Source organism: Canis lupus, chromosome 33 (assembly GCF_011100685.1).
Source record: "Canis lupus familiaris isolate Mischka breed German Shepherd chromosome 33, alternate assembly UU_Cfam_GSD_1.0, whole genome shotgun sequence".
NCBI lineage: Eukaryota > Metazoa > Chordata > Mammalia > Carnivora > Canidae > Canis > Canis lupus.
Genome location: NC_049254.1, coordinates 8,981,224 through 9,125,402, shown reverse-complemented (window position 1 = coordinate 9,125,402; position 144,179 = coordinate 8,981,224). Strand labels below are relative to the sequence as shown.

The window sequence follows — 144,179 nt, the reverse complement described above, 5'->3', positions numbered from 1 at the left end:
AGCCCAGCCACATTAAGCGTAAATTGACTAAACACTTCAATTAAGACAGAGAGGTGTCAGTCTGGATACAGAACAAGACCCAACTGAACAGTGACTCCAAATGATGCACTTTATATAAAAAGACACATAGACTGAAAGTTAAAGGTTGAAAACACTAAAGAAAGCTGGAATGGCCATATTAATAATAGTCAAAGAGTATTGCAAGAGATAAGGAGGGATATTTGATAATATTAAGAGATAAATTATAAGGAAGACAGAAGTCCTAAATATATATTGATCTAGCAAAAGAATTTCAAAAACAATGGCAAACTAAAGGGAAAAGTAAACAAACTCTACAACACAATTGGAAATTTTCATATATCTTCTCAGTAATGGATAGAAAAAAATAAAAAACAAAATTAAATAAGTAAATATTTAGACAGTCTGAACAAGGCTCTCAACTGTCCTAATTGACATTTATAGAATACTACACCCAAAATCTCCGGAATACATAGAGCTCCTGGAACATCCCCCAAAATGGTCTATATGCTGTACAATAACATTAGTCTCAATAGATTTCAAAATATATAACTTGTAGAATATTTTCTCTGAGACCATTACAATCAAAACAATGAAATACATAGAAAGCCACCCCCAATTTATTTGGAACTTAATTACGATGCTTCTGAATAACATTTAAATCAAAGCAGAAATCACAAGGGAAATTAAAGAAAATTTCAAAATGAAGGAAAATGAAAACATTACATGTCAACTGAAAAAGCATCTAGAAGGAAATTCAGTTTTAAATGCTTCTATTAGAAAAGGAACATGTAAAATAATCTAATAGTTCATATTAAAAAGCTAGAAAAACAAGCAAAGTGAAATCAATTAAATGAGATGAAAGAGGTAAAGGTAACAACAGAACTCAAATAAGTAGAAAACAAAAAAGAAAAGGTGATAAATAAAAGGTTGGCTTTTACAAATAGTAATAAAATTGATAAACTTTTTACAACATTAATTAGGAAAAAAGAAGCAAAAAGTATCAATATCAAGAATAAAAACAAGGATATCATTTTAGGTATTATAGGCATGAAACATCTAACTGAATATTATGAAGAATTTATGACAATAAATTTGATAGATTGAATAGAAAATTTCTTGAAAAACACAATTTACCAATTTCAAAACAAGAAAAAAATAGTAAATCTGAATAACCGTATATTTTTAAAATTATTTTACAAATGAAATTTCTAATAAAATAAATCTTTCCCCAAATAAAACATCAGACCAAGTTGCTTTCACTCATAAATATAATCAAACATTGAAGGAAAAAGAAATAATACCAACTAATCCAAATTTTTGTTTAAAAAGAGAGGCAGAGTTTAAAAAAAAAGAAAAAAGAGAGGCAGAGGAAAAAAAAAAATTCTAACCCATTCCATGAAGCCAGCATAATCTTGATACCAAAGCCAGAGAGATACTACACAAAAGGAAAACTTCTCCCACTATCCTTCATGACCTAGACAGAAAAATCTTCAAAAATATTAGAAAATCAAATTCAGCGATATATGTGAAGGATAATACAAAGATAAAGCAAAATGACAGAGAATGCAAGGTTAGTTTCACATTTTAAAAAATCAGTTAATGTAAATAGCCACACTTACAGAATAAAGAACATATATCACATGATTGTTCCAACAGTTAAAATCCAAAACCCACTGCTAATAAGCCTCAAAACCTAAAAATAGGAACAAATTTTCTCACCCAATAAAGAGCATCTTCCAAGAAACCATCAACGAACATAACAACAGTGGAAGACTGAATGTTTTTTTTCTTTAGATTAGGAACAGAAGGTAACAGCACCACTTTTACAGTATTGAAGGTCCTAGCTGGGTGATAAGACGAGCTGCATACTGAAAACCAAGAGGTAAAAAAGAGTTCTATTTGTAGACAACGTATTTATCCACATGGAAAATTATTTTTAAAATATTTTTTAAAATCCTGCATTAACACAATTTTAGAACACTTGCAGTATGAAAAGCCAATATGAAAGACCAATGGCATTCTGTAGGTCAGCAATAAACCTCTGGAACTTAGACTTTAAAACACAAAGTCATCAAAAATGTGAGATATTTGGGATCCATTTAATGAAAGACATTTAAAACCCCTACATTGAAAACTTCCAAACATTGCTGAGAGAAGGCACAGAAGCTGTGAACAAGGGAAACACGTTCGTGAATTAGTCAAGTCAATAGTTAGAATGTCCTTTCTCTCTCATTGATCGGGAGATTCAGCACAATCTCTAAACAACCCAACCTCTTCTTTTCAGACACTGACAAGTTGATTCTAAAATTTATATAGAAGTGCAAGGACCCAGAATAGGCAAGACGCTTCTGGAAAAGAATAGTGAGATGAGTTATTAAATTTACTTTTAAAACTACAGAAATTCAAAAAAAATTAAAAAAAATAAAACTACAGAAATTCAAGACTATGGTAGTATTAGCATAAAGGTAAGCATGTAGATGGATAGGCAGGGGTACAGGGTCTCAAAATAGACCTATACGTATAAATCAATTGATTTGGGAGCACCTGGGTGGTTCAGTGGTTGAGCGTCCGCCTTCAGCTCCGGTTGTGGCCTGAGGGTCCCGGGGTCGAGTCCAGCATCAGGCTCCCCGCGGGCCACCTGTGTCTCTGTGTCTCTCACGAATAAATAAAGCAAATCTTTAAAAAAAACAAAAAACAAACAAACAAAAAAAGCAATCAATTGATTTCAACAAAGGTGCCAGCATAATCTAATAAAATTATGATATTCTTTTTGGGAAAACATAGTCATCGTTTTCCAACAGCGGCACCTGGAGATGGACGGTGGAGGAATCCTGCTCGCGGACCCGCTGATTGGGCCTTAAGAACCAACGTGACCGCCCACAGGTCACAGGTAATTGGGCAAAGCTGAGCTTCATTCTGCACTTGCCCAGCTTTCTGTACTTGATTTAATGCACTGAGTCACTTTATCCCTACATTTGATTTAAAGTAGCATATTAAGTTTTTTCTAACTGACATGTACACAATTGGCAGCTAAGCTGCAGCTGTATTTTTTCCTTTTTAAAAAAAATTATTTATTATTTAAGAGGGAGAGAGAAAGAGAGCAAGAGCAAGGGGAGGGGGAAGCTGGCTCCCTGTTGGGCAGTGAGCCTGATGGGTGGGGGGCTGGGCGTCTGGCTCCATCCCAGGACTCTGGGATCATGACCCCAGCAGAAGGCTGAGCTCAACGGACTGAGCCACCCAGGTGCCCCCTGTGTTATATTTTGTAAAAAAAAAAAAAAAAAAAAAAAAAATACATGGAATGAGCATCATAAAAAGAGGGGTCATTTTGAAAAATCCCATGGACTTAGGTTACACTAGTCTACTTCCTTGTTTGATGATAGAACTTCTTGGTGGAAAAAAAAATAATGTTTCCATTAATTAGATCTAACCTGCTTCAATTATGAATGAAGGACCCTTAACAGAAAATTGATTTTTGTTTTATAGGATAGCTAAGTGCAAATAGAACATATTCTTTTGTAAAATAGGTTGTCTCTTATCTAAGTTATTTTTAATTGCAAAAGCCCTTTTTGGTGGATTCATTTCTTAATGAGATTTAGCTTGATTTGAGTAAGAAAAAAAAAACTGTATAAATGCCTCATTTGTTCCTGCTCATTTGAGTAACGGCCAAAGTAATATTGTCTCAAAGAGACTTTTTTTTCAAATGTGGTTTATGCAGTAATAAGTTATTGATGTCGACGCTCACATTTCTAGTCATCATTACTACAAATCCATTCATTCCCAGTTGACACACAGGATGTGCTCAAGGTTTAGAGGCCCTACATGGAACAAATTACATATTCCCTTTATTTCCTGACAAAGTCCATGCAATTTAATTTTCACTGAATCCTTTTTTGACAGTCTGTCAATTTTTCAAAATGCCCTTCTTCCCAAAGAACTGAAATACAAAAATAGGACAGAGAAGGAAAAGTCATGTTATCACCAACTGCCTTTTAAATACAAAAGCTATTATTGGTGGCAGATGGATTTTTGTCCTGAAGAGCTTCATCTTCCTCTTCTTTCTCCCGCCAGCACAAAATTAAGCTTTGGTAATTAAATATCTCAGTGAATTTGGATTGTGAAAAAAGACCAATTTGTACTTTGGACCATTTAGCATTTATTGTCCATGAGAGATAAAGGTGGATGCTTTAGTCTGAACTATGTTAACTGTCTACAAAGCAATTTCAGGAGATGATTGTAAATCCTCCGATATAACTCATACCCTTTCAATCAGGCAGGAATTCCCTTTCTATTTGCACAATTTCACCAAGTATGTAGGAAAAAGCCTTGAATATTTTCATCTTTATTCTCTACTTTGAGCGATTTAATTTCATAATGGTCAAATTTGATTCAGTATTCACGGTTCCCATTATTTTACTTACTTGTCCTTTATAAACAGAAAAGCATGGAGTAGCAAGAAAAAAGTACCATAGAGAGAGAATCCGTTGTATATAAAATTATTCGCATTCTGTGGAAATCGACACATCTTCAAGTTGTGTCTCCTGGCTTGCTCCAACTTTACGACCATCACATAAAGGAGATGAGTCGTCATTAATGTAATTATTCAAGCAGTAAGAGTGGCAGTAATGACCTTCAGAGAAAAGGACTCAACTCTTGGGGTCCCTGAATTCTAAGTTTCAGATATAACAAACATGCATTGGCATATTAATGGGTGCATCATACAATAGTTTTTACTTCTCTATAACTGGATTATACTAGCCATTGCTTCAGAAGAATTTCCTAACTGGAGGGAACATATTGCAAGAGAATGTCGGTGGGAATCATGCATGTATTTCAGAAGAAAATTCTGCCCCAGAGCATGCTTTTTAAAATGACAAACTACCAGAATCTGAAATCTGTCCTTTGCCATGATGATAAAAAGCACCACACTGAGTGCTGAGGGGTTCTTGTGCACTATTGAACCAGTCTTTTCAGTTGCCAATCTTTATAAATGTCTTCTTATCCCCTTTAATCTGCCCCTGGTTCTGCTGTCTAGTACAACTGGAATCATATATGGTTTGTGACTACAGGGAGCTTGCTGGGCATATGAGAAAGCCCTCTCCACCCCTAGTCGTCTTCTCCATTTGAGAGTTCCTTCCTATTAGCCTGAATAGAAGGTTACCTGATTGTATGTTGCTATAGTAAAGTGTGTTTTCTCCCCCAGTATTCAATTACTGAAGTTGCTTAATCAGCAACCGCTATAATATGATGGTTGTTGTATCGTTTCATGCACAATTGAATGTTCTGGGAATCTGTGGATCCTTATCCAAGCGCTTTGTAAATAGCACCACCTAGGGACCTACCCAAATGCATCCCGGCATTTCAGTCGAATTCCTTCCTGGCTGCTAATTGTTGCGCCCAGTATTAGGGCATATTCTTTATTCAAACCTGCGTTACAATGTGGAATTGCTCTCCTGGAGAGGCATCTCCCTGCTTGTAGGTAAGAATGAGAAAGTAGCCTTGTCAGAGCAGGAATATACAATGGCTTGGTTCCAGGAGTTAGGATCTGTATGTCAGCTGTTTACAGAAGCTGTCTGAGAAAGCCGGCTGTCCAACACCTGGAAACCTCATGGCCCATAGAATGCTGGCAGAGTAAAGAAGCCACTCATCCCAAGGGATGCAGCCCCTCCCACCAGAAGAAGGGAAAGAAGCTCCCTGGTGTCCCTGCTGCCCACATTGTCCACATAACCCACACCCAAACCATTGGAGATTCTTTTCTGTTCACTGTACCACACACCTGTTCGGAAGAACAGTCCTTAATAAAGCATTGTATCATGTGGTTTTGAACTAAATCAGCAAAGCTTAAGTTAATTTCAAGACTTTGCTCCAAGAGTTACTCATAACCAAACCTTCAATGATAAAAGTTACACTCTAAGTTATCTCAAAAGCCGGGAGAAAAATCCTGAACTACCAATGTTTTACCATCAAAGTAAGACTGACTGCCTACTATCAGCCAACAGTCCTAAAACACAAAAGAAAAATCCCTTAAGATAACTTTGTCTCTGACATACATTTAGTGGACTCTATCCCATTAGACTCTTTAAGAAGGTTGACTAGAGGAACATGTGCTCAGTTGGTTTTTATTTGGTTGCCCTTTTGATCCAAGGGCCAGAATACTCTTAGCAAATCTTCGCCAGCACCATAGTTGTGACTTAGTCATCTTCTGTGCTATTACAATCATCGATTTCTATACTAGTATATGTGTGTCTTTTTAACCAGTGGCAGCTTGAGCAAAACAAGAAAGATGAATTGTTCACAAAAAAAAAAAAGAAAGATAAATTGTTTTAGATATGAAGGAATTCTAGGTGGGTACACTCCATGCCATTAACTGACACCACACTGGTTGGAAGGCTGCTGCTGTTTTTATGTTTCTGAACACACATGCATCCATCTTACTTCATATGTGTCTCCAAAGGAAACTTGAGTCCTATAGGTATCTCCTTCTGCATGAAAGTAGTCATTCTAGAAAGGCAATAATTACCACCTAGTTCATTTGTTTTACAGATTGGAAATCGGACTGATAATATTTCCTAAAATAAGCACATCGTGTCATAAAGAAGATAAATCACCACCTTCAAAATGGACATATCTGATTTCGAAATAGCACTTACAAGGTCTCTGGGATAGGGTAAGACCAAAAAAGTGCCATTCTAGTAGCAGAGCTTGTGACTGATAGCCACATCACAAGTTGAAAATACATTACAAATACATTCTATGCATTTATGCTTGAGCTGCTCTGCTCCTAAACCAGAGTGTTTCTGTGTCAATATACTGCAGCATGAGTCAGTGCTAAGTTGATGCGACTGTATGTTAATGTTCACAGATTTACTGAGGCATCATATTAGGAGAGTGATTAGGTTTGGTATACATAACACCATGGTGTCAGCAATGTTGATGTTGGCTCAGAAGCCATTCAAATTAGCATTGCTCATGGCATTTTTTATATACTAAGATGTTGCTCATAATGGCAATATTGAAGAAAATACTTCTTCTCTAGGTGTCACACGACACCCCCAACTGTCAGAGAAACAGATTAAGCAGTTTAAAGGCAGGGTTTGGAAAACAAAGGGACAGAGCATTAGGAATTATGCAATCATTTATAAGTGACTGCTCCAAAATTCTTGTGTTTATATTTTTATTGCAATTTTAGGCTGTGTTTACATTATGAAGACATAACTCTCGTGTATGCTGTTGGGTTTTAGAGAGGTTTCTTTCAGACATTTACATTAGGAATTCAGTTTTGAAATAAAAGTCATTCCCACATTAGGCTGATGCTGTTTATTAAAATGAAATTAATGCCCAAGCCCCCAAATTACTCTGGTGGTAATTAGCCAAAATCAAGTACTAGAATTTGTAATTTAAAAAAACCGAGCTGACAAATAATCTTTAAAAGGAGACAGTCACGTAATATAGATCAAATTTTAATAAATTTACTTAGTCTTCTGCCATATCAAGAGCTGTGTGAGACATTTCATATTTTCCCAATAATAGCAGAACAATAGCACATTAAAGAATCTCTCTTTAGAATGAGATTTCTCTGCCGAAACAGGTATTCAGTTGAAATTATTTACATAAACTCTTCATTTCCAAATGCTCCTTGCATTTTATAATATACTCTAATTTTAGTCATCACAGTGGAAAATAGCATTCCCGTTTTTCAGCTGAGTAATTGAAAAAACAAAAGGATAAGTCACTCATCTAAGGTCACTCAAATGAGAAAGGGCATACATATCTAAACAAAATTTGCGGCCAAGGGCAGCCCCTTTGGTTCAGCGGCTTAGTGCCACCTTCAGTCCAGGGCGTGATCCTGGAGTCCCGGGATCGAGTCCCACCTCAGGCTCCCTGCATGGAGCCTGCTTCTCCTCTGCTCTGTTTCTCTCTCTCTCTGTCTCTCATGAATAAATAAAATCTTTAAAAAAAAATTCATGGCCAAAACACCTACAATTTTTCAAACTCACCGTATGACTCCTCTGAGTTTTCCTTTTGTTAGCTATGTGTGAACAAAATCTCATTACAAAACACTTAAGAGTTTACAAGAAACCTTAACATACTATTACATATAATCCCCACAACCCTGAGAAGGTGGGTATTTTTAATCCTATTTTGCATATTAGGAAAATGGAAGCTTAAAAAAGATAAATTGACTTCTCCAAGGTCACATGTATAATAATTGGGATAGAAAGGCATTCAGATTTCAAAAACAGCATTCTTTCTTCTTCACCCTAATTCCTGTTGACTTTTCCTGAGTCCTTGCAGTCTCTGCCAGGAAAAGCTTACTCTGTCCTTCAAGATCTGTCTCAATACCACCTGCTCCGCCAAGTTCCTAATGCCCCAATGTTCCCATAAGGAATGTGCAAATATGTTGCATATTATTTATAATATGTGGCTTATTTATTTCTCTAGAACAAAGTAGTAAAGGGAAATGCCTGCATATAACACTTGTTCAATGTTCAATGAACTTTGACTGAACAAATGGGTGAATTAATGAATGGAAACATTAACTAAGGGAAATAATTATTTTTTTTTTCACATAATGCCTGTGTGGCTCAGTCAGTTGACCGTTCCTCTTGATTTCAGATTATTTCATGACCTTGTTGTGGGATGGAACCCATTCTCAGTGGGGAGTTTGCCTCTCTCTCTCTCTCTCTCTCTCTCTCTCCCTCTCCTTCTGCCCCTCCCCACCCTGCCCATGCTCTTTCTAAAATGAATAAATAAGTCTTAAAGAATTTTTTTTCACATAACAACAGTCATGGGACTGTTGACAGGATGCTGAAAATATTATCTGGCCTCCCCTCCTGGAAAAGGAGTATCTGTGGATCTACTCCAGCTTGCGTATGGGAGGGCTAATGTTCAGCTGTGGCAAAAAGCAAAGTGGGAACTAAGTCCCACCTCCAGGTAAGGGTTGTCTAGGAAGCAAGTTCTGAAAATTCAAGTCTATGGGAGCAGTCAGGGGTGAATACTGGATCTACAAAACTGTATATACTGTAGTTTTAACAGAAATTTCTCAATGAAGCTTTTTTTTTTATTGACTCAAAAGATGTTCCTCCTGTTTTAACTTATCCACACAGGGTCCCAGAGCATCTAATACATCTAAATTACCCTCAGCATTTGCAAACCCGGGAAGAAGTACAGAAAAGGCATTATTTGCTTGTGGCCTTACAAGACTCTAGATCTTTGAGAGCCAGGCCTGTGTCTTGATCATCATTACTTTCCCGGTACAAAACAAAGTGCCTGACATTTGAGAAATAATTAAGGACTTTTAAATAAAGAAACAACCAAAATCCCAGATTACTATAGAGGAGAAGGGGTCCTCTATGATGAGTCAGCTTGTTCTCCTCCCAAAATGCTTTGCAGGATGAGATCAACTTAATAACTTTCCATGGTACAGCACCTGGTCCTTAATCTTGAAGACGGTGGGGTCTTACTTTGTCATCACCCATAGGATGATCTGTCTCTCAGATGCAGACTCACATTAACTTCACAAAACTGATAAATAAAACTAGAATGACCACAGATTTATCTTGGTATAAAATCTACTTGATTCTGTTTCTCAATTCTGGCTGACACATTATCTCCCTAAAGACAAAATATATGAAAAGCCCAATCATAATCCAGTTTCCTAAATGAGAATACAATTGAAAACTTGGAAAATCCTATAAAGTTACCACCTTGACAAAAGGGCAGGGAGAATTTAATTCATTGGCTACAGGTCTTTGCCCACTCACCAGACTATGCCCGCATTTACCCATTTCCCTCCCTAACTCTCTGTTTTCTTTGTCTTGGAAGAGGCTGTTAGCGCTCTCTTTGATAAAGTCACTCTTAAAAAAAAATATATATATATACACACACACACATATATGACGTTAACGTATATATGTTAATATATCTGTGATAATATTTTCACTGGGTTACTGTCAAGTCAAGTAGGCATGGGAGCTACTCTGGCAGTTCTGTGCATTTCTCAGTTCTGCTGACATTAAAATTTTACTCTTAGAGCAAGGAAGCCTATCGGATTTTTCTCATTTTAAAATGAGAAGCCCCACTGTATCATGAAGTCCTAACAGCAATGGGATAAAAGAACAATTAACAGAAAAAAAAAATGTTTCCCAGTAGAATTTACTGAGGAGAGAGGCTCTTACAATGTCAAGAGAATTGTCGTTGAGCCTTGCTGGAGTCCTTGGTACTCTCCAGACCCCACAGATGAAGCCAGTTGACTTCACCTGCAGTGTAGATCTGCAGGTCTGTGATTGTAGGCAAAGGAGATTTAAGTTCTTGTCCTGCATCGCTTGGTGTTCAGCTCTCTCTGAACTCCTACTAGAGTATGACAACTGAGCATCTCAGGTTGCCTAAGAGACCATGTTCCATCATGTGCCCTAGTATTAGATACTCTGTGAGACAAGGGGCACAGACAGCCTGACATGACCCTATGGGTTGGGACCTGGCAAAAAAAAAAAAAAATACTTTGACTTAAATTTCCTCCCTTCTTCTCTTTAATCTCCCTTTCATCTCCTCCTGTCAGCCTCTTAAAGAGCAACGTGGAGAAGAATCCAAGGGAATAAGGGGTATCTGAAACAATGCATTTTACAAGGTAAAAATGCAAACAAGCAGTGGGACTTTGGTCAAGTTCCTTTTCTAGACTCAGTTTCCTATATTTAGAATGGGAATAATATTAGCTACAGAATTACAATAATAATTAAAGGAGCTAGTTCATGGAAGAGTGCGTAGGAAAGCACCTGGTATGTAGTAAGAGCTTTAAATATACCATCTGTCACTGTTGCAGGTGTTGTTTTATATTAGCCACCACCCTAATCCTCCTTCAGCCCCAAACCACTTTGAACAGTCCTGCCTGCTAAGCTCCACCTTCCTGAGGTTGGATTCCTATTCATGAATCCTGGCTTATTAGGCAATCCCTTCTTATCCAAGATCCAAGTGTCCATTGGTGAATCACTGCCTTCCTGCCTTCCAGATTCCCCATAATTAGGGTCCACCTGACCATTATCAACATCTTCAGCTTTTCTGCTAAGAACTGCTTTACTAAACTACTCACTGATGAACCCTGCTGAATATTAGTCTTCTTACCATAGGTTAAGAATAGGAGTAGTCCCTAGGTTTGGGACTTTCTAACTCCATGTCTTTGTTTTCAACTGGCTTACAATTGGTATAATCATGTTCCAAGATATGACAAGGACAAGAGTTTTATTTTTAAAGGCTTGGTGTTATTTAGAACCATATGCATTTCTGTAGCATTTAAGAGTGACATTTAGAGAATGAAAGGATGCACCATTAGGAATTATGGGTCTATATACAAATGAATACAAATGCAAACACAAAATGCCTTGGTCATTCCCTGTTTCCTTCCTGAGTCTATGGTTTATGGGTGAAGGCTTCATTGGTCACAGAAACCATTTTGGAAGGATCATTACCAATTGCATAAAAGTTTGACAGTCAAAACATATTAGGTGATTGTTGGCCATAACTTACTGAAAATATGAGCATAAGTGGAGCAAAGCTGAGACTGGGGGATTGTTCTGAGACTCTGAATACCAACAATATATTTGAATCCAGTAATTTACTATTGCCAACTTAGTATGGCTCTATGAAGCACTTTATTGCTGGCTAGAGTGATCATTTGATGGGTGAGAGGTTTTCGTTTTATTTTACAACAGGTTTATATGTTTTTCTTTTCTTGGCGACAAGATTCTACTATTGCTTTTCTACTCTCAAAGCCCTACTCTCCTCTGCCCAGCTTGGGGCATTAGGAATTGATATGGAAAATGATTTTATCTTCACTCTAGGAACGTGCCACAGAAATGAAGCAGAAAGACTGGCTTTGTTTTCTCAAGGACCAAGAATCTAATAAAAAGGTGAGCAGCCAGAGGGATGAGAAAGGATGAACCTGAGGGAGTAAGACATCTATCACTTATGCTGGGCACTGGAAAGTGCCTAAATGAACATAATTTATACCCCAGGATTTCTCAGTTTGATTTAATTTCTTTGTGCTCTAAATGGCTTAGTGTGACATTTTCCCTATGGAAGGTAAAAGTACAAGATTGTAATTGGGAGTACATAAATAACGATGTCCGTAATAAAGGATAATCAGAAGATGCGAAATCCTTACCCAGTGCTGCTGATTCCTGGCCTTGAGGCCTTGCACATATATTTGCCAAGCTTCAAATATGGCTTGTGATATAAACCAGAAACAAAGAATGATCATGAAGTGTATTGATGCTATCCATGATTAATAGTAGATCACACCTTTGAAAAATGAGAAATGGCATTATAATTTAAAGTTTCTTTAGTGTTATATAAACAACATGGGGAATTAAATGAATTTGAATATTTAAATCTGGAGGAAAATAGTTATTTCAGCCATTTGTCAGTAACTCAAATGAATTCTGTGGTCTTTCTTTGGTCTGTTGATTGAGAATTTTAAGTGATGGAGTAATCACTTGAAACTGGTAGGATTCCCTTAGATGCATGTAGAAGGGCTGCTCACAGTGGTCTAGATGAAACACAGAATCTAGGGAAATGATGTTTTCCTAGACCACTGGACTTGTCCCTTATAATGTAGTGTAGCACCTAGACAATAATTAGCCGTGAGATTTTAGACTATTCATTTAGACTTAAACTCCAACTGTAAAATAAGAAGTTTGGTTAAGATGATATTTTATTTCCTATTAACAATTATTAAATTAGGGGATTCTGAGGTCAGATAGCTAACATCCTCTGGAGTGGCAGGACCACCAAAGGAGCTGAAGTTTATTCTCAATCTCATGCAAACAAAGCTCTAATTTTGATAACTACATGATGTATGTTTGGTGGACAATTTGGTGGACAATTTCCTTAATATCTAAGTTCCTTGAAGAACTAAAAAAGAGCTCTTCTTAGAAAGTTATATTTATTATTATCAGTTTCAAATAGAACATAGTGTCAAGTATTCATTTTATGTACTTTTCTCAAGCCATTTGCTCCTCCTTCTCCTCTTAGACATTATATTTCTTTCATGTCACTCTTCATCAATTTCCTTGCAATTGTCTGCTCACAATTCAGTGCTCACAAATGAAATGAGTGTCTTCTCTACAATCAAAGATACTTAATTCCAATGCATATGTCATCATGCTTTGGGTCATTTTACTCTAACACCTTTGTTAAAATCGAAGAACCCCTAAGCAAAGGCACTCAACCCTACAGTGACTTATACAATCTCTGATGTATGTCCTAGGGTTAAATATCTATTCATTGTAGGTGCCCTGCACAGAACCATGATCATCTGTCTAGGTGAGATCATTTTCCTGAGAAACTGGAATACAAATATAGAGATACAGTAGCACAGGAGAAGACACATAGAGAATTCGCAATAAACAGGATCCATGAGACAGGAGTAACCATGAGTAAAGCCTGAGGTAAGCCTGACCTCAGTCAAAAGCAGATACAGAAGTAGAGAAAGAATTGGAGAAAGAAATTGAATTGAAGATTAAATCATTACTAGAATTGTTTTGGACCACTAGGGCAGCTTGAGTTTTTCCTGAGTTCTAGTTTTCCGGGAGGCCTGATTATGTAGCTGCTGACAAGACTTTGTTCCTGACTTCTCTGTGTGAATTCTGACCAAAAGGTGCATACTTTTTGTTTTTTTTTTTTTTTAAACCTGCAAACTTTCTCTATGTAACCTGAGTCTAACATAGGTAAGCTTGTTGTATCTGGTCCAAAATGGGCTTGTTCCTAAATATGCAAGATCCTAGCGTATCTCAGCAAGGGTACACAGAAGGGAATGACAGTCAGCATTGGTCTGTATTTACATCTTCAGTAAAGAATTTTAATAAGAGAATAAGAGGTAAAGGAATCTAAAAGTAAAAGCTAAAAGTTTTTATGATGTAAGTATTTCATAAGTTGCATTTATCCCTGCTAATCCCATTCATCATTAGCAGAGATATCCAAGATTGAGGTGTAATGAAATTATTTTGTAAATAGAGTTGGGTTAATGTTATTATTGCTTTCATGAATCCCTGGTATCAGCGGTATGGCTTATCATTCTTTACCAGAGAATGTCAAAAGAATTGTATAAATTAGACCACAGAATGCTTACTCTGTCTGCTAGTTGCTGAAGTATTTATCAGCGTGCTAATTAGAGTCCTGTTTATGAGGCTGAAAATGCTCAGGGCCAATTTCTCACGTAGCTCCTGTTGGTGGGCATGGTTTCCAGAAAAGCATGGTTACATCTGGTGTGTACCTTGTAGCTCGGCATTGATATTTTATTCATTTTATAGCTAGCAGCAGTTTAGAGGGAAATATCTTTCTGAAACAGTGGATTCAGTACAAATAGCAATGTAGCTATGATATGGTTGCTCTGTTCTATGAAGTGGAAAACTTTAAAAGGAAAACCTGTGTGATTTGAATATCCTTGTAAACCATGTTTAATGCACCTTTAAATGAAAGGAGAGGGGTTGATCACAGAAACAAAAGCACTCAATACAGCCTTCACCCTGATCTGACTCAAAGTAAAACTCATGGGACGCCATGAGAATTAAACCATTATTGTAGGGCCATTTCAGGAACCAAGGAGCCCAGAACAACATTTTGACATATGGGGAAAAAGAGGCAATGCTGTCTCCACTCTGATTTAGTTTGTTAGTCATGCAATGAGTCAACAACGAACTTGTTTTGCCCAACATAATTGTCAATTTGAGGATGAGTATATTTTCTTTTTCCTTTAGTCTCTCTATTATTTTTCTTAAGATTTTATTTGTTATTCATGGAAGACACAGAGAGAGAGAGGCAGAGACACAAGCAGAGGGAGAACAGGCTCCCCACAGGGAGCCCCATGTGGTGCTGGATACCAGGACTTTGGGATCACGCACTGAGCCCAAGGAAGCCACTCAACCAACTGAGCCACCCAGGAGTCCTAGTCTCTCTATTCTTATGCTTTAATTGGTATTCACAACAGTTGGGATTAAGATCATGCATTCCTCACAGTAGAAGATGACTAGTTTTTATTGACCATAGGGCTGGGTAAGATGCAACTGTAGCTGCTGACCAATTTCACTCATTTATTTAGAAAGATGGATGGCTCTGGCTGGATTTGAAAATCCGTAAAGGGGCAATGCTATTTATCTAGTTAATTACCCCATCCAAGGTACGGCAAAATCTTATAACAGTATCTTGCCCACAGCCATCAATACTGTGGTCCCCAAATAACCCATCCCATTACATTTTACACACAGTTCACAGTAGTGTCCTGTGATTTGCATGAAGAATGAAAGAAGATTGGAGAAGCCTGAAGGGATCCTCACAATGTTACCTGATTAATAGATGTGGTAAACACTGATAATCCTGAACCTTGGTGGTGATGAAGGCCGAGAAAGTATTTTCTAACTTGGCCTTTCAATCTTAAACATCTCACCCAGAAAAGCAATTTAGGGCTAAAGAGAACCATAAAACACTGGGGTAGAGGTGGAATGCAGAAAATGAAGAGAATGGCCATTGATAAAATGCCTTTTTTTTTTTTTTTTTCTGTGATGAATTTTCACCTTACTCTGAATACCAAGCGGACCAGGTCAGGCTAATACAAGTTGTCATCAAATGGCAAACAAGATTCAAGGAGTTATGGATGTGCCTTTTTGTTGTTGCTGTATGACAGGGGGTATTTTTCATAGGTCTTAGTAAAACACTTCAGAACAAAGACTAGAGTCCACAGTGACACTTTTGGTAGTTTCTCCCTCTGACTTTTATCTATGACCTTCACCTAACATTTTTATCCTCGTGAATTCTGGTTAAAATAAATATCAGAAGAAGGTACAGCCTAAGAGTAGTACATTAAAAAAGAAGAAGAAGAAGAAGAAGAAGGAGAAGGAGAAGGAAGAAGGAAGAAGGAAGAAGGAAGAAGGAAGAAGGAAGAAGGAAGAAGGAAGAAGGAAGAAGGAAGAAAGAAGAAAGAAGAAAGAAGAAAGAAGAGAAAAGCAAAGTCAACCTCTCTCCTCTCTGAGTTTGGGGACTTTTTTTAAATCCAGCCACTGCTCTATCTTTAGTTTTATTTTCTTCTTTTAACTATAGCTCAGTACTAACAAAGACACCTGTAAATAAAAATATTTACTGTCTCTTTTTCTGATTTAGGACCTTCCTTGTGAAAGATGTTGCACTGGGCACTATAGAATCAGAGGGAAAATGGTGATCTAGTCCTTATCTCCCAGACTGAGCCTATGTTGTAAATGACAAACTAAGAAAAGAAGAGTGAATATGGATATAGTCTAGAAAATGGAGAAGAGGTAAGAAGAAATTGATTTTTTACCAGGGGGATCCAAAAAGGTTAAACAGATAAAATAAAATTTTAAGTAGGGAATTGAAGAAGAAATTTGAACAGTGGAAAGAGAAATAGGCAATTTGGTACAAAGAGAAAACATATGAAAAAATTTGCGAACATATTTATTCCAATTAAAGAATTGCTACCTAAATGAGGCAAAGTTAGAACAAATTTAGAGGAGAGCATCTTTTCCTGAAGTGCTGGAGAGCAGGGTATTGGTGGGATGTGAAAGGAAATATTAATTAATAAATGTGTAAAGAGAGACAATGACCCACTTTGATGGAGTGTGGGTCCATGGAAAGAGAGGGACCATGGAAAGAGAATAATCTAAAAAGATATGCTTTAAAAGGTATCTCTGTTAAGAACGGATTGGAAGGCCGAGTGGCAAAGATACCATTTAATTAATGACTAGCGTGTTGGCAAATTTCAATAAAATGTTTAGAGTAACTAATAATTCTTTTGTGTGTTAAAATTTACAAAGTTCTCTCACAGACATTTTCTCATTTGAATACAGCCTGATATAAGGTAAAAGGACAAGACTGTATCTAAAGCACGGATGTGAGATATTGTGGAGGCTTAATTGAAGACTCTGACCACTGATTGAATGGACAGTGAGAAAACTGGCCAAGAACCTGAGTCTAAGGCGAGACATCCACATCAGCAGCAGCAGCAATAACATGTGGAGGACAAACTAGGTATTAGGCCCTGTGCTAAGACTTCATATTAGATGATCTCATTTAATCTTCACAATAAGTCTATGTGCTCACCCTTTGTCACAGATGAGAAGACCAAGGCCTAAGGGATATTAAAAAAATTTGTCCAAGATCAAGTAGCTAGCAAGTGGCAAAGCCAAGACTTGCCTGAATCTGAAGAGGTCGTAATACCGGTCAGTGACAAGCCTAAAAGCAAACTCTGTTTATTACCAGCATGTTTTATGTAGGACATGCAGATCTTATAAAAAGTTTAATTTCACTTTTTTTTTTCCCCAGGTTATTCATTATTTGATTCAAGGATAAACAGTACTTTCTTTTCAAGTAGGAGCCAGGAGCCTGTCAGATTTTTATTACAATGGCAACAGATCCCATTTAAAGAAACTTGGCAATCTTTCGCCACACTAGATTTTGATTCAAATGGTGTGCCAATAATGGGAAGCTTTTTCTGCCAAGATGCTGTAGCATCATGATAGAGTCACCTTTACTCTCAACCACCGGTTAGATCAAAAATCCTCAAGCCCTGAGTGAAGAAAATAATTTTCCTTTCACCACCTCATCACATATGACAATATTTGCATTCCCAACATCACCATGTGCAGTCACAAAGTCATTTCCAACATGCCTGACTTTGAGCACTCTTGTATGAACTATCCTGGGTTTCTTCTGGAGCCTAACTTAAATCTTCGCGGCCAGTGGGACCACTTAGAAGTTACTGCTTCAGTGCACTAAGTGGGCCCTTGGCGGCATGAAACAATTAATGGCTTGTCCAGAAATGCTTGGTTATAGCTTAAATCAAGAATAAGAATGAGGCTTTGTCTTGCTGCATCTTCTACAATGTATTTTTATAAGAGTGTAAACGTGTACACGTCAGATGGATTCCTATGATGTCTATCAGTGCTCTGCTTAAAATCTCAGGCTGCCTAGTGAGTGTTTCTCTTTCTCTATATATTTAATTAGCCAATTATGTTCTCTAGAGAGAGGTCGCATTTGAAAAGACCTATGCAAAGAAAGGCTAAAGGTGCAAAGTCATACTATGATGAGAATTTAGTGGCTCTGGTTAAAAAGATAAAGCCGCCCGGTCACAAAATATTAAAGAAATGATGAGCATCTGCTTCCATAAAGTAAATAACGTTTCTCATCTTGTCTTTCCCTTGTATAGGTGTGTCACTTATTTTATTCATAAATTTTTCCTGTAGTAAGAGAGGAAATAAACAACGGTCTGCGTGAAAACTCTTTCCAGAGAAAGCAGTGGCAGGGGGAGATAGTCTATTTAAAGAGTATTGTGTCTTTGGTTAAGCAGGAAATGAATTTGCTACAAAAGGTTGGAACCCGCTCTGATAGAATTGGAGGTAATTAAAATCTAATGGTAGAACTAACCATTTAAATTGCAATTTAAATTGGTCAAATAGGATTGAAATCAGAATACTTGACAAGCTTAAAATGAAACTATAAGAGATTCACTGTGTGCATGCGAAATATTTGCTTACTCTGGATTGAAATGCACATTGCATGGATGAAATGAAATACTTTCTAAATTTATATGACTTTTCATTAGTATAAAAAGATGGTTGTGAGGATTTGCATCTTACAACATATAATGACAAAGAACAACTGGCATAAAATTAAAGGCTTTCAATAACAAACAAAAGATGATTAGGTATTTGCTGCTTATGAGATCTTATTATTTTAGTATGTATACTTTATCATATAAAGTCTGAAGATGGGAATTGCAAATTATCAAATTACATTTATGGCTGATTTAACCTAAGGCCACATGGTTAGGCTTAACAGATATTCTCACTCCAAGTGTGGAGAACTTACACTTACAATGCATATGTTTCCACATGTAATTATACTACTTTTTGTTAATTTGTTAATATACTGAAGTAGTTTGACATATGAAGTAGAAGAAATGTAGCTTTGCATTTCTTACAGGAAATTAATAAAGCATAATAATAAGGAATCTAATGGAAATTTAGAGAGATTCTGATATGCCAAAGTAAATGTAGGCATCCTAACTTTTTACTCAGCATTCTTTCTTTCCGACATATCACTAATTCCTCCCACTTTGCATACTACCTCAAACCCTGGGTACAAGTTACTTTTATTACTGACCACCACAAATTACTTGTAATACCACCACATTACATCCATCAGACTTCTTCTTGTTCCAAATAGCCAGGGAAAGGGTTTTTCAGGCCTCATTGGCCAATAAAATCTAGACCTCTAAATAAGGCTATGAAGTGAAATACGCTGATAGAAGAATAGTGAGAGCACTAACAGCAAAAACACTTAATTGGAATGGTTTTCAAACTAAGGCTATTGTTGTTTGTCATACACTTATGCATACCTCCCCATGTAGATACACACACGTGTGCACTTTTAAAAAACATTAGATTCCTGAGAATGTTGTATCTCAAGGCAATGAGTGCTTCATTCATAGTAAGAGACTTGACCACCATATAACATAACTGCATAACCTCAAGGGAGATCATTAGCCCAAGAGGGAAAGGGAAAAACAGGGAGGAAAAATGTTTCAATCGAAATAAGAAAACCTGAGTCTCGCTCCATTAGCTTTATTAAAATTATAGACAAGCAGATGTTCATGAAAGGCAATGTATTTATGTATTTTCCCATAGAAACAATGTTGAAATTGAGAGCTGTGTTCTTGACAAGAGACTTGGCATAAAAGTAAGCCTAGCTCAGGCCAATGATGTCATAAAAACAAGCATAAAATTCTTCCATATATTTAATAGTAAAATTATGCTCAGAGTCCAATAAAATGAGCATAAATATCCTATACACATTGATTATACAAGAGGGCACTCTGTGCTATAAAGTATACATGCTGCCCATAAATAAAATTGTGCTATACTATAAATTAAAGCTACTTAAAATTAATATGCTAGCTATAATAAAAATTAAACATTTAATTAACAATATTTTTGCTTGCCTTCTTAGAAATGCTATGATTTGAATGGCTTGGGTCTCTGAAATTGCTGCCTAGGGAAGTTTGAAATGACTTTTTCCTCTTCGAAAGATTCTCTTTCTTGACCCACATGATCCAGGCTGTAAGAGATTCTGAGACTGCTCAGCAGACTACAGCATAAGAGAAGTAAGCTGAGAATAAGCATAAATAAGAGTCCACATGAGCAGGGTCCCCTGGGGTTAGCCAACCATCTAAAATTCAAAATCAAACCTAAAGAGACTTAGACATCATTTCAGCTGGTGTAAAATTCCAAGGCGGAGAAGTGATAGAGGAGAAGAAGCTTCCAATACTGGGGCTTTGGTTAAAGAGCTCTGTAGCTCATGATTCCAGGAGGATAGGACCCAGGGAGCAGCTGATAGGAATAGAGGCAGAGGAAAGTGCTGTGCAGGTTTTCAGAAAAGTAGAGAACTTTTGGGGGATCACAGTCGGGGATTAGAACTGACATCCAGTCACAAGAGGTGACAAATATCAGGAAAGAGATCTTCCTGTTGGACAGATGACCAGAGAATTCCAAGAGATCCAGTGGCAATGGGTCTGAGAAGAAGCAAGACAAACTCGTGACCCTATCACCACCCATGGTGGTGAAAAGGCCCCTAATACTGCCATGTTTGTCCTCCTTGGCTCTCATCTGGGTCTACAGTAACCTGCATTTCTTGCCCCAACCTGGAGCAAGCAGGGACCTGCACTTCACCCAACGCATGGGCACTCAACTGTCATTCGATGCCCCTGACCTGATGCTCATAAATGGAGTTCTTGTTTCCACAGTCTCAGTGGTAGATAAACATTCTAACAAATTACCTTTGTATTATACAGCATATTTAAAGTAATATCTATAGCTTTAGTCTAAGTTTTTGAAGAAGAGCCAAAACCTTGCGAATTTGGTCCTTTTGTTCATTTGTTTCTTACTAGTTAAGTAATTTGCTCTTCTCTCCCGTCTCATTCTAACAAGAGCACTAAGGCTGCCAAAGAAAATACAAATAGGAAGCTGGGGGATATGTTTGGAAAGGAGGAACAATATCTGTACTCCTCTGCCCTGATGCTATGCCATCTAGGGAGGTGTTTATGGTTTGATAATATGCATATGGGTTTGAAGCTTTTCATTTCAGTTTTTAGAATCGCATTCATTACCTCACTTCATTTGCAAGATCTCAACACAGACACAGGGGGGATTTTTATTATCCCCACTTTACAGATGAGAAAACTAACTTGGAGAAGCAGTAAGTGGTAAATGCAAATCCATGTTTTAAAAATTGAGGCAGGGATCTTATATGGCTTCTTTGCTCAAGTCCTTTCACATGGTAGATCCTTAGAAATATTTGCTGATGAATTAACTGACAGCTGATTTTTCCACCAAAGTACTGTGTTTTAGGGTACAAGCAGGATAAAGAAGAAAAGTGAAGGCACAACAGGGCTGAGGAGCGAGGATAATGGTAGCAGCTAACATGGATTGCACGCCTGCTATGTGTCAGTCACTGAGTAAGGGACTTATACTCATTTATTCTTTAGAACCGCTTGTGAGGGGCACCTGGGTGGCTCAGGAGGTTAAGCATTTGCCTTCAGCTCAGGTCATGATCTCAGGGTCCTGGGGTCAAATCCCGTGTCATCAGGCTCCCTGCTCAGCAAGGAGCCTGGTTCTCCCTCTGCCCTCCTCCCCACTCATGCTCTCTTTCTCTATCAAATAAATAAATAAAATCTTTAAAAATATATCCTTTAGAACTGCTCGTGAAGGTAAGTAGCATTTTCTTCCACATTGTACACGTGAGGAAACTATAGGATACGTTTCAGGAAAGACATCCGAACCCAGGTAGGCTGACTCACAGCCCATGCTCTTCACCTCTCACCGCTGTACAGGAACAAATGAAGAAGTCAGAAGTCACAATAACAGCAAAGATCAAGTGCAACAGTAGGGAGAAACCAGGCAAAGTGGACCATCTAGTATCTTCCAAGTGCTAGACCTTTATACAGATTGTCCTCGGCCCTCAAATTAACCCCATTAAATTAATTAAAGAATGAAGTCATTTGACTGAGGTGGCCAATGTGAGCAAACCCAAATCCAAGCCTCTGAACGCTTCAAGATAATGAAATAAAAAAAATAAAAAAAAAAAAGATAATGAAATCAAAATGCTGAGGACAACCAATCATGAACAGCCAGCTTTCAGCTGAGGTTTTCAGCCACAATCAATGGATATTTTCTTTTCTTTGCTTCTGCTTTTTTTTTTTTTTTTTTTCATAAGTCTCTTCCACTGGTTCCTTTCAGTGAACTGTTCCAAACACTTCTAGTCTGGCACTGCCCAGTTCAAATGATTCATGAAAATAAACTCTTAAAGTTTTTTTATACGCCTCCCTTTGTTATTTAACAGCCCAAAGGTTGGTGTGAGAGTCTTCTCTTCGTGGATAAGGAAACTGAGGTTCAAAGAAGTCAAATACCTTCCCCAAGTTCACGCAGCTAACAAATGACAGAGCTATGATTCAAATCAGGTCTGATTCCAAAGCCCATATTTTTTTTCTATTATATAAGATTTCCAGAGACCGAACGCATACAGTCTAGACGATAGAATTGTTCCACGTGCAGGAGCAATCTGTCTCTAAGGAACGTGGTACAGACAGCGAAGGAATTCCATATGTGCATGTCTTTGATCAAAGAACAGTCTTTCTCTAACTGGAGAGTTCATCCCCTTTATCTAAGCACACAAATTACTGGCACCAGAGACTAAACAAGGAGGCATGAGGGAGAAAGCACACACCTGCCCTGTGAGGTCAGCCGAATCAGCCCTGGTGATCAGTAAGTGGAAAGTCTTATCAATCACATTTCCAGTTGTAGACACTACGTAGTGTGACTCCTTCTTCCTATTAGGGAATATGCAGATGGTGCCATATATCTCTGGTGTTCTCCTTTCAACTTTCTGGAATTGCCTTCGATCTTATTCTAGAAACATGGTTCTCACACTTTAGCATGCAGCAGGATCAACCGAAGAGCTTGCTAAATAGAAAATGTGGGGCTCCATCCCCAGAGTTTCTAACTGAGTAGGTCTGCCTTGGGTCCTGAGAAGCTGTGATAAGGCTGACAGTGCTAGTTGGGGACCATATGTTAAGGACGATTAGTTTCCAATTTATTTCTTTTTAATACAGACCAATGTTGGCCATAATGTGATATCAGATATCAGGAAGGAGCAATCTATTCTAAAAATAAAGTGTTCAATTCCTTGACTCTAAGACCCTCCCAGAAGCTCCAAGTACTGATTTACGGAGCTTATGCATTTCATAGTAAGTTCTACATTTTCCTGAGCACAGAAAGCACATATAGAGATGACAACTAAGATAAAAGTTAAAACCAATTAGTGCTTATTATACCTTTACAATTTATGCAAAAGTCCTCAAAACTCAATTTTTGTCCTACATGGTTTAGATTCCTTGGGTTAGCCCTGGTAATCAATATAATCTGGAAAGTTTCACCTTATCAATATTTTTGAACTTATTTTTTCTGCCAATATTCAGTCTGAAATAAGGTTTTGCTCATGTTTTGCAGATGATTTTCAAAAAATAATTTTCATAGCTTCACTGTGAGCATTAGACTTTTATAGTTGTCAGGGCTCAGCTAGGGAAAGCTATGACTGTTTCATTTTGACAGTTCCTTTGGAACAATTATTTAATGTGAGCATTATTTAAATGTGAGAGTGGAATGAATATATCTTGGTGTGGTTTTTAAAATTTAGTCTCAACATCTTATCTTCCATCTACATTTAAGACAGCACATTATTCTTTACTTCTTGCCTTCCATTTAGAGTTAGCACAGAGTTTAGATACTGGGGGAAGTAATTTAGACTGAAGAGCAAAAGATATACACATTCATGTGCTATCCTCGGCTCTGTTATTCCCTTAATCCCATCTGAAGAGAGAAAAATGTTGATTTTTAAGCTGAAGCAAAACGTGATATCTTTTGAACGGTACAGGTGACAATTTAGGAAAAAACCACACAGTCTTTAAGGCATTATTTCAAACCTGCTGGGTATGTGTAAAGTTACTCTTGCTGGCTGCCATTTGAGGCAATATCCACTGCTGAGAAAAAAAATTTAACCCAAAGAGTTAATAAATTAGTGGAGGAAAGCTGCCCCAGTCTTTTCCCTCAGACCTGAAGGAGTAGGGCCTTATATTTATAATGAATTTCCGTCCACCCATTCCCAGGAATACTTAGCAGGTAATGGAAGAAATGTGAAGTGTCAGCAAAGTAATTAACAGTGTTCTGAAGGGGAGATGGGGTGAGGCAAAGATGCAGAGAAAATAGTTATTTGTTCACTTCAAAATCCGGGTAGTGTTCAACTGAAGGGGGTAATCTGGAGAATTTCTGTATCTTTTTCATAGGCCATCTCTCTCAAGATTCGGCAGGCAGTGGCATTATACTCATTCTGGAAATTGCCTCTATGTTCAAATAGCATTCATTACAGGCAGCTTTTCTCAGATCTAAAGGGCAGGGGGAAACAGATTATTTGTAAAATAAAAACATAATGCTGGCATGGATGTCTTTCCCTCCCGCCCCCCTCAGGGTGAGAGGGAAAATGCCTGGATGTTGTTTTCAAACATTCCAGCCATCAACTCCAGTGAGCGTAGACAAACATAATTTTCATTGTTGACATAATGAAGATGATGATGCTTTTCAACCATTTCCCAGAGCATAAACCCTTCTTCAGTGCGAGCCCGGCTAACCATAACGAATGCTGGTGATGTGGGAAAAACAAATGCACAAATGAAAAACAATGAGTCGGATAGCTCATTCATTGCTGTCAATAGAAGCCAGAGTCCCCCCAAATCCGCTTAGTATCTGCCATTGTATAATCTGAAGTGCAGTGTAGATCATTTGCATATTGAGTAAAATGTTAAAATTAACAATTGAATAAAATGTTAGGCATAAGCAAAGCATTTAAATTCTCACTGTCTCTCAGAAAGTTTTGGGCTTGCTCCCTTCATGTGTATGTTTATTAAAATAGGTACAAATATTTTTCTCGGTAGCTGAAATAAAACACAGTTTTTTAAATTGATGCGATTATCTCAGGAATATATACAAAACATTTTTTTCAACTTCTAAATCATTAGAAAACGAAAAAAAAAAATGCCAGAGAGTCATATGAGATTAAAATTAAGACCAATAATTTTTCCTTACTGACCATAGTTGACATTCCTGCCAATTTCCTTCTTTTTTTTTTCTGTGTGAGCTTATATTATAGATACGGTCCAGTATTCCTTTTCCTTTTCATATTCCAGCATATTCTTATTTGGTAAAGGGTATTTTAATAACCGATTTTCAGTGTCTACATATTCTTATATCACAGAACAGTCATGCAGTACATCTAAGAATTCTGTATTTGAAAACATCTAGGTGGCATCTAATGCTTTTTTGTTCAAAATAATAGTGATAAACATCTTGTACATAAATCAACGTATCTAACATTCTAAGGTTGTGAGTAAATGAGGACATTATTTGAGTGGCACAGGCTTAAGTCAGACCTCCTGATAATTCTGGGCACGTGGACTCCCACAGTACATTTCCCAGACACCCTTGCTGGTAGTATGACCATGTGACCATGTTCTGGCCACTAGAATATGAAAGTGTCCTGTGGCAGCTCCCAGGAAACTTCCTTACACGACTGATGGTATAGCCCTTTGCCTCTACTTTTGGACCTTTCTCTCTTTGGGATCATGGTATAAGGACCGCAGATCAAGGATGGTGATGTGTAAGAGAAATTCTCATTACATATCCTTTGACAAATTGGAAAAAAAGCATTAAGGTTTTGATAAATCTTTTGATGAGAGCTAGTGAATCACCTTTGTTCCCTGTTGTAGTTCAAGAGTGAGGGTGATGCCCACCCCCCCCCAAAAAAAAAATCGTGATTTATCTCTGTAGGATTGAAGGGAGATTCGAGTCCAGTGCGCATGGTGCATTATTCTCTGTCACCTCATTTTAGCAGCAGCAAAATATGTGTTAGCAAAACGATATCTTTTAAAAAGCAAATAATTTCCAATCCCAGGTGGTAAATAATTCCTAAAATGTACTATATTTCCTCTCTAGTAATTTTTCATTTTAGTCAATTGTTCACTACTGGGGAAAAAAAAAAAGGTGACAAACTACATACAAGAGGAGAAATAGCTTAAGGGCCTTTAGAACTGAGGCAAAATTGTGTGAACTTGTCAAACTACAACTCTCCCAGGATCTTCCAGTGTTCGTTGATTAGCCAAACCAGCAGGGCTATTCAGTACCGGATTCCATCTTGGGCAATGCTAATGGAGCTCTACTCTTGATGAAAACTAACCTCAAAATTTGGGCTACATTGGGCCATTAAACCTCTATATAATGACGGCACTTCACTTTTCAACATAGAAAATGAAAGAGAAAATTGAGGTAATTATGTTGGCAATTTAAGTAAAACAGAAAATATCCAGATACTTGAGGCAAAGAGAACTGGAGACCTGCACTATGTAGATAACAATCTGAGCTCTTGATTTCACTTTTTGAAGAATAGAAAGCATTTTGCAAATGAAGTTTACTGAGCAGAGATTTCCAAATCTTATGTCAAGGACCTGGAGTAGAAGGCCCCAAACCGGTTCTCTCTCTGCTCTCTCAGCAGAAAAGTGACCTTAACCACGTCTGTTTTTCATTTCTCCTGTGTCACTCACATTTGCAGAAACTGATGCTGTGTACCAACAAGCAATCAGACAAGGTATTCTCACAAACATGGAAAGGTGACATCAGGGAAATACAAATCAAAACCACCATAAGATCCCACCTCACACCAATGAGAATGGGGAAAATTAGCAAGACGAAAAACAACAAATGTTGGAGAGGATGTGGAGAAAGAGGAACCCTCTTGCACTGTTGGTGGGAATGGGAACTGGTGCCGCCACTCTGGAAAACTGTGGAGGTTCCTCAAAGAGTTAAAAATAGACCTGCCCTACGACCCAGCAATTGCACTGCTGGGGATTTACCCCAAAGTTACAGATGCAGTGAAAAGTCGGGACACCTGCACCCGATGTTTATAGCAGCAATGGCCACGATAGCCAAACAGTGGAAGGAGCCTCGGTGTCCATCGACAGATGAGTGGATAAAGAAGCTGTGGTCTATGTATACAATGGAATATTCCTCAGCCATTAGAAAGGACGAATGCCCATCATTTGCTTCGACGTGGATGGATCTGGAGGGTACTAGGCTGAGTGAAGTAAGTCAATCGGAGAAGGACAAGCATCATATGGTCTCATTGATTTGGAGAATATAAACATTAGTGAAAGGGAATAAAGGGGAAAGGAGAGAAAATGAGTGGGAAATATCAGTGAGGGAGACAGACCATGAGAGACACCTAACTCTGGGAAACAAACAAGGGGTAGTGGAAGGGGAGGTGGGCGGGGGTGGGGGTGACTGGGTGACGGGCACTGAAGGGGGCACCTGATGGAATGAGCACTGGGTGTTATGCTATATGTTGGCAAACTGAACTCCAATAAAAAATATACAAAAAGAATAAATTAAAAAAAAGAGAGAGGTGACACTTTTATCCAGTTTCTACTTCCTTGGAGCCTCTGGAGCAGATGGGCCACCATCAGGAGAAATATGGGTAACAGCTACCAGAGATTCTCCTTTTGTCTCCCATTAATGAACTCATTCCCATTAAGAAGGTGTCTCTCCTTCCAGCATCTGGCACTCCCCCTGCTGCATTTGCCCCCAATATCTCTGCTTTGCTGTGTTATGTTCTCTACTGCTTCTGGCCGGTTGTCATGGCTGATGTCATCCCTCACTCTGCTCCAGGGCCAGCCCTGCGGGATGTGGGTGCATCAGTACTTTGATGCCAAGCTTTCCTCTGCCCTCTTTCTCCTGATGCTCAAAAGGATAATTTGGCACAGCTTTGGAGCTCATCACTGCCCATCTACTCAAGGCCCTATCCTTTCTCTATGTGACCCATATTGCTAGCTAACATAAAAGAGAACCCTCTGCTCCTAATTCCCTACCTTTGGACATTGTTTCAAAATCATTGCAATCATAGACTGCCAAATTGTGTGACATTTTTCTTTTTCCATTCCCTTACCATTATTGGATTGATTAGGACTTTTGGTTTTCAGAAGTGTGATATATTAATGGTGTGTTTGCAAGTTTACCATCTGTGATGTTCATTTTGTATCAACTTGACTAGGTCACAGGTCATTAGACATTTGGTCAAATATTACTCTGGGCGTGTCTGTGAGGTGTTTCTGGATGACAATAACATTTGAGTAAATGAGTCAACAGATTTGCCCTCCCTCGTGTGGGTGGACTCCATTTAGTCATTTGAAAATCTGGATAGAACAAAAAGGCTGAACGTCCTGTGACTGGGAGAGAAATATTTCCACCGGACTGCCTTTCAACCTGGGACACAGGTTTATTCCTGTCTTTGGAACTGAATGGAAATAATAGTTCTTTGGGGGTTCTTAAGCTTGCTTGCTAGCTTGCAGACTGGAAACACACCATCGGCTGTCTTGGTTCTCAGGCCTTTGGACCCAGGCTAGAACTCCACCACCAGCTCTCTGGGCCTTGCTAACTGTAGATCTTGAGACTTGCCAGACTCCATAATCATGTAAACTAATTCCTTAAAATAAACCTCTTTATATATAGTACATATGTCCCATTAGTTCTTTTTCCTCTGGAGAACCCTGGTTAATACAACAGGTAGCCCCCTGGCATTTGTTTTCTTTACTACCCAACTACATTTTTCTCTAAATTACAAATTTGGATTGTTTTATATTAAATGTCTCCTCACTTGTAAATAATTGAGGAACTTCATTCTCAAAGGCAATTGATCTGTGATCGACTTGCTTTTTCCCTTATAAATATAGAATGAAAGCCAACGTGTGCTAGCCTAATAGCCTCCACAGTCATAATAGAAGGCTCTCCATCCTATTAAAATTCTCTCCTGCCAAGTGCTCTGGAAATCCTTCAAATTATGTCTCATATGTGTTCACAAATAAGTATCTCCTAGGACTTCTCCTGCTCTTTTCTCACTTGTAGAAGTTTACTACATTTTCCACGCTGACAATGTCATGAAAGGACATCATTTCTGCGATGCTCCCAAAGCTAAGTGCCAGCATTTGAAGACCCAGAGAAGTACTCACTTCTATAAGATTAGATTCTCCTTGAATCAAGAAAAGTTTTTTTCCTCAACTCTATGTCACTTCCCAAAACAAGGAATGACAGCCAGAGTTTGGTGGAACTGTCATGAGAGCCCATGAAACTCTAGGCAGAAGCTGAGCTCCTTGTCTTTCCAGTTCTGACTTTCCCCTCAAAGTTTTAAACATTATAGGCTCAATTTTAATCAGTGCTCAAATTCAAGGTAAAGTACACTTCTTTACCATCAGCTTCTCCTGAACAGGTCTCCTGACGCAGAGCCATAACCAGGAAGCTCAAAATGGAGAGAACAAGCTTCATCTAACTTCAGAGATCGCTGCCCTTTCCTGTCCCATTAGGTAGCTTCTATTAAGTTCAATACTTCTTAATGCTTGTGAAAGCGGGATGAGTATGTTGAGACTAGGAAGGAGAAATGTCGTTTTTTAAAAAAACCAGATGACTATTTTAAAGATATTCATTTATAATTATTTTATTAACAATTATCTTTTACACATCATCAGACCTTACCCCTGAAGTGCAAAAAAAAACAAAAACAAAAACAAAACAGTTTGAGGTATTAAAACTGAAGGAACGTTTGCACATATTTTGTAAGGCTTTTCACACTAAAGTAACCCAAATATTCAGTGCAACTAAGTACTACATATAACTGCAGTTGACGAGAACAAAGCTATATATAAAACAAACCTGGTCTGTCTCATTATAGCTCTGATTCTCCCATTTATGATGAAAGGGTGGCAAAGAAATAATGTGAGATGTAAGTGGCTTGCAAAATGATGTGTCCATTACTCAGTTTTCAAAAGTGGTATATAGAATATAAAAGGTCAGCACTGGAACAGCAGTCATCCCCAAAGCACAAAATCAAACTGACCAACCGGTTTTAATGATAATGTTCTATTCACAGGATTTAATCCTCAGATTAATGGAGATTCACTTAAAGTACCTGAAACAGATCTACCAGACTAACACTATCCATGCACATGAAAGGTCACATAGGTAGCATGCATGGTCTTTCCTTTTTTTTTTTTCTGTAGGATTTTTTTCCCCTTAAAGTAGAAAACAAAATTTTAATACAGATAAAAGTTCAGAATGGTCACTTCAAAGTGATTTTGAAGTAACACAGGGAAGAAGAGGTTGGCTTTTTAAGTGTTACTTTTTAATATCAAATAAATTATCCAAAGACTTTCCAGATCCCATTTCACTTTGACTGTATCCACACCTTGAAAAAGAGAGGTGAGGCAATCATATGGCTAATTATCATAATAGAAACACTTTCTTCTGATCTGTTCAGGCAAATTGGAGAAAAGGTGTTTTTTGATTTGGTGATTGATTTAATTATTAACTTCAGAGCATAACTACTTCATTTGAAACAAATTTAAGATTGCATAATGATTTGCATATAGTATAGTAAATTAAGTTCTGAATAATGGGTCACAAATATTGAATAGAAATTAGTCTCTACAGCAGTTGTAATAGTTAGCATAGCACTTCTGGTAGCCACACATGCTAGGTTTTGATGTTTGTCACTGAATTCTTCTATTCAGTTGTGTAGATAGACTGAACAAACAGAAGGTTGATTTTTTTTTTTTTATAAGAACATAGGCTGCTTAAACCTTGGCTTTGAAACTTTTTTTTTTTTTTTACAAAACTGATAAAGGATCACATGCTTCTTGCAGTTTATTATTATAGGAAAATACTGTTTATTCCGTGGCAATCATGACATTTTCAAGAAGACACCTTAGAAAGTAGGGCTCCTCCAGATTCTTTGTTTAGCCAGCATCAGAAATTTGTGGGAAAAGGACATTTTTTCAGAGACTCCAACAATGTTCTGCAAAACGAACTTACCCAGTTTCCTCGTTGTCACGGGGGGAGAAAAGGAAACTAGGTTCTTAAATTCCCCCATGGGAACACTGTACTTATGTGTGGGGACAGTGTCTTCTCCCACAACTATGGTTTGTTTTCTCCTGTAATGGCTCCTGAATGAAGAATGATCTTTGCCTTTGCCTCACTGCTGGAAACACAGCTGCAAAAGCAGCTGAGTTGTTTACCTGGGAGGAGAGTCAACATGTGCTGATGTTCTCACTTGAACCAGGAGAAAACTGATCACATTCATTTCTAACCAAATGAATAATGTTCTAGGGTCACTTAGTATCCTTTAGAGATTAATGACTATTTTTACTGTTTGCTACACAAGTAGATGCTCTAGGTTAAGCTACATTTCCCAAGAGTTTGTTGTTTTGTTGTTGGTGTTTTGTTTTTTTTTTTTTTTTAATGAATGTCATCAGACATGGAAATCAGCCAAAAACACAGGTTATAGAATGAGTAATTAAATCTCAGGTGTCCACATTGGCCAGTCCAATTAAAACATATCCCCAAGCTGGAATTATCTGGAATAAAACAAAAAAGGAACTTTCATTTTAGGACCACATACACAAATCTAAATGCCATCACATTGGGTTTTAATGCTTAGGGGGGAAAATGCAACAAATGTACTTTTTTCTATGCCTACCTTTTATCTCTATAACAACCATTAATCAAAAGAAAATTAAAATAAAATGAAATATGACTGATCCTGTATGATCTAAGTCCTGAATATTGTTTGCTTCTTCTCATTATACCCACTGGTGCCAAACAAAAAGAGCTGGCCACATACATAGTGACAAGAACAATATCACCACAATTCTTTTGCTATCATTAGGCTAACAAGCTACACTGTGAAACCTATCAAACCTACAAATATCAAATGCTGGCTGGCATTCAATTTGGATGAAACACTGACCAGTCACCCATGCTATGGTCAGTGAATCCTTCTTTCAAGAGGAGGGACCATTACAGTCAATCAAAGACTGGGTTTCTTATGCCATTCAACACCAAATTGGTGGGTGTCTTCCTTTGTAGAAGGGCCAGTGAGCACAGGAGAAGAGAAAAGCTCATGACTCCCAGAATGACCATTCCCGATATCAGTGCACTGGTGACAGCATTCAGCTGGAAAGGAGGTTCATTTGGAGAGCCTGCAAGCAATAAAACACAGTAGAAAAATCCAATATCAGATTTATCTAGCCTTATCCCCATTTATACCTGCAAAACATCTGTCATTAGTATCTTGTAAAGTAACAGCATGAAGTTGATTCATTCTATAATCTATTTGACTATAATTCAATAACCAAAGGATTATGTGATTTAGATATCTTGTATCCCTTAGGCAGGCAAAAAAAAATCATCTATAAAATGCTATAAAAATTGACCAACAGGTCACATATCAATTCAGAAATCCTCAGTGAACTGTTATGTAAAATATAACACATGCGTAAAATCAGAACTCATTATATTTAGTTGTTTAGAATTTTGCAACTGATCGTCAAAAAATACTAAAATTTTTGAAAATCATACTTTTATTTTCAATATATGTTCATTATCTTACCAAGCTGTGAATTGTTGGTTGGAGTCTCGTCTGGGAGAGAAAAGAAAAAGAAAAGTGATATTGTATCTCTAAATATTTACTTATGCTTATTATAATTCTGTGATTACTTTTTACCTATATGTGCCCTCATCTTCACCCACAAGCTCCTTGGGGAAGACAATAATGAAAATCATCCTAAATCATTCTCTTTCTGTTCCACGTGTCTGAGATTTTATTATCTTTCTATTCCATAAGCCCAACCCTGCCACTGCCCCGGGCATACAAATATAATTGCAAAATATACTATATTATATTCTTTCCTGCCAACTTTGCTTTGTCATTATCTCTTTAGTCACGTTAGTGGGGGCAGTAATTGTTAACAGCTATTACATTTTTATAGCCCTATAACCTGCCATTTGTTATTTTGTTTTAGAGAAATATTCATTATTTAGTGCCGCTCTATTTTAAGTGTTGCCTATTTGCCCATCATAATCTGCAAAAACATCATTTTAAGTTCCAAAAAGATAAATTCACACTTAATAACTAAATGAAAGGAAAACATGGCTCCTAATCTTGAGTTGTAGGGTTTTTTGCATCTGTTAAGTAAAAGATTAAAGACATCAGTTTTTTACTTGTTCCTGGCAAACATAATAATAGATGCAATGAATGGATTCACCTGGTTTCCCAACCTGTGTTCCTCATTTGGTAGTCATATAGCCATTAACCCCGATCATGCACAATGAGTGGATTTCCTTTTAGTTCTTAAATACAAAGTATATATGTGTCTGTGAAGGTCCATTATTTGAACCATAAAATGTGTGCAGTTGACTGTTCGATTTTGGAGTCTAAATATCATTACAATTATCATGTGTGTAATGCCATACAGTTTACAAAGTGCTCCTTCATGTTATCACATTTTGTCCTCATAACAGCCTTATGGTTTTGATATTATCGCTACCCCCATTTTACAGATGAAGACACTTCCATCTGTCACAGCCTCCATGATAAAGTAAACAGGTTTAAATAAAAACTCAGCTTCGGAATTCTTTTTCTAAAATAATATAAACTAGCCAAGTATGGAAAATATTTTTAGTTATAAAGATGAATATCTTAAGCTATGAAACCCCAGGATTAGTATTTGAAACAATTGATTGGGAGAACCTGATGTGATATTTATAGGCCATCTGATGCCATGCCTTTTAAGACACATGAGTCTTGGTAGAAATGATGATTCTGCTGTTTGAGCCTGAATTACAATGCCCCAAATTAATAGAGTGCTTATTTATAGTATTCTTTAGAATGGTGCAGTGCACCACTATAAGACAAAAAGAACAAAAAAAGCCACAAATTTTCATTATAGGACACCCTTAGGAAAACCCTAACCTCCAACCAACACTATTTTTTTTTTAATTTTTATTTATTTATGATAGTCACAGAGAGAGAGAGAGAGGCAGAGACACAGGCAGAGGGAGAAGCAGGCTCCACGCACTGGGAGCCGACGTGGGATTCGGTCCCGGGTCTCCAGGATCGCGCCCTGGGCCAAAGGCAGGCGCTAAACCACTGCGCCACCCAGGGATCCCAACAACCAACACTATTTTGTAAAGACATTTGTTTCTCATGGAAATGGATGGAATGAATGAATTGTGATCAATTCTTCCAAAAGATTTCCAAGATAAGTTGCCTCACTGGAACATGGAGAATATCTAATGCTCTAAAGTTCCTTTTTCAAAGTTATTCTTTGTTTACAAGTCACACTTATTTGGTTTTTTTTTTTGGGGGGGGGGGTTAAAGAATAGAAACTCCTCCCTCCTATGTGTCCCAAATTAGGTGAAAGTGCTAGGACTTGGGCATTTGGGTAGCTCCGTTGGTTAAGCATCTGCTTTTGGCTCAGGTCATGATCTTAGGGTCCTGGGATATAGCCCCACATCTGACTCCCTGCTCAGCAGGGAGCCTGATTCTCCTTCTCCCTGTCTCATGCTTGTGCACTCTCTCTCTCTCTCTCTCTCTCTCTGTCTCAAATAAATAAATAAATCTTTAAAAAAGGAAGTGCTAGGACTGGATGCCCACACTATTTTCTGCATCCTGAAGTTAATTAAAGAGGTCAGAATATCCCCTTCTCTCCCACATTATCACAAATGCTTCTGTAGGAACAATATCCCAGGTATCCCTCTCCAGGCCTGGGCTGCGGGACAAATCTTTACGTGAGACAAACTGTCAAATGCGCTATACCAGCTATAGGTTCTGGGACTATAAAAAAGATGAAACCATCCTACCTCTGGCAGATGGCTAAAATCAAAGCAGGTAATATTTGAATATTATTTGGAATTATATTTGATAGTGGATAAAGGTAGAGAGAATCACTTTATGTAGTAGCTGTTTCTGGTGTCCTTCAACTTCCATTATCTTGCAACTTGGTCTAGTCCCAAAGGACACTTTCCAGATCTTTTCCACCACACACTCTGTTTTTTTTCTCTTATACCTACTTGGTCTTACCATATACATATATATTAAAAGAAACCTTCTGGAATTGGAACAGATTGGAATACTAAACTTGATGGGCTGTTCAAAAAACATGCAGCTCGCTGAGGACCCATAGGAAGAAAATAATGGTAGCAATACCATAGCTGTTTGAAAGCCAGAAGCAGCAGATAAATTCTTTTTCTCTGCTTTTCTCTCATATAAGTAGTAGAAATAAATGGAAAAAGTAAACATTAGCACAAAGATATATACAGAATAAATATTTTTCCTTTTTTAGCACAAGCAAACTCTTTTTTAATTTTTAGCTATCTACCTATATGGTAAAATGGACTATATATGTCAAATTCAGAACTCCTGAACTTTTTTTTTCGAGAGGGAGGGCTGAAGGAGAGGGAGAGAGAGGTTTTTAAAGAAGATGTATTTATTTTATTTGAGAGAGAGAAAGCAGGGTGGGAGGGGCAGAGGAGATGGAGCGAATCATCAAGGCCCATCTCCCTATAGGCCAAAATAGGGCTTGATCCTAGGACCCTAAGATCATGACCTGAGCCAAAGTCAAGTGTCGGAAGCTCAGCCAACTGAGCCACCCAGGCGCCAGAGAGAGAGAGAGAGAGAGACAGACAGACAGACAGACAGACGGACAGAGAGTGTTAAGCAGGTGCCACACCCAGCACAGAGCTGACCGGGGGCTCAATCTCACAACCCTGAGATCATGACCAGAGCTGAAATCAAGAGTCGAAAGCACAACATACTGAGCCACCCAGCCACCCTGAGAAGTTCCAAACTTTATCCCTTCCACTGTGTGTTACATTTGTCAAGTCTGTCTCTACTTTTGAATGTTAAGATCCTTGAAAGCAGAGACTATTCTCTAGTGTGTTTGCAGTTCCTAGCAGAGTGTCTGTCCCATGTGGAGATTCCAATGAATTTATTAACTCCCCATAAAACTCAATGACATGGGTTGACTAGCTTGGCTTGGACTTCTCCATTGGAATTTACATAATAAAACAATTAGGTACTATTGTTTCCCGGTACTTGCAGTTGTGAATTTCCAGAACTCTACCCCATGATAAGCATTCCCCTAGTGAATAGTTAGCAGCATGTGAGGGCATAAAATAAGAACACTTCAGGAGGGATGCTTGGGTGGCTCAGTTAAGCACCTGCCTTTGGCTCAGGTCATGATCCCAGGGTCCTGAGTTTAAGTCCTGCATTGGGCTCTCTGCTCAGCAGAGACTGTTCTCTCTTTGCCTGTTACTCCCCCGTGCTCTCTCCCTCTTTCTTTCTCTGACAAATAAATAAAAGCTTACAAAAGAGAATACTTCAGGAATTTCGAGGATTTTAAACTTTGAAGATATGAATATTTTGCTAAATCAACCAACAAAAGGATTTACAATGTTGGGTAAAAATAACCAGAATGTCCTTGATTTCATTAAAACAAAAGTACTGAGCTTTAACAACTTATTAAACTTGACCTAAGTCAGATGTCCAGGGGAAAGGAGTGGTTCAATGAATAAACAGAGCAAAACTCCCAAGTACCAGAGAGCTTTGGAGAGAGCAAATCAAGCCTGAAATTGGACTTGTCTATATAAAATCGGCCATAGGATCTGAAGAGATAAATTCTAGCTGACTTAAGATAAAAATAAAGTGAAACTTAGAAAAGAAGGTAGCCCTGGTCATTAAGCCAGACATTACGTTTACATAGAATTTTCCTGTGGATGGATATAGCTTGATTTCTGAGTTCTGTATTTATGCAGAATTGAATAATATTTAAATTATGATACTGTAGTATCATAATGTAAACATTGTTATATATGGCCTTCCACACAGTAGGGTCACCATGATTGCCCCAAAATGAGCACCTTCCTATGGCTATTTATCAAAATTATAAAAAATAAGTCTGCAGAGAGAAAGAGAGGAATGAAGAGTATCTGGAAGGTTTGAACATGATTCTTTGGGGGCTTTGATGATGAGGAGACGGAGGTAACCAAGACAATACTACTGTGTTGGAAAATGAATGTTAGGGTGCCTGGGTGGCTCAGCCGATTAAGCATCTGCCTTTGGCTCAGGTCATGATCCCAGAGTCCTGATATCAAGTCCTACATCAGGCTCCCTGCTCAGTGGGGAGCCTACTTCTCCCTCTGCCCTCCCCCGTGCTCATGATCCCTCTTTCTCTCTCTCTCTTTCAAATAAATAAATAAATAAGATATTAAAGATAAAAGGAAAATGAATGTTATCCTTGAGGTGAAAATAGGTTGAAATTGGAAAGGAAGAAATTCAGGCATGACATCAGAGGCACTATGATCAGGGCATTAGCTCTTTAAGGTTTTAGCACAGATATTTTGGGCAACTGAATATGGTGTAGGTGAACCCTACAAAACTGCATGGCTGGTTAGCTATGGTAGTATTAGAAACTTCTAGTTGGTAATCTTTACTGGGATTTGAGGGTCTTAGAAATGTTGGTCTTTATAAAAAATTTATCTTACGCTAACAAATTAATCAAAATGTATAATATTTAAATTTGATTTGACCCGGGTAAGAAAGAAGCAAGGAGGCTAATGAGGAAAAGCCATCTACTCAACAAGGGCAGAGAGATGTCACTTTCAAGGTTTTTTTTTTTTTTTCTTATACAAAACTGACTCTAGATATGTTCCACAGAAATAAAAATATTTTTTATTGTGCCTACCCAAAAGCATTCCTAATTATTGGTAACAAGAGTTTCCATGCAGTGTAATTCTATGAGCTATTTCTGACAGCCGGACAGAGATAAGAATTGGGCCTTTCACAAACCACAAACCAGTCATTTTCAAACCACTCAAAACATATCCCAAACCTCAGGGAGTGCAGACTAAGTCTGAGATTTCGTATTTAATAAATTTCTGCATTATTTTTAAAAACACACTGGCTTGTTTTTAAATAATGCTGTCTACACAAACACAGAGGAGTGAATAATTCAAGCAATTGTCTAAACTTTTTAGGCCCAAACCACATTTTGCTTAATTATCTATTTCAGGCAAAACTTTCTTTTCACCGTGGAACAGGAGTTATGGGAGGAAAATGACGATAACTTATCCAAAACATAATAATAGCCTTATGGCTCATATAAAATTGAGAAAAAACTGTTACAATATAATCCAGACCATAATTCTGCTTTTTTTAAGACAAAATTTATAGCTATAAAGTTAGAATCTTAAGGCCAACTTCTGCAGACCCCTCATGTTAGAAATAAAGAAATATTTGCCTTGAGAAGTGACATAAAATCGTAAGTCACATAGTTTGTTTAGATAAAAGCTGGAGCTAGAACCAGTTTTTCTGAACCAGTTTGTGTTATTTACATTGCACATCTGTTTTATCCAATTGATTCTGAATGTCTCTGGGTTCACACTGATACAAAGCAATTTTCCTTTGGAGAGTTTGTGCATAAATGCGCATGCACACTTTTATTATTATTTGTGTACATGAGAATATATGTATCAACAGTGTGTCTATTAGATTCATGACTGTGATTGAGTGCGTTGGAAGGGGTGTGAATTATTCAGGATCCTGGGAAGAAACAAATTACTCACATGGGTACTTAAACTTTTTTAGAAAAGCTTAATAGGACTATTTATAAAGATATAGGGAATTCACACAAAAAAGTCAAGTTCCCTGGGCTATGGGTCAAGGGGGGAGTTTCCAGTTCTGTGGGGGAAGTTGTCTGGGAGAAGTTGTGTAGACTTCACGTCCATCCCCTGATTGAGCCACCCTACTGGCCATACCCAATGGATGGCAAAGCAGTGGACGGGTGCAGTTCACATGGGCCCATCTTCTGGGGCTGAGAGCAGCTCAGGAAAGGGGAGAGTGACACACGTCCAGCAGGTATATCTGTGTGTGTGCATGCGTAGCACGTGCATGCGTGAAAAGGGAAATATTGTAAAGACAATTTTGCCCTTTGTGTGAAAGTTGAGTAAACAGGAAACTACTGTGAAATTAAAGTTGCTTAGCAGTTTATCTTGTTTCACAGTTAATTAGTGCTGTTTAGAAACCACTTTGAGTCCTCCTTAGAAGCCAAGTAATAAGCCATTTTGGAAGAATCTATTACTACACACAAAAGGAGGAATGTTCCTACCACTCCGAGTAATGATGGGACCAGCAGAGAGGACGGCGTTTCCAGACGTGCTGGGGGGGCTCCAAGTGGTCCTCCTCCCCGCATCCCTCCTTTCTCTGTGGCCGCAAATCTGAGGTGTTAATGAAAACAAATGAGATTCCACACCGGCACAAAATTGGTTCTTTATGGCCATTTGGAAAGCAGATTCTTTTGGAAGAGATACCACATGTTTAATTTTATTCATTTACTTCTGTGCATTTATTTAATTACTTTGCATATAACTGCTACAGCGTTTCTTACCCTGGCTTGGGCCACATTTCTTATTTCTTCCCGTTATAATTGTGCTTTGCCTCATTAATTTACATAGCTCAGTGGTTCTCCTGAAAAAGAGCTGTGTTTATCAAACTTTTCTACTTTTATCTCTCTCAAGCCTTTAATAAATTTTTTCCAGAAGTGTCGGTCAGCACAGAGTCAAGGTAACGTGGACTCCATTTAACCCCATCTGACATAGCTGGTTAGGACTCAAGCCATCACTTGTTGTGAAGAAATGCATGAATTTGCACATGAATAAAAACTTATTAAAGCTATTTTAAATAAAAAATGTGGCTTCATTTATTTTCTTCCGGTTAATATGGATGTGACCTTAGGGGCCTGTTGGAAATATATATATATATTATATATATATATATAATATTAAATAATAAATATATATTATATAATATTATATATATATAATAAATATATATTATATATTTTTTTACTATTAAATGGATCAACATTTTAATGATGGCTGTATGCAATTCAGATCCACACCTTTTCTAACCTGTAATCCAAGGGATTCCTGAGCCATCAGTCCCAAATCTACCTTTCTAGTGTCAGCCCTTCCCCCTCCATAGGTTTTCCACTCATCCTCTAACTCTAATCCATCACCTTACTGAAAGCTTGGCAGTTCCCTGGTTACTCTGTCTATGTGTCTGTGAATTTGGTCAACCTATGACATAGAGTGTCTCTCACACTCTTGATTTTATCGCTTCAGGGTTTCTCCACCTTCAAAATCACACCCCGGGTTTCACATCTTCCTCTTCCATCAAACCTCCCAATCTCTGGCTCTCTCACAATGGTGAATACTGCCTCTTACCACAACCCATATATTTCTGCCTTTGGCCCATAACATTTTTGTCTTATTTTCTTCCATGACTATGTCATGGTCTTCAAACACAAGCTAAATGAGTTCAGAATTTATGCACACGTGTCTGTATTCCCAGTATTATGTTTGGCACAAAGTAGGCATTCAGTAGATCTTTACTGGATGAATAAATAAACTCTACTTAAAACCATCTGATCTGACACACATGCACTTTTGGTACAGAAATTAGTTCCTAACACTTGACAACCTTTCAGCTTAGATCAATTTGACAATTTAGAATAAAGTTGCTAAAAACATACAGGCATAAGGAAGGGGCAGTCATCAGCTCTGCAGAGCTTGGTAACACAGTGCAGGAAGACGGTGGACATTTTCTGATTCTTGTGTTTCACAAATCGGAACACTTCAAAGGAAAACCGGCCCTGCTGGCTTCTGCCATTTTCAATGACGGTGGTCTGAGGATCTTTGTCACAGCTACATTTTAGGGAATGTGAAAACAGGACGTTACTGGAAATTACCAGCCCAATGGAAATGGTAAACTAATTTCTGCAGTATTAAGAGCTAACAAAATCATGCCGTGTTACAGATATTTAATAAGAGCATAAGCTAACTCAACAAACATGACGAGTGACCTAGATCGTAAAATTTAAGGAGATCAATTTCTGATTATAATAGTACCATCAAATTTTAGAGGGATTATACTTTCATAAGGTTCAAAAATCCAAACAGTATAAAATATATGTAGTGAAAAATCTCCCTCCCATCGTTGCCCTTGTCCACATCATTCTGCATCCACATTCAAATCTGCCAGAGGTGACCTCACTTGCTGTTGCATCCTCCCAGGGTATATACATACGTATAGAAGCTGAAGCAATAAATTCCTATTGTTTACTCCTTCTTAAAAAAAAAAAAATAACACGCTATCTACATTATTTTGTACCATACCTCTTTAAAAAATTTAGCAAGGGATTTTGGGGATCTATCCCTATGAATATTTATCAAGACACCTCATTCTTTTTGCACACTGTATAGTATTCCATCACGCACATGGGCCAGCGTTTACATTATCGAGTCCCAATTTATGTACCTTTGCATTGTTTTGACTCTTTTGCTTTTTTACAAAGTAATAATGAATAGCCTTAAACATTATTTTGAATATATGCAAAATTATCTGTACATCTGTAGGATTGTTTAACAGACTTTGCTACATTGCCCTCTGTAAATCGCATTGCAGTTTGTACTCCCCCAGTAAAGTATGAAAAAAAAAAAAAAAACCCTCATTTCCCCCAGAGCTACATTAACAAAGTGTATGGAAGTTTTTCTGAATTGTTTACTATCGGGTAGGAAAAATAAACTGTCACCATATAATTTTAAATTTGCATTTAAGTCTGTGGAAATGACTATGTGCATCTTTTCATATACATTAGAGCCATCTGTATTTCTTTATCGGAAAATTGTTTTTGTCCTTTGCCCAAATTTCTATTTTGTTGTTGGCTTTTTCTTTCTGATTCCTGCAAGTTCTTTATGTGTTAGGAACACTAGTTCTTGTTTGTTATATAAGCTGCAAATTGCTTGACTTTGTTGCTTAGCTTTGGACATTTCTTAAGTGCGGGTGCGTGTGTGTCTGTGTGTGTGTGTGTGTGTGTGTGTTCATACATACACAAGAGCTTTATTTTTATGTTAAATTTTCAATATTTTATTGTATGGCTTTTAGCAAGTCATGTCTTGTTTCACTGTGCTTTACTTTATTGTGCTTGCAGAGATTGTGGTTTTTACAGATTGAAGGTTGGTGGCAACCCTGCCTTGAGCAAGTCTAGTGGTGCCATTTTTGCAGCAAGACAGCATTTGCTTACTTCCTGTCTCTGTGTCACATTTTGGTAATTCTCACAATATTTCAAACTTTTTCATTGTTATTATATTTGTTATGGTGATCTATGGTCAGTGATCTTTCATGTTACTATTGTAATTTGGGCTTCCTCCACCCCCACCAAACTCTGCCCCTAAAAGACAGTGAATTTAATTAGCAAATGTGTTCTGACTGTTGCACGGACCAGATGTTTCCCCATCTCTCTCCCTCTCCTCAGGCCTCCCTATTCCCTGAGATGCAATAATATTGAAATTAGGCTGCTTAATAGCCCTACAATGGCCTCTAATTGTTCAAGTGAAAAGAAAGGTCACACATTTCTCATTTTAAATCAAAAGTTAGAATTGATTAAGCTTAGTGAAGAAGGCATGTTGAAAGCTGAGACGGGCTGAAAGCTAGGTCTCCTGGACTAAACAGTGAGCCAGGTTGTGAAAACAAAGGAAAAGTTCTTGAAGGAAATGACAAGTGCTATCCCAGCGAACGCAGGAATGATAAGAAAGTGGAACAGACTTAGTACTGATATGAAGAAAGTTCCAGGGGTCTGGAGAGAAGATCAAACCAGCCACAACAGTCCCTTAAGCCAAAAGCTAATCCAGAACAAGGCCCTAAGTCTCTTCAACTCTAGGAAGGCTGAGGATGGTGAGGAAGCTGCAGAAGAAAAGTTTGAAACTCGCAGAGGTTGGTCATACATGGATATCTACTGTCCAGCACTATTTTTAAAATCTCTGTTTATCCTACTGATTTGTGATGTCACAGTCTATCACACTGTAAATTCTTACCATGTGTTTTGGAACTATTTCTTATCTCACTACTCTAATTTTGTCTATGTGGCTAATCTCACATGATGTCACATTCCTTTAATAATTTTAGAACTATTATTAAGTATAATATTGGGTTGGGCCATTTCCACGTTTTGGGGTATTTTGTGGATTTGTTCATCCCTTTTCCTGATTAGGTTAGCTTGGGATTATTTGTTTTTTCAAAGAACTTACTTTTTTCTTTACTTACTGCAAAATTTTGGTTTGTATTTCCAATTCAGATCCAAGTGTTTAAAACTGCCAAGTCATAGCGACTTTCTATTTCCATGTTGTTAAGTATTGTCAGCTATTAATATATAGCTCATTGACTATGTCATTCAGATCTTTTATACCCTTACTTAATTGTTGGCCACCAGAGCTGAGTTTCCTGAGAGAAGGGAATTAAAGTCTCTCATTTTTATTATATTTCTGATTATGTCTTTTTATAGTTCTCCTCATTTCCATTTGACAAAACCTTTGATTTCATCCAGGGCATCCTTTATGTCTGTATTGGATTCCCTTGGCCTACCTTCTATTTCTATTTTTCCTACTCTAATCCTTTTTATCTTTTCCTTTATATTTGTTTCTTTTTATTTGCATTGCCTAGTTTTAGTTGCTCTGTCCCATACTGTGCTTTCTGCTGTGTCTATTCTCCCTGGAACACCTAATTATGTCTTCCTTCTGTCTTATAGAAATTTTTCTGTAGCACATTGTTTTTTAGTTCCATCTATTTCCCTTTACTCATTTTTATAGCCTTCTCTTTCATTGTCCTATCCTTTCTTACCTGAATTCTTATAATTCTATCACCATCACTATGTTTTTTTTTTAAGTTTGTTTGTTTACTTTTTTTTTATTTTTAGAAAAAGAGAGAGAGTGCACAAGTAGGGGAAGGGACAGAGGGAGAGATAGAAAATCTCAAGCAGACTCCCCACTGGGTGTGGGGACAGATGCAGGGCTCCATCCCACAACCCTGAGATCATGACCTGAGCCCAAATCAAGAGTTGGACACTTAATTGACTGAGCCACCCAGGCACCACCCACCATCACTATGTTTTTTTAAGAGAACTTCATTTATACATTAGAATTTTCTAATAAAATTTCATCTTTTCAAAGTGTTATATAAATGGAATCATGCAATATGTAACCTTTGGGGATTTGATTTTTTTCTACTCAGTGTAATTATCTGGAGATGCATCTATGTTATAGAAATCAATAATCCATTAATTTTTATTTAGGAGTAGTATTTCATGCTATAGATATACTGCAGTTAGTTTAATTACTTATCTATTAAAGAATATCCATTTTTTCCCAGTTTTTGGCTATTGCAAATAGCTAAAAGTTGGCTATTGCAAATAAAGTTGTCATTAATATTTATGTATACATTTTTTGTGTGAGTCCCTTATATAAGCCTCCTTATCACTGAGAAAAATGTCCAAGAATGCAATTGCTAGATTGTAGGGTAATTGCATATTTAGTTTTCTTGCTTATTATTGTATTTTTAAGTACTAAATTTCTCATTTTTTTCTTCCTATGTCTTCCTTCTCCATTCAGAGACTTCCCATTTCATTGTCAAGGCTTCCTATTTTTCCATTTATTAAAAGCACGTTTGCTATTGCCTGTTAAAACTTTCAATAATGACTGCTTTAAAATCTTTTTTTTTTTTTTTTTGGTAATTCTAAACTCTGTCACATTTATTTTTGTCCTTTTCCGAATCATCTTGAGATCTTCCTGATTGTTGTTGTGACAGGTGATTTTTACTGAACCTAGGACATCTGGACAATTATCTTATGAGACTCAGAATCTTACTTAAACCTTATATTTTAGCTGACTTCCTTTGCCAACACTTCATCATGGAAGGAGAGATGCTGTGACATTAGTGCCAAATAGGACTAGAATACCAGAATCTTTCTTGGCGTTTCTGGACCCAAGGATTGGGGATCTTGTTAATGGTAGGGTGAGAGTTTCTACTCCCCATTAGGCATCTACTAATATCTGGCTGATTAGCCGAGGTAGGAGTGGCCTCCAGCAACGCCCCGAGGACTATGGCCTTGTTTCTGTGGGGCAGTAAGAATAGTCCTGACTCTCCACTGGGACTTCTTTGACATGAAACTAAAGGGGCAAGTAAGGGTATTTCATTATTGCCTGGTGAGAATAGAAGTACAGAATCCCTACTCAGCCTTCTCTGAAATTATCCTATAGGGGAGATTGGGATGCCTTGTTAAGGCCAGACAACTGTGGAAATTTGGCTCTCCACTCAGCCTTTGCTGGCCGGGGTGGAGATGAAACCACAGTCCATTTTGTGGTGTTAGACTAAGAGTAGTACAATTATTGTGCAAGTTTTCTGCTTACTAGGCTGTTCCTTTCCTTGTCTTTTGGCTTGAGAGGACAGGCTTTATCATCATTCACTTATTCATTCATTTGGACAGGTTTATCACCTATTCATTCATTTATATCTGTGCCCACTAATATTTCTGAGTTACTGACTTCTTCAGTTCTAAGTCTAGGATATATGAAACAAAAAGAACACCCAAGGAACTCACCACAAATTGTCATTTTGACAATTTTTTCCTTGCCTCCTTGCTCTTTTTCTCCTTCTCTTCTTGTCCTTCTCTGTTTTCCCTGTTTTAATTTTTTTTCCACCTTTTGACCTTCATCCATATCTCTCACCCCCAAGTCCCATATCCGGCAACCACTAATCTGTTCTCTGTATCTATGATATCTATAAGAGGTTTTTCCCCCATGTGATATCCATTCACAATTTCTTTATCCATTCATCCATCAATAGACACTTAGGTTGTTTCCATGTTTTGGCTATTGTAAATAATGCTGCAATGAACATGGAGGTCCATATATCTTTTTGAGTTAAGGTTTTCATTTTCTTGCATAAGTACCCAGTAATGGAACTGCTGGATCAAATGGTGATTCTATTCTTTTTTTTAAGATTTTATTCATTTATTCAAGAGAGAGAGCAAGAGCAAGAATGAGTGGGAGGGAGGGGCAAAGGGAGAGGGAGAAACAGGAAGCAGGGAGCACAAAGAGGGGCTTGATTCCAGAACCCTGGGATTGTGACCTGAGCTGAAGGCAGACACTTAGGTGGCTGAGCCACCCAGGAGTCCTGCCTATTTTTAATTTTTTGAGGAAACCCCATAGTGTTTTCCATAGTGGCTATACTAATTTCCAATCCCACCAACAGTGCATAAGTATTCCCTTTACTCTACATCCTCACCAACACTTGCTATTTCTTATCTTTTTGATGTACCCATTCTAAGAAGTGTGAGGTGCTATCTCTATTATAGTATTAATTTGTATTTCCTTGGTGATTGATGGTGTTGAATATCTTTTCAGGTACCAGTTGGCCATCTCTATGTCTTCTTTGGAAAATACCTATTCATGTCTTCTGCCCGTTCTTGAATGAGGGTGTTTTTTTTTTTTTTTTTTTTTTTGCTGTTGAATTATAGGAGTTCTTTATATTTTTTTAAATGTATTTATTTATTTGAGAGGTGAGGGAGAAGGAGAAGGAGACAGAGAGAATCTCAAGCAGACTCCCCACTGAGCATGGAGTCCAACATGGGGTTCAATCTCATGATCCTGAGATCATGACCTGAGCTGAAATCAAGAATAAGACATTTAGCCAAATGAGTCATCCAGACTTCCCTTTATATATTTTAGATATTGGCCTCTCATAAGATAGGATGTTTTGGACAATTATCTTATGAGACTCAGAATCTTACATAAACCTTATATTTTAGCTGACTTCCTTTGCCAACACTTCATCATGGAAGGAGAGATGCTGTGTCATTACTGCCAAATAGGACTAGAATTCCAGACTCTTTCTTGGTTTTCCTATTCAGTAGATTGCCTTTTCATTTTGTTGATGATTTCCTTCGCTGTGCAGAAGATTTTAGTTTGATATAATCCCACTTGTTTAAATTTGCTTTTGTTGCTTTATGGTTACTTTGTAATATAAAAAATTAATGTTGCAATGTCTAATTGCAAATCTTATGTTTTTCATGCAACCTTTTCTAGTGAGTTTAATTTATCCTTAAAATCCTTTTTTCTCAGCTTTTTTTTTTTTACATTTTTTTTTGTGTAGTATATTGGAATATAGCAAGCAGTATCTTCATTGCTTACCATTCACATTTGAAAGGTTGGATTTCCCTAGACATATCATTTTCTGGGGACTCTTTGGGCAATGTGGATCAGTAAGGATTTTCCTCAAGGATTTCCTCAACTCGAGGTTCTCCCGCCTTTGTTTTACAAGGACAGACAAGTTTCTATTGAATGCACCATAATTGTGTAGTTGAGTTTTCCCTGCCTCTCTGAACCTAAGATATCAAGAGTTCTACTATCAGCTCCATGTTCCTCAGCTTCATTCACAAGCCTATTCAACCATGGCTCTTATCTTCCTAGGTGAATCCTTCACTTTTTAGAAGGTACACTTTTCCTGGCACTTTCTGAGATCTACCACTTCTGAGGCTCTGGTCATTCTCTATCCCTTCATTCTCCACATTCCCCAGGGCTGTTGGCTTGTTGGGTTTCAGCTCTGTTCCTAACAACTCCCACTCAGAGTGGTACCCTCTCCTTCTGGGTGTGCATTTCTCTTGGCTGTTTATGAAATCTGCTACTACCCTAACCCCTCAACATTGACTTTTCTTCCCTGCTTCTCCTGCCACCTCTTCCCACACTGCTTCCTGCAGACCTCCCTCTGCACCATTTGGTCTTGATCTTAATTATTTTTATCAATACAAACACATATTTTGGGATTTCTCAGTTTTCTTTTTCACCTACTTTCACTGCAACTGACATTTGAGAAACTCATTTAGTTACTCATTTCACTCTCTATAGTTCTGATAAGAACACTAAAGAGATTCAACCCTAAGCCACAGTCATACTAGAAGTCTGACAATCATATTCCAGATTATCAGTATGTGGTCATTATAGAAATTTTGGAAAATAAGAAAAACATCAAAACAAAATGATTCACAATCCTACCATGCATAAATAACCACTGTGAACCTACTGATGTATTTCCTTATGGCTTTTCTATTATATATTATACAAATGAGGTTCATTGTACATATAATTATATATGCTGATTCTCTCACCTCTTATTTGATTAATTTAAATTTTAAAGAACTATATATTACCAAGGAAAAAAATACTAAGAAGCCAGAAAGGTAGGAAATAAAATAGAAACAGTCTTATTTTTTCCTGTTTTAGAAGTAACTTTATATAATCTAATGCTTCTGTGAGATCTCAAATCACTAGTTCTCCATAACTCACCTAGCCATTTCCTCATTGCTGAACACCCAGTTTGCCCTCAAGTTTTACTATTTTAAATATCAGTGATAGATCAGAAAATCATAAATATTTTATAATATGCTTCCAAATGTGTGAATATTCAATCAAAGAATATGGAATATTTTAAGGCTTTTGATACAGACTAACTTTTTTTCCCCAAAACATTGCCCAAATTAACACTTCCAGCAATAGGATGTAAGAGTGTCAGTTTGACCTAGCCTCTGACCATCCTCTTAACCTTGATTAACCAATAAAACATATTCTTTTGGTTTCCCATCATATTGCTCCCATCATGTGTCAATAAGCAGCAGTGATCTGAGCCAACTGCATTTTATAAGCATGATTAGAAGCCATTGCTTGACTCTCAAGTCTGCTCTGCTGTCAGATAAAAATGCTGAAAGGAAACTGGGATGATTGAATGTTTTTATGATCAATGTCCCCTTTCCCCAAATGTAGATTACATTCACTCTATCATTGTCTATTGGGGAATGAAGTTGAAGTTATTGGCTCTGATAAAAAAGGAGTAGTAGGCTTATATCATACTTTCATATTAAATACTGATAAATGAAGAAAAGCATTTTGGGGTCTAAATTATCTATACCATTACTTTAATTTTACTTTCCATGACATACGATGAGACTGTCTAGCTGTGAATAAATAGTACCTCCCCCTGCCTTTCTCTGATTACCAATAATATCCAACCCGTGCTTTTTCTAAGACAGCGAAATATTCCCATATGTCCTAAACATGAATAAAACATCTTTGATGGACCTAACTTACTTGCAGTTTCATTCAACAATAGCTTTATCAGCATTTTTGTGTTGAAAACTCTTCTCAAGTCTTATGCTTCCAGCTTTGTAAGGACTAAAAGCTCAAAATGTAACTTTAAACTTAAAGCTATAGAAGTACCCTACAATTTGTTTATCTATCTTGGAGTTTTCATTTCAACTATCTACAACTAGGATTTTGCTATCAATACAAGACTTACCTAAGGAAGAGATCATATCGAATATCATCATTTGGGTTCCCTGATGGGGTTGTGTAGCAATAATCCATTAAGACATTCCATCTGCAGAAAGAGGCAAGCATAGCCGAGAGTCAGAACCTCCTTTTGGATATTAGTTACTAATCCAAGGGAAGTAAATATTGACAAATGTCTTACCCCATAGAATAGGATCATATTTTTATTAGTTATTTCAGAGGCTTCTTGATTATTAAAATGTTCTCCTAAGCTCAAGGTGTTTAAAAATCTGCAGCAAACTGCCATCCTATATCAAGTGGGGCTAAGGTTAATATCACACAAACACAAAAATTGTGTATAAGAAGAAACAAAAGCCAAAAGTGAGCTACAGAGATGCTTCTATGTTCACTATGAACAACAGCCTTTTGTTTCCAGAAATTACTATATCCAACAAATGATGGAAGATATTATACTATATACAACAAGGAGTTTGGTGCATAAATCATACACTGAAAATTATGCCAGAATCAGTGGTGGCGCGAGTGGGAGGTCTATGATAGACACTGTTTTAGATAAAAGAAAACCATGAGGCAAATACACAGCCTTCCTCCACAAGACATACTGTGCCTAGGTTTATGCATTATTTCCTTCCAACTCTGCTGTTATAAAAATTACTAGTCTATGGGAAGTAAATGCCAACATTTTTTTTAAAATCCTGCATTTGATAAGATAGTTTTAAAGATCCAAGAACAGAAATACTAAGAAGAAAAAAAGGGAGGAATTAAATTTCCAGAGTATACTGGAGAATACTCTTCAGGATACAAAGTTTATGTAATAATAGGTGAGAAACCCAAAGTAAACCACGTACACATTATAATGTTATTATAGGGTAGGATGGGATCCTCAGCTTTAGAATTCCCTTTCAATGTTGATCATTCTGGATTATCTAAAATGTGATCATATGAAACTTGATCATATGAAACTTCATTGATTTAGGGTTTTTTATGGAGATGTTTCTGAGGATCATTTTAAATAATTTTGGCCCAGATCATTATGGGGAGAGTTCTTTTGTTTTTAATAAATTTTTGTTGAATAGTAATATACACATAGTAAAGTGCACAAATCTTCAGTGGTCACAAAATGATTGCATGTGATTCATCATCTTTCAGATGAAAGAATAGAACATTGTGGTATTCCAGAAGATCAGCCCATTCCCTCTTCCAGTAATTCTCCCTCCTTCTTTATGGGAAGACTTGTTATTTTCCAATTAATGACACAAAATAACTGTTATTCCTTAATCTTTGCAATTTGTTATTTCTATTTACTAGCATTCCTAAATGATGTGGCAATGACAGTATTTTTTAAATTAAAAATGAAATGAGCAAACTTTATGATTCATGAGGCTTTACGTGGTCAAAATGTTTTAGCCAACAACAACAAAAAAAGATGTTTGAAAATACCTGCCATCCAGATTAGTGGCTTGTACAGCTGCAAATACTTTGGTTTTCAAAGGTAATCCTATACTTGGGATAATTAACTGCTGACTGTAGGTTGAATCCTAATGGTGAAAAAAATGAGCAATTAATCTGTCATTGTCTTCCAAACAATACATTTACCACTTAAAACAATAATATCATATAAAGAGGGGGCAAGTCAACATAAATAAACAGAATCAACAGCAAAAAGGATCTAGTTAATCCTCTAGTTTCTCAGAACTGTTCTTAAACGATACCCAAGTAACAAATTCATTTCTGTAAATAAATATTTTTGTTTCTATAGCTTATCATATATAATGGTTAATGTTCAGTGTATTTAAATTGCATTCAACAGTTAATAGTGGTTAGTTTTTAATTTAATAATCAATTGTGGATATAGAGTTTATTTAAATTAATACTTCATTTATTTAAATTACATTAGTGGCTAATACTCAGTTTCTTTGAGTTATGTCTATTTTAGTTTAAACCCTTTGCCATTGGAGTCGTAGGTCTTTACACTCTTGATAATCTCTCATTTGCCCCAAATCACTTATCTGACAATCTGAAATTACCAAAATGTATCTGAAAACCCCAAAAAAGACCAACGTGTCCTGCAAGTTGCCAAAATGTATGCCATGGAGTTCCTTCACCTGATTCCTTGCCAATTACTTATAGAACAGTGTCTCGGGACTTCACTTCCATCTCTTTACCCTTATTTTATAACAGTTCTAGAGAGCCTATTTATATCACTTCCCAATTTACAGTATTAAAGCAATAGTTTAGAAATTGAGAAGTGGTAACTTTAATAGTTTAAAAAAAAACAGAAAAAAACTGTAGAATGCAAAAAAACAGAAAAGAAAAGAACTTCTAAAAATGTAAGCTATTTAAGAAGCTGGAAAGAAAGCAACAGATTTTGAATTTTTTAAATTATGGCTTGCACACTTTATTTTTGAAAGAGTGGCACTTTATTTTATTCCCAAATAAAGACAGATAAATGAGGGATTATATGCTGTACTTTTTTTCTATATTTCTGTGATAAATGGTAATAGCTCCCCAACCATTTCTAATAGGTAGTATTTTTATCTTTTTCAGCTCCCTTTGCAAACTTCTCCAAATATTCCACACTTCATTAAATATACAGATCTGTAATCTTATATTTGCATCCGCAGTGTCCAGAAGAGTTTTTACTTTTTTACAAGTATTATACTGCTAAGTCATTTGCAAATGATGTGACTCAGCTGTGGTTTAGTCATGAATCATCACATTTTTCCTCCTAAAATTGCTTCAAAAAGTATTTTTTTTCCTTTGGTTTGTATAGTTGCTTTTTTATGCTTGTTAGTGCAACATTGTACCTAAAGTCAACTATATTTATTTTAGACTTTTTCTTCAACTTTTAAGAAACATTATTACTATGATACTATTTCAGACTTAATCTTTCTGTATTTGCTCAGAAGACACTAATATTTAGGTATAATTCAAATTCACAAAGTCATCTTCATTTTCCATTTCCACAGAGAAGAAAACTGATACATTTATATTACAAAAATAAGACCACAGTTCAACTTGAAATAATCCACATACATGGAGATCACATAGCCAATTAAAGTCATCATTTTTTATAAATAAAATTTTCTTAAGTATATTTACTAGCTTCCAGAACACATAGAAATAAACAATTGGATGAATCCAAATTAGGCACAACTTTTCCTTTCCAAAGAATGAGAATAGTAGCTATATAATGTAACTTTTCATCATTCTTATGGATTAAAAATAAAAAACTCTGCATATGAAATAGGAAGATATGACCACTAATGGTTATAAAACAATACTTAGTCTGAAATTCTGCAATAAAATTACATATGGACAGCTAAATGTTAGTGTTCCAAACAATTATAATAAGTATGATTTTGGATCAATAAGTGAAAGAAAGGAAATCCATTTTTTTCTAGTGTAAATTACTAGGATTTTTTTCCTTGTTACTACCACACAATTGACTATATTCCCTAGGCTGTACTTTTCACTTTGTGACTTATTTATTTTAAAACTGGAGGCTTACATAAATTACTAGTTTGGTAATATCCTGTAACATGGCACCATATTACAACCATGTTAAAAAAATAGTTGGGGGGCAGTGAGAATCTTCTATTTTGTACATTAATGATGGATGTATGTCATCGACATTTGTCAAAATCCACAAAATGTATATGAAGAGTGAAACCAAATATACTATCGATTTCAGTTAATATACCAATGCAGGTTCATCAATTGTAACAAATATACACCAAAATCAAGTTGTAAATAATAGAGGAAATCCAGGTCAGTTTTTCTGTAAACCTAAAACTGTTCTAAAAAGTCGTCTGTTCATTTAAAAATGTATTTTGTGGAGAAATTGTCAAATTTCATTACATAATTGTTCAGTAAATAACTTTTAAAATTCAATTAATTTTAATTCAATCATCAGTGACACCTTTATTGCAAACTGGGTAAAAATTAGATGTGTTTATTCTGTTTTCTGAATTATAGTCTTACAATCTATTCTCGTCAGGGCTCTTAGGATGTTGAATCTTATCAAATATAAAGCACAAGACATAAAAAAAAAAAAAACATGTTTTGACACTACCTATTTCCTTTACTGTCTGATATCAAACAATTGGTTACCTTTTTACCATAGAATTAAAATCTTAAGGCTATCACCAAATCATAGGCTTTTATTTAGCGTTAAGATTCTAGAAAGTTTTTGAAGGATTATGCCTAGTCATAAAAAAAGAATACTATTTCTAATTATAAAGGAAAGACCCTCAGAGCAAAGCTCTCCCCAAATCTGCACTTCTAAATTTTTATTTTCTGCTTTTCCAGTAAGAGAATAGTTTAATTTCACACACACACACACACAAAAGGCGTCAATCAATGCCATGTGGGCATATTTTTTTTTTCTTTTTTAGAATGAGGAAGTATCATCTTTGTTTCACTCAAATATAACAAATACTGAATCCAAACCAGTCACCTCAATTCTACCCCAGGGACCTTACACATGTAAATCAACAGATAGGAATTTTCCAATTTAAAAATATTGCTCAAAACAATAATAACTATCTGGCCATATTGGGAATGAATATTGTCACGTATTTGCTGAGTATTGTGGAACCAAGTAACTTGGCAGTTTCTCCTTGCAGAAGAAAGTTTAGAAATGACAGAAAGGCAATCTTCATTCCAACACATTTTAATTTGTTGTTTAGAACTCAGTGGTGTCAGACTACACACTTATAAACATGATTTTTTTAAATGCCTTTGGAAAATGTCCTACTACAATATTTATAGCTCATTATATTCAAAGTATAAAGCACTGACTTTTAAATCAGTTGCATGAATTATAACTCAGTGCCATGATGACATGAATAATAATGTAAAAATCAGATTCATAATTTACAAAAATGTTGGTTGATAGATTGAAAAATTGATATTTAAATCAGGCATTTAAAATGTATGAATAAAAATTTTTAATCAACATGAAAATATCATTTGGGGGATTAATGTTAGAGTTATAAATAGAAATCCATGTATTTTTCACGTTTTGCTGCCACTGTCGATATTTACATGACAAGAGTTTAGACAATACCATGTAGTCGACCCAAATTATTTCAAATGTGATAGAATTATCATCAGCCAAAGCCCATATGGAAAACATTAACACATTCATCACCAAGGAAAGCATCATTTGGACTCTTCCTATCTTTTTATCACAAAAATATTACTTCCAAATTCTTGACCCTATGGCTACATACACATGTGTGCAAATAAATATATACATAAAAATGTAGATAGACATTTGGAGTAGCTATGTAGAATCACATTTACAAATAAAATCTAAGTCATTTATCAACTTTTAGAAAGTAATAGTTTTTAGTATATTTATCACTAAGATATAAAAAAATGCTAGTAAGATGCATAAATGCTACCAAAGTATAACAGGGTTAATGTGGCTCTTGGTAGCCTTTCATATAAAATCCACCCACATAAATGGCTCCTCAGAACGGTACAAGAGAACATGACATCCTTCACCTATCAACTCACATTATAAAGGAGCAGATTCAAAGTGCTGACAAATGTACCATTGTTCTCTCTCACAGAAATAGCCGCTGAGGACCTAAAACAGATTTAGAGAAAGGAAAGCACTGATGAGATTCTAAATTAAAAGTTTCAGTTATACATTAATGTTGGATTTAAGGCACTAAAACTCTTGAGTAAGCTTGACATACTTTTTAACTAGGCCCGGAATACGCACACTATTTAAATCACTGAACAGATAAATAATCAAAAAGCAAGAGAGACCACATAAAGACAGACTGTTCTTTATGGTCTTTTTCTTTACAAAGGCATCTTTCCATTTTGCATTACATATATGAGACTTTTTAAAGAAGAACGTCATTCCAATAGCATTGGAATCTGAAACAGACACGCTTTCATCAATCCCATTAGACGTTTCATGAGATCAGGGATTTTTGTTTTACTTTGTTCATTGGTAGAACATTGCATGGCACATAGTAGAAGTATGATAACTATTTATTGAATAAATGAATGAATTTCCATGTACACGGCATCTCAAGAATGTGTTTACTGAGGAAGAGAGGGGAGCAGACTAATCCATGACACCCTAATGACTCACTTCCCTCTACACCTGCATTGTTTTGACTCCAAGCCTTTCTTGCTTTCCCAGCCTTGCTTTTCTCCCAGGTATTTATCATCATTGTGCCATCACAACCAGCTGTGATCATTTTTTTTAACTGAAACAGAATGTGGCCTCTACATTCACTCATGACTGAGATTAAACAATAACTACGCCTTTGTGAAAGCAAATTCTAGCACCGAGGAGAGAAAGTTTTTACTCAGCTACCCCATCTTTTCAAAACTATTTGACAAATCCAGATGACTATGTTGTAATGTGAATAGAGCCCTGTCTTGGAATAGGTACTTTGGGAAAAATAAATGAATGCATGACTATAAACAAAAGGCTGTGGCCTCAGCGCATATCTGAAGCTCTTTGGCTCTGAGTGTTGCCACCGCTCTTTGGGAACCATCGGCACCTGTGCTGTGTCTGCAGCAAGAGGCATGCAGTCCTCAGATTCTGAGGCAGCAGAGTCCAACCACTGAGAGCAGATGGCAGAGACTGAAGCCAAACAGGACATAACAATGCAGTAGCTGTTCTATGCACTGGAAACGGAACAGCTCTTCTGGACTGCATAAGTACACAGAGTTCTGAGCTTCTTGGGCAATTCTGAAGGGTGTGAGGAAAATCCCAGGTAGACATCCAACCAGTTTGAGCCAGCTTTAATTTTGGGGGAAATATATATATATATTTGATCTGTTGATATGGGTCATAACAATGTTGGATAGATGATAGATGATAGATAGATAGATAGATACAAGACTTATTATGGTTTCCATTACTTTGAGTTTGGCTATTCTCAACAAACCCTGCTATCTTTATAAGTCTCTTGAAGATTAAAAAAAAAAATGACCCAAACATAAACACAGAATGTGAAAGCAAGGATAGAATGTGAACTTACGAGGCAAGCTGGGTATTATTAACCAGGTATTCCAGTGGGTAACTACAACTAAATTTGTAAAGAAGCCCAGGTAGATAGCTGATGATTGTTGGTGGGTCTGGAGTATCAATGTATCCCGAAATATTTCCTATTTGTACTGAAGTTGTATTTCCATAAGCACTGACTCCAGGAATTGTGGATACCTGTTAGAATAGTAGATCAAGTTCAGAGATTTAATAGCTACCTATAAATCTAGGCATTTCGTATGCAAAATAAAACATTAGACCACATTAGTTCTAGGGTCTGTTTCAACTGCAGCATGCCATAGCTTTGAGATTGTATACAAAATAAAGCTATTTATAAGTGATTATATGTGTCTTTTAAATGAAACTTCATATTCACCGAAGACACTTTATTCACATTTCACAAATAAGAAAGGAGAGAGATTACATGTTCAGAGTGCTACAACAAGTAATTCAAAAATGTTCATGAGTAAGGTCCAAATTCTGTGGCTTGTCTTAAAAGATTCCTGTTAATCTGATCTTGTTTTTGACTTTGGCTTCGTATCTTTGGACTCGTGCTCTTGGTTAATAATGTCCCAGCTGTAGGACCCTTCTTGTGACTTTGCACATGCTCCCTCTGCCTCTTTCTCCCCCACTTCACCATGACATGTCCTGCTTCTCCCCTGGATCTCATGTTCCCTAGGAAAACTCCTGACGTATGTAGTGCACATTTGCATCATAGGAGTCACAGTGCATAAGCAGTCTGCTGAACCAGCAGTCCCTTTCCATGTAATCAGAGCTCTTTGTGGGTAGTGACTCCACTTAGCCTTGTTTTCTTTGGCACGGTCATCACCACACAGTGACACCAGCATCTTGGGAACCCTGAGATAAATTCTGAACAAATGAATCAAGGCCATAAATTTTCTAAGAGTCAATCTGAGGGCCTTACTCTGTGGTACATGTATGGAGACTCTTCTTTCTTTCCAGGGCAATAGTTCATAGATGGGTTTCAGAGGGATCATGAACTCCCAGAAGTTATATCAAAATATTGTCCATATGTGTATTTTCCCGAGACTGATTAGGTTTCATTGGATTCTTCAATCCCACTAAAATTTAAGAACCATCATTTTGGGAATAGTCAATAATGTTCTCGAGTTTCATAACACCGTAGAGCCTCCCATTATGTCAAAGGCAGTATGACTCTCAATAAATACTTTTAGCAGATATTATGGAAAACTGTAATACTTACTTTCAATAATAGAATAAGCTTTTTGCATAAACTTATAAGCACATGGGCAAAGCTGAGGCAATTTCTAACTAATTTTTGAGCAGAGCTAGAATCATTACAAACGAAAACATGTTTTTATTCTAATCCAATGATGTAATAGTCTACTTAACTTTTCCTATGTAGGATTGTCCTTGGAGCAGACTCCAAAGCTGGTGACGTCCATGCCAAAAATGAAAAAAATAAGCGCATCTTCCCCTTCCTCCCACACTTCCCTGACTGGCTAACTAAATATACTAACTCTGTGAAAACAAAACAAACAACACACACACACACATACGTATATAGCCATTTTTATATCCAAATTATTCAGATTTTTTTTAGATTTTTAAAAAATAAATAGCATGTGCACATGCGAATGCATGTACACACACACACACACACAAACACACACACAGATGCTTTGCCTGGCATCACTCCTGAATTGTTTTCTTGGCAGCAGGGCAAGACTTAAATCCAAAGAAGAAAGTGCCATGAAGGAGAGATCGATCCCAAGGTATGGTGGGAGGAGGGAAAACTTGGCTCTCCATTTAGGCTCCTCCTTCCACCAGGAAACACAGACATGTAATAAGCAGCCTGCGTCACTCTCCCTCAGGCCCACCTCATAACCTCTTTGCGCACAACTCAGAGAGATAAACAAATGTTTTTAATAAAAAGAGTCAACAATACTTATGCTACAGGCTTGGAAATGGTCAGGGGCACAATATTCTAAATGCCCTCTGGGAAAAGATAAAGAAGGAGATCAAAGAAATCTTTCTCCTGTCTGCCATCTCCCATCCAGTCTTAGAAATCCTTCCCTTAGAGAAATTAAGCCTTCCCTTTTAATTTCAAACAATAATTTTTGAAGAGGAAGAGCCAGTTTCTCCACATTCACTGGGCTAAGTGGTAATGCTCATGGTCTCCTTTTTGCCTGTGTTAGGATTTACCCATAAGATTATATTTAAACAAGCAAAATGAAAAACAGAACTCAATGAATTTCAGTGTAACACCCCTCAAATAACAATATTTATACTTGAGTTAATTTTAATTCCTGGGAGAATCAATTTCTTATTCAATTCCTTTTCTTCTTTTTTCCTTTTTTCTTTCTTTCTTTCTTTCTTTCTTTCTTTCTTTCTTTCTTTCTTTCTTCTTTCTTTCTTTCTTTCTTTCTTTCCTTCTTCTTTTTTTTTTTGGTGCTCAATGCAAGCATAAATAAATGAATAGCATAGATTAGTGGTTCTCATTCAGGGTGGAAATGTTTGAAGCAGTATTTTGATTTTCACAATGACTAGAGAGGTTTCCTTTTTTGAACAATATATTGGGATTTCATGAGTAAGTTTGGGTATGAAAAACATTTGGAAATTCAAAGGACAGTCCCACATGGCGAAGAATATCACACTGGAAATGCTAACAGCCCTCTTCTTTTTTTTTTTTTTTTTAATTTTTTTTTAATTTTTATTTATTTGTGATAGTCACAGAGAGAGAGAGAGAATGAGGCAGAGACACAGGCAGAGGGAGAAGCAGGCTCCATGCACCGGGAGCCCGACGTGGGATTCGATCCCGGGTCTCCAGGATCGCGCCCTGGGCCAAAGGCAGGCGCCAAACCGCTGCGCCACCCAGGGATCCCTAACAGCCCTCTTCCACAAAACATTGCTGTGGGTCATTCATCCCATGGTAAAACTTGGAACCTGGAAGATTCTGAGTTTCCCATTCTATATTCCATCTTTCTTTCTGAATGAGGTCACTAAGAAGCAACGGGCCAAGGGATCATTGCCAAACTCACCAGAACAAACAAATTTTGTATGATAAGATAGTTCCATAAAAAGCATGAGAAGCATAGCTAATGATAAGCTGTAGGGGCCTACTCATCAATGTCACTCACACAACTAATGCTGTTTAGAAGAGCACAGCTGAACTCATGCCCCTCAACTGCTCAGCTACAGTAAGCAGAACCATTACTGGGAAATAAAATTGTATGTCTGAAGCCTCCAACAGGCAAAGGAAGTGACCTGTTCAGTTTTATTGGAGTTTTTTCTTGAAAGATAGACTGGGTTTCTGATTACTTCATGAAATGGGGAGACTTTTTGTCGTGACCCCAAACCCAGCACATAATTTCACACTTGTCTTACCACTAAGTTGTTTCCACAGCCCTCCAAGGTGCTGAGATTGATGATGAAAATGACCACTGCGGGGAAGGTGTTGTTATTGATGAACCCCCTGCAGTGGGAGTCTCCATGCCTTCCATTCAGTGCCAGATCGGTTTCAGAATAACCCGAGAACAGCACGGTGCAAAAATTAATCTTCATTGTAATGGCCTGCACCCCACAGTAAACACTGATGTCTCTTTCAGCTGAAACAAAAAAATATATATATATAAAAAAAAAACAGTCACAAAAGCACAGCACAGGGTACAAGAATAACTATAACATCTTCTAATGTATTTACTCATCCTTCTAGTCTGTTTAACTGATTCCTATAGTTAAATGTACTATAATCCATCGCTAAAGTTGTTAAGAAAAGTAGCCAGGAAAAATAGTCCTAGATTTAGTTGTTAAGGAGTTAGAAAATATCTCTGTTTCTTTGTGTCTGGTATACTGTGGACGTGCATTAAATGTCAGTTGAGTATTACAGATGATTAGAGAATCTAGTGGGGAAAAAATCAGGTTACAGAGAAAATTCAGAGCTAGAGTAACTGAATTATTTAGATAACCTGTCCAGAGTAGTGAGACTCACTACAAATGATGCATCTTCCCAAGTGTAAGGAAGAAGCAGTTAAAAATCCACTGTAAGCCGTATTGCTGAGCACTTTGGTATTTTGTAAGCCATCTCATCCAGGATGGAGAAACAGAAGCTGTCCATCAGAATTCCATTTTATTTTGCCTATATTAAATTTACTCTACAGAGAAAGGAATGAAAACAAATGTGCTGATACTACAAAAAAAGAGGCATAGCCTGCTCTAAGAAAATTTTGCTAATGACTATGCCAAAATAAAAGGAATGAACTCGACGTGGAAATTTAAAATAACATTTTCACAGCTTCCTTAACTATTCCATGAGTTATCAGTGATGGGATCCATTCTAGGTCAATAAAGGTGAGTGTGTGTATACACACAAGCTTTTCATATCTTTATTTAGTTATTTTTCTATATGTAATGAGAAAAATATTTGTAGCAAATGGAGAGGTTGGTTGGGAGGCAATGTCCCAGGGGCAGAAGCTTTTACTTTTACTGTTTTTGGTAACTGTTATAAGCTGAATCATGTCCTGCTCCCCTCATAAAAAAAAAAAAAAAATACACTGAAATCCTAACCCCCGGTCTCTCAGAATGTGACCTTATTTGGAAATATGGTCATTGTAGATGTAATTAGTTTGGCTGAGGTCACGCTGGAATACGGTGGGTTTCTAATTCCACATGACTCGTGTCCTTATAAAGGAATGCCATGTGAAGACACAGTTGGAGCCACACATCTACAAGCCCAAGAATGCCAAAGATGGCCTGTGAAGCACCAGAAGCTCGAAAGAGGCAAGGAAGGATTCTTCTACCCAGAGTGTCAAGGGAACATGGCCCTGCTGACACCTTGATTTTGAACTTCTAGCCTCTAGAACTCGGAGGCAATAAATTTCTGCTGTTTTAAGTCACCCTTCTTGTGGCATTTTGTCGTGGCAGCATTAGGAAATTAATACAGTAACCTAACCACTTTTTAACATCCCATCTTACCGCTTAGATAAAGAATCAAAAACAAGCATCAGGTTGTCAAAACGTGGACACAAACAAAACAAAAACCGACTGAACTATTTGGAGAAATAAACTCTTTTCTTCAAAACAGGAAAAACAAGCACACTAAAATAAATGTTTAGTAAAGGAGATGATGTTCACCTAAGTAATAAATAGTAATAAATGTCATTTTATTTGCTTAAGTACTTCAAATCTAATCTAAGGGTAACAGTGTTCAACAGCATGTTTCTTTGGAGTATTCACTCTGCATACTGATTTTTGCTGGCAAAGTGAGTCATATTTTGAGAATGTGAATACGTAAAAATGAAAATTTCGGTTTGGGTATGACCTTAAACTCATTACAAAAAGAAAGAAAGTCTTTCTCATGGTTAAAGATGGAGAGAAAGATGGAAAATCTTTTTTAAAGCCAAAAGGCAAATACTAGGATAGTTATTATAGAAAACTCAAGCAATATTCCCTTCATAGGTAGAATTCAATATTAAGTACATAGGAAATAATAAATCCTACTTAAAATTGGGTGAATATCTCTATTAGCTTTTAGCAACATTAGCTGTTTAAATTAGCAACCGTAACTTTTAAAGATGTTCTTTACTAAAATAATAGAGTTTATTTTAATAAATGTTTGTCCACAAACTCCAAATTAGATCTTATATTTATTGATTGTTCTGCATTGACATGCTATTCCTTGGCTCGTGCCACTGTCATCTCTAACCCTAGAATATTAGGTTAGCTTTTCCTAACTGGTTCCTTTATTTATACTTTTAACCCTCTCTAATCAGTATAGCTATTAATACATGAATCCAATCATGTCACCTCCGCTCGGGTCTTCAACAGCTATTCATTTCACTTATGCCAAAATTCTAAATCTTGAACCAGGTCCTCAAGACTCTCCATGACCTGCCATTCCCCTTAACCACTGTATTCACATCTCTCTACCAACCCCTTACTCCCTACCTTTGTTTCACTAAATTTCTTTCAAGTTCTTTGAAGGCATCATACTGAGCGATGAAAGCCAGAATAGTTGCTACCCCCTGGGGTAAAATTGTTTAAAATAGAGGAAACAAGGAAATATATGGGGTGATAACAATGGTATTTGATCTGGGCAGTAGTTACATGACTGCATATATGAGTCAAAATTGCAAAGCTCTCTCCTTAAAATCAGTGTAAATATATAAAATTATTTTATATAAACGATTCCTCAACAAAATGCTGTGAACGTTTTAAAAAGCCTAACATAGATTTGCAAAGGGCCTTTAATCCGTGCTCTTTGCTCTGTTGAGGCTGCTCTTCCTACCCCTACTCCTCCTGGTCTGGTTAACTCCTATTCATTCTTCAGGTCTCAAATTTCATTGTCCTCTCCCCAAAGACTTTCCTGATCCCAAATCTAAATCATGCCACCCCATTATGCTGTCATATTGCCTTAGAATCATGTATATATTTGTGTATTTTTCTATCTGTCTTCTCTATAACCTGGAAGTCCCAGAAGGCAGGAAGCTATAGCAGTCGTTGATATATTTAATTATTAACTAAGTAGTTATTTTACCATATGAAGTGTTGGAACAATAGACTGCACTGAAGATTTACAAAGCAGTGGTATTTGTTCTCGAGTACATCATAGTCCATAAGAGGAGATAGGTGTGGCCCAGTTTGACAGAAAGACTGGGCAGAGAGCTATGGGGTGGTACAGAAAGCACACCCCACCCAGACCAGCTGGTTAGGAACAGTCTCCTGGAGAAGATGCCATTGACGTGAGTTTTGAAGCATCAGTAGAGTTAGCAATTTAAAGGAGTGGAAATTTTATAACACAGAGGGGAGCATGAGTAAAGACACAAGTGTGAAATAAGCTCAGGCTTGGCTGAGAGCTGGACAGTTCTGTTTTCACGAGAATGTAGGATACAAAGAAGAAAATGGGAGAAAATGAGGCCAAGTGGCAAACACCGTGGCAAAATCATAGGAAGCCTTTTCAGACAGGAAGGCTTTTCGGTCTCTGTAAGGTAACAAAATACCTACCTCAGCCTCGGATCAAATTCTTAGTTACCCATGAGTTTACTAAGAACTCTCTCTCTGTCCAGTGGAATCGAGACTTGGTATCACTGCATTACTTGGACCATCACAAACGTATAGAAGTGAATACGTACCATTAAATATGTTACAAAGGAGAATTATCATTCTCCTTAATTTAAGCCAACTAAAGCCTTCAGCTTCTTTACCTTTGTTTGAGAGGAATTAATGGATACTTAAAATAGCTTCATAAATGGCAAAGATTACTTTGTTCAGATGTAGAGCTCTCTCTAGTTTTCTGCCTCTAACCGAAGACTTGTAACTCCTGAAATGGAAATGAATTTGCTACAAGCTGATCCCGCTAGGAGATATGATAACAAGCTAAAGGCTTTTTGCAGTGGAAGAAAAGAAATCTGTTCAAATCCACCCATAACCCAGTTTTCTTAAGACTTTTCACTATCCCTTCTGAGAAACACAGTTTTTTTCCTGGTTGTAGATACTAAAGACATCCATTCAGCACAACTTTTCCATTTGTGAGGCTTTGAGGAGGGAGAAAAGAGACTTTTAAGTTGCCAAAGGGCAATTTCTGCCAAAAGAAGAGATTTTTTTTTTTTTTTCAGAGCTAGTAAATAACGGTCGCTCTCAACAACTAAATTTTGTTGAGCCTTTTTAGTGTCCAATCTCTGGTCTGAATTGCTCTATCCTTTTGAACAACACCTGAGTATTAAACAACTCAATGTGGACAAGTTAAAAACAAAATCAAGAAATAAATAACTTTAGATTTTTGGCTTTTAGTTTTGTTTAAATATACTAAGCATGTTTATAATGACAGGCCAGCTTACAGAGTTTATGCGCAGTTATACTGCCAAAATAGCTATTTTTTCCCCCTGACATTTTAAAGATTTATTTATTTGAGAGTGAGAGTGGCATGGAATGGAGAAGGGCACTGGGAGCAGGGAGAGAGTCCAAAACAGACTCCACGCTGAGGACGGAGCCCAATGTGGGGCTCAATCCTTTGACCCCAAGATCACAACAGCAGCCAAAACCATGAGTCGGATGCCCAACCAACTGTACCACCCAGGTGCCCCTCCTCTGATATTTTAACCAATCTAAGCTTTTCATAAGAATTAAAAATACATAGTATTAAATCAATTTCAGGTAAAAATAAAGAAATGCTCTGCACTTCTCTCACCTACCAATCAGGCCATGAGTTTGTCTCACCTTTCCTTAAACTATGCAAATTTTAAATATCCTGCCACACTACCAGCCATCTATCTCACCACATATTTAAAAATGTGTCCAGATTAGGAGTTTATAGAGTATTGTTACCATATAAGTGGGAGTAAAGAAGAGATGAATCCAATTCTATATATATGAATAAAAACCTCATTCTACTTCTTCATTCTCAATAAGTTCCATTCCTAGAACATCTTAACTATACTTTTCTCTTTAGACACAATTACTGACAATATATTTGTTGCATATCATTCATATATCTGCAAGTATATCTAATTTTATTCTTTTTTTCAACTATTCCACACTCAACTAGCTTAAATCCAGTGGCATCCAGATGACACTAAAGATCCTGCGCTTTTGATAGACTGAACGATCTCCATTTCATCTCGATACTGTTACATTTGAAACCTACATTTACTTTCCTTAACATCAGAATATTTATTTTAACATTTTCTAATTATTACCTGGAATAATAAGAGCACAGAGCAATACATTATTCAAATAATTTGCATACACATATTCTATGATACAAACGGTAACACCCCCAAAAAATTGGGTTCAGCCCCACAGAGCAGTGGCTCAAAATATTCTTTTACCACTCATCTGAAAATGTAAAAATCTCCACATGAATATCAGGAATTCTGGGATCAATGCATAATATAAAAAAAGAGAAAAAATGTGATGTACACATGAGTTTAAAACAAAATCACTGGGGGATCTCTGGGTGGCTCAGCGGTTTGGCTCCTGCCTTTGGCCAAGGATGCGATCCTGGAGTCCTGGGATCGAGTCCCGTGTCAGGATCCCGGCATGGAGCCTGCTTCTCCTTCCTCCTGTGTCTCTGCCTCTCTCTTTCTGTCTCTATATCTATCATGAATAAATAAATAAATAAATATTTTTTAAAAGATAAAAGTAAAATAAATAAAACAAAATCAGGCCATCAGTTTTATACAACCCAGAGGCTACTGTTCCTATTTATTTTCAAGATCTAGACTATATGCTGCTTCATGTCAACAAAGTATTTTTTAAAACTACATATATATATATATGTTACATGTCAGTCTTTTTGCTAGACTCCAAAGATAAAGGCTTTAGTAACATTCCTTTACTTCAAGATGCTCATGTTCAATTAGAGGAAGCAGAAAAACTAGACAATTATAATACAGCCTGATAAAAACATGAAAGAGGTGTATATACCATGTTGTATACAACCATGCCTCTGTAAGGGAGAGGTGTTTGGAAGGGATTGTGGAGAAGAAATAAAATCATTCCAGGGCATTAGGCTGCTGTCAGAGGAGCTTGTGGCTCTTGATCTTAGGGTCATGAGTTTGAGCCCCATGTTGTGTAAAGGATTACATACATATATACGTGGAAACGAAATCATTCTAATGGACAAAATTGATAAGAAATTGATTAGATGATAGCAGGAAGAGAGAGAGTCAAACTGATAACTCAAATTTCCAGCTTTGGTGGGTGACTTGATCATTCCCTGAGATAAGGAATAAAGGCATGAATAAAGAGGATGAGCTCAGTTTTTGAGAGGCTGAGATATATATGGGACATTCAAGCAGAAGTGTAGAAAAGATGGTCATAAATACGAATCTAATATTTGGGGGATACAAAAGAGCAAAAAGTATAAATGTGAGAATCACCAAATACTCAATGTATCACAAATAAATGGTAATAATGGATGAAATACCCATGATAGTATTCAGATAAGAAGAGAAATAAGCTGAGAATAGAAAAATAATATCTAAGTTGTCCATTAATGAGATTTTCCCTCATTTCCCAATGGAAGGTAATAATTTGTGCTCTGTTGTATCTCTTTGACTGTGAGGCTACCACACTGCTTACATTGTATCTGGGAATGGATATTTGTTCTCCCAGTAGATTATGAAGTCATTGGAAGCTCTGGATATTCCCAGGTGCCTAGTGAATACACAGCAAATGTCTATTAAAGCATATTTAATTCAATTCCTTCACAAACAGCATACATGGTTTCTAATTTATACCAATAAGTTCCAAGATTCACAAAGAAAATATATGTGCAATTAATATGGTTTCATCTTGACTATTCATCCGGAACTCATATTTCCTATCTGTACTCTGCCAAGTGCCCGAGATGATTCCTGTTTTTAGAGTTTTAGACAGACATCAATATCTTTAATGTCACATATTTTCTGACTTCCAATTGACAAAATTCAACCCATTAAATAATATCAAATGAATAGATTTTTTCTTTTTTTTTTTAGTTGCTTAACCTTTCAAAATACATTAGTCTTGGTAACTAATTATTTTGCCTCATTACTAATAATGATTTTTAAAAATTATTTTCCCTTTACAGTGATAGATTTTTTTGAAACCTATTGTCATTAATAGCAAGCAAGTGCATGACAGCCACCTGGGGTTGACACAAAGCTAGCAAGACATCATGAGTACCATGCTCGATACAGCACTTCTTATGCTTCATGGTGCATATGCATTAGCAGATAATCTTATTGAGGTGCAGATTCTGATTCAGTAGATCTTGGTGGGAGGTGGGCTGATTTGTGTGTTTCTCACAAGCCCCCAGGTGACGCCAATGTTGCAAGTCTCTTAGCTGAACTGCTTAGTCACACCTATCTACTTCTGGCAGAAGCTAACCCTTAGGGTAGACTCTATCTGGTAGGATTAAGTACTCCCACCAAATAGCTATTTGTATGATTTACATGTTAACAAGAATGAGAAGTTGGGATGAAAGGGATGAAAGAAAAGGAAAGAGAGAGGAGGAGGAGGAGAAAGAATCATGAAGGAGATGAATGTATGCCTAACTCCTTTCCTTCTCTGAGGAACTAACTGGTTTCGAATCTCATAAAAGAGGGCTAATAAAAAGCTTTGTGAGCTTGAGTCCAAATAAATCTATTTTAGTACTAAGGTGACCGTGGGTGAAACAAAGTTGGGAATAGGTTTGATCTTTTCCTACCCCCATCTCTCCCCCATTGCATAAACCAAGCAGTTTAATAACTGGAGTAGCACCTCAAATGGCAAGTACACTTTGGACACTCTCCCAAAACCAAAGGAGACATGGGGTGGGGTGGGTATCTGTTGTGAGTAGAGGGAGGCTCTGTGCAGGTCAGATGCAGATATAGGTAATCCTGTGACTATGACTGCACCTCGATTCATGGGCTGGATTACAAGTCCTTCAAAGTAGCATTGGGTTGAAACTGAGAGTATGAACCAAAACCTATTAAATATAATAGGAAGAGGCTTTTTTAAAAGATTTTATTTATTCTTGAGAGACACCGAGAGAGGCAGAGACACAGGCAGAGGGAGAAGCAGGCTCCCCGCAGGGAGCCCGATGTGGGACTGGATCCCAGGTCCCCAGGATCACAACCTAAGCTAAAGGCAGGCCCTCAACCACTGAGTTAGCCCTGCCATCCCAGGAGGAGCTTTCTCTATATGCTGAAGAGTACACTGCTTTGTAGTGATATAGTAATCTCACCTGGAAAGAATTTACTTCCTGACCCCCAATAAACATTCCAAAACTAATTTATACCATTTTTAGCAGATTATGAGTAATTTATACATCATTTCCATTTCTATCTCTGTAAAATGAGAGTAGAAATACTTGGCATATATCATATATATGCCATATAATAATTTAAATATATATATAAAATGCTATATAAACTTAAAATTGCTTAGAGAACAGATGCTATGTTCACTGTTTTAACTCATTTTTTTAAGTTACTTTTCCTCTCAACAAGATTTTATACCATGTTGAGATTTGGGTGCTAAAAGAGCAAGAAATCCTAAAGGGGTATTGATATTTCATCCACACAAAGAACCAGCAGCTGATGGAGAATTTAAGGTGGATTAGGAATTTAAGTTTCCTTTCTACATGGAACAAGTTTCCTTGCCACCTTGGTTTTCCACATCTGTTTCTCGTTAGCAAATACAAGCTGTTGTTTCTAGGGCTGCAGGAAATTCATATGTGGTCTGAGGCAAATTTTGCAGACTTCTCCTCCCACTAGCTGTTCTACAGTCTTTGGAACCAGAAGAGATTGGTCATCTTTTTCAGGCAGGAAAAGGCCTATGGGTTTCACTTATACAAGCAGAGGAAGTGAAAAATTCGTGCAATAAAGAACTTCTTTACTGAAATAAAGAAGGGTATGGACTCGTGGTACCTGCTGACTAATTGCTCTTCCTGCCATTGTATTTTATCACCAAGATTAACCAGAAGTGATCAGCAATCGCTGCCTCATCTGGTCTAGTAATGGCGATCACAAGCTCAAAGCAGAAGGCAGGCATCCTCTGGACAATTTGGACACCAAAACACTACTGCTATGTAGGAAGGCAGGAGAGTTGGCCCTTCTTATCACAGAAAGGCCAAAACATATTTCCTTGAATAATTATTCCATTATCCACTCTTACTTTGAGCACAGCATAATGCAATGGTTAAGCAAAGCCTAACACAAGATTAGAGAGTTCATTTGGCTTGACCCACCCATAAATTCAATTAAATTGGTGATTCTTAATTTTATTTCCTGTGGAACACTGTTGTTTACTGAAATATTAATAAGTATTACTGGAAAAAATACCTCCTTAGTCAAGCAAGTATCCAAAAGGCTAAACATGTTTTTCTACTATGTGATTTTTCAGATGTTTTAATGTGGCTATTCCCATTTTGATTATTTTAAACTTAGTATTCTAAATTCACTTTAAGGCATCATGGCTTGATGGAAAGAGCCTGAGTTTTATATCTCTGTCAATGTCTAGCTTTGCAACATTAAACAGACGCTAATCCTCAATTTCCCCGTTGTAAAATGATGTTATAAGATTTTACACTTTTGTCGTAAGAAATACAAGAAAGAATTAGTAATGTGGGTATCACTCAATACATGGAACCCATTGTTTTCTTCCCTTATAAGTGTTATTTTAAATAGGATGCAAATGACAGGTTGTGTAACACTGACTTATATTCAGTTTCCCATGAGTGCTTAGTTCACTATAAGACAGTGTCAAGTCACGGAGTTTCTGGTGCCATAAACCTAATCTTTCCTTGATTGTGCCTTTATCATTAAAGACTTCTCAGAGGCTAAACCTTATATGCTACCATCTTCCCAAAAAGGGAGGTAGTTCCAAAGGTATTTGTCAGTCACAAAGGCCAAAGGCATTTATCCAGATATTTAATTTAGGCCAAATAATTCTGTGATACTCTAAACGTCAACTATGGTTTGAATTTCATTCTGGGAAGAGCACCACCATAATGTCAGTGGGGTATAAGTCTGTTCCTTGCTATCAGCTTAGATAGCCAAGAGTTAACTACCTTTAACATTAAATTGTGTCCCTTTAAATTTAAAACGAATTAGACCATGGCAGTTCCCTTGGCCCAAGGATAAATGCCATGGAAATTAAAGAAAATAGTTCTAATGTCATGAAACAGCAAAGGTCAGATAGGGTGAGATGATTACTTTCATCATTATTAACATTACTTTGCATTTAGATAGAGCCTCTCCTTTGCCAGACTCATTCTCATTCTATCCCATTGCTTAGTATCTGAGCAGCTTGTGGAGCTCCTGATGACATCAAAGGTGATCCTGATGTGGAAGAGAAGCCACAAGTCAAGAGGGGAGTGAGCAATTAACCTTCATGCTTTATTTGCTCACACTGGTCTTCTGCAAATGACCTACAAAAATGGGCTTACTTGAAAATAATACCCATTAAAGCCTCTCTTGGGACTTCGGAGTTATATCTAGATCTTAGATTTTTTTCTTAAACAGATTTTACATTGCAACAATATGTGTGTGCGTGCATGTGCATGTACATTTGGAAAGTCTGGATATTTGTTATCTAATCCAGACAGTACAAAAAGTGCTAACATGTATAAGGACAAATACAAATTAAAAATAGAAGGTCTAATTCTCCATGTTTAAAATAAGGGAGGAAATTTCTCCTTCCTTTTTCTTAAATCATTTACATCAGAGAACTTGTAATTCTAAGTACTTTCTCATCTCCTTAAGACATGTATAAATCCTTTAAAAACTAGATAGGCCTTCTGTCAGCTTTATAACCCAGCAATTTTTTTTTTTTCGAGGATCTGGAAACCATCTCTTGGAAAGGTAAACCTCCAGGAAAGTAGCACCCCTCTGTCACGGGTTCCTTGGGAGGGTAGGAGCCTAACTTCTGAGGGAGCGTGGCTCCAAATTACAAAAGTATTTCCTTTTGTAAACATACAAGTTTATTTTTCCTCTAGATAAAGTCAATATGCTAACACAGATGGTCATCCCAATTACCAGGTATATTTAGAATGAACTATATGTGACAAATGGTGCTGTCAAGTCCTCTTATTTGAGGACAAGTTATTGTTTATCTTGAAAACATATGTAATGGGTTGCATCTGCTTAGCTATGTAAGAGTAAGATTTCTTTCTGTCTTTATAATCTCTTGATGGATTGATTATGATAAGCCTCACATTCTGCTTTAATGCTCACTCAATGATAAGTGCTTTCATCTCTACTCTCCTGGTGGAGAGCATTTCCAAATTGGGAGATGGGTTTGTTTTTAATTTTATTCCCCTAACGCATGACTATGCTTTTAATTAGAATAATGGACTAAAGAAAATAATAGTATATACCATGTCAGTTGTTCCTAACCATAAATGTGAATTAGCCTTATCTGCAGGGCTTAAAATACTGACTCCCAGCACCACTATTACAGATTTGGACACTACATATTTGGGGTAAAACAGTAGAGTTAACAGTTTTGGGGAGTTTTAACAACTCTCCCAGATGATTTTGATGCAGGTGGTCGGTGGGCACCATTACAAATAAATGTTTTAACATAATTTTTAAATTTCCCATATGAAAAATACTTCTCTATCCTATCCTAGTCACTTCCTGGTTCATTTACATATTTGATTTACCTTTACAAATAAGTAAGTACAACATCAGATAGATCCTCTCTGCTGAGCAATCTTTCTACATTTGGCCTCCTTTTCCACACATAACAGGGGAAGGCTTGACTACCCTCCCCAGGACCTGACCAGACCCCTGGGCCCTCATTCTCCTGAGGGCCTCTGCCTCCCTTGTCACAATGAGCGTCCCTCAACTTCTCTGCCTATGTCTTATTTCTCCCTCTCTCTGAAATCAAAGAAAGAGCTATCAGTTTTTGGAGGTTAGCACCTCCACCTCTGCCTTTGCTCTCCTCCATCTTTTCTTTCCTCATCACATCAAGTTTTTCTTTATTGGTATTCCCAATCTCTGAATACTTTCCCTTTATTCACGTATACTAAATTGTCTCTAATTCTCTAATCCGTAAATTCTCTCTTCTCATTTAAACTGCTGGCAAAGGGATCCCTGGGTGGCGCAGCGGTTTGGCGCCTGCCTTTGGCCCAGGGCGCGATCCCGGAGATCCGGGATCGAATCCCACATCAGGCTCCCGGTGCATGGAGCCTGCTTCTCCCTCTGCCTGTGTCTCTGCCTCTCTCTCTCTCACTGTGTGCCTATCATAAATAAATAAATAAAAAAAAAAAAAAAAAAATTAAACTGCTGGCACAGGTTGCTCCTCTTTCCTTCACTACCAACCATATCTAAAGTAGTAGTCTGTTTTCCCACCTTCTATTTTCCTGTCCCCTTCCCTCATTACTTACTCAGCGTTCAGGGATTTAGCCCCTACACAACTATTTTCTGTTTCAACCTCTCTCCCCAGACCAAGATCCATACTGGATAGAGACTGCCATTATAAATTCTAGAAGCTCCTCAAATTCACTTTTTCCAAACCCAAAGTTTCTTTCTAAAACATGCAAGTGCACTATACTTTTGGTGTCAGTTGGCAGTATCGCTATCCAGTTATCCGAGTTCAAAAAATCATCTAAGACATGGTCATCATCTACTCTTTCACCTCCCCAGCTGAACAAATTCTCCAGCTCTGTTGTGTCCACCACAAAAAATATCTCTTAAGAACGGTCTCCTTTTGCTGCTCCCACTGACACTGCTTTCATCACATTTCTCTCTGCCTCTGGTTTCTTCTAACTCGAATCTATCTTTCACTTTCCCCAATGTTGGCTTTCTAAAATAAAACATGACCAGGTCAGATCCTTAAAAGAATATGTTTAATAGGACACAATGGCTCTTTGTTGCCTACAAAATAAAGACAAAATACTTCACACAAATAACTCACAAAATCTTCCTGGCAAAACAACTGAACCTGAATTTACTCAAGCCTCTCACCCTAATTAGTTTACAGAGTATACAGGAAAAGAGGAACATGTTAAAGGACACATCAGAGCTGCATCAGCCAGATTCAAAGGTAGAATTCCACAAAACAAATGACCATATTACTTAAAAATATGAGGAGTATTTTAGAAAAGCAAGGGACAGAGATAAACTGTTATAAATTAAAATAGACTGACACATGTCAGTCTAACAAATGCATCATGTGGATGTTTTAGAGGCAACTTGGCTGAGTATTAGATGATGTATTAAAGAATTACCATTAAGTTTATTAGATATATACATGAAGTGTAAATATTTTAAGTACTTTTCCATCAGATACACATTCTGAAGCATGAATAATGAATTTACTTTAAATTATTCCAGAGAGGGGGGTGATGATAAGAAGAGAGAGATGAAGCAAAATGTATGTGCTGAAAACTGATGAAGCTGGATGATCAGTACAAATGCTTTTTACTAGTCTCTACTTTTAGATATATTTGAATTTTCCATAACAAAAAAAAAAATTCTTAACCCTCCTTTGTGGTATCAAAATCATTAACAACCCTGCCTTAGAACACCTGGCTCGACTTACCTTTAGACATTTCCCCATCCTGACCTCCAGGTCATACTTAACCTGCCAAGCACTTGTGTGCTAGGTTGGGCTCCTGAATACATTCCTAAATACTTGGATCTTTATTCTGGAGCAATCCAGATTACCTCTCTTCAGGTGAATTAGAAATCCCACATCAACACCATAATTACCTACGGAATACTCTGTACAAGTGTGTTGTTGCTCTGGTATGCTCTGAACAAAGGAGTACCGGCAGGTTTGAAAATGTAAAACATGACAAAGTATATCAATTTGCATGACAAACTTGGAAAAGTGGTTTCAGATTGTCTAATCTTTATTTTGTAAATGTTTAACTGTGATTCTATAACTTTAGCTGATATAAAATGATGAATACTTAAATGAAACATTGAATTACTTCTCATTGAGTGCATATTTTAGGAACCTGTAGGACATGCCCATCAATGTGGTGAAAAACTCCTGTCACAATATTGATGGTTGCCATGCCATACATTCTCAAGTTGACCTGTGTACTTTTGTAATGACCGACATGCCATTGAAATAATATTTTTGAGTATACACAATATTTCACAATTATTTTCTCAAGTATTATTCCTAAGTAAATCTATTAGCATATAGGGCAGTTTTGAAAGTCCGAATTAACTTATGAGGAAGAAAAGGGCATCAATTAGGCAAATTTTGATGAAATTAGCCTCTACCAATTCTATCACCCAATAGCCAATATTTTTCACATTTGTGAGCAGCCATTATAATAATATTAACTATGATGAACACTTTGTATGCTAATGTGGATATAAATTACAACTCCAGAAAAATGTCTTTTGTCATTTGCCATTTGTTAATATCCACTTAATGTAGATGGATATCCCCTCCCTCCATTTTCCATATGTATTCAAGTGCCTTACTATTCAAACACAATCACTCTTTCCAGATACAATTAGAGAAAAGACTAGGTTCAGACTTACCAGGAAATCTACTGTGGAGGTTGGCATCACAGTTGTAGCCATTAAACTGAGCAGACCCCAGAAGCACTCCAATTGTTAGAAGCAACAGCAACCATATTCGTTCCATTGCAAAACCTAGAAAAGAGTTCTTATCATGTGTACATCACCAGCCTTCACTCTTTCTTGCTGGAAAGACTGAGGCTGATCTGAACTCACTGTTGGGTGGGCTGGCAGGCTGCATCCATGCAGGCAAAGCTCATTTAAAGCCTAAGGATTATGAGAAATAATTATCAGCAACAAGACAGAAGTTTCAGTTATGATATTTGAAAATTATTTCCATTCTTTGGCATCAGTTTGGTAAGGGTGACAAATCCAGACTTTTGTAGTGGAAGAACTAAATGAAAGTCATAAAATTTGCAAAGAAAGTGTATTATAAATAAGAAGAACTCAAACCAAATATTTACCATATTAGAACAGCATAGCTAGACAAACTGACCAATGTAGAGACAACTCTATACTTTAAAATACCAATATCTATAAATTAAGAGGGATTTAACACTTGATACTTGATTCTCAAAGAATTTTCCATAGTCTATATGGCTTAATAATGTCAGGAAAAATTTTCCCTTATCAAATAAATTCCAGACTAGTGCTACTTCTCAAAATCAGTAGTTTGTATATATTTTGTTGTTGTTGTTTTCAGGAAACACAGGGATAAAGCAAAAGGAAGAATAGAAAAATACTATGTGTGGACTTACATCATGATTCCACCAATGACTCTTCATTGGTGGGTAAAATAGGACTGATACAGATAAATGAACACCGTGCATTCTTAGGCGAAAGTAACGGAAAACGATTTTTTATGTTGTCATCATGTGTTGAACAAATAAATATGAACTGACTTTGATAATTAAACACCAGTCAGTCTGGTGCTTAATATTTTTTTCTCCTGGATGCCCCATTTTTGGCCAGATCTTCCAGAGCACCCAACTGAGGCTCAGGGCAGTTTGTGCACTGAAAAAAATCTTTTGGGTTGGTGGTTTTGGTCTGTGTGCAAAAAGCAAAAAGAAAATAAAACTGTAAATGGTTTGCTCAAATAATTTAGTGCATTTTAAAAGCTTGGGGTTTGGGGGGTGATATTTTAGCTGCCCTTAAAGATCTGCCCTTAGATGATTAATCAAGTCTTTAGCAAAAGGAAGGAAATACATCTTGCTTTTTTGAACCATCATTTTAGTATAACAAGTTTATGGTGAACAAAGTCACTTTGGTAAGGATGTGGGAAAGGAAGGCATGAGTTTACTCTTAAAAATAGATTGAAAAATATTAATTCAACAGGAGCTTCCTTCCTTCAGCATTATAGCATACTACTCAGGCACCAACCTCATGACTTTTAGGAGAACAGCCATATGTCTGGTTACTTCTAATTCCCTAAGACATTGGGTCAACTAAAAGTTCACACAAATGGCTGACCCAGACCCTGGGCTCTCTTGGCCCCATCTATAAATACCATCATTGTCTAGCTCCTCAAGACATTTCAAAGAAGTATTAAGTGTTAAGAAAGCCTTGCTCTTTTGGAGTCTTGGAAATATTGGTAGGAAAGAGAGCAACTTGTTTCTGAGCAGTACATCCTATCCCGCACAAACTTAGATATGCCCTGCCATGCCCTTCTCAGGATGGGTCCCCATGATTCCCACAAGGCATTGGAGACTCTAGACTCACATTGTTGTCTTCTAATCTAGAAAAATCTTCCATCTCTTGGGATTCAGGGAGTCAGGAATTTTCATCAATGAATGATTTTTATTCTGAAACACTTTCTAGCTTTTATATTCTTTCACAGAAGAAAAATAACACTTACCGAGTGGACACTATTTACAAAGAAGGCACTGTGAGCCAGATCATTTGCTATTATTTCTCATTCATATGTCTTAAAATAATTGGATGAGACTGGAATTATTACTCCATGTGCAGAGAGGGACAAATAAGTCTCAGGAAGTTTAAGTAGCATAGAAAATAAGTGGAGAAACCAGAATTCAACTCCAGGTCTTTCTGGTAATGTTTACTGCACACACTACCTATCATCTATTATTAAATAAATTATTTTGGTTGCTATTTACCATCAGTTGCTTTTCTTTAAATTTATTAATTATTAGATTTTTTGAGAGAGAGAGAAAGCATGAGCAGGGAGAGGGGCAAAAGGAGAGGGAGAAAGAATCTTAAGCAAGCTTCACCCCAACATGGAGCCCAACACAGGGTTTATTTTATCACCCTGAGATCATGACCTGAGCTGAAGAGTCCAGCCCTTAACCAACCGAGCTACCCAGGTACCCTATGAATTAATAGATCTTTAATAGATCTTTTCATCTGAAATGGATAAACAAATTCTTATATAGTTGATGCAATCTGATTAAAAGATGTATTTTATAATATGGGCATTATGAGGGAGAAAATTATTTTTTAAAAATAGAGAAAAGGCCCTAATTGGGAAAACTGTGAGAATTATTACTATAGACTAAATAGGACACATCCATGTTTAGCAAAAATGGATGACAAATTCATGCTATTTGAAACAGCCTACCAATAGAGGTGGCAAAGTCTTAGCTTTACAACTTTTTAAAATTTTATTATCTATTTTTTAAATTTTAAGCTTTACAACTTTTAGATCAGATTTGAGGTTCTCCAAAAGAGGTAGCCTCTCTCCCCTACAGTTTAAATAAGACTCACAGTACTGTTGTGAAGATTAAAACTCCTAATAAATATTTTTGATGAAATAATTTTTGATCATATTGGCATATATGGACTCAACCCTTCCCTAATAATTCTCTAGATTTGTTATTTGAAAATCAAGATGATGGTCACAATACTATAAACTATAGGTGCATAAAAACCATAGCATAGTCTGGACATACAGAAGACACTGAAATATCAGTTTCAGGGTCACCACATATTGATGTGAAAGTTGTACTTTAACAGGTAGATCCAATAAAAACAGTGACAGGGCTTGTGCTTTGGCTAAGCCACATGCTCCAGAGCTAGATTGCTCAACATAAAGATGTTCCATGAGCTACTGGAAGCTCTGATTAGTTGAATGACATTATTCTATTTATAATGGCATTTGTACTGATCTGTGTGTTAATATTAAGGTACATTAAGCCGGAGATTTTGAAAGGACATCTACATCTCCTGTTTAGGTATCCACATTTTGATCCCTAAAAGACTTATCAAGAGAGACTTATCATTGAGAGACTATAGTCCAACTGCACATTAAAACAAAATGATGTACTATTAACTTGTAACCTTCCCACCCTCAATCCCATCTCATCATTTCCTCTGCACACAGTAACCCTGGACATCACCAACTCACAGAAGCAAGCTTAGTAATGCTGTCTTGCCACAGTTCCTAAAGTTCTTTCCTGAAATGGTATTACCTGATATTTGGGACTATTTTGAGATACATTCAAATAGTAACTTTGAGTACTCAAATAGTATCTTTACATTCATTAAAGCATAAGGTCCTGTTTGCTCAGGCTCCCTGGCTCCTAGACAAGTATAATTCTATGGTATGGCAAGTATAATTCTGTACTCCAGTCCTCTGCCTAAAAAAGCTTAGTTGAGCTTCACATCACAAAGTAGAACCTGATTCCTATCATCCACTCTGATGTGACATAAGGTGCTTGCTGTCCCATCATGGCTCCAACAAACTGCTTGAGCAAAGGCATTTCCCATCTTCTCCACCATAACTAAATGCAGCAACCAATGCCCCAACATTGGTGATGACAACGGTGTGCAGGACTGCCTAACACAGCCAATAATCCAAAACATTAATACTAAGTTCTTAGATAACACAAACCTTGAAGATAAGTGTGCACAAGGTTTTTGTACCTGCTTCTTAGCTTAGTATCTTCATAAATTTAAATTGTGGGGATAAAAGAGGGAGAGGAGAATTACACGAACAACACTGAATTTTAAGAAATTTAGAGGTGTTAATTTTAAAAAAGAGACACTCGTATCTTTTAAGCTGGTATTAATAGGCTCTGTGTTGTATACATAACAATACAAAGGAAATCATGGGCTGAGTGATTTGCTGTCAAATATATCCATATTTCTCTATTAATTTTTCTTTTTAGAATGGTATCTTCTTCCAAAATAGAAATTCTGATTTATTTGCTTAAGATTGACCATGAGTCAGAAAAATGTAATTTCATTTTCAGTTCTCATTCAATTTTCTAATGTTTATAACAGTGTTTATAAGCTCTGTCATAAACACTGTTCTCTAATTTTGCATATTCAATTATCATTTTTTGACCTTCTTTTCATTGAGATCTGCCATGTGCCAGGAACTGTGCTGTATTTAATATTGAACTACTAACACAAATTTTTTTTTTTAACCCATGTTACAAATGTAGAAACTGGAGCCTAAGGTTTTTCATTGACTTGCTCAGGGTCACAGATCTAGTAAATGACAGAATAGAATTCAAAACCAAGCTTTACCCTTGGAATTATTACACTGTTCTGTCTGATTTTACTGGTTTGTGCAAATAAATAAAATTAATGCTCTGATAATTTTCAGAAAGTAAATTATATTAATAACATGCATAACATAATGGCTTGAACTAAACAGTTCTGATGATTGAGGCAAAAAATACCTTTAATATCTACATAATTGCCATGACTATTTCACCTAGGCAATGAATGCCTTTAGGATATTATTTTTTTCACGGATTGACTTAATGATAATACAGTGAGTTTTAAGGACTGATTATATGCCACAATGTTTTTTCAAGCACTTTATATATATTATCTAATCCTGAGATAGGTAATTTTTTTGTCTTATTCTGGGGATAAAAAACTATGGCACAGAAATGTTAAGTAACTTGCCCAAGGTTAAACAGATAACAATCACATGGTATTTCCTTCTAGAAAGCAATCCTATGCTACTCCGAAGGAAAAATGGCAATTACTTAGTAAATTTGATCAAGATAGATCTATTTCTGCATTCATTTATTAAATATTACTCAATGTTTACATATGCCTGGTACTATCCAGAGAGGAAGACTGCAGAAAATTTCTTGTCTGCCTAGAACTTACATTCTACTAAGGGAAGTCAGAAGAAAACAATGTGCGTAAGTAAAATACAGAGTGTATTTGTGATAAGGACTATGGAGAAAAATAGAGCAAAAAGAATGATAGGAAGTCCTAGGGTAGAAGGATGGGAGTATTGAAATTTTAAATGGGGTTGTCAGGGATATATCAACAACATGTATAAATGAAAAAACTACTTTAGTTATGAACTGCCAGGTCTAACTCTTTTTAACTTGTACTTCACTTTTTTGTACACTGTTTAGGCATTTCCCAAGTAAAACAGACTTTTAGTGCATAAATTATTCTCTGGGAAAAACATGGACATTTAGAACAAGCACATTAACCTTTTCAAATGAATAAAAGTGGCCCTTAGTGCCTGAGAAAAGTAATTTATTAAATAGCACCCCTGTGACCTGAGAAAAAGTGAACGTATTCAAAGTGCTTTTATCTACTCTCAAGAAGTAACTTTTACAGAAACAAATGGGTTCAACCATTTGTCAGTTTTGTATTTCCTTAATTTTATTGCATTCATGTAGACCATCTGTATGATACTGTTCTAGTTGAGAAGAAAAATGGAAAATTCAAAAACCATCTTTTCAAATGTTTGTCATGCTAAGACTTAGGCATTTTTTCGCTGAAGTAAGGCTGATGGTTTCATCCTAAGATTTTAAAAATACGAAATGGGTCTTTGGCATGAGTGATTGCCCGAATTCTCTCATTGTCAGCCCTCCTCCAAATTTATTGGCCAGCTGCTTTGCACAGGCTTCCTGGCTTCTACAGGGGGCATAACCTCATTCCTGGTGCTTCTGTATCACCTGCCCCTCAGAAAAGATCAGAAACAGTTCATTATACTTTAAATGACTGGAAATAGTCTAAAGAGTTCCCAGGAAAGTGGAGGAGAAGAAATATGTGTGTTTTAGCAGAGATCAGTGTTTAAGTTAAAGGAATAAAGCCCTTTGAAGCAACCAACAAGACCCAGGTAAGAGCTGCCGCAAAAAGGCACTGAATTTGCACAGGTAGGCAACTGTCCTGCTCAGTGAAGTCTAAAAAGTGTTACACAGTCTTGCTTCTAGCAAAAGGACATATTAGTTCACCTTCCACAGCCATCAGTTTTAAAGTGCTGGAAACCATGACTGTCTAACAAGAAACAGATTTTCTGATGGGATGTCTAGACTGAAACTCTGTACTCTTTATTTCCATGTTCCACTTGGACATTAAAGGCAACATAGATAATAAAAGGAAAGGTAAAAAAATAAAACTTCCATCAGAAATATCCATTATGATGTACATATACATTCTTTAACAAAGAGTGTCCTTGTCTTGCTAAACAAAGAATAAAATGTACCATGTAGTTTCAGAATAATGCCTCCAAGAAGGAAATATGTTTAGCCATCAAGAAGATACCCAGAAATTTTATGACTAAAGATGCTGATACATACCATGAGAAAATATGAATGCTCAAGGCTGTTCCTAAGAGAAAAACCCACTCCAATTTTCTCTGACACAGAGTATTCATTCATTTCCCTTTGCCCGCCTTTCTCATTTGTCTTTCTGTTGAGGGTTTTCTTGAGTAATCCATAGAATTTAAATGATCTACAGTGTTTAGCTTAAACATTTATTCTAACATCTTAGTTTTGGGGGTGCTGACAGATTGAACTAAGTCACTCTAAAAGCCTTTTTTAAATAATGCACCAGTTTCATTTTCAAGATATGTGTACATTTTATTCTCCTGAAGCAGCTTTGAAGACATGTTAGTATATAAACTTCCTCTCACTTTTCATGAAGTACAGTGATAACAAATTAATAGTAAAATGACAATTTATTTATTTTAAATGCCCATTTCCCTGTAATTAACTAAATAATTGGCAATGAGTATGATTATTTCCAAATGAAAATGTTTCTTTCTTAATGGAGATAATATACAAAATATTTATGAAAGGACACAACATAAGAACCAGCCAATCAGAAGAAACACCATACTGACATATTTTGGCTGAATATCAACACACGTCTAAAAAATCAAAAGTATTTGCATGGGTACCAGTAATGATAATGGCAAGATAACTACATATGCTGGTCAACTCTTGCCAAGAATAAGAGAATAAGAATAAGAGCACCCCCACTATTTCAAATTCCTCTTAATTGATTCATTTTTTTATTTATTCATTCCACACATTTTTATTTTTTTTAAGATTTTATTTATTTATTCATGAGAGACAGAGAGAGAGAGGCAGAAACATAGGCAGAGGGAGAAGCAGGCTCCAAGCAGGGAGCCTAATGTGAGACTGGATCCCAGGACCCCTGGATCATGCCTTGAGCTGAGGGGTCAAGATGCTCAACCAGTGAGTCACTCAGGTGTCCCTCATTTCACAAATTTTTATTGAGTAGTTTCTATGTTTCAGACTCAGGATATTGGGAATCCAGTGGTGACCAAAACAAGCATGGCCCTTACCCTCAGAGTTTATAGACTGGACTAGAAAAGGAAATAGTAATGTAATAATTGCATACACAAAAAATATATTTGGTAAGTGCTATGAAAGAAAAGGATGCCTCAAGAAAGCAAAACCATAGAACCTAATTTAGATAGGGGGTGCCAAGTAAAGACTTCCTGCAATGTGCCATAGTTGGTAAGAATTGAAGGAATGATTTGACTTAAGTGAAGTCTGTAAAGAGCAGCACTCCAGGTAGAGCTCATTGCGTAACCACAGGTTCTAAAACGCTAAAACAGTTAATATTTCGGGAATCTGAGGGTTTTTAAAAAGATTTAATTTATATTTACTTCAGAGAGAGAGTGAGAGTGAACAAGAGAGCACAAACTGGGGGATCAAGTCAGGGGGTGAGGGAGAAGCAGACTCCCCACTGAGCAGGAAGCCTAACGTAGGGCTAAATCTCAGGACCCTGAGATCATGACTTAAGCTGATGGGATATGCTTAAGTGACTGAACCACCCAGGCACCCCTATTTGGTGGAATTTGAAAGAAGTTCCATGATTCTGAGCAAGGAGGAAAGGGCCAGGAGGTAAGTATAAAGGTAAGGCCAGGAGACAGACCATGGTAAACCATCTTACCTAGATGGAATGGGAAGCCATTGAAGGCCTTTGAGTTGAGGGCAAGGAATGTAATGCCAGGAGTAAAGTAAATAAATTTAAGATATTAATTTGAACAGGAAATAATAGGACTCAATGTTGAATTCTAGGTGCAGAGTGAGTGAGAGAAATCGAGAACTCTCAAGTGTGTGTCTTGGTCAACCAAGTAAATGGTGGCTTCGTATATTGAGATGATAAAAATTTGGAAGAAGTATTTACTGTCATGGCAGCAGGGTGGAGAAGGGACCAAGATATCAGTGGATTAGTCCAAATGCAATGCAACCAAATCTTACGTATCATGAAAGATGGAGCACTAGTAAAAGGCAGTATTTCAATCTTGTTTTAAGTTGCAAAAGCAAGCCTCTATTGGTTATCACAGGTCTTATCTAAATATCATATGTACAGACAGAAGAAGTTTGACTATGAATAGTTAATCCCAAAGTAACTAAGTCTTAAACCAGCAGTGACTAAATTTTAAACCAGTTATCTCGAAATGGCAAGATTCAATGTTTCATGCCATAGGCAATAATGGTCTCTTCTGTAATTTAAGTTCACTTGAAAAGAAGTGACAAAAAATTCATTTGGATGTATCTAAGATGCAAACTAATTCTGCATACAAAACCCTGTGTAGAGAAACACGTTATCCTTAAGCTCTTCATGGCTAGTTTTGCTTCTCAAAACTGAATAGATTACTATGTTTGGAAATGAGATCTGTGTAATCAGCCTCATAATCTCAGAAACTGAGGACACCACCAAATCTAACACAGCCTTGAGATTCTAATTAAATCTTGATTCCAATCAGATATTATTTTTCTCATATTTTTGGTTTATTTTTTTTATCAGTCTATCCATTTATTGTTGTGGTGATGGTGATTACTGTATCGTTTGATATTAAATTTTAGACATTTTGATTCTTAATATTTCAACACATATATAAAAAAGACCTTTTTCACATAACCACAATACCATTACTAAGCTGAATAAAATTACAGTTAATTCATAAGAGCATCTGATATGAATTCTATATTTGGAATTCCCCAATTCACTGGAAATATATTTTACAGCTGTTTTTCTCCAATCCAAGATCCAGAAAAAAGAGACTAAAGAGATAATATAACTAAATGCAAAGGTTTATGTATTGTATTTGGGTTGTTATATCCCTTTAGACTCTTGTAATACAGAGACCTCAACTGCTCTGATATCATTTCATGTCCATAAGAATTCTATTGTCATACCAGACCAAAATAATATGAGAAAGTACAAGATTCTGTAAAAATCAGAAATATTAAAAAAAAAAATCAGAAATATTTAAAGCTGGAAAAATTCATTCATATATCTTAAAGAGTCAATAAAGACCAAATGTAATCAAATGTTAAAACTATCATTGGAGTTGCAGAGAAAAAAAATTGGGTAATGGGTAACATGAATCTAGAGAATGTTAGAAATGTGGGTTATATGGGCTGGATGACTTATGTGGGCTATAACAACAATGGGACCAAACTCTTCCCTAATTTATCATGTCCTTGTAAAGAAAATAAAGGTATGTTGCATGATGGTTGCAAGTAAGAATCTATCCATTGTCCCAGGGATAGATTAATAAGCAATTGCTGTTAGCTTATAAGATAATGCTTTCTGAGTGGGTTAGTATCTCCTAATAAGCCTCTGACTAATAAGCAATTGCTGTTAGCTTATAAGATAATGCTTTCTGAGTGGGTTAGTATCTCCTAAATCCAGGAATATGTAGGCATAGAAATATTTAAGATAATCAAAAATTACAGATCATTTCTTTGTGTTAAAGGAACTGATGCATGTTGGTATTCTTTGTAATTAATATGTTAGGGAATTTGACCTATTTAACTAATATTAGTTCTTTTATTCTGACTTAAGATGTGTAACTGAGTAAATAATTTAGACTTTTTATGCAAAATTGACATGCTTCCAAGATTATATATATTATTGAGATACTTAAAATATAAAATTGAACGCATTTAAAAATCTATTTTTTATCTTTGAGCATTAGTTGAATACTTAGGATTTTTTATAACAGATAACTCCTATGAACATACTAAACTTCCTCTGATAAAAATTTAATATATCTTATTTCCTTTTCAGTATGTCAATTAACTACTTTTGCATATAAAATCAAATATTATATTACTCAAATACATTAAAGATTATAAGGTCTGCTAGAACTTACAGATAAAACCTCATAATTTGCGCTTAAAATCTTTAAGAATAACTAGGTTTGACCATTTGTAACTCAAATTGAATGTTAATCTTTAAACACCTCAGAATATATTTTTCAATTATTCAATATACAGCAACAGAAAAAAAAAGCTCACACTAAGCACAAAATAAGCAGTTGTTTTGCTTCAGAAGCCATGTTAGACATAGAATTCAAATCTTTAAACACTAAGTTTATATACCACATATTGAGATGCTTACAACCAGATAATTACAGGGGAACAGAGATCAACTGAAGGAAATCAGTTTGATGTAGTCTGTCTCACATTTACACAGTCATAAATCAATTCATTGACTGGAATAACAGAAGATTAAAAATATTATTTAAATTAATTGCATTTTTCTCTCTTTTTTCCCCAAGATTATATAGTGGGATTTGTTGATGATAAATTCCAGTTTGATGTGACTTCACTAAATGCTCAGAATATGCATTTCTGAATATATGTTTCAGTCCTCAAAAAGTTTTTAATCAGAGGGGAAACATTTTAGCTTCAAATAATTACATCAACAATATGAAAACTTCTAGAAGTTAATTTAGAATAATTTTTTATGACCTTGGGATAATGAAAAATTTCTTAGAAAAAAAATTGCTTTACCATCAGAAATTATAGGCTAGGCCTACCCACAACTTCCTTCTAGAGACTCACTGAGATATTTTTGTTTCCACGTTGCCTATTAATTCATATAATGCAACATTATGTAGCATATGCTAGCATACTTCTGATTAAATACAACCATAGCTTTGGGCTCTGGTTCTCGTTCTATCACTAATTTTCTGTGTGGTCCTGGAGAAGTCACATAATGTGTCTTACTCTCAGTTAGCTCATGTGCGCAGGGAAGTATTTGACGGGAAGAGGACTAAGAGGACTTCCAGTATCAAAAGCCAAAGAAACCATGTTTTAAGAACTGGAGGAGAAAATTGTGATAAATTCATCAGGTCCTTCTTTCTAAAATCACCTCCCTTATCAGAATTTAGGCTTTACAAAATTAGGAGGTGTTAGATATCTGCTGCCTTCCTGCTGTCTCCACATCAACTGATGGGGTATCAGAACACCCTCGTATCTATCTCTTGTCATTTTATAAGAAATAAAAATCAGAAGGAGCCTCGCAGATTAATCTCAATGTTGTTAAGGGAAAGCATTAACCCTTCTACTTTTGGACCTCTCTGTCCTTCTTCTGGTAAAGTAAAATTATATTAAAAAAATAAATAAGTTGTAATCGGTTTTATACTTTTATTTGTTCCTCCTAGCATCTACATTTTTGTTTCTCAAAGGTCTCAAAGGCTTTCAGGAAGCAATAATCACAAAATAAAATAGGCTGCTGATAATTTATAATAGCACTTTGTTCTTTCTGCCTCAAATACATTTTCAACCCTGTTCTCATTAATGTTCATTTTTTTATTATTATTTGTTGAGCTATTTGGGAGAATGTAATATTAACCTTCATGACATCACTCTGAGGAGTACATTGAAACAACAGAGCTGCCTTTGTTTTCTAAGATGTGGAAATTGATGCCAAGTGGCTAAATGATTTTCCCAGGTAATGCATGCTTATTATAGATAACACAAAAGAACATAACTAAAAGCAGCTCCTGAAGTAACAATTTCTAATATTTTTAAGTTAGATGTTTGATAACAAAATCACATACGCAAAATATGATACTTTGACCATGATAAAGTAAGATCAACAAAAGTTTTAGCCAATCAGATCAAGTAGAATATATACATAAAAGCTTTAGTTAAGAATCAGTGTTGAAATCAGGGATAATCTAAAATTTAAATCCTCATACGTGAACATTGCAGTTAGTTCCATATTAATTGTTCCTATTTTATAAATTAAAAAGACCACTCATAGATCACTGGAGGTGGTCACTATATTAAATCCTTACTCTGAAAATCAGTAATTAAAAGGAAAGAATTAAACATTAGTCCTGATTTCCAAGTAGCAGCTGTATTTCTGTTTTAAAATGATTTCTCACCAAAAAAGTGTGTGTTTGTGTGTGTGTGTATAAGAACTATGGCAAAACATTAAAGCTTATGCTATTCTTTTTATCTCTTTTATATTATAAATTTATCATAACAAAAACTCAAAATCAAGTGACCTGCACCTAATTTATTCTAACTGAAGTAATTTAGATAACCCACTTTGCCTCTCATGTACTCTCCTGTCATCTATAAAGTAAGGACTTGTACAATATAACTGACTAAATAATTATAATTAGGTTACAGAGGTTTTGAAAAATATTTCACCCTTTTTCTAGTAGCATTACAGAAAAGCAGAATTTATTTATAGGATCAAACTCAATGATGTCAAGACATTGAAGAATGAAGAGTTCTGAAGGGGAGGATAGTTATCACTTCTTAAGAAGAGAGCTTATGAGCTTTTGTGTCTTCAATGAGATGAACACAATTCTAACAAAATCACAGCCCTTGCAATAGCCAGTGCTAGGAATATAAGATATAACTCTAGTTATAGCATTTTAGCTTCTGTCTCATAAACCAAAATGGTTCTGGGATCCAAAGCACCAGGCAAGCTGTAGAGATGCCTGCGGGCCACATAGGTAAGGTCCTTATTGTGGATCCTAGTCAACAAGTGAGTGGGAAACAGGTGAACAGAAAGAAGAAGGCAAGCAGAAGGATTACAGATAATGTTGTATCATAGCTAGTAAATCAAGGTCTTTGGTAAAATTAAACATAATTCCTTATGACATGGAAATCCCACTTCTTCAGGAGAGTTTATCTCACACTACTGTGGTAAATATTCCATCAAGACCAGTTTGAAAACTGAGGCTCATCATAACAAAAATGTCTCTGACCCAAAGATTGACACAAAAGATGTCACCCAGTAATACATAATTAATTGCCAAATAAATTTCAATGAGTGTTTCAGTCCATTCATTGGGTGACTCAAAAAAAGGATAAAATATAAATGAGAAGAAGAAATTAGGTCTCATAAAATAGTCTCATTTTTGTGATATTCGAAAATTTAAATAAAATAATCCTCTTCACTAAACACAAATCTTCACTGAACAACAACAACAACAACAACAACAACAACAACAAATATGCTTTGTTTTCAAACTATCTAAACCTCCTGAGAGTTTCAGCGATACTCTTAGGAGGATGCTACAGTCCACAGACCCTGTAGAAAATCATGAGTTTAGATTAGAAGAATCTTTTTAAAATAAATATTGTGCTAGGATATTAGTTTAGTGGGTTCAGGAACAGCATTTTTCATGAGATAGAGTAGGATGGGATAGTACAGGATGGAATAGAATGGAATAGGGTAAAATGGAATATTTTTGTAAAATGTATATATACATTTATAATGTACATGTGTTTGGATGAGTATATATTAGATTACAATGTAAAATATCTGACTGTGAGTCATACTGGAAAGTCTGAAATCCAGTGATTCAGAACAAGATAGCAACATGGTGCCCATGGGCTGAATATCTCTACCCACAAATATGTTTTGATTGGATTCACAGAAGAAGCAAGTGAAAGGAAAAGAGCATTCCCAGACTGAGCTACCCACAGAAAAATGCTGAGAAAAAATGTTTCCCATGATGTAAGTAAGAACTCAAAGTAGGATTATAGAGTGTGATTGATTATTCGTTTGTTTATATTTTAGGAGGATGTTTATTTTTTAAAGTATGTATTAAGGAAGTAGAGGCAATAAATACTTACTTAAGGAAGTTTGTGAATTGAAGGAGAAAATTAGGAAGGAAATTAAGAGAAAATTTTTCCACAAAGGGAATGCTTTGATGACAGAGAAAAGAAATGAAAAAGAAAATAATCAAGAAGCTGGAGAGAAGACAATTTGTAATGATAGTGTTTTCTTCTTTGCTCACTGGTATGATGTTATAAATAATCCATAGGGTGAGAACTGAACCTTGTTTTCTTTTTTGTTTCCTGACAGATAAAAAAAATGTCATCCCCTTGCACAGAGCAGGTAATTAATGACTATTTTGTTGAGTTAACAAAGGATTAGGACTGGCATTTTTAGTTACTTTTTACATAGATGAGCTCTGTCAGTTGCAATCACGGGAACACACTAAATCTCCCATAGCACTTTAGCAAGAAACCCCATTTTTTAAGGCAGTTGTCTAGGATGAGGTGTGTGATCTATAGCTCAAGAACAGAGAATAGGTTACATGAAGATCAAACTCCTTGCCTCACTTTCACTACATCATGCTCATTAGCCACGTTAACCAACCAATCAGAGTCAGGTGGCACAAAATAAGACTGTTGGAAAATGTAAATATCACTGTTCCAAACTCCATGTTCAAGTCTCTAGTTATCTCTCTAGCTAGTGAGACTCATCTGTTCTGTGAATTTTACATAAGAAATCATAGATTAGTTCCTCCTTGTTAGAAAACCAGTTTTTAATAGCATATACTCAAAAATTTTTGAGCAATATGAAGATATATTTACTGGAGAAAAACCAAAAAGAAATCATTGAAAGACCAAATAAGAAATATGAAGATATATTTACTAGAGAGAAACCAAAAAGAAATCACTGAAAGACCAAATAAAAAATGTGAGGTTAATATTTTGTATTCATAGCACAGTTCCCTGAGTTAACATAAGGAGTTTTAAGAAATACAGATACCCAAATCTCTCCCCTCAGTGATTCTTTTTTAAAAAATTTTTATTTATTTATTTATTTATTTATTTATTTATGTATGTATGTATGTATGTATTTATTTATTTATTTATTTATGAGAGAGTGAGGGAGAGAGAGAGAGCAGGAACAGGGGGAAGGGCAGAAGGAAAGGGAGAGAATCCTCAAGCAGACTCCCCACTGAACCTGGAACCCAATACAGAGCCCAGGGCAGAGGCCCACATGATGCTCTATCCCAGGACTCTGAGATCACAACCTGAGCTCAAACCAAGAGTCAGCCACTAAGCCTCCCAAGCACTAAAATCACCTCCTTTCCCATTTTCAATGATCTTACTGGATATCCAGGGCTGAGAACCACTGAGAGATAAAAGAACAAGGTTTTACTACAGCTGAGATTTCACTTCTGTCTTTTTTTTTTTTTTTTGTAAGCAGAATTATTTTAAGGTTTTTAAAATTTATTTATTCATGAGAGACACAGAGAGAGAAAGAGGCAGAGACACAGGCAGAGAGAGAAGCAGACCCCATGCAGGGAGCCTGACGTGGGATTCGATCCCGGTTCTCCAGGATCAGGCTCTGGGCTGAAGGCAGGCGCTAAACCGCTGGGCCCAGGGTGCCCAGCAGATTTTTTTTTTTAATTCATCGCAGTTCCACAACAGAAATCTGAAAACAGAACCTCTAAGAAAGGACAGTGCTAACTAATGCCACAACATGGCAGCTTAGGCCTGCGAGAGTCAGCCAATCAGAAACATAATGCATTTATGGAACTACAGAAATGAAATTAAGGTTGAGTTTTTATTGCTTTGATACAGTTCTGACCAATAAAGTGAAAGGTATAGAATCAGAAGCAAAACATTGACAGGTAAAGAAGTAGTGATCCTTTTTCCCCACTGGGGGACATTTTCTTCCTGTGGCTCTTCTGTCATCAAATGATGTAGGATTTTGTGTTTCTTTTAATAACCATGACATTTGACATCACAGTTGATGAGTCCTACAAATAGGCCGCCTGATCATGTCATGTCCTTCATCATCTTCAACATCTTTCAGAAGAAAACCCAACTCTATGATGTAGCAAAATAGAACAAAAGAAAGAAAAATCGGGGGATCCCTGGGTGGCTCAGTGGTTTAACACCTGCCTTTAGCCAGTGCCTGATCCTGGAGTCCTGGGATCGAGCCCCACATCAGGCTGCCTGCATGGAGCCTGCTTCTGCCTTTCTGTGTGTGTCTATCACAAATAAAAAAATAAAAAAATAAATAAATAAAGACAGCACAAAATAAGAAAATACTTCATTAACATTTAAAAAGAAAGAAAGAAAGAAAGAGAGAGAGAGAGAGAGAGAGAGAGAGAGAGAGAGAGAGAAAGAAAGAAAGAAAGAAAGAAAGAAAGAAAGAAAGAAAGAAAGAAAGAAAGATCCCTGAGATAAGATTCCTACTTACCTAGATTCCTACCAACCTCAGATCTCTCTACTTCCATACCCATTCTACGCACCCTGCACTTATGTTCCCAAAGATGAAAAGGGATTTCACACATTCATTCCTTTGCTCATGTTGCTGCCTCAGTATGGAAAGTTCCTCTTCCCAACTCCACACCCTCTTATCAGGAACATCTCTCCATTCAATCCTTCCGGAGTCAGCTCAAACATAGCTCTTCTTTCAGATATTCCTTTATCAAGACAACACTTCCTGCCCATGGAGTTGACCATTTCCTATTCTATTTCCACCAGAGTCTCTGCACTGTTCTATAATAGCAGTTCTTCAAATGTGCTACGTTGAGATCAAGGTTTATCAGCATCAGCACTATTGACACTTTAGACTAGATAACTATTATAGGATGTCTTAACATCATTGCAGCAGATGTAACAGTATCCTTGGCTTCTCACTACCTGCCAGGAGTACTCTGACTCAAGTCATGACACCCAAGAATATCTCCAGACACTGCCAAATGTCTGGTGGAAGAGGGGGTTCAAAATCGCCCCAGTTGATTCATATGTATATCTTTGTTTTTGAATAAACTTGTAAACTTCATAAAAGCAAGAGTATTATGTTCACCTTTGCATTTAGGACATAGCAAAATGCCAGGTCCACTACAGATTCTCAAGAAATTTTTGTTAAATGAAGAGTTATTTTGTTTTAATAGGGACAATATCATACTACCAAAATATAGAAAATCTAGTATATTAATTTCTAGTCCTGACCAAGATAATGCTTTACTTTTTAAAGATGATATCATTAATGAAATTAAATTTTCTATTTCAACAAAACATTAATTAAAATCCTTAAATTAACCACTAGAAGTAACTTATGTTGATTTTTATATGATTTTAAAACAAAAGAAAATGAGATTGGTATCTAAGATTACATCTATATGTATATAAAACTCTTGGATTAAAAATTGCTTGAATTAGTTAATTGATTCAGTTTTCTTTTAAAAAATGTTTGTATTTTTTATGTTCTTTAAATAGCTTTAAGTAATTGTTTCACTTTTTAAAAAAAAGTTCACTTAGCACATTTTATGCCTTATAAGTAATTTTTTTCAATTTTTATAAATTAAAAAGCATCAAAATACAATCCCTTGCTAAGTCTCCTTCTCATTCCATTAATATTGATGGCACACATTTCTATGATAGAAATGACAAAGCACAGAATTTTTAGAAACCAGAAATATATTACTTTAATTTGAAGTACTTATTCAAAATAAGTTTCTAAATAGAATCGCTATGCCAGAATTTAAATATATGAGCACAAATGCACATTAAACACAAATACACATAAGTTTTTAAAGTGTATATATTCCATGGTAATCATTTTAAGTCTCTAAAAGATTAGTATTTTATATTATTCAATTATTTTAACTTCTTATATCCAAATTATGATAAATTACATTTGAAATAGAAAGCTAAGCAAAAGTTCTTTCTAATTTCAAGTTAAATCATATCTAAAAAATTGTTTAATTTGAAAGTAAAATTCATATAATTTACAGAAGGTTTATATTCAGTGGTTAAAGGATGGTATGTCTAACTGAGAGACAGTTTAGTTATATGAGCTCTGGTTATTTATTAGTTAAGCATATTTGAGCAAATATACTTTAAATTCTAACATATGACACTAACTGGTCTTCATTTTTTCTTACTCTTCCTAATGATGCAGTTTCACATTAAATGCCTATAGCCTTAGTGAAAATTTTAAGTTAACTTCATTTTACAGAGAATCTGAACTTTATAAACAAATAAAGCCATTGACATTTTCATTTAACCTCAAGTATCTTTAACAAACTAAAAAAATACCTTTTGTATTTAGCATCTGGATCTTTTACATATATAGCAATAGAAATAACAAAACTGCCGTATTAATCTAACTTTATCTCTGTTCTTTTTAAGACATAGCAGCTTTTTATTTTCCCTCAAATTTGGCATTATAATATTTCCTAATGTTCTTGTTATGTTTTAAAAATCCATAAATATCCAGGCATGTAATTCTGGATTTTTTTAATATTTCTTCATGTATTAGTATATCTTATTGTGAGTTCTAGAAAATTACTACTTTAAACTAGGGGTCAGTGAACTATATATGGCCTGCCGGCTTAATCCTATCCATCAGCTATTTTTGTATGGACCATGAGCGAAAGCAGTTTTCACATTTTTTAATGGTTGAAAAAAGTAAATTAAAAAAAAAAGAATAACATTTCATGAAGAGGGAAAATTAATGAAATTCGTGTTTCAGTGTCTATAAGTGAAGTTATTAGAACACAGTTACACTCATTTGTGTGCATATTTCTATGGCTGCTTTTGAACTACAATGACAGCTTTAAGATGTCATGACAAAGACTCACAAAGATTAAAAATATTTACTTTGTGAGTCTTTGCAGAAAAGTTCGCCAATCCTGCTTTAAACAATTAGTATGTAACCCTACATAAAATAATATGCAAATCTGGGGGACAGGACACAATGTATTCATAGGAGATTTCTTTCAGCCAATCTGAAACATTGGTCATTAGTAATAAAATACTTATGATATTCATCCAATATTTGAAAAAGTATTATTGAACTGGTCAAATCAATCATTTATGTTTTTGAGGTGTACTTTACTTTATCACATAATTGAAGTCTTGAGAGTTTGGAATTCCTATAATTCCCCACTCAAAATCAACGCAGATGTCTAGTAACAATCAGCAATGACTCTGGATCTATGAAACTCAGCCTAATATTTACTTCATCATGTCTTGGTAAAGCTGTTATGCCCGGTTTCTAGTTACAACATTTTGTAATGAAGACAAAACACAGCAAACCAGATCAAGCTGAATTTATAGTCTTGACCCAGTTTACATTTCAGCTTAAACACAGAAGGAGGAAAAAGCACAAATTTGGTAAATTAACCAAAAAATTGAATTCTTTGCAAGCAAACACTACTAATAGGTATTTAAATGATACAAAAGATTATCATCCTCTACTAATGATCTTAATGCTATTTAAGCTATTGAAAAAGCTACAAAAACATAAATCTTCAGTAATTCACTGTTTGATGTCATGACTAAATGGATTACAATCTGAGCATCTGCTTATGGTTCAAAAGTTACCTTCAAAATAAGATTTCCTAGCAGAAAAATCTGAATTTTTTTTATCCTCTGGATCATTATCATAGGGCTTTTTAAAAGGAGGGGGAAAGCTTTAAATGTCTTGAAAGGAATGTAGAATTTGTTGCAATATCTAGCATCATCTTGTTATTATATTATGTGAGGCTATTAAAAAATAACAATTACTATATTTTATTTTGAGGACATTGCTGAAAATCTCTAAAATGAAAGTACATACAGTATACTTATAGATTTTTATATTTAGCCAAGTATTATAGTAGTCTGTAAGGAAAAATAAAAAAACCACTTAGGTACATTTAAAACTGTATGACTAGGAGCGATATTTAAATAATAGCTCTGATATGTGTCTCATAAGATAAAGCTAGTGACTAGAAAATGAAATAATAAATATTCTATTATATATTAACATAAATATTTGATTTTTAACTAAATTCAACTCCTTTGCTGTTGCTAACAAAGTTGTTTAAGCTGACAACTTAAACAGAATGGTTTTTCCTTGACCTCTAAAATGAATCATAAGAAGCCAGTTCCCAGTAGCAAAACAAATAATATCATATTCCTGAGAACTAAAAAATTATTTCAAATACATGAGCCTAAGAAGTGAGGTGTCTTCCTTAACATGAAAAACAACTGGTCTTACCAAAGGCAGTCTTGGAATGGAAAGAGACTTAGAGATCATCCAAGATATGGATAGAAATCACCATGTTTCTTTCCAGGTTACATGAGTTCCATGTGGATTATAACAATATGAGACTCATCATTAAATTTATTTTCATTTAAGAGAAAATCAAACCACAATTATTTTCAATTATCATATCATCTTGGTAATTAGAGATGATGCCACTCATATTTACCCAGATTTTTTGGTAAGCTGGATCCCTGATAAGATATCTCATTAATGGAACAGCCATGGGCTGTAGCCGACTGGGAGTGGACTGTGAATGGAGCTCTAGCCTCAAATACAACGGTGTAGCAAAGCTTGTACAACTTTTGACCTCAGACCCTAACTTCAAAGTTGAAGAAGCTGCCAAAAGAGTAAGTCCTTTCTCCAAATCCAACCCAAATGTTTGGAATGAGACTGCAGTTCTTAAAATAAAATTTTCTTTATACTTTTCCTCACTCAAATATGGGAAGATGCTTTTCGTTTTGCTTTTGCAATATTCAAGATACTCCTCAGCCCAATCCTTACTTATCACTGGAACCACACCACCAAAAGAATTATAAGGAGATTGCCTTATGACACTAAAAAAATATTAAAGTGAATTTTCCATGGTTACTAAAAAGGTAGCATTTGAGGTCACTTCAGGTGGCTTCAGTGCTGGGCACTTACCCAAGGCCCTGGTTCTGTGGAGTCAGCTGTCCTCCATGTGCCTGGTTCTGCTGCATGTGACTGAGTGTTCAAATGCCTGGCCTTACCAAACTTTTTCAGAAAAGATTCAACCCTTCAAATGAGAGAAGAGTCGCTCATTATGAAAAGCCTTTAAAAAGAGAGAGAAAGAGAGAAGAAAAAAAAACAAACTGGATTTTTGACAAGCAAATTCTTCCACAGTCTCAGAAGGTTTTGCAAGACTAATCATCACTAACATGAAACTTGAGCTCGTCCTTTATAGACCTTTGTTTCCTTCCAACTATATCTCTTTCAATTTTCATTTCATTCCCTTATTCTTTTTCTCCTACCTGCTTTTGATCTTCTATTTTATACTGCACAGAGGTCTTGAGTGGTATGTGTGAAGTGAGCCACCGTCAGCCTGATGAGGGAAAGCCTGCTGGTCCAGGAGAAAAAAGATCATAAAGTAAGCAACAAGGCCTGAGATTGGATTGGGAGTCAATCTGCACGGTTATCAGTGTTCTGTTATGCTTTGTGAAGATGCCTGGCCCTTTCAGTGCTACATTTCATGTAGTGATGAAAATGGGATATGGAATATCATCGTGAAAAATGGTTTGGTTGGGATCATAATGACTAAGAGGCTGTCAATGCAAAAAACCCAACAGGACCGAATTGTAAAGGAGTTAGACACTGAACCTGCTTCATAATCTCTGCTTCTGTTTAGGGGCCTCCAAACAACACGCCCATCAGCCTTTGGAGGCTTTGGACTCAGCTGGATGTCATCTAAACCTTCCACCCCAGGAACTATTATGATTTCTCACTGGGAAGGGAAGTGAGAAGCTGGGATTCAGGCACCATGGAAAACTTTTCAGGATATTCTGACCAAAATAAAGCTTTATTTTATGCGCTACTGTGCTTAGGGATGACCAAGCAGCAGACTGAAGCCCATTGTGTGGGTTTATATTACTCTGCCAGCTGTTTAATAATGGCTGTCCTGAAAAAGCACATTGCTTTATCAGTAATACCCTGGCATATATCTTTATAAAATTTTATTTTATTCAATTGGCTCAAGATACTTTAACAACATTTACGTTCTCAATTTCTTCCGTACTGAAGCAAGTTGCCCATGGCTACTGTGAACTGAGATTCAAATCTAAGAGTTCAGCCTTTTAGAATCTCTAGTCCATTCCCTGAACCAAATTTTCTCTCTAAGTGGTAAGTGAACTTAAAGCTAATATAACTACTAAAAAAATAATAGCTGGAGGCTACTCACATTGCCTTCTATGTCCTGTTTAGTGTTGAGAGAGAGTTGGTGCTTCCTAGACCAGACAAGTCAAGGTTCACATTTTTTCAGAGAAGTGTCAGCTCCATAAACTTTAAACACCATTCTACTCATGAGCAAATAGGACATACATGAATATGCCAATTTTTTAAATACCATTAATATAAATTCCTTTTTTTTTTTTTTGGTTAGGAACTCTTATTAAAAACACAAAAATGATTCTAAGAAATCTCTCTTAGGTCTTCCTAATTATGTTGACAGGAACTTCAGCTTTTCTTCATTCTCCAGAGGCTGTTTTATTCTATAATGAAGCTTTTGAGCTAGGTGTTTTCAAGCGATCTTTCAGGTTTCACTTTGAATATATGTCTGCCATGTTCTTTACCATTTTGAAAGTTAAAATAAAAATGCAGTGGGTTTAAGCATCAATTAATAAATCCTGCCATTTCCAGAAAAAAATCAGTGGCCTCCACCCTATGAGAAAATGAGCATTTCATAAATATTGAAACCACTACCCACATTCTCTATAAGTTGGTTAGCTAAAAAGACAGTAATTCCATTAGAGGCTTTCAACAAGGAAAAAATAAAATAGTTGAGATAAAGTAACTGAAATTATTTGTTACTATTTTGCCATTAAAAGGTAGTGAACAGTAACGTCATACATTCCACTAACTTCTAAGAGAAAATTTTAACAGTTTTCAGAAAACTCTGAGCCCTTTATTAGGGGATTTCTTGTCTTACAAGCTGTGCGACTTAGCTGAATATTTGATTAGTTGTACCTGCAGCATATGCTTGTATCTGGGAATAATTTTAGCTATATAAAATATTCATCAGTATTTGATAGCACCAGAATTGGAAATCTGTGCAGTTATCCCACCCACAAAAAGGATTTACTTAATGTTTCATAGTAAGGCCACCAAATGAATGCCCTTGAGTTCCTAAAGGGGGCTGAATTTAGACCTCAAAGACTCCCTGATCAGTAACCGTTTCTTCAAACTGCCTGGGCTCCTGACTTCCTTTAAAAAATCATATAACGGGGCACCTGGATGGCTCAGTGGTTGAGCATCTGCCTTTGGCTCAGGTCATGATCCTGGGGAATCCCTGGGATCGAGTCCCACATCGGGTTCCCCGCAGGGAGCCTGCTTCTCCCTCTGCCTATGTCTCTGCCTCTCTCTGTGTGTCTCTCATGAATAAATAGATAAAATCTAAAAATGAAGTAATAAAAATAAAAATCATATAACTAAACCCTCAGTAACTGAATTGCTCCAGCTAGAAAATGAAAGTAAAAAGCCCTCTTTGTCACATGGAGCTATAATAAAACATAGTTTTAGTAAGTCAATACATTAGGATCTGGCTTATAGGACAGGTGCATCTTTTCTATCATTCAATATAAATATCTATCCATGATGAAACATAACGATGAGATTTTGTCTTTTTGTTATTAAGGTCAAACCTAGAAAGGTAAAATGGACATTCAGCAGCAGCCTGTGTAAGGGGTAAGAGACAAAGGTTGACTTCCACTGTCTTCTCACAGTTCTCTCTCAGGGATGGAACTGCCCCCAGGGCTTAGTCCTTGCCCTCTTTACCTCAGTATGTACGTTTGCTTTCCAGATGATTCAGTCTCATCCAGTTGTAAAGCACCCACTTTCTTGCGTCCTACATAATTTACTTACTTCTAGGTCTTCTCCCTCCTGACACATACCTGAATGTAATCCCTCCTGTGGGTTCTCCTGTTCCCTAATGCTTGCCTAGCCCCCAGGGGAATGCCTAGTATGTAGGTGGCATCAATAATATATTCTGAATGAATGAAGGAATTAAAGAAAGACAGTACAGCATTACAGAAAACATCTATGATTCTTTCTTGTAACTTGTAAGTGGTGAAATCTATTTCTTTCAAGATTAAAGGAAAAGGTCTTCTTCACCCTATAGAAATACCTCTTACTGTAGTTTTCTATTAAAGCAGTTTTAGCCTCACACTAAAGAACTATATTATAAAATAAGCATAAGAGCTTTGTACCTCTTAACTCTATGCTTGATGAAGTTTGTACCATGTGAATGTTTAGCCTCACTTGCAAAATTCCTGTTTGTTTTAAAATGGACCCAAACTCAGTGCTATAAAGGAACTCATAACAAACATATATATATATATATATATATATATATATATATATATCAATTTTTTACTTTGATATAATCAATTAATCCAGCAACCAGAAAATAGTTTTCTGGTATCATGGATTCTCCCCAGGCAATTTACTTTTCATTTCCTGCTATCACGTGGGCATCACATAGATGCACCCCAATGGGCTTCTTACTGCAGAGCTGAGTTGTAGGAGAGCCATAGGTTTTTCAGGTACTTATAAAATCAGTTGTAGCCCATGTACTCTATACGCAAATAAATTGGCTCTATGTCCTAACGAGATTTCAGTCCACACAGTATTGTAGACAAATTATAAAAGCAGACTTAGCCACACTTGAAAGAGGGCCCAAGCAAGCTTTCTACATAAGTGCAATCGATTTCCCAGCTCAACAAGTAATTTAACCAAATATTTCTAATCTCAGGAGTTTAAAACCTGAATAAATTAGTCTTACTACTTGATCAGCATAAGTTGTTAGTTGATAAGCTAGCAAGCAGCAATACAGCCAGACTAAGATTTTATTGTATCGCAGGCATTCTTGCACCACAAAAGGGGAAAATGTTATTAAAGGAATGTTGAATTTATTACTTTAAGATGCTCAGTAGAAATTCTGATAGATCGTTGCTCTTATATCACATGATTCTTAAAACCTCTGCTTTTTCAGGTATTTCTAGAGACTTCCCTTACATGAAAGATTTACTGATATATCCTAGGTGCTTTCAGTGAAGAATTCATGGTAATTACAGTATTTATAGTAGTATAATTTCTTGCTAGTTATTTATTTACAGATGATCAATTCCAGGAACTAGCTTTCCTAGGTATCTGATATTGAATACCTTTAAGAAAGCTTATAAATCATCCCCACATTTATATGGCATTTCCTTGTTTCTTGGATTACTTAAGCACTCTTATTTCTGGAAACACCTAATCAAAAGCATTAAATTTAAAATAATTGTAAATTGGAGTGCTGAGGGCTATAAAAGTGCAATTACTGTATCAGTTCACCAATACAGCCCTATTTGCCAATAAAAGCACTGAAATTGTGGTTTGTATTTCCAGCAAATCTTGGTTGAAAGCCACAAACTGGATAATGGTAGGAAAAATTGTTCTAATCGTATCTCTATTGTCATAATTAGGCAGACCCATTGCTTTTAAAACCAAAATTTCTAAGAAATTTCTAAGCCAGAAACATAGGATACTATAGTAGTTTCAATACATATTCCAGAATGGTAAGGGTTTGTCCTGAACTTTTTGGTTAAATTGGGTACCACCTCTTTCATAGAACAGGAAACAAACGAGGACTACAAAGGCTGAAAGATAATTTAAATAAGGGATGTGAGCTTCCAGGTGAATGGGCCTAGAGCACGCTGAGTTAATAGCAGGAAGGAACCAATTGGGAGCACAAAGCTTGCCTAAAGACAACAACAGTTAACACTTTTTTCAGGAATTGTTCCCATTCAGAAGTACATTGCACAGCAAGGTGGGAAATTCGAATTTTTCAAGACCAGATCAAGGATTTTATTTGCAATTACTCAACTTTTATGTGCTACCTCATGTTTTTAAATCATTTTCACATATTTGGACTGGATTATAACTTTGAGCTACCAATTTGCTATCGTGCCTAGAAGTCTGAAAAGTCAATGGTATTTCTTATTAGAAAAAAATGAAAAAAAAATGAGAGAGTTTCCTGCTTAGATCTTTTTCTTTTTAGATAGTACTGGCCATTTAGCTGGTAGTGACATTTTCTTGAGTCAGAGAGTGAATTTTGTGCACCCATTTACACATTCATTATACTAACTAACCAAGAGGCCCAACATCACAGTTTCATTGATATATTTTTATCATATAATAAAGTACCACATCTTGAAGGGAGAAAATAGTAAGTCCAAATGTACCACCTTGATATTAGTTTTACTACAGTCACATCAAAGCAGACAGGTTATAACATCACCTTTACCTTTTGACACATTCAGGAAGGTGTTAAGTACCATTACCCTAATGAAACAGAGAATAGAGATGAAGAACAAAATACTATCTAGCTTTTCAAACCTATGGTTTTGACCTATAGAAACATACGTCATGGATGAAAATGCAATGCACATGTAAAAATATTCTCTTTGAAATTTCTTCGTGAATGGCACAATATTAGTCAACTTGCTTCTCCATCATTATCATTTTAAAAAAATGCATCTAATTCCTCTCCAAGTGATCAACATTAAATATGGTCATAAGAGTACGTATAGAAAGAGAGATGACAGAGAGAGAGAGATCAGGTGGTAGAGGTGATAAAGTAGAAGGAGAGGGAAAGAGTTGTACACTCTTGGTTCTCTTTCTTTGTAGAACTCTGACTCATAACAGCAAGTTAATGTTATACGTTTTCTGCTAAATTCCATCTCCCCTACCTAGCAACTTTACAGACTTTTTCCTTTTCAGTTTTTATTTGTCTGAACCCAAAATGAAAAAAAAAAAACCTTTTATTTATTCACAACAAACTTGATCTTCTTAGAATCAACTCATAATTATTAATGGCTAAATGATTCTTTTGGAGATCTGATTCTGATGTCCCACATACTCACTGTCTGCCCAGCTTTATCTCAAACATGGAAGATAGAATCATATTTGTTTCATTAAAGTTACTTTGTGAAGTCAGATCAATGTATAAAGTAGTTGGAAACGGTCTACACCTGCCATAGTCAATGTCCATTTTGGAATGTTGTTACTGTTTTTTTCAAATATAAAAGCTAACTTAATAATGCTTCTGAATCATACTAGACAAATTACAATGCTTAAATTGAACGACATGGTTTATTCTTACCTACCTTATTAATGTCTCAGAAGAGACCAAACTCTGAATAAATAATCCCGAATCAGTATTGAATTGAGCCAATGAACTCCAATGGGATTTAGACTATCTGCTAATTCTCCTGGGTAAAGGATTTCTTTTACATATGCTGGGATTTGGAGAAGTAGAATCTGATTTGCCTCCAGCTCCTATCTTTTCATCCCATAGTTAAATATTTGTGGACAATAAACTTTTGCAACCACTTTGTGTTATTTAAATGCCAATATATCTCTTCCCCCACAATGAACATAGATGGGTATATTAAGGACACACACACAAAAAGTATTTTGAGAACAGATGCAATTCTTTCTCAGGATCAGTAAAAATTACTTTTTGAAACATTTGATAATCTTTATATAAATTATTAGGTCAATTTTTTCCATTTTGCCTAAGAAATATTTTGGAATGTGAATATTATTACATTTTTATATGACAGAAATATACTGGTATTCTTATCTGATCCCCCTTCCCATTCCCTATACCCTCTCCTCTTTCTGAACACAGGCATGTGTAGTAAGCCTTTCACAAACAAGGCATCCATTCAGGACTTGGGTACTTGTGCCAATTTCCATTCAACAGGATTCCTATGCACTTGTAGGTGCCAAACAGCAACTCCTGTGTTTCTCCAAAAGAATTCTTAATAGAGAGGGGATTAAACTCTAAGTGGCTTCCTGATTTCACCATTTCTGTAGTCCAGTGTTAGGTTGCTGAAAGGTTACTTCATTTGTACCATCAGGAGTCTAACAGGCCTTAGAAACTGAGTGAGTGATGTAATGATTTGTGTGTGTGTGTGTGTGTGTGTGTGTGTGTGTGTGTGCGCGCGTGCACGTACACAGGAAACACTGGAGTAACTAGCAATCTGTTTCATTAAAAGCACATAGACATTTTTGAGCGTCTCGTCATTTTTTGAAAGCAACTCTTCTGTGATGCTCTAAATTTCAAATGAAAATGCAAAATGTGAGATAAAAATTATGTAATTGGAATAATAGTCCATATAGTAAAAGAGAGACAAAATTAAATGAGCGCATGTATTTGCCCAATACCGATACTCAACTCCACTCTAAGCAAATATTTACTCATTATCCTAATATAAAAAGTAAAACGTCCTTAGGGTGGCAATGCACCTATAAATGTCCAGTCTATAAATGCCAAAAACCATATTGCAGCAACAGTTCCACATGTTCATGTTCAACTAGATCGATATATAATCAAGAGGAAAAAGGAAACAGAGCTCACACTGAGTGGAGGACTCTCCAAATTATCAAACTTGAAATTAAACAGGAGAGAAAACATTAAAACTATTGCTTTTATAAATATAATCAGTCATCTGGAAAATGAGTTCTATACAGATATAATAAGTTCCTGAGAATAATTTGTACCAAGTCCAACCAGTGCTTTCAGTTTTGTGCAAACCATCTTAGTGATGGTTTCTGGTTCTAAGTATCGTCCAGCATCTTCTGTGCTCTCCATGTGCTCACCATGGGCCTGCTGAAAATATGTAGTTGAACCACACGATCATGCAAGGTTATTTATGAAAAATTTATTTGACTTGGCCCCACACTTGAACTCTTACCTTAAAAATCAAGAAGGTGCATTGCTGGAATAAACAGCTTCACTAGAGTCCGTTTATAATTGCTACTTTCACAAGACATCAAAGGTCCATAGGAAAGAGTTGTTTACTAATATCTGTCCTAAGCAATTTTCCTTCTTTCCAAAGGAGTGTGCCCTCTTCAAGTTTTAAGAAATACACGCCAGAGAGATTAAGAAGGATTAGGAAACAAATAGTCCGTGTAATCTGAAATTAAGGAATGAAGTTAATATATTTGATAGTTCAGCATTGCTTTAAGTTGATTTTATTTTATATAATATTTTTATTACAATGGTAATACTCTGGCCAGTGACACATGTAGGTCTGTTTTTGTCAACAGCCACATACTCTGCTTAACGAGGACTGACCCCAAGGTCCATTATACTAGATATTTGGTTTAGAAAATCTTCTAAAGATCAAACAAACTTTTTCCTGAAACTCACTATATTATTACATTTGTTTATTTTCAGCCATGGCTACAGCGGGTGGTTTCCACCTACTTCGAAACTGATTTAAGGGATATTATAAGTAAGAGGAATAGATATAATAAAGCTATTATGAAAACTTCAAAGGACAAGAATCAAACAGGAAGGAGGAATATAGTTTAAGAATCTACAAAGGAGCACTGACTAAAACCTGAACAGTATTTTCTATAGCAACTTTGTAGAAAATGAAGAACACATTCTTTTTTCTACTGTTTTTATCACTGCTCTTAAAGAATTAAGAAGGAAAGGTTAAGTGATAGGAATTTTTTCTTTCCTGTAAGTCTCTCAGTGGCCTTCTGAGAATTTCCATTTTCTTCCAAGTCTTAGCTCTCATTTTCTACAGAAATCATCCTCGTGCCAGTTGTTTTTAATTGCCATCCTGATATCTATTCATTCCATCTCCCCTTCTAATAGAACACAAATTAATTTAGTGGGTAATGTTTCCGTTTAAAAATACTTAGCTTTCCACAGTCCCACGAATCAGAGGATGGGCTTGAGGTGTAGTTCTGGGCAAAAAATATATTGTAGCAACTACAGTTAAATATTGGGCTTTTCAGAGTGTTATGTCTTCCTAAAAACATGGGCAAACCTCCTCGACATATCTTTTGCTCTTTACCTTTACCCTTTCTTCCTTCTTAGAATTGAAAAGTGATGTCTAGAAGGGTAATCTCTCTCCCTCTTCGCCCTCGCTCTCCTTTTTTTTTTTTTTCCAAATACAAGGAGAATGTGCATTAAGGATGACAATTCTAAAAAGCAGGGAAAGTCTGCACCTCACTGTCCTCCTGTCAACAGCCCTGGAGTACTATCTGCCTCCAGACTCTAGTCACATGAAATGGAAAATAAACAAAATAAGACACTTTAACTGAATTTCCATGACATACAGTTGAATACAACCCTAAATCTTAGTCTTCCTTTGAGTTTCTCAGCCTCACTCTGGTTTAGCTGCCCCCCCCCCTTTCCACAGCATCTCCTACAATCCCAAACACAACCTTTTCTCTCCCTCATTGCCTAAATTTCAGGAAGAGAGAGACCATGTCAAACTTCCAAGTGCAGGTCCCCAGAACCTAGCTCATGTCTACATAGCACATAGGAAGCATCTATTAAATGGGGGAATAATAAAGAAATTAGTGAAAAAGGACAACACCCACTTCTCTCTACATCTACTACAACTAACTGTTACATTTATTACTACAGCTAGGGTTTTTTTTAAAAACCTAGACTGTTGAAGTCGCTTCCTCCTTGCTTAAAAACCCTTCCATAGTTTCCCATTACCCTTAGAGTAAAATTCAAATCCCTCCCACCTTCTGGGAAACCTGGCACTGCTCTGATTGTGTGTCTTTCCTTTTCCTCATTACATTCTAGCCACACTGGCTTTCCTTTCCGTTTTTAAAACATTTCAAGATCATTCTAACCTTAAGATCTTGTACCAGATGTTCCCTTTCCACAAATTTTCACATGTTGGCTCCTTCTTGCCTTTCAGATGGCAGCTGAGATCACATCCTCAGAGAGGTCACAGCTGACAAGTCAATGTAGAGGAACTCATCAAGCTCTCTGTCCCATAACCCTCTTGTGCAGCTGTGGAGAAAATATTCTTGTTTCTGCAAAGTTAGGGCCTTCTGGGAACACTTTAGTGAAATTTGGAATCTAGGCTAAAACACAATCCTTACAAGGTAATTTAGGACTGACTAATAACAAGAACCCCAGAGAGTTTTATCTCTTCAGAGGTATGTGTTTACATTTCAAGGGGAGATGAGACCCAGGGCCATGGACACATTCCAAAAGGAGGACGCAGGATCCTTCCTATTATTTTTCCAAGGAAACGCTCTCAAAAAAAGAGGAAAGTCAGCTGCCTTTCTGTCCTGTATAAATGTCCAGATTCATTTAGGGGAGGAGGTTGGGGGTACTCACCTACCATACAGACTCTGTATATGTTGAGTGACAGCTGGCTCTCACTGCATTGCCCCCGAAGGAAGACACTACAGCACAAGGAAACGGGGCATTATTATTTGCTATAAATAAATAATGATAAATCTGTCTGCTCCAGAAACCTCACGCTAGCATTCAGGATAGCATTGATAAATACATTATCATAAATCTAACATCTCCTAGATTTGTTATAGTTTTCGTCATTATCTGATATTGGGTATCCACATCACTCTATGGCGGTCCACAGGTTCAGTCTTTGCTGTCTTTACAACTAGAGCCTGAAAGAGCTCCTAGTAGGAGATCGATAAACACTAGTTGCATGAATAAATGAATCAATCACTAAAATGACAATTTTTTGAAGAACTGGATTGTGGAGCTTTCTAGTGAAAAAAAAAACAGAAGGGAGATTATAAATTTTAGAAAAATGATTGCTTATTTCAGGTGGCCTCTTAAAGAATAGCATATGTAACATATATTTGAAAACTTAGGTTTTTATAAATGCCTGGAATGGACACATTTTGTTTTTTTAATGGACTGATTTCTTAATGACTTAGCTACTAGCTGTGTAGTTGACGAGATGCTTATTTTGGTATAAACATTGAATAATTTATCTGTATTCCTGCCCAGCTGCAGAGCAATTGAATCGAGCAGGACCAAGACTTCTCTCAGAAAGCAGTTTCAGTTCTTGCCAGAGGTCTGAACAAGAACACAATTAAATTCTCAGAGTTCTGCAAATACATTAACTGGAAAACTTTAAGACTGTACTTTAATAATTCTCAATCTCCATCATGTGAATACTAACAATAATTTGAGGAAGACTACACCTTAATGGCATTTCAAGATGAGTTACTCTCAAAATACACTCTACAGAACCTGCAGATTAGACCTGTTAAGCATCATATCCACATGGATATTGAAAAATGTCTTCCAAAAATGATCATTTTCATTTTGGTAGACTTGATAATGAGCTCTTACTTCTGATAATATTTGCACTATTTGTTCAAGCTGATCATTTAATTGTCGAAATAAACATACTGACATTCTAAATATTGTGTAAATATAGTTCTTAAAGATCCACTCAGTGGAATTGGACGCCGTAACACCCAATGCCTTCCGAAGGGTAAAGTCTGGGTAAATAAGAGTTGAGAATTTAATATTGTATAGTTGTGCCTTCAGCATAATCCATAGAACAGGGTGTCCTGATTGGCAGGTAAGAGACTTTAGCCATCTCAGCAGGTATATTCGTATAGTAAAAAAGGATGCATAATACTCTATTAATAGTATTTCTAAAGATCATCTATATACTTTCTGTATGGGTTTTCTTAAAATCATCTTATTTCCCAAATAGGCATCTCTCTTGAGAAGAAAATGTGTTGATACCCCATTATCAGTATTTCCAATTATTTATTAATTCATGAGGCTCTTATAGTTTGGTAGACATGAGCAGCTCTCCAGAAGCTAAGACTTAAAGAGAAAGAAAGAAATCAAGTTCCTGAACCTACAAAAATGAGAATAAGATTGGAAACAACAGGGACACCAGAAGTATCACTACATTATATATTATACATACATTATATACTTTTGTTATTATGCAATATACAAAGTAATATAAAAAGGGTGATGTTCTTGCTAATATCTGATCCATGTAAAGAAAATGTTTACAAAGGCCTAAGGTGAAGGCTAACTATACAATTTGCAGAGCTCAGTGCAAAATGATAATATGAGCCCCTTTTCCAAAGCAGGGGAAAAGCTTTTTCTGTTCTATTGTCTCTCAAACTATCATAGTGACTTTTATTTTCATTTAATGTTGTGCTCCCTTGGGAATGAGGATACCTGCTGGGCAAGTACAGACCCTCACAAGTGTCCTCTCTGCACCCATGCTGAAACTCATGCTGGGAACAGAAGGCAGCAGAAGTCACTGGGTGCAGTCAAGGGAGTGGATGACTTGGCACCCCACCAGGGGAAATAAGGAGATGACAGGAGGCAGGATCGTATGTGAGAAGATGACTTCAGTGCATGCTCCATCATCCCATCAGGATGATTTTTGATTATAGAAGATAAATTTAAAGATAAAATTATTAATAATTCAAGATGCCCACATTGTATCAAATCCTAAACATGGGACCCTTATATGATTGCCTTGTTCACATATCCATGAACCTGACCCTTCCTAAGCCAATAAAGAGTCTCCCTGTTCTCAGTCTGGCTCTGACTTAATTTGCTTCAGTTATTTATCTTTTTTTCTTTTTTTTTTTTTTTTTTTTTAGTTTTTATTTTAATTCTAGTGAGTTAACATACAGTGTAATATTAGTTTCAGGTGTACATTTCCATATAGCACCATGTGCTCATCACAAGTGCCCTCCTTGATCCCCATCACCTATGTAACTCATCCTCCCACCCCACCTCCCCTCTGGTTACCATGTTTGTTCTCAACTAGAGACAGTCTTACATTTCTTGTACCCAGTTCTAGTATTTTCAAGGTCAGAGAATATCATTGATGAGTATTATATAATCAATAAGGATTAAAATAGTTTTTTTAAAGATGTTGAGAGAAGAATTTTAAAGACGGAAAGAATCTTAAGTTATGTAGCCCAACTCTTTCATCTGACAAACAGAAAACCAAGGCCTCAAGGGGCTAAATACTCAATGTCACCACCAGCTGGTCAGCAGCAGGGCAAGGAATGGAGCCCACCCTTTCTCACTCCCAACCCAGACCTCCTTTAGAAGGGTTGAGTGAGACAAAGAAAGAGAAATTTTATTTCACCAGCAGTTTAGATTTTTAAGAAATATGTTCAGGGGTCTAGTTGAAGCTGACTCTAACGAGGCATGTTAGTAAAAGCTTGGAACATTTATTCAGCACCACAATGCCCACGTGGAGTGGATCATATTATTTGGCCTCCAATGAATTAGGAGGTGACATATTGATAAAAATTTCAGATTTTATTTAACATATTTTACCTTTATTGATTTTAATCTATAAATCCCTGGAAGATGTACCCCTGGTCGTCTGAAATTTTAGGTTGTTGCTCCTTTCACCACACAACCCTATGTCTTCTATTAGCTATCTTTCTTTGTTTTCTGCAATTGAGAGTCAACATTGCTATCTGATTTAATTTAAGATTTTAAGTAACTAAAATTTCTGCCTCCATGAGGCAGGGATTTGGAACAATGAAAACTGAGGAACCATCTTTCTCCTAGATAAGCATGAACAGAACAACATAAGCTAAAAATGAACTTCAGAGAGATGAATGAAGGAAAGGAAGATACTCCATCCTCTCCCTGCATACCAGAAAATGGAATGCTGAATAAGTCTCAATGAGCTATTTGTTTAGAGAAATGTACAGATTATAAAATGTACTCGGTACGATTCTTATTTGGGGATCATCATAAGGCCAAATGCTTTTCTCGTGAGTTCACTCAAGTTTACAATGTTTATAATACAGTAAAATCTATAGTAATAAGTAGCAATCTATGATCATTATCATTGTCAGGTAAAGAAATGCTACAGTGACTGGTACTAGTTTGAAAGATAGTGATATCTTCCTAAAAATATTTTGTTACTCCAAGGACTAGAAAAAGTATATACTACTAAGCCAAGTGGCTCTTGGAAGAAGGGCCCTGAGGATATTATAGCTTTTGATATAGTGTTTTCTGTTATATAAAATGTGACCTCACGTCACAGAAGACCACTTGGTTGACAGAGTTCTTCCCATTGGCATGCTGCTATACTGGGTGCTATCTCTGGGCAGAAAAGAAGCAGACAGCAACTTTCTTCCATCAAAGCACTGAGTTGAACTGGAAATGCAGACAATATAGAGGAGATAGCTGAACGGTTAATATATTCTGTTCTGTCTTGGTTCTGGTCTCTACTTAGAGCTGTGTCACTGCTTAGATCTAGATCAGTCGAGTTTTGTTTATACCAGCAGGGAAATTCTCCATCATATGTTTTATCAAATCCTAACAGAAACACCTGGAGCGCAAAAGCAAAACCAGATTTACTACCAATTCACACTGACCTGAAACGTTGTTATCAATTCTAACTTCAGTTAACGCGTAGTCCCTGGTGTTGTTCTCTGGGACAGTTCCCATGCCCTCTAGAATTTAGAATCTCTATGAATGCCTCGGTGAGGGTAGAGTACCCAGGCAGCCTGTGCATCAAAAGGCTAAAAATGAAAAAGGCACAGTAAAATAAATCAGTTGGACTACTTAGTGGTAAATGCCTCATTTTCTTGTTGTGTTTACCCTTCTGACCCAACAGAACAGCAATGTATATCCTCTCCCTGCATTCTTAATAAGGTTATTTGCACTGCATACCTAATGAGTTTGTGCCCGATGCAATAAATTCTCAGTTCTGAAATGCGTGCAAGAGTGTAGACATCATTATTGGAAGAATTAACCTTGTAAATGAGGAGCACCCTTATTGAAGCTCTGGATTTTGATTATTCAAGAGTGACATGGGAATACAGGCAGTTTTCTGCAGAATTATGATCAGCCTTGCAAATAGCCACACACTGTGAATAAGTAACAATATCTTGGCAAGAAGTGAAAAAATCTGACTTCATTTAAAAAACATCTCTGTGTTCGTTTGTGATTTTCAGTGCCAAGTGGGGAGAGAAATATTGTGTGTATCTCTGATACATAGAATTAAAGGCTTATTTAGCAGTAGTGATCTGTATTTTGAACTGGTTGGACTGCGCAAAACTACAAAGAGGAAATGTAGGCAGAAGAGAACCTTTTGGAGCCACACCCTCTGCTGCTTACAGTGCCCAGAACACCCCAGATATTTTCCTATGTCCCAGCCTCCACTCAATCACACTATGCAACTTCAACAGTCGCAGCTAAGATATACCTGGATACACTAAAATTTTATCAATATCTTGACTTATTACGAGGTAACAGAATTCAAAGGGTATAATGAAGGTACTAAGTTAGAGCTCAAAAATGAATAATTAGTGATAAAGAAAAAACAAATATTACCTCACTTAAGTAAAAGCCTGAGACAGAGACTTCGACTTTAATTCCTTCCAGTTTTCTAACCAAGCAAAGACACTGAGGTTTAACATGGGACTTGGAGATTCTTCTTCCTTCTCCTCTGATTCATGATAGCTATCTCCTCTTCCTTGTACCTTGAAGGAGCACAAGGGGAGGATATTTCAGAGTCTATAATTGAGAATAATGTTAAAGCCCTATTAGCTTGGAAGCAAAAGCTCATCCAACTAAAGTCCTTTAGCCCATGGATAACAATCAACTACCAGGCCTGAGCATTAGGGAGTAGATAGAGGGAGAGTTTCCCTCTCTTCCATATGAGTACCTACAGACTCTATAGCATCCACAATAATAAGTATAAATCCCACTGTTGCTGATGGTATAGGTGGAGTAACAAGGGTGTACTTATTTTTGAAAACTGTACAGCTAAGGTTTGTGCATTTCAATGTCTTTAACTTGTACCTCACACACACAACACAACCCACTCGTAAATTATAATAATTATTATTGAATAAGGTTGGGGAGTGAGTGGAAGCAAAGATAAAACAAGACTCAATACTGATAATTTTTTAAGGTGGAAGATGGGCTCATAGCTCATTATACTATTCTATTTATTTTGTATATGTTTTAAAGTTTCTCATAATAAAAGATAAAAATGCTAATTGTTTCTGTCTTATCACCAATCCACAGCCATTTTTATCATTGTGAGAACCATGATCAAAATCCACTGACATATTTGACATTTAACAATGCAGATGGAAGACATCAAATCACCTTCCAACAACCCAAACTGAAGGAATGAGCTTGACATTTTTTCACTTCTGGGTCTCTGCTTACATAAAGATGAGGAATTAAAGAAGCTTTCCCATAATCATTAAGCATTATTATACTGCCTGAAGGAGTCAGGGATACCAATTAAACAACTCTACCCGGTTAGGGGTCTGCAGTGTTGTATGTACCTCCTTACAACACCTTCAGCGGACTGAGCGGACTGAACATCCTGAGATTTATCAAAGTCCCTTCACTACTGACTTAGCCTTTATTCACTCTACTGTTTCCAAAATTTCTAGATTGAGAATATTCAGTCTTTGTACCATCACACAGCATCCCATTTAAAGTACCAATATATAGATAATGAAGTCTTTCTAAAAATGTTTACTTGATGTTCAAGCATTGGTTATCATCGCCACCAAAGAAAAAACTGCTTTAATGGAGGCATGTTTTCATATTGCACAAGAAAGGATTAGGATTCAATAAATGTATATTGAATGAATGAATGAATGAATGAATGGTAGAGGAGAGATATTGAAATGAGTGAAAAAATTTTATAATGGGCTTCAAAGACAGAACTAAAGAAAAACGCCAAATACTTAACAGAAAAGAGCATTTGTAAAGATTTTAAAATTAAGGTCACTGGAAAGCATTTTTGGAGTTATTGCAGGCCAAGAAATGCCACAATATATTGAGGCTTTAAAAAATTATATATAATACTTTTTACATCTTAAAAGCACAATTGGTTTAAGACTTGCTAAGAGAAGCAGTCAAATCTGTAGGAAAAAATTGCCTTTGTCTACAACACATTTATTACAAGGCGAACTTTAGTGTGTTAAGTTTGACTTTGGTTGAAATTGGTTTCAAAAGATCTAAACTTCAAAAGCTAAAATGAGACAAAAAGATTTATGGAGCCTAAATTACCTGAATAATTACTTCTTATTTCTACCTTCACTTTTTATCTCCCCTTTACTAAAGCTTGTGTGTCAAATATTGAATAGCAACAGGATGAGAACTAAAATAATCCCAACTGCTCATAAACAAGAGGCTCCATCAAATCCGTACTAAGCATGTACACAATGTTTTTTTTTTTTTCACAACAAAGAGCAGTAGTAGGTCAGTAGGTATTAGCATCAAAGGCCAAACTTAATAAGTAAAAATTTAGGCAAAAACAGATGGTTTTGGTCCTCTCATGACTCATGGCACCTAGCTGCCCAAGCCTTTATTTCAAAGTGCAGTAGACACAGTCAGTGCTTCTCTTCCTAGAAACAGGGCAAAAGTACCTGTAGTCTTTTAAGTTATCTTGTGAAGATACCCTGTCAATCAAATGGACTGAGTGCCCATAATATGCAAAGCATTCAGAAAAAAATCAGAACAAAAGCTTCCTCACATAGCTGAGACACTTAGCTTTGCCCCAGCAAAATTGCAAAATTGTGCAGTCCTGTCAAATGTTACTATGCCGGGACGTGAAAACATCAATAATAACTGCATCTAGAAATTTGATTTCAGCAGTCTTTTGAGATCTATATATATAGATCATATATATATGGATCACTGCATAGCTCATTACAGAGGAAGCGTACCGTAGCTGACGTGGCATGTAGACTGACCATATAACCCCAATTTTCTCTCACTGGCAACTTTCTGACGCTTTTTTTCTCCCCTCCAGGGCTATAGTTTGTTTTCTTCTTGAGGCCAGCTTAACAATGAGTTGTAATGGAAATTTTGCCCTAAAAATGTTTAGTCATGGGTTCAGTTGGTTAGAAAACAGCTAATGAAGCCAAGGTCATAGGCTCTTACTGGTAGGAAAATCATGTGGAAAGAAAATATTCCACATCTGAGATCAGCTCCTGCTCGGGATCAGTAGTGTCCCACTGGAATATCACAGGCCAAAGGGGGACTGGTTGGAGAGTGGGGAGGGTCCACACCCTGCCAGCCGTAGAGGATAGCCAGTCTCATGATCCTTCTTGTGTTTGTATTAGGAGGTATGAGTTGCCAAATTAGGTTTAGAAATAAGAAGAGGGGTGTTGCAATATCTCTGCCCTTTGAGTTCTACACACCCCAAGTGAGGGAAGAAAGACAAAAAAAAGAGATAAGTAATAAAGTATAGCATTTTTGAGCACCAAGTAAATAGTGCAGCCAGTAAGTGTGGATGGAGCGAAGAAAAGAGAAAGATTGCATTTTGGCACATAGTCAGGGGAAATTTCTAGAGGAGGTGACCTTGGTGCCAGCCTTTCTGAGCATGGAGAAAAAGCAGGAGATGGGTATTCAGTAAAGGAGACCTCTTGATTCATCCTCATAGAGAATCTTGGTACCCTCCTTCTGGGAAAAAAAAATACAGCTCAGGCTTTTCAGTGTGCATAGCAGGAGGTCAATTCCTATACTTATTCCAGTACTTCAAGCCTGTGGCTCATCCTTTAGTTAGCAACAGGGAATGCAGGAGGCTGTATTCAGGAAAACATTTCATATCTAAAGACCTGCTGAGAAAAGTGCACATCAGGGAAAAGCATTCAAGACATCCACTCCTGAAGGCTTTTTAAGATGTATCCTTGGATCAAGTTAGAGCTTTATAAAGCTGCATGTCATGACTACCTTCACTGACTTATGCTTTAAAGTTAAGCTCTCTGAGTAGAACAGGGGTTACCAAGGGACTGAAGGGTGAGAAAAATGGGGAGATGTTGGTCAAAGGGTACAGACTTTCAGTTATACGAGGAATAAGTTCTGGGGAGCTAATATACAGCATGGTGAGTATAGTTAATAATTCTGTATTGTATCCTTGAAATTTGCTATGAGAATAGATCTTAAGTGTTTTTAACATACCAAAAAAAAAAAAAAAGAAAAAGAAAAGGTAACTATCTGAGGTATCTGAGGTTATGGATGTGTTATTTAATTAGATTGAGGTGATTATTCCACAATGTATACAAACATCAAAACATCATATTGTACACCTTAAATATATAAGATTTTTATTTGATAATTTTACCTCAATAAAGCTGAAAAAAAAATAAAATTAAATGCTCTGGCTTGGCAAAAATCTATCAAAAAATAATCCCATATCTTTTGATCTAGTAATTCCAACTCAGACAATTATTTCTATAAATAATCTCCTTTCAGTGTGTTGATATGCATATGTGATCATTCGTATTACAGGGAGGTTTTGTTTTGTTTTTTTCTGAAATTGTGAAAGACTGGGAAGCAATATCATGCATATTGGCAGGCACGAGTTAACTAAATTAAAGTGAACCCATGTGATAAATACTCTGAAGCCCTTCTAAAAGCTCAGTATGAGAATGGCTACATATACTGACCTGGATCTAGCAAACTAGGAGCTGATACCTTAATGAGGAGATGCTACTCACACAGAGATCCAGTGTTAGAACGTGCCAGGTTGGGGTGACAACTGAAGCAAAACACCTTGGGCCAGATACACTATTCTAAGAAAGCCACTAATGAGGTGGATGAGGAAGGGGAGAAGGGTTGAGGATCTGAGCATGAAGCAGGTCACTTACAGCCTGAAGGTCATGCCTTAAATTGAGTGGGAACAAATAGACTATTTTAAGCAGATGCCCAGGTTCGTATTGTAAAATGGTCACTCTACCCTCTGTATGGAAGATGAATTCTGTAGGGGTAACAGCAGAAGGGGGTGCAGGATAGGTGGCCATTGCAACGGTCCATGCAAGAGACTTTGAGAGGTGACAGTACAAGCAGTAAACGGTTTGGAGAAACATTCCAGAGATAAGATGCCTGTTTCCTCTTCCTTTTCATATTCATGTTTTTGTTTATTTTTAATGTAGTGGCGCTGTGGTCAACTTCAAACTCATCGTCCCACCTTACATCTTTTTTGAAGGCACGTGGGGCATAAATCTAAAGTTCTAAATAAAAGAGCATGTGCCTGTATGCTCATGCACATAAAGGTACGTGCTAAGTAGCAACAGCTTGACTATGCATGTGGAAGGAGCAAAAGCCAAGTATGCAAAAGACCTGCTCTCATACTCATACTTTTAAAGATTTTATGTTCTTTATATTTAAGATGGTATGAGCATAAATAGCTATGCTCACGGTGGTATAAGAGTTAATATTAAGAGTGCCCTGGTACAATGTCTAGCACTTTGAAGAAGGTCAGCAATTGCTTGGGATTAAAATGGGGAAGACATGGGATATTAAAACGGAAGATGTACCACGAGGAAGATGTAGGGAAATCTGAACGTGGGGCCTGGAATACAAAGCCGCATTTTAGGAAGGTGGTATCCAGTTAGTTTCAGGAGCTGGTACATATAGGGGAAAGGCCAGTTGGGAGATTATTGCATTCTTCACAACATCTATTTTAGAAAAGGAAAGAAGAGATCTCATTATCACCATTGACAGACAAAGACGAGAATGACTCACCTCAGGTCAAACAACAAATCGGGGGCAGAAATGAGACCAGGCTGGAAAATCACGCTTCCTAGTCTAAGTACACTCATTCTCTGGCCCCCCCACTGCCTACATTATTCAAATACAGTACGTGAATCTGGCTATTCATGTGACCTTTTCTAAATATGAAAGCTTGCTGAAACCCACTAGATAAATAATATGCCAAAGGTCAGAGAATAGAGAAAACAGTGGTTTCGCCCAAGTTCTAAACTTGTTTTCCTTTCTTTGAGTTTGTCTCTAATTTCTAATTGTCTTCCGAAATTAAAGCTTTTAGTTAAATGGCATCAAACTATTCCTCTCTGTTCCTGCTGAATCTACGTGTATAAGTGTCTATGGAGTTTGTGTGCGTGTATTCACACGCATTTATCTCAAGGGTGAAAGTAATCCGTCACCATTAACTGTGCAGAAAATGCTTCTAAAGAGAAATTATCGTTTAGTTTGCCATATCTGTAGAATAAGTAAAGGTTTTTACAATTGCCTCAGAGGAAGTATTGTATTCAGTAAATGTGAGAATTTAAAAGCCATGGTGATTAATGAAGGGAACACCCTACCCTATGAAAACAAAGCACCAAGATACTTTAGTAAGAAATTGCTACAATTTCAACAAGATACAGTGCATATTCGGATGAAGGAAATGTGAGTGAGGAGGATGCAGGACAGGTAATGGATAATGGCATCTTCCAGATTCATTCAACCGTTAGGAGTAGCAAATCACATGGGCTCACTGTATTTGTGCTTCCCCAGACCTAGAGATGTACCAGCTGGGACAGGATACATAACAATGACCAAATATGTCAGCTTTTAAAAATTTGGGACTTTGGGGTGCATGGGTGGGCCAGTGGTTGAGCATCTGCCTTCAGCTCAGGGTGTGACCCCGGGGTCCTGGGATCAAGTCCCACAATCAGGCTCCCCGCAGGGAGCCTGCTTCTCCCTCTGCCTGTGTCTCTGCCTGTCTCTCTGCATTTCTCATAATGAATAATAATAAATAAATAAATAAATAAATAAATAAATAAATAAATAAGTCTTTTTAAAAAATTAAGACTTTATTCTTTCAAACACCTCATCAGAGTTCTCCTACTCATTTCCAATGTGACAACCAGTAGAAATATCTAGATTATTTTTGAGTATCACGTTAAGACTAACTGACACATTGATTGGAGAGTCTCTCTCCCGTCAACTCTCCTTCTCCAAACAACATTTGCTTGCAAAAAATGAACCTATATGTCTAGTCAATGAAGGTCTGCCATTAAATATTACAGTATCTAGGGGCACCTGGTGGCTCAGTCAGTTAAGCATCTGATTCTTGATTTCAGCTCAGGTCATGATCTCAAGGTCATGAGTTTGAGCCCCACAGTCAGGCCTCATGCTCAGCATCAGGAATCTGCTTCAGATTCTCTCCCTGTGCTGTCCCCTCTGCCCCTGCCCCCTGTTCTCTCTTTCTCTCTCTCTCTCTCTCTGTCTCTCTAAAATAAGTAAATAAATCTTTTTAAAAATATTCACAGTACCTAATGGGACCCACAGTAATGGGAAAGAGATAATGGAAAGGAAAAGAGGACTTCCCCTCACAGTTTGTCATTGATTCCCACTGACAGACTCTCTCCTTGACCAAACTGCGATGAAGCCCTTCTGAACCTTTTTGTCAAACAGGTCTTGATTTTCCGTGTCGATCCCTGCCAAATCCATTTTCAGCAAGAATCCTGCTAAGTCATCCCCATACCCTCAATATCTGATCACACTTGATACCTGACCAAGTTTCTCTTGCCCTACTTTGATATCAGTCTGGCCATGTTGCCTTCAGCAAGAATCTTACTAAATTGGTTTAGCAAGAATCTATCCCTATTGTTTCCTCTTAGAAATTTTCCATCCACTGACCCCCTCACTAGGTTCCTTGGCTATAAAATCCTCACTTGTCCTTGTTATAGATTAGAAATTGAATGCAGCTCCATTCTGAAGCATCTTTCCCCTATGGTGATAACACTGAGTCAACTGTTTTCACCGCCTTTACCTAGTGTCTAGTTCTGTTCCTCTTCAACACCATATAGGAGCTCTCGCCATCAAACAGCATTCTTACATTTCTTGCAACAATATTAATTCCTTTGATGATAGTAAAAGTCGGACTAGGCATGCACAAAGCTGATGGTCAAAAATTGTTTTCTGTCTACAATAGAATCGAAGAGTATGAGACATATGCTGTGAGAAGTGGCAGGAGTTGTTGGAGAGAAAGTAACACATGTATCATTCCTATTTCCTCCCTCTTCTTTTTCTCATTAAGTATAATTTCTTAATGTGGTTGTCGCTGCTGGGAAACACTTTACCTGCATCACTGTACTTAATCTTTAATACAAACCTATGAGATATGAACTAAGTAATATACATTTTAGAAATGAGGCCACAGAGGCTTACTTTGTAAGTGGGGGGTGGGGGGCAGGATTCCAGTCACTTGAGTCTAGAACACTTTCCTTTACCATCCTGCTTAGGGAGTTCGCCGGATGGAGAAAGAAGAGCATATATGCCCAACCACACAGAGGCTGGAATGAGAACAGTGTGTCCTTGGATCACCAAGGAGTTTAGTACAGGTTGTGGGAACAGGAGAAGGGGTGGGTAACAGGGTACAGTGTTTAAATACCCAGACTTTAGGGAGATAGCCAGGACCGCTCCCTCAGAAGCGCTGCTTCTGCTCGCCTGCTGATCTTGGAGGAAGTTATTTATCATCTGCCAGCCTCAGTTTCCCCATCTTGCCTGTGTTGTATTAGCTATTATTCATATTATTATCTTATTTCCTGGACCCCCAAAGGTCAAGTTTTTCTATTTTGATGTCTCTAAAAATCAAGATATGTCATATCATCAATATAAAATAATCTTTTCAGCTCTAAGGCAGAGGAGTAAGTTGCAGCCCAGTTGTTTTCATCCTGCATAGAGGAATCTATCTGCCTAAAATGTGTTTGTTCATTAACTTGTTTGAGTTCTTTGCATTGGTAGCATTGCATGCAGTTTAATTTTCACTGAAATATGGATCTCTAATTGTCACTTAAATGTCTTCAAAAAGGGGCTATAAGGCAGCTTGAATATGCAGAAGACTGTCTGTCGCATCCAGGTAATGCAATTAGAGACAGAAGACATTGCCAGTGTTTCAGAATAAATCATAAGACTTTTAAAGGTAGCGAAGCATAGCAGGGCTGATTCATGCATCGTGAAGGACTATCACTGGAGCGCCAACATCTGCCTGACAAATGTTTCTACTAGGTTTTTAAGAGAAGCTATTAAACTTCCAACAACATGTAATTCAATTAAGAAAAAAAAATGGAACTATGAATTAACAAGAAGCAAATGCAAACAAAACACCTTGAAACGGCAATGTCTATCTCTAAAGAAATTGTGAACATGAGTTATGAAAAGCAATGTGCCAAGATCGAACTATACAACTTCCAGCAGCCTAAAGAAAATCAAAAGAATGATTTGATTCTGAGTATAAGGAAAACTTGAGGTCCAAGTTCAGTTGTCATATTCAAAAAGATAAAAATATGTAATTGCATTAACATAATCTGTTATTAACTGATAAAACAAATATTTGTCTTTGTACCCACCTCCAAGTCTCATGAAATTAGTTTTAGGTCTTATAATAGATGTCATCTTTGAGACCAAGTAATATAATGCTATCATTATGAGTGTGCAGAGGTATATTAGTTTCCTTATTGCTATTGTAACAAATTACCACAAATTTAGTGGTTTAAAACAACACAAAGATAGTATCTAACAGTCCTAGAAGACCAGAAGTCCAAAATGGGTCTAATAGGGCTAAAATCAAGATGCTGGTAGGGGTTGCCTTCCTTCTGGAATCTTTGGGGAGAATCCATTCCTTGCTCTCCTGGCCTATAGAGGAGAGCCTATAGAGGCCACTTTCATTCCTTGGCCTGGGGCCACTTTCCATCTTCAAAGACAATAATCGCATAACTCAGATCTTTGCTTCCACTGTGGTGTCTTCTCTGACCATCCTGCCTCCCTCTGTCACTTGTAAGGACCCACTAGGATATTCCAGGATAATCTGCCCATCTCGAGATCCTTAATTTAATCACACTACAAATATTTTTGCTATGTAAAGTAAAATGGTTTGAGGCCAGGACATGGATGTGTTTGGGGGTCTGTGATTCCAGAGGGAAGCTAGAAGTGAATTGGGAAAGGATTTTGTTTGCCATATCAGCCATTTGGACTTTTGACCCTAAGCCGTGGAGTCTCAACAAAAGTTGTCATCTACTTCCTGAGTTCTTCCTTTCCCTATCCTATTGATGTTTTTGCTATCATCAATTCTGTCATCATCAATTTAAACTTACTTTCAGTGTCTAATCTCACAACCCAGGTATTTTTTCTATTGCTGTCCTCTGTAAGTCTTTACCCCTCCTCTTCCTTTTCATTGTTCTTTTAAGAGTTATCTTTGAAAGGGAGACTCTATCTTCTGAAAAAGACTTCATCAAATCAAAATTTATCACTACTCCCTATTCCTTTTCAAATCGTACTTCATAAAATTAAGAAATCTACAAATGTGGCACAGAGATTTGTTTAGAGAAGGCGGCTCCATGTTTAAAATGAAAGGGCAAAACCACAATACTGGGTCCAGGCTCAGAGACATGGAAACCACATCCTGAGGACTGTGGGCATCACTCTGGTTAATTTTATAAGTCCAATTTTAAAATCACTTCAGAAAGCTCTATGGAGACTGAGGGTAACTCTTAACACTGTTAACAACATCAGTAATCAATGAACAACTTTTTTTTTTCATTTTCTTCAAAAATAAGAAGTAAATGAAAGGAAATGAAAAACAAAAATTTATGTCAATGAAACTTTTAAAGTTTCCAATTTAAACATAAAAGCCAGGAAATGCAAGTTAAGTATCTCAAGGGAACATTAGCTTGTTCATATTTCATGTGCTTCATTTTAAGGTATAACACTTAACAGTATAATTAGCAATCAAAAATATTTTATCTGTGCACTGTGGGTGTTTGATGTTATTACGAGATCCTTGTTTTTTGCATTTCCTGACTCCTGTGCTTAAATGAATAACCTTAATGTTGCATTATTGTCGTGTCTTGCATTAGTTATTGATGGCTTGTAAATGAAATAGATGCCCTAGCAGGTCTTTTCTCCCTCCAACTTCCGTAGATAATTTCTGCAGACACACATTTTATGAACCAATATTACAGAAGCTCTATAAAAACCATAATGGAAAACAACACAATTCTTGCTGAAATGTATGGGGGTTCTAAAAGGTTTTTTACTTTGTAACAATTATGTTGAATCTCTTTGAAAGGTTGTTACTTGTTTTGCTTCTTTATGCCATCACATCAATTTTACCTTGTGCTGAAAACATATTTCAAAAATTAAAGCTCCACAGCAATTTCCAACCTATCAAGGGCTTAAAGGCAGCCTTGTAAGACCAGCATTATGCTCTTTTCTCTAAAAATCACCAAGATCCCTGGTAAAGGACAGTGAGTCAGTACCTAACGATATGATCATTACAAAAATTTTGTAATTCATGATTTTCATGAATTTGATATTTGATATTCATGATTTCATGAATCATGATATTCATGATATTCTTTGATATTCATGATTTTTCATTGAAACATTTCATTTGCAAATGGCTAAGTGATAATAGTTAAAATGCCAAAGATATTTCTACTTAAAAATTTTACCAACTCAAGACTCTAGTTTTCAAACATAATGAGTCAGTTTATCAAATATAAAAAAAAAATAAATTCCACAAAACAGAGGCAATGTGTATGACTCCAACTCCTCACGTCAGGTAAGAAAGATCTCTGACACATCAACTTGTCCTCAGGTAGCTTCTTGCCTCCCAGTCCCTAAATCGATGGAGAAGAGTAAGCAGGATTCAAAATTCCCAACTTCCATAATTATTTATCCTGTCTAAATCCAAACTCTATTATACTTAAGTACCCTTATTCTTCATAGTTCATGGATAAAAATTTTATTATTAGCAGTTGTTGAATCTGAAATTAGAGATAAGATGAAAATATCTGTTCAACATAAGAGCAGCAATGAAAAATGACCTTCTGGCCAGATCCTGTGATTTTACTGGCACAGCAAGCTCAAGGAAGAGACAGCTGCTTAACATGATTCTGGGCCGGTAGTTGACTCGGACAAGGTCTCTTAATGTATCAATCAGTCAATGAAGAAAAAAATGCTAAGATTTTTGGTGTTAAATGTTCACATTTCTTAGTTCAATTTTGATCTTGAAAATCTTTAATCCACTGTGTAATTATAGTACATAATATAAACGTATACAAATATCCTTCCCCTAAAATTCCTATTTCAGCCTCAGATAAGACATTATAGATGTGTGTGTTGGAAGGCAGAGGAAAAGGGGGTAGTATGTCTATTTCCAGATCTCAAGCAAATGTTTTCCAAAAATTTCCTGCTCAACAGTTTGTGAGTTTAATGTATATGTACAATGTATATGTATAATGTATATAACACCTTAAATGTATTTTCTTGAACTATAGTCTATTGTATCTTAATAGGGAAATCAACGTGCTGGCATGAGGGTATTCAATAAAATGTGCAACTGCTTTTGAAGTTTAAGTTAGTTGTGGGAAGACAGTTATGATAGAATCTTTAAGGAAAGATTTCTGGGATTTCTTCTTGTTGCCCAATTTTTCCTCCAGCACAAAACCAGGAGCCCTAATTTACACTACTACCTGAGAAAAATGGGCTATCTTAGAGTAAAGAACACCAAACCTTTCCCATGAAGGGTCAGATAATAAATATCTCAGTCTTTGCAGGCCACATATAGTCTCTGTCACATATTCGTTGTGTTTTTGTTTGCTTGGAGTTTTTCTTTTCCATAATACTTTAAAAATAGAAACCATTCTTAGCTATGGGCCATAATTTAGCCTACAGACTATAGTTTGCCAACTCCTGTCATGGGGGAAAGGAACACACTACTGAATTTAAATCAGCACAAGGTTAAGCATGATTCCCTAATACTGTAAGTAGGGCACAAAGGCCCAAGAGCACCCAGGCCCCAAAGATCCCAAACAGACCAGGTGGGGCACTCAATGCTGATAAATTCAGATGAAGAGAGATGAGTGGTGGTGAAAACAGAAAGGAATTTAATTCAGGGAGGTCAACGCTGGGAAGATAGTAAGTGTTCCAAAAACTGTCTCCAAACTGCTGGAAATACCAGGTTTTTGTGTTTTTTTTGTTTGTTTGTTTGTTTTGTTTGTTTTGTTTTAAATACTAGGTTTATATAAGGAAAATGTGGGACAGAGGTCAGTGGGTCCATGCAGCTGGGCAGTAAAGGTCAGGTTGATCACTGTCATGAGGTCAGTAATGTGGGGTCTTACTGGTTGTTACTGCTTGGATGTAGTTTCAGTCCCCATCATGGATGCTATGCCCATTGGGTCTTTGGCCTGAGTTTAAGAGATAAACTGGGAGAAAAAAGAACTTACTCAGTTAGAAAGTAAGGGCTGGGGCCAAATGGAGGCAGTTAAGGGGATAGCTGGGTCCTCTCTCAATACAGTGATCCCTCACTGCCTAAGAAAGCACTCCAAACTTCAAAAGGAAAATAGCATGACTTACTTTGTTCACACATTTGCAGTGTGTCCTGGACTCAGTGGGGACAGCCATTGCTGCTGGGACTGAAGCAGCAGCTTCTGCAAGGGCCCACTCACATCTGGACAGAAGGTTCAGACTATCAGTTCCTTTCCAGAGGGCTTCTCTGTGGAGTTGCTGAGGCTTACTCTAGCATGAGGACTGTGTTCTAAGAGGGTATGTTCCAAAAGAGAGCTAAGGAGAAGCTGTTTTGCTTTGTACAACCGGCTGCACTACATCTTCTCTGCTGTAGACACAAGTCCACCCAGAGTCAATGGAGCAAACACACACTTCCACCTGTCCAAAGGAGGCGCACCAAGAAAGGAGTGCCAGATGGAAGGCAGTGTTGTGGCCATTGGGGAATGTGTAATCTCACAGGACCCAAGCAGATTTTGAAAGGTATGCTTGTGAGGGGACCTGGGTGGTTCACTCAGGTAAGTGTCTGCCTTTGGCTCAGGTCATGATCTCAAGGGCTTGGGATCAACCCCAAGTAGGGCTCCCTGCTCAGTGGGGGCGTCTGCTGCTCCCTCTCCCTGCCCCCACTGGTGCTCTCTCCCTCTCACTCTCTCTCTTTCTCAAACAAATAAATAAAATCTTCAAAAAAAAAAAAAAAAAGAGAGAGAGAGAGAGAAGGTACACATCCCTTGGTACCTGCGGATTAACTTTCTTCTCCTTACTTCTCAGGTAGGGCAATTTGGGGCTGAGTTAAGTCAATAGAATATACCTTTACAGTCTAGTCCTCCAGAAGCCTTTGAAGTACTCCATAAAACTTTCTGCAAGTCTAATGTATTTAGTTGCAGGATTTAAGTTCAGAAAATAGACTCCATAAGCTTCTTTCACCAAAGAACCAGCAGAAGGTCAGCCTTCCACTTGTGTAACAGGAGTTAAGGAAGTCAAGATACATCAGTAAACCAAAAGAGAAGTATATGTTAGATGGATTCTTCCCCTCCTGGATAGTTTCTCAAAGAGACTAAAAATTGATTTAGTCTGTAACTTTAAAGGACATGGGGTCTCTTTCTCACATTTTTATTTGGGAATCTAAGATATTACTGGGGTTACAGGTATATTATGTGAGGTGTTTTTCAATTTCAGCAGCTTAAATGTACCTCTAAATTGCTTCACTTTGCAACATTCTAATACTTTCTTACATGTTGGGATATTGATCTGGACACATGTCTATGAGTGACCAGTTAAGCAGTGTGTGGCAAGGAAAAGACAGGTTGTGGTGTGCACCACTGCCCATTTCAGCAATAATTTAGGAGACAACAACTTTTTTAATTGTTTAGAGATCTATATCTGCTGTGCAGCAAACCATGCATTTCATGTTTGTTGAGCTTTGATTTGATGTTTTCCTTCTCAAGGGGGGAAGCTGACAGGCTTAATGGACACAACTGTATCATGTTGAATTATTAGGGTAATGCAAACACCTTAAAAACTTGTTTGCTCTAAATATCTGAGCAAGCCAGTCTTCACTGACTTAAGAATTTTAATATTTAATTACTATTGTATTTTCTAAATAGGAGGAACTCGAGTAAAAAATCAGATTGGGGAAAGAAGTTGGGGGCCTGCTTTGAAGCTACTTAATATAGAAATCCCATTGTTTTTATTTTGCATGTTTATTGCTAAGTCTTAAAATTATCTTTCTGAGAAAAACACATGACTTTAATATAGATTGCATGCTTATTTGGGAAGGAGTAGGGAAGTCTTTGGAGACCCAACTGCCCCTTCCATCAGGTTATGACTTGGTATTGTAGGGGAGAAAAAGTAACTTTCCTACTACCCTTTGAAGTTCTCACTGGGTCCCTTATAACAAAAGACAGATTAACAAGAGAGAAACAACCAGAAATTTATTAGCATGTATACCTTATGTATCAATAGGAGATCTCTAGGGAAAAAATGGGTAACTCTTTGAAGGAGCTTAGAATTCAGGCTTATGCACCATCCTAATAGGGAAAGGGGCCAGGGGATAAAGACCTCTGGAGGAACAAATAATTTTTAAGAAAAATAAATGAGCCCTTAGAAGAATAGTTCTGAGTTTGTGACAAAATTTGTCTGGGTGAGTTTGTGACAAAGTTTGTCTGGGTGACATGACTTCCAGTCTCCTATCCTGTGATGAGTCAATGATGATATATGACTGGATGATATAAAGATATATCATTATATAACTGAATGATATAACTCCATGGGGGGATTAGTAACAACTGAGTTTCCTTTAGTGGATCTGTCTTTAGAAAGATAAATGGGGTTGAGAGACAGCCTCTTTCTGCATGCGCTGCTTTCCAAAACTCTGCAGCTAAAAATAATTAACATACCAAAGCAAAACTATTTTGGAGGTGGTGTGTCCTGAACTGCTAGAATCATATTGTGGGTTGACATACTCTGCCATCCTTCAGAATTAACTCTGGAAACCGATAAACTCGCCAATATAACAAGGAGGGTGTGACAAATTAAATGACCCTTTGGCCTTTTTTTACAAACATCCCTTTAGAGGCCTTCAAGTCTAAAACACATTTACATTTTTTCAATATCCAGTATGCTATCTACCCCATCTCATCACATAATGCAAATAATCCTCAATAATTCTTCCTTCAATCAGCATCAGAAAACCATGACACTCAAGATCTCATCTCAGAATATAATCATTAAATTTTGTTGCATTACCTAAAGGCCTGGCAAGAGAAATGATATTAAAAGTGACCATCTGAGAATATGTCATCCATCTGATTCATAGGTTATACATTAAACTCAATCCTATCTTTGGATCAAGATATAGAACCAGAAAGCTATAGAAATGAACCACATTAACCTATACCCGTGCACAATCATTTTCCCTGAGTTATGCCTCAATATTCAGCCCTAAATTTATACCTAGGGTCCAAATGAGAAAAAAAAAGTGAAGCATGCTGCCATGGTACTATAAAATCAAGGTAGAATTATTGCCTTTTAGATTATTCAGGGCTTCTCATGTTGAAATTTTTAGAATAAGAAATACAATATTTCCTTTTTGATATGGCTTGAGGTCACTTGGGCATGGCAAGGACATGGTTCAACCCAGAACCATGTTCATTTAAGGTAGCTTGGAGAAGTCTGATGGAAGGTAATATGATCTAAATCCCCTCACCAAAAATAAGAATTTCTTTTAGAATTTAGTACATAGGAGAACTTCTGAATCAAGATGACAGGCCAACCATATGTGTTGATCATTTTTACCCCTGAAACATTTACTTAATTAGTTATAAGGGAATAAAATATAATAACTGAAACTGAATAGTGGCAATCCCAGAGGATACCAGCTGCATTGTTATTTCTGAAGGACCAGGCTTCTTCATTTACTTAACTACCTGCCTGAGCCATATGGGCACTTCTGGGTATGGACTGTCCACAATAAGGAAGGAATCACAAAGGGGAGGTAGTGCAACAAAATGATGGTGCAGGGAAAAGAAGCAACTGCTCAGAAAAGTAAGCTTGGGAAGAGATATGGCTAAGGTGGAGGTTGGGGTTTCTAAATGCCAAGACGAAGATAAGACATGGGGGTAAAAATAGGAATGTTACTTAAGAGTCAGGCTCTCGACTCTTTCTATTATCATCTGGCACCAAGATATCTGTGGCTTGGACAAAAAAATTAAGTCTCTTCTCTAAAGAATTTCCCAAGCACCAGAAAATAAGGTCTCAAATTCTGACTTTTTTTTTTTTAACAGTTGTAACAGTTGCAGACCTGCCCAGTTGCTCTACAGTAAACTTACTAAAAGCTCCAACTGAACTCTGATGTGCTTTTTATGGTTTTAGTTTAAAATATAAATTGACAGCAAAGTATAAAAAGATCTTTGAGGCAAGTGTGCCACATGAAACTAATGTTAAACAGAAAAATACTATTCCAGGGATCCCTGGGTGGCGCAGCGGTTTGGCGCCTGCCTTTGGCCCAGGGCGCGATCCTGGAGACCCGGGATCGAATCCCACGTCAGGCTCCCAGTGCATGGAGCCTGCTTCTCCCTCTGCCTGTGTCTCTGCCTCATTCTCTCTCTCTCTCTGTGACTATCACAAATAAATAAAAATTTAAAAAAAAAATTTAAAAAAAAAAAAAATACTATTCCAAAGAAATTAGACATAATTTAGAGGATAGAAGAGAACATTAAAATAATGGAAAAAAATGTCCTCTGAAATAAATCAATATACATTAAATAAGGATGATAGGTGAAAGACATGCTGTAGCAGGAGAAAATCCAGCAATATCTCTTGAAATTCGAAAAGATAACATCTTCTTAAAAGTTAACATTACCAGAAAACTAAAAAAAAGAAGATGGAAAATGAGAGAATATATAAAAGATATAGAGCGTGTATCAGTGTGTCCTTTAAAAGGCCCAATCTCTAACCAACTAGAGTTCAGATGATCAGACCAGAGTAGACAGAGATAAGAAAATCATCAAGGGAAAATAAGTGAGAATTTCTCAGAATCAAAGGAAAGATCTCAGGATTCAAACAGTAGACTAAGGACTCAACATAATGAATGGAAAAACACCAATATTCTAGACACTTCATTGTGAAATTTTGGAGTGCCAAAGATAGGAAATTCAAAGAGCTTCCCAGGGGGATTAAAATTTACCTCTAAATGAAGGAAAATAACAAGTGGACTTATCGTCAGTATTAGATGCTAGAAAGTGGTACAGCAATGCTTTCAAATTTGAGAAAATGACTCCTAACCTAGAAGGAAGTCCCAGATTACAGCTGTGAGTCAAGAGCCAGTCTAGATTGTTAGAGCAAGAACACCAGCTAGTGGCTAAAGATCATGGTCTCTGAGAAAGGAGGTCAAGAAAGAATATGTAATATAAATACTATTTCTTAAACAATGACAGAATACAAAAGAAAACAGTGAAGAAATAGGAACAGGGCATTTCAATGTACAAAAGCCTAATGGATTTTTCAATTTACTATTTTCATATGGTCAGAATAATGTGAAAATGCATAGTAGCTATCAAAATTTAAAACTAATCTACAGGCAAAATACAGAAAATATGTATATTATAAAATGGAATATGTTTCCATCAACCTTGATTATGTAAAAGTAAAAATGACAGAAGTTGTAAGATGAGGGAGAGCAGGAGAGAAGGGCATGGGTGCTAATATCCTCGTCTTATAAAGTGTGGAGATACGGCTTACAGTTAATGTACAAGAAAAATGATGCAAATATATAAATTAAAATTAGAAAAGTAGCCAGTAGAGGACTGAAAAATAATAATGTAATGTAATGAAAGGATGGAGAAAATTATGGGGTGGAGTGGATGGCTAAATCCTTGCTCTCATGGCAGAAAATAAATAGAAGATGTCAAAAAATCATTCATCAAGAAATAACAGCATAATCATATTAGTTAGAAATGCTAAGATGACAACTGGGACAAGTAGCTGAAAGAATTAAAAATGGATACTTCTGGAGAAGGAGACTGGGATATAGTAGGTAGGTTATGTTTTCATTATAAACAATTCTTTTTTCTATTTAATTCTATTTTATTTAAACCAATTTAATTAACATATAGTGTATTATTAGTTTCAGAGGTAGAGTTGAGTGGTTCATCAGTTGTGTATAACACCCAGTGCTCATTACATCACGTGCCCTCCTTAATGTTACCCCATCCCCCCATTCCCCAGCAACCCTCAGTTTGTTATATAACTTTATTTTTAAATAGTTGTATTTCTTTGACAACTAAAAATAATATGACTAATTCAATACTTGTAAGTGCCAAGATGTAATAATAAAGGTCCTAACAACATACTAAGCTCTTAAATGCAATGGTTTCAATTTATCTGTTTTGTGCCTATTTACCTCTGAAGTCCAGCTTCTGGATTTGAGGCTTACACACTATTTTTTAGACAAAATTTTATCCAGCACATTTGTAAAATATCTAGGAAGACACAACCTCTTAGGTTCTGAAATTGCTGTTCAAAAATAAGTTTCCAACAGTAAATATATCCTCTCTCAGGAATTTTACAAACGATTTCAGAGAATACAAAAATAAATTTCCCTACAATGAAATAATGAGAAATACTTAGAAGGGTATTCATAGAATTATAGAATGGAGAGTAACCCTTTGAGTAGTTCCTAAGGGAGAAGTTTTTAAACCTAGCTACAAAAGGGAATAGCCTATATCTAAAAATATATACCCTATGAACTTCCTGGGGTCCCATGTGCAGGTTTTAAAAAATGACATCTAAATAATTTGCAGTGTCACCAAGATTGAGAACCACTGTCCTAAAAAGAAGGGCTATCTCTCAGTGTTTCCATAAGGAATTGCTTCCCAGCATGTCTGGGATAATTTACATGTTTCTTTGAAATCAGGAAAAAAATCCATTGAGAAATGGGGAAAACTGGAAAAATTATGATAATTGTAAGAATCAAAATGTAACAATCTGTGTAGAAACACAACTAGTTTGGGATCCCTGGGTGGCGCAGCGGTTTGGCGCCTGCTTTTGGCCCAGGGCGCGATCCTGGAGACCCGGGATCGAATCCCACATCAGGCTCCCGGTGCATGGAGCCTGCTTCTCCCTCTGCCTGTGTCTCTGCGCCTCTCTCTCTCTCTCTCTGTGACTATCATAAATAAATAAAAATTAAAAAAAAAAAAAGAAAAAAGAAACACAACTAGTTCTAAAGAATCTACTAATCAAGTGGAAAGCAGGAGCAGGAAACAGTGACAGAAGACTCCAAAGTTGAAGTTGACTTTTTGAGACCCACACAGCAACAGGAGAGAAGTTCCTGACCTACTCCACGGTACTGTTCATGGCCATCACCATGGTATAAGTGTGCTTCCATAGCCCTGGGAGCTACTAACAGTGAGTCATGCTTGCAGATTAAGTAAATACTAATCAATTTATGTGCATAGTATAATTTAAACAAATCTTATGAATAATCTAAGAGATAGAGAAGCAAAATAAATCCTTATGTTGCCAATTTTGGCAGATGATGCTATGTAGTGAGTGATGCTCAATTTGCTCGGATTCAGAATGTTACCTTATTTGAATACAAGCCAATATTCTTCACTGGTGCTTACCCATCTTTGAATATGTACTATGGCTACAGTGCTTTATAAATGCTACTAAATTCAGGGTCCCTGGGTGGCTTAGGTGGTTAAGCATCTGCCTTTAGTTCAGGTCATGGTCTCCAGGTGCTGGGATCCAGTCCCACATCAGGTCTCACATTGAGCTCCTGACTCAGCAGGGAGTCTGCTTCTCCCTCTCCTTTTGCCCACCCCCTGCCACCAGCCCTTACTCATGCAGTCTCAAATGAATAAATAAAATTTTCTTTAAAAATGCTACTAAATTTATTTTATTTGCATTTGTAATAATTTGATTACATAACCATAAAGACTGTGAAGAATGTTGGAAATACTTTAAGGATCACTTCGTGATTTGTAGAATTTCCAAGAATTCAAATTTCTCATTGGCAAATCCAAAAGATTAGCATCTGTCAGGAATTTAGAAACATCACACCTTTCCTTTATACTAAAAGTCATTATAGTACCAACTGCAGGTGAGTGAGTGCTTCAAAATATCAAGTCTTCAAGTGAGACTTCTTTCAAGTGAGAAGGACTTATTGACAGATGAGGACAATGGGTTTTGAGAAGAGGGGTGTGTGTGTGTGTGTGTGTGTGTGTGTGTGTGTGTTGTGGATGGTGGGGGTTGCCTTGACACAGCCTTGGCATTGAAACAGCTCCACAAACTGTCAGGAAAACTGTCACCTTCATTAGGTGTAGTCCCTAATGAAGAAACTGAGTCAGGAAAACACCAGTCTGTCCTCCTGAATTCACAGAACTGAAAGAAAACACGTGGCAGCCCTTACCTCCTGGTGCTTCATTTAGTCAGCTTTTCTTTTCCCATCATTTCTACAATAAAATAATCCCTTTATCTGCTAAGAAAGAGGTGACCATACCTGTTGCAAAGAAATATCCACTCCTTCGATGATGCTGCTCCCTCCTCTCTATCGAGTTTGTAATTAACTTTTAATTAAAATTTTAATGAAATCTGAGATAGAGAATAAGAGTAGAGGTCATTAATATTTCATATTAAAAACATTGGTACAGAAAAAAGTTGGTGAGTCTTATTTTCTTTTCTCAAATATTGGCAATCCTATAACCTACTGTTTATCTTGTCACCTTGTCCATCAAGAATCTGAAGGCTGAGTACTACAATTAGTCACAGTAAACAATGTTAGGCATTTGTTCAGTGTAATTGATTTACTCCTCTTTTATTATTCATATTTTGATAGTTGTGCTTCAAGTGTTTATCACAGTTCTGTGCTTCGTGCTAAGGCACCTCAGTGGAGTATGAAGGAGTAGATGAGAACACACACTTGTTGAAAACAAAATACTCCATACTTTACTTAATACTTACAATAACCCTATGAGGTTTATATTATTATTCCCATTTTATGGATGAGAAAACAGATTCAGAGGGGCTTAATGACTTGAAAAACAAATAAAAGCTAATTATCTGTAAATCCAGAGCTGGAATTTAAACCTCGGTGTTTCTTACTGCAAAGTCCATATTCTTTCCACGGAAACACAATACCACTTTCCTGTGGTTACTATCAGAGAATTGATGAAGGATATTTTACCCATTTGTGATTATGGTATTACTACAGTAGACAAACGTTCTCTCTCTCATCTCTCTGTCTCTCTCTCGCCCCCTCCCCACCCCCACGCACATCCTCCCACACTGTCATATGCACACACCAAAACATACATGAGCAAAAACAAACTACAGGAAAAACAAAACATTACACAACTGGTTCTTTGCCCCTGCTTGACATGTGCTGTAATGACAGTTTTGTTCACTCTCAAATCAACCTAGGAAAGGATAAATGCACATTAGGCCCAGGGGACCATGCAAAGCAAGAGAGAGGAGGAGGGTCCCCCAATTTATGCCCTCTGAATCAGAGGAGGAGGACAAGGGTATGAGGTAATAACAGAGGTTTCCCCAATATTGTGGTGTATGTAAAGACTGAAATCTTTTTGAATTTTCTCTCACAATGCTTATGGATCTACCCCCCCCCCAAAAAAAAGCAAAAATCGGAAAATTTACCTTCCTCTTGCTATCCTGCCAAAACTGAACATGATTATTAAACTTTGTGAGAGAACAATTAAAATGGGCGAAATGTGCAAAATAAAACTGTTAGAAAATAAACCCAAAATGTAAGTTAATAAGGGACTATGAAATATAAATTTTACTACAAATGAAACTTCAGGTTCTGACTATTATGGACTCTTTCTAGGGACAGAAGAGGAAAACACATTCACATAGGTACAATTATCCTTCACATTACAAGGAAGATACCGTAAGGTAGATACTAGAGCAACTTGCTAACTATGATAATGATACCATCAAAGCAAATGCTATTAAACAAAATGAAATGTTATAAACTACTGTAGAGAAGCACATTTTAAATAATCCATAAAAGTTTTTAAAACGATCAAACTATTCTTATAGGATTTACAGCTCTATTTGTTCCTTCCCCCCTGCCCCAGCTGGTAAATTCATCTAACTACCTCTTTATTTATTAAAGTGTTTTAGTCTAGGGAGCTGCTCCACTGTCACATTTCATTAAAGGTGGTCTTGAGCCGAGCACAACAGAAGGAGGTCATCATTGTGCTGCGGAGCTCCCCTACAATTAGACAATCACTAAAATGAAATGACTCTGTCACTGATTAAATAGATTTTTATAATTAAATAGGCTCTACTTAAACTAGTAAAACTGATGGACAAAGATATGTTCTTCTGCCTTATTCAGCATTAGTAAGTCCCTGTTTGCATTCCAGATTTGTCATGTAGCTGTTTTTAAACATTTTTTTTTAATTTGTGTGATTTTTTTTCTATATCCAGAGCAATTGCACATTTTTAAAGTACTCTGTAAGGAAGGCTCTATCATTTTTTATTGGCTCCTCTGAAAAGCGGGTCAAGACTATCCTTTCATTTGCAGGTGGAGAAGAGGGCATACGAAGTTTAAATGAATTGATCAAGGTCCAATCATAAGAATAATTTATGAATGGATGCTCTTAAATTCCTGGATGCTATCAAAGAGTTTAAAAGAAAGCAAGGTGTAAAACAAAGCTATTTGATTATTCCTTTAATGAATATGGTTAGCATGATGTCTCAGAACCAAGAGCTGAAGATGGTCAAATATATGAAAATATGAAAAATTATAGGGTTAATAATCAAATCAACTTTCAACAAATACAAAGACCAAAACTAAACTAAAATGCAGTCCCTACCACATGTCCATGGTTTGATTTAGAAGCCGCATACTCACATGGCTCCCATATATGTATTTACTCATTTGCTAGTTTTGTAAGTCAGCGCACAGAACACATATAACTTACATTGGTCTACCGAGAATATCAGCTAAAACACATAGAACCAGGGATTATTTTTTTAATTATTTTTGTTGCCAGGAATAATTAATAAAAATGTATACAGTAAAGGACCTCACAGGAGCATCACTCATCCACCTATATATGGACTCCCTATTTCAATACAGTCTTCATTAAACATCTCTGAGAAGTTTTATTGATGATATCCTGTAAGTCACTCTCTTAAACCAAACCAGTCCCAATTCTTCTGTAAGCAATTAAAGGCAACAGAGTTGTGTCAATTATTGATGAGGAGTTTTGAATTACTCTAATCCAGATGCTGTTCACTAATTCTTTAATGCAGTTAAAATATGCATAGAAATTGGAAAGACAAGAAAAAAAATAAAGGTCACATAAGAAAAAGCAATTATCAGTTTTTTTAGATTGTCCATTCACCTATTTTGTAGTAGGCACAGACTAGGTGCCAGAGATACCATGGAGAGAAACAACAGGTTGGTCTTCCTTTGGTGGGGCTTACCATTGAAAGTCAAAGAAATATTCCTTAATTCCATTTAATTGTTTTTGAAATCAGGAATAGACAACAATATGTTACAAAGGCAAAATTTCACTTGTGAGTCATCAGATGCTGAGGCTCTGAATCCAGTCAGCATGACCTCTGGCAAGTCACTTCACTTCTATATGCCCAGGGTACTCGCAGTAAAATGAGAGAAATAATTACACCTATCCTAAAGGGTTATTATAAGATTAAATGAGTTAATCAAGTTAATCAATTATGAGTTAATCAATGTAAAACACAAAGTAGAACAATGTATGGTATATAGTAGTACTTAATAAATGTTAACAATTTGGTATTATCAGAGTTAGTATGATTTTTATTATAATTTTTCTGACTTGTATCCTTAAGTGGTTAGAGCAAAATTCATTAAGAAATAGTAACAACTTCAATGTTATAAAGCCCTGGTAAGTAAACAGCAAGCTCATTAACAGAAACCCTAAATCGGGGCTCTTTACCATGTACGGAGTAAGTTTTACCCACTATAGGACCAGGCAAGTCTGCTCTGGAAAACTGGTGACACTTAACAGTCAAGAGTTATTTGCCTAGGGGACAGAGAAGTACTTTTGGGGGTAAAAAGTGACTGGTCATTGGAAAAGTGAGAGCAGGGCCCACAAATCTGGTGCAAGGCTAACTGGGCTAGGAAGAGAATAGTGAGGTGATGCTGCAAACTGCAATTATCTTCTCAAATTGCTTCTCGGTTTTATCCTCGGACTCTTACTCCAGTCTTATAATGGGGTATTCTAAAAGGAGGAATAAAAAGTGAATCTTCCCCCAAATTGAATGTCCATGAGCAAGGTTGAGGTGTGAGCACCATCAGCATCAGCAAATCTCTCTAAGACATCATGGGCACCACAGACAATACACAAGTCCTGATGCTGTGTATTGGGACACAGGGAAGCTCCTCCGTCATAAACCAGAGCTGAACAGGGCACCCACAGCAAGTACCAGAGTGTGACCAAGAGCATTGGTTCCCAGAGGCCGTATGAAACATCATCTTTAAGAAACCCAACACATTTGAGTGAAGAATCTGAGCATTTCTAGATTTTCTACAAAGCAGGCATTAGCTTATCCACACACATACTGCTTTTTATCTGTTATTTGATGCTATTGTTACCCCTCAATTCATGTGGTTTAGGGTATTCTAACTCTATTGCTATTTAAAAAGCACTTTAGAATTTTTTTAATGGGCAAGCATTTTTTAAAGTATTATTAAAGTGTTTCAATCTCTACCTTTAGTTTGGAAATAGCAATATTTTTCTCGCTTATTTTCAATAAAGAATAAACCTTACATCCTTTCCTGGGAAGTAAAAAGTGTTTTATAGAAGATAAGGTTTACCGTCACATAGTGATTCCCCATCCTGCATCATTTTTGGCACACTGATAATACTACTTTTAATTTGGGTTGTGGTTTAGCAACCATAAGCATGAAAGATGTTGCTTTCTAATACTTGCCTCCTGGGTGATATAAATTAATCCAGGAGATAGACTCCATCCTTGAGCAAGAGATGGCTAATTCTAGGCTAGGAAAGTTTGAAAGTTAAAATTAGATACTCTCAGTTCAGTGCCTTGCTTCTGGTCTTCTGCTAAACTGAATGACTTTTAAGTAAGTGAATTTTTAAGAAACTCGCTGAAACACGGTTCTCAGGGAGCACTGTCCTTCAAAACAGCTCATATATTTGAGAACTAACTACTTATTCTAATGAAGGTTTTCACTTAAGCCTTGATTAGAATTAATTTTGGAAATTTTTTTCAGAACTATTTTATAAACTATACATAACACCAGACCCATCAGTATAGGTTATATGGTTCCATTCCGATCCTCAAGCTAATAATTCTGTTTAGTTCAGAATCGCTTTTGACCTCTCCTAAAGCACAGAACCCACCAAAGTAAGAATAACCTTCTCTGAAGTTTTTCAGGAGGAAATTCCCTCAAGGACATACCTAATGAAAGTTGCAACAAGGTCTTGAGCAGTAATAAAATAGTTATAAATGTTATAATCTCCTGATTAATTTTAAGAGACCAGGTTCTCATTTGTACAATCTTAAAAATATGCATTACGGAATACATGTAATTTACAATTTTCTGTCAGAAACATGAGTTTCAGCGAGGCTACAACAAGAAATTGTATTTTGGAGTTGGTCATTTTGAAAATTATGGCCAAACAATTCTACAAATAGCCAATTACCTTATACTAGCCCTTTATAAAATCTTTTTCCTATAATTAAGTTTTAGAGTTGGATATTTTCTGATAAAAGAAAGAGTCAAACCAGTAGTAGCCTTCTATCAGCTCTATTGTTCTCTCCACAGCCCTCTTGGTTTCAGGTTTGGTATGTTGGATTTTGTTAGTGGGTTCTCAAGACATGGTGCTCTTTGCATAAGTAAAACTTATTTCCTGGGTAGCTTGAGTTAATTTTAAAGTTTTTTATTTTTCTAAAAATCTTGACACAGATAAGCTCACATAGACTAAAAATCCAGCTATGAAAGTTATATCTTATCAATATATTAGATGAACTTCCCAACCAATCTTAATGGGAATGTGATTGCCTCAACTGGGATACAAGGTACATACTGATTTGTATCAGTCAGTAAATTCAGAAAGTCACATTTCTGATGAAAGCCACATTTTCTTTAAAAAGGGGCTATTCACAAAGAACTTGAAAAAACATTATTCTGAAGAAGATACACAAATGGCCAACAGATACATGAAAAAGTTGCTCAATATCACTAATCATCAAAGAAAGAAATGCAAATCAAACCACAATGAGATATCACCTCACATCTGTTAAAATGACAGTTACCAAAAAGACAAGAGATAACAAGTGCTGACAAGGCTGTAAAGAAAGGGGAACCCCTCTGTAGCCACTATGGGAAAGAGTATGTATAGATAAAAAAAAAAAAAAAGTATCATATGATCCAGCAATCCCACTTCTAGGTATATATGCAAAAGAAATTAAATTATTTTTCAAAAGATTTATTTATTTATTCATGAGAGACACAGAGCGAGGCAGAGACAGACGGAGGGAGAAGCAGGCTCCACGCAGGAGGACCGATGTAAGACTTGATCCCACAACTCTGAGATCATGCCCTGGGCCGAAAACAGATGATCAACTGCTGAGCCACGCAGGCGTCCCTAAATTATTATTTCAAAAAGATATGTGCACCCTCATGTTCATTGCAGCATTAGTCATAATATTCATGATATGAAATCAATCTAAATGTACATCAGTGGATGAATTATATATATAAATATTCATATATTATATATGATTCATATATATGATATATATAATTCATATAGATGTGAGATATATATAATCCATATGTATTTCATATACAATCATATATATAATATTATTCAACAATAAAAAAGAAGAAACTCTTGCTATTTGAAAAAGAATGGGTGAACTTAGTATTATATAAAGATAAAAACAACTACTGGATGATCTCACTTGTATGTGAAACCTAAAATACACACACACTTATAAAATCAAATTCATAGAAACAGAAGTTATATTTGGTGGTTGAGGGTTGAGGGGGTTGAGGGTGGGGAAAAAAGGTAGTCAAAGGGTACAAACTTCCAGTTATAAGATGAATAAGTTCTGGGGATATGACGTACAGCATGGTGACTATAGTTAACAGTACTGTATGATATACTCGAAAGTTACTAATAGATCTTAAAACAGATCTTAAATAGAACTGGAAAGTTCTTACCATACAAACAAAAAAAAAAATGGTAACTATGTGGGGCGATGGATATGTTAACTAACCTTATTGTGGTAAACATCTCCCAATATATATGTAAGCAAGTCACCAGATTGCACACCTTATGTTGATGCAATGTTATATGTCAATTATATCTCATGAAAGCTGGAGGAGGAAAGAAAATAAGAAAGGGGAACATTCATATACAACAGGGGAGAAATAATGACTTGATCATCTGGCACAGTCCTTGTATCATACTGTCTGTGATAAAGTTTTATCACAAATACCAAACTTAACCACCATCTGCCCAGGAAAGTCTGTGGATCCTGGCTGCACACACGAAAGCAGAGGATGGCCACATCAGGGCTAATCTACTATTGACATATGGAAGATGTATGAATGCAGCCCCCTGATGATCAAGAAGGAAGCAGGAGCTGGAAGGCTACCAAAAGCAAGCAGCTCTCCTTCTCTCTGCAGGCATATATGCAAAATAAATCACTCCTGAGATGGTGATTAATGTTTTATATTTCTCTACTTCTTCCAATAAAATTAAATTAACGTACATCTAGTTACTTATGAGACCGAGTTCTTACTGCCTTCTTCAAGGCTAGTTCACTATTTATGAATGTGGTTAGTTGTTGTGCTTTTTACATCTCTTTAATGGCCTTGATAATGGTGAAGACATTAGAAGTTATTGTGTTTCCTCCATTTACTGGTCTTTATCTTAGACTCCCCTGGGGTTGGAGGTGTGGTGATCCAACAAATGGATCCACTCCTGTGCTTCCCACTCTGTTCTCTCCCAATGACTGGTAAGGATATAGTCCCTACGGCTTCTAACTGAGCAGTTCCATGTGAACTGCTCTTCTCAGCTGACGTGTTGGTCTGGAGTTGAACTTGTATGTGATCTAGTGTAGAGTGTCATTGGCCTCGCACCTTTATGTGGCTTCAAACACTCTCATTTCACCCACTTGATATTGGCATGGAATCACAAGTCACTTTCGCTGATTGGACTTTGTTTGCATATTTCCACACTGAAATGGTGATGTGTGTGTCCTCAATGTTAGTAAGTGGTCATGAGCCTTATTCCTTGGTTCTCTGTCTGGGGTGTTGGAGGTAATGATGCAAATACTGTGGAAAATGATGTTAAAATACAAGTCTGGCAAAGTCCCAGGTCCTTTCCTCCTCATCTCTGTGTTCTGGTCATGATGTTTAATCTCTCTAAATCTTGGTTTCATCAACTGTAAAATGATTATCTGCCTCAAAGTATGGCTCTGGGATGAACTGAGTTTATACAGATAAAACAGCTAATACAGGCTAAACACTTGACAAATGGCAGCCATCATTAAATATTTTTAATTTCACAACTCCTAATATATCAATATTGACAAATTCTATACAATTAATTTCATTACTCCTAATATATTGATAAGTTTGTAAACTCTTTAACTTTAGTTCATTATGCCAAGTATATGATAGATGAATTCATTACATATTTCCTCAACAGTCACCTAATTTAGACAAAAATTAACTAAGATCACATTTTCCTGAATGTGCTTTTAGAAGATAACCAGTAGTAGGTATAATGTAGCAGAGAGTAGAAATAGTTCATAATAGAACATAATTTCCAGATATATCTAGGGTTTATCAACACATGAGTCCCCAAAATGCTCAGTTTTATAAAATCCCACCAAGACTTAGAACCCATTATGGAGGCAGTATATGCATAGCTACTGTAAGCAGAGGATGAAGCTTCTAATTCCATATTAATTCTAATATGAGTTTGCTTCTATATCATCTTAAGATATATTTTTATATTTTCAGGTACCAGATTTCAATAATATCAGGTTTCACAAATTTTCCTATTTTTATCCTTCTGTAATATTGAGATTTACATGTGATATTGTAAATAAATAATGCAAATAAATATAATTATTATATATGTATATATAACATATATGATAATTTGGGCTAATTGAAACATATTGCAGACTTTGTCAATCTAATACATGTACTGGAAGTAATTTTCATAAATTTCTTGAAATTGTAAAAAATAATATTTTTTGTACAAAAGAATGAAGCACTCAGTAGGTTGATATCCAATCCCTTCTTCCAGCGTATTCTCAGGGCTTCTGGAATAGGAGATTGCTGTATTCCTCCAGAAAGTTTTCTTTTTTGGGGATATCTTTCCACCAACTTATGTGGCAACACAGCTAAAAATGTAAGACTACAAGCCTGAAATTTAAAGAATGACAATTTAGTAATACGATAGTCTGAGATGATGTTCAGGAAGATGGACAATTCTCCTTTTTATTTATCTGTTTTGTTTTGTTTATTTTGAGTACAGTTGACACACGATGTAATATTAGCTCCAGGTGTACACCATAGTGATTTGGTGAGTCTCCATGTTATGCTGTGCTCATCACCAGTATAGCTACTTTCTGTCACCACACCCTACTACAGTGCCATTGACTGTATTCCCAGTGCTATACCTTTTATTCTCATGACCTATTCATTCTATACCTGGGAACCTGTATCTCTCATTCCCCCTCACCAATTTTGCTCATCTCCTAACTCCTTCTCATTTGATAAACATCAGTTTATTCTCTGTATTTATAGGACTGATTCTGGTTTTTTATTTGTTTTGTTTTTTAGATTCCACATATAAGTGAAATCACGTAGTATGTCTTTTTATATCTGACTTATTTCATTTACATAATACTCTCAGGACACCTGGGTAGCTCAGCGGTTGGGCAGCTGCCTTCAGCTCAGGTCGTGATCCCGGGATCCGGGATCAAGTGCCGCATCTAGTCCCACATTGGGCTCCTGCGAAGAGCCTGATTCTCCCTCTGCCTATGTCTCTGCCTCTCTCTGTGTGTGTCTCTCATGAATAAATAAATAAAATCTTTTAAAAAGAACCCATAATACTCTTTAGGTCTGTCCATGTTGCCACAAATGCCAAAATATTTTTTATGGCTGAATAATACTCCATCATATATATGCACACATACACACACACGCACACACACACACCCCACATCTTTATCCATTCATCTACAACTGCCAAGATACAGAAACAAACCAAGTGTCTAGTTCTACTGTTTTGAAAGAAGGCTAAGGATCCTTCTGAATCAAATTTCATTCCAGGAAGAGTACAGGACCTTGTCTACCAAGTAACTGCACATCTCTGACTTTAATGAAGAATGGTAGCCATTGATTCTCAGACAGTAGGCATTATCAGAGATGGGTGACTTGGCAAAAGCATTGATGTATGGACTAAGAAGAAGACAAAACAGCATCAGTAAAGAAGAGCAAAGTGAGCTTTCTCGATGATTTTATTCTCTGATAAATTTCAAAAAAAAAGATTGTCTCTATATCAGTAGTAATTCAAATTGCTATGAAATATGATCAGTGTTTCAACATATGAAGTAAGATGTGTGTTCTCATATCTAAGGCCTAATTGACAAGGTACAGTTGTTTACTCACAATAAAACAGTCAAGTGAAAAATGGTGGTAATGGAACTTGACACAAAACCCACAGAACTAAGCAGGCATGGGAACAAGCTTTGACAATGGCAGAGTCTGGGAAGGCAAGAGACAGTGGCCGAGGGATCATGCAATCTCAAGCACAGTTGGGTAATTAATAAGCCTTCAATTTCTAAGGAGTATGAAATCTGCCAAGAGGTAGGTGAAAAACAGCAATGAGAGAATCCAGGTGGTAGTGATACTCTAAAACCCGCATTGACAATAGGCATCAGGATCGGTTGCTGGATGTTAAAAGCTGGCCTCCATCCCTAGGAAGGAAGTGAGGCTCCCAGGCTTAATAGGATACTTGGGGAAGATGCAAGATTTTAGTGTAAAACATAAAATGGCAATCATACAGAAGCCCAGTATTATAAATGGAAACACCAAATGTGATCCTGGATTCAGGAAATCAGGTGTAACAGACCTATTCTCTGTCAGAGCGAACTGTGATGTAAGAGCAATGTGAAAGTTCCAGTAATCAGAAAAAGGACAAATGTTCCAGATGAGTCTCCTAGAAAGGATGGTTCGATGACTGTATCCCCAGTCAAAAGATAAGGAGGGTGAGTCATAGCAAAGTCCCAGCCAAACTCGAATAGATAGAATGGAGCTCCTTAAATTCTTTCCTAATTACATGTTTATCAAGGAACCAGGATATGGCCTCTCTGGGAAGGTAGGCATGATATCTAGGGTTTGAGCAACCTGAGGAAATGGGGTAAATAATAGATCTGAACCCCATAAATGGCAAGTTCCAGTGAGTTCACCAGTGGAGAAGCTAGGCAAGCAGAGACCAAAGGATTGAGATGTAAGTAAACATGAAGGGTGTGACAACTACATAGAGAAAGTGTGTGCAGATACAGTGAGGAATATACTACATAAACTGAGAATATTGGAACTGTGTGTTCAAGCAAGTTGGGAGGAAAAAACCCAAAGGCAGCCCTTGAAAATAAACAGAGCTTTGGGGCTTCAGTGATTCTCAATAAAAGGCATCCATATAGTATGGATAAGGTATGAATACATTCTCAAAAGTTTGCTGTAGAGCTATGGCACATTAAGTATTGTCCCTTCCCTTTTAGGAGCATTTACTAAGTCTCCAAAGCCTGCTTCTTGGTAAACTCTGGCTATCACCTTCCTAACTTAAAGTGAACTTAGAGCTTTACTATAGTCTCAGGGTGTCCTTGGTATGACTGTGTGTGTGTGTGTGTGTGTGTGTGTGTGTGTGTGTGTGTGTGAGAGAGAGAGAGAGAAACTGGAGAGAAAAGCAGAGAAAGGCTGGGTAAATTGAAGACTCCCATTGTATGTAGCATTTTATCTTCTATAATTTTTGACAATACATTAATCCTATTTATAGAAGTTATTTTGTGTATTGACAGTTTTATGTCAATATTAATGATCAGAGCAACAAAACCATGCTTGAGGGTGGAGCCTGAAAGACTGCGATGAAATCAAAGTGGGCACCACCACAGAAGCTATTTCGGAAGGAAGAGAACTGCATTGTATTTCAATGGAGTGCTTATCTTATTTGCCTCTTCTAATTAAAGCACTGAGAAAGAAGAACAGTTTTTTTCCAAATTGCTGAGCCTTCATAACCAATAATGCCATGTTAATCATCATTTGAGAAGATGGAAAAACATTTAAAATTCAGCGCTTTTTTTCCAAGTTAAATTTGTCTTTGTCCGATGGTGTCTTTATTTTTGTCTATACTGATATTTATCTTTGCTATATTATATCCTTCCATTAAAAATATTATGGGTTTTATCATTATTACTAATGTGCTATTGACCAACAAGAGATTATTCAAGTTCACCTGCTAACAGAGGCTATTTTTTCTTTCGAATATATGGTGTGTCACCCAAAAAATGTTTAAGATAATAGATTTGTGAAAATGTATCCAAAGGAGACCAAGTAAAGTTTAGAAAAAGCAAAGCTTATTTATTTTAAGGTGAAATGTGAAGAGAGAGAAGGAAAACAATTATTGCAGTGATGATCTATAGGAAAGTGCTATATTCTTTTACTTTAAAGCAAATAAATATGCATTTAGTCATAGTGTAATCTGGAATGAGAAAAGGATATTAGGAAAGAAACTGCAGTGTGTGTGTGTGTGTGTGTGTGTGTGTGAGAGAGAGAAACTGGAGAGAAAAGCAGAGAAAGGCTGGGTAAATTGAAGACTCCCATTGTATGTAGCATTTTATCTTCTATAATTTTTGACAATACATTAATCCTATTTATAGAAATTATTTTCTATATACATTACATTCCTTCTAAAGAAATTAGATACTATACATTCCTTCTAAAGAAATTAGAGAAATTTAGAAATGCATACTAAAATATATTCAGTCTACATAACAGAAACTAGATCAGAATCCTATATTTCCTGTAACTGTAGGTAAAGTATCTAATAACACATTCAGAGAAGAGAATCAAAATGAAAATATACCAGGAAAGATATATAAGAACTTAATTCGCACTAAAGTGTAAAGACAATAATTGAATAAAGGAGCTTAAAGGAGTATGAAAGCAGAAGCCCTGCTGCAAGCTAGAGAGAGAAAAAAATCTTTGCCAAGACAAATTCACTTATTTTATCATTTTTCCCTGGGTGGCCAAGATGACCTGAAATTCACGGACCTCGAGGAGCAATTTGAAATAAGGGTGGACACAATTGACAATGATTGGATTTCTTTTTTTTTTTTTTTAAGATTTTATTTATTTATTCATGAGAGACACAGAGAGAGAGAGAGAGAGAGAGAGAGAGAAAGAGAGGCAGAGACACAGGCAGAGGGAGAAGCAGGCTCCATGCAGGTAACCCAATGTGGGATTCGATCCTGGGACTCCAGAATCACTACCGGGGCCGAAGGCAGACACTTAACCGCTGAGCCAC

General features: G+C 36.6%; 1 protein-coding gene and 1 long non-coding RNA gene across 17 annotated transcripts; one reads left to right on the top strand and one right to left on the bottom strand.

The window, feature by feature from the left end:
- The first annotated feature begins 16,171 nt into the window (after nucleotides 1-16,171).
- Nucleotides 16,172-19,027, top strand: LOC119877823. Its single transcript, XR_005383047.1, has 2 exons — nucleotides 16,172-16,316; nucleotides 16,866-19,027. It is a non-coding gene; the product is annotated as an uncharacterized LOC119877823 (long non-coding RNA).
- An 11,152-nt stretch (nucleotides 19,028-30,179) lies between these two features.
- ZPLD1 (zona pellucida like domain containing 1) lies at nucleotides 30,180-110,508 on the bottom strand. Of its 16 annotated transcripts, XM_038582694.1 has the most exons (18): nucleotides 110,374-110,508; nucleotides 109,413-109,559; nucleotides 105,379-105,446; nucleotides 104,883-105,045; nucleotides 102,971-103,192; nucleotides 95,489-95,574; nucleotides 95,142-95,289; nucleotides 74,406-74,456; nucleotides 74,211-74,324; nucleotides 59,623-59,843; nucleotides 56,249-56,430; nucleotides 54,756-54,828; nucleotides 50,670-50,767; nucleotides 49,237-49,317; nucleotides 40,589-40,760; nucleotides 39,164-39,272; nucleotides 32,608-32,637; nucleotides 30,180-32,197 (listed from the first exon to the last, which is right to left on the bottom strand). In XM_038582694.1, exons 8-18 carry the CDS (start codon nucleotides 74,428-74,430, stop codon nucleotides 32,022-32,024), a joined length of 1,281 nt encoding a protein of 426 aa, XP_038438622.1. In that variant the 5' UTR covers nucleotides 74,431-74,456; nucleotides 95,142-95,289; nucleotides 95,489-95,574; nucleotides 102,971-103,192; nucleotides 104,883-105,045; nucleotides 105,379-105,446; nucleotides 109,413-109,559; nucleotides 110,374-110,508; the 3' UTR covers nucleotides 30,180-32,021. The 16 variants fall into 16 exon arrangements, 15 of the variants coding, with proteins under 15 accessions (XP_038438622.1, XP_038438623.1, XP_038438625.1 ...); XR_005383221.1 differs by lacking the exons at nucleotides 105,379-105,446; nucleotides 109,413-109,559; nucleotides 110,374-110,508 and having other exon boundaries at nucleotides 30,180-31,573; nucleotides 31,966-32,197; nucleotides 104,883-105,124; XM_038582695.1 differs by lacking the exons at nucleotides 105,379-105,446; nucleotides 109,413-109,559; nucleotides 110,374-110,508 and having other exon boundaries at nucleotides 95,489-95,577; nucleotides 104,883-105,124.
- Between the last annotated feature and the right edge of the window lie 33,671 nt (nucleotides 110,509-144,179).

Coding starts and splice junctions, on each gene's coding strand:
- ZPLD1 (XM_038582694.1), bottom strand. CDS start 74,430: ATGCAGCCTGCCAGCCCACCCAACA. Junction 50,768..54,755: donor TGAATCTGCTCCTTTATAAT/GTGAGTTGATAG, acceptor TTTCACCATTAG/GATTCAACCTACAGTCAGCA. Junction 40,761..49,236: donor CGATATGATCTCTTCCTTAG/GTAAGTCTTGTA, acceptor CCTAAAATGTAG/CTGTGACAAAGATCCTCAGA.